Source organism: Plasmodium falciparum (genome assembly GCF_000002765.6).
Source record: "Plasmodium falciparum 3D7 genome assembly, chromosome: 6".
Taxonomy (NCBI): domain Eukaryota; phylum Apicomplexa; class Aconoidasida; order Haemosporida; family Plasmodiidae; genus Plasmodium; species Plasmodium falciparum.
The window spans coordinates 1-120,000 of record NC_004327.3 but is presented as its reverse complement, the minus strand read 5'-3'; the positions used below and the strand labels follow the sequence as shown (position 1 = coordinate 120,000).

The following is a 120,000-nucleotide window of genomic DNA, read 5'->3' as shown; positions in this document are numbered from 1 at the left end:
TGAATCAGATTATATTAATACTAATAATAATAAGGATGATTGTTATAAAATTTACGATAAGAGTAATACTTATGATAATTATGCTTGTGATGATTATAATATAAATAATTATAATAGTTCATATATTGAACACTTTAATAATTCTTTAAATAAAGAACAGAATATAATTTACCAAAAAAAAACAAATAATTTTAATGTAAATAAAGCAATTGTAATTAAAAAAAAAATAACATATAATAAAGAAAAGGAAGTGAAGAATATATCCATGCCCTTATATAATTATAAAACTAATGAAATGAATAAACTATCATTTGATATTTCTAATATGAATATATCTCCTATGAATCAAAAATATATTAATAAGAAAACTAGTTTAAAAAGTATATGTACTAATAATAATAAAAGAAATATATTAATCGATGATTTAAAAACAATAAAAAGTGAAATAGTTGAATTAAGAAATGATAATAATACATGTAATGATAAACTTGTTAAAGATTTGGTTATGTATTCATTTAGTAATTCAGTTCATATGGATTTAAAAAAAGAAGACATGTTAATACAATATGAAAAATATAAACATAATAAGAAAGAAAAGAAACGAAAACGTAATAATAATTATAAAATGAAATATAAAATTTTTAAAAAAAGTGTATTATATTCAAATTATTATGGTCCAGATATTATACATTTGTTTAATCAAACCAAATTAAATCTGAGTTTTTATCAAAGGGAAATTGATGATTTCTTGAATGTTATAAGGAATTTACAAAATATGTAATATGAAAATATGGTTTATTTGTATATAATATGTACATAATGTATATGTATACATATATATATATATTTATTTATTTATTTACATTTATGTGTGCTTATATACCGTTTGATTATTTTATGTTTGTATTTCTTTTTATTTACCCCTTGCAGAGTTCTAATAGAAAGGGAGAAATATAACGAACTTAAAGAAGTGCTGAAATATACCACAGAAGAGATAGAGAAAGAGAACAGCAAGTTATATGAAGAATTAAATACATATAAACAAAAATATAACAAATTAAAAGGTTACATATCAAATATTGGATATGGGAATTTGTTTAATATAAAGTATAACGATGATAAAAATATTAAATATAATAATAATAAAGAAAAGAGTTATATGGATCTGGGAAATATATATGATAATGAATATAATGAAGATAATTATGATAGTATAGATATGGATAAACAGGTTGAAAAAGAGTATGATTATGTCATTGTTAATAAAAATTTCAATTTAGGAAATGATCATTGTAATAATAAATATATGAATAGATCTAGGAATAGTAAAAATTCTTCATTATTAAATTATCTAGATTTCTAAAAGGATGTATATAAAAAAATATATATATATTATAATGTATGAAAAAGAATTAAAAATATAATTGTCTATATGTAAATAAACAAAGTATATTTATTAGTATTTATTAGTATTTATTAGTATTTATTAGTATTTATTTGTATTTATTTGTATTTATTTATTTGTCTATCCATATATCCATTATGTATTTAATTTTTTTTTTTTTTTTTTTTTAGTTATTATATCATTGTTTAATGTTTCATATATATATATATTTTATTTTAATAACAACTTTTGGACACTTTTGAAGTACCTTGAATCATTTGTTTAAAAAAGAAAAGAGAAAAAGGACATGATATAATCTTTTACAGAAATAATATGAATTATTAATATATAATAAAATGATTGACAAAAAAAAATAATAATTCCTTCTTTTTTTTTTTTTCTTTTTTTTCCTTTTTAGTTTAAAAAAATTGGGGTCATAACAAAAAAATGGTTATATATATATATATATATATATATATATATAATATCATTACAATGATGTAGAAGAATAACATTTGATAAAAAAAAAAAATAAAAAATTGAAAATATACATAGACAAATACAGACTTAAATGTATATGAAGATTTTACATTTATATATAATCTTCATCTAGGTTTGCGTAAAGAAGGCCCTTAATTTTTTGTATATAAAAATTCTTATATTTTGGATTCATATTTAATAATGGTTCTATTTCTTTTTGAATTTTTTTAAAAATTTGATTAGCTACATTTATATCTTGATTTCCATATAAATCCTTTTTATTAAAAATCATGGATTCGTTTTTGTTTCTAAAAAAATAATTGATACTTATATTTAATTTGGCATCTATATGTGTATTATTTTGCGAATCGTTATATTTTTCATTTTCTATATTTGAAGAATGATTATTTTTATTTATATTATGTTCCTTAGAAATGATACCATTTGATGTGTTATGTATACTTTTGTTATTACTATCTATGTTGTTTATATTATATTTACTTTGTAAATAATATGAAGCATTTTGTAAGTGATTATAATGTTTTATTAATTCATCATCATTAATCATGATATTATCATTATTATTAATATTATGATTATTATGATTATTATGATGATTATCATTACTATCATTATTATCATTTCTTTCTTTATATATTTTAATTTGTTTTTTACTATGAATGTATGATATTTTATTTTTTTTTTTAATTTGATGTTTTCCTATGAATTTAAATTTAGAATATCCATAAGAAAAAATGCGTATATATTTTTTCTTTTCATATAAGATTCCATTTATATGTTTATTTTTTAATTTTATTTTCCTTTTTTTTTTTTTTTTTTTTTTTTGTTTTTTGTTTTTAATATAACAGAATTGATGAATTTGTTTATATTTTCTTTTCATATATGTATGTGGTGGCATGTTGTAAACATAATGTAACCACAAGGAAGGAATAAATAAAATATCTCCTTCATATAAATCGGCTACATAAGAATATTTACAGAGTATTTTCTTAATGGATTTCTCTCTTGCATTTAATTTTTTGTTTGTTAAAATATGAAATAAGTTATATGAAGAAGAGGAATCAATAATATTAAAATATTGAATATATTTTGGTGGTATTAATAAAATTTTTTTTCTTCCTTTTATTTGTATTAAAAAATTATCTGGTATATCATAATGTAACCATATAAATAAATTGGTTTGTCCAATTCTTAATATGGAAGAAAAAAAATCAAAAAGATGATAAGGAGGATATATAGGTTGAGGTAAAAAAAAATTATCTCTAATAAAGGAGTTCATCTTTTTAATATTTGAAACATCTTTAAATTGGTTTACACCAAGAGATCGATAATAATAATAATACAGATTTTTTTTATTATTATGGATAAAATACATATGAGTATTATTATATACATTATTTATGGAATCCTTTTCTTCATTATGATAATCATCCTTTTTGTTTAAAGTTGTCTTTAAAATATCACACAAATAGTTTTCATTTTTTTTCTCCACATATTTATTTATATTATTATTATATGAAGAAATATCTGAGTGTTTTATTTGCTTGTTTTTTTTTTTTAATTTTATATAGATTTTGTCTTTTGTACAATGTATTTTAAAAGGTTCCTTTTTATCATCCTCTTTTGAAATTAACTCAATAAATTCTTTCAACGTAGATAATGTATAACGAAAATTTTTATCTACATTATTTAAGAATTTAGAATTACCTACATGTATACTTACCTTTGTATCTCCTATATGTTTAATAATATTTGTACTGTTGAATATCTTTATGCATTGCCCTATCTTATCTTGTAATTTTGATATAATAAGAGGTTGCTTCTTTTCATAATAAAAATTATAAAAATAATCAGATGATATATCATTTGATAGGTTTGATACCTTAGGAACTTTTTTTATATTATATTTTTTTATAACCTCTTCGTATGTCCTGGCTGTTTTTATTTCATCTTTCGATATTTTTTTTATTTTACGTTTTATGTATTTTGCGTACTCATCAAAGTTTTTCTCTTCTTTTTTAGATCCTGACATTTTAATAATAAATTATAAAACATCATAAGAATAAATAAAAATAAATAAATAAATATATATATATATAAAAGGATAAATTCCTTTAAATATTTACAATATTTACATTATTTTTATTTTTATTTTTATTTTTTTTATAATATAATGAATATTATTATATATACATATGATTTCATAATATTATATATTTATATATATTATAATTAGGTAATATTGTAATTTTTAATATTTTATAACATTATATCACTGTTAAAAGTATAGAACGTATGATATTTAAATATAAGAATGTTTGTAATATATTTTATAGGACATTTTTTTTTAAAATATATATATGAACAGTATTTATGGATGCATAATTAAAATAAATAAATAAATAAATATATATATATATATATATATATATATGTTTTATTTTTTATATTGAAAATTATGTTAGCTATATGTATATATAATATGCATATTTACTATGTATTAATTATATTACCCATATATAAATAATATTATATACATATAAAATATATATTTTTTTATGGTATAATATTTTATATATAATATTATTTTTTTTTTTTTAATTCATACATTTGTCAAAAAGATTAATTTTAAAGTTGTTATAATTTAGAAGTGTTATACAAAAGAATAAGTCTATTTGTATATTTCTAGTTTACAATAATATATCATAAAAAATAAAAAGTTCAACCATATATATATATATATATATATATAATTATATGTACATATTTTTTGTTCTTGTTTTTATTTTGTAGTAAATGTTATCATATATATATATATAGAATTATACACAAATCAACTTGCGTTCCTCTGAATTATAATAAATATAACATTATTTCGATTGAGATATAAAATGAATTGTATTAAAGATAATAAAATATTTTTAAAAGATCCAAAAGGAATAGACAAGGATGGATACTTTGAAAATTTTATGTTATGTAATAATGAGGAAGAAAAGAGAAAAGAAAGAATTATAAATGTGGAAAAATATATGGATGTTGAAAAATACATGGATATTGAAAAATACATGGATATTGAAAAATACATGGATGTTGAAAAATACGTAGATGTTGAAAAACAAACCAATGATGACAATTTAATAGATCATGTAAAAGAGAAGGAAGGGTCTTTTTTTTTTCGAATTAATAGAATACAAAAGAATAGAAATAAAAAATTGACTGACATAATTGTTTTAAAAAATATTTTAAATGTATATTTTTTATTTGATAAAAATAATCAAGGGTTTATAGATAATATGTATACGTGCCATTTAATACAAAAGATATATGAAAATAATATTGAATTTATTTTAAAGAATATAAAATTGATTGAATATATAAAGGATAATAATAATAATAATAATAATAATGTAAATAATAAAAAGGTGATGAAGGTGTTACATAAGAATAAAGGAAATCATATGGACAACATAAAAGATGAAATAAAAGAAAAAAATGAATATACGAAACAGTTTGCTCATTTCCTTCTTTGTTTATTAATGGATATATCAATTTTTCAAATAGACGGGAATTTTACCTTTTTAAAAAAAAAACATTTCATTGATATAATAAATCATTTTGTACAAACAAATAGAAACACGAAAAATAGTAACAACAACAATTATAATAATAATAATAGTAATATATATGAATGTTTTAAATATCCTAGGAATATTATAACAAAATTTTATGATTATATTTATTATATGAAACAAAAACAAGATGAAAAGAAAAAAATTATATTTGAAAAAAAGAAAAGGATAAAATCATTAAAAAGAAACGTCATATTATTTAATGAACAAATAGTTAATGCTAATTTGAATACACACATACATTATTTTAAACAAATAAAAAATAAAAAATTAAAAATATTAAAAAATGAGATAAAAAAAAATGAAATGAATGAATGTTCTTTTTCACCTCAAATAAATATATATAAAAAATGTAAACAAAAAAATTATGATACACTAGATTCCTATGATCAAATGATATATAATTATAACGATGAAGAAAAAGGAAAAACAAATATATTTAATTCATCTAAAAATATAACATATGATATAGATACATCAGTTGAAAGAGAGTTATTATCTCCTACTAAAAACATATTTACTTATTCAAATGTGTTGCTGGATAATATGTGTTATGAAGGACAAGAGCAAGATGTTAATTCCGGGGTTACCTTAAAATATATAATCCATCAAGGTTATAAGAAACCTAAGAAAATTCAGTGGCATGATACTTTAAGATATTAAAGAAAAAAAAAAAATAATATTATCAAATAAATATATTTAATGAAAAAATATATATATATATATATATATATATATATATATAACATGATTGAAGGGAAATATATTGGGAATGTCTAAATGGGAAGGGGAAAAAAAAGGAAAAATATATCTACGTAATTGTTTATTATTACTATTATTATATATATATTATATATATATGTATATATTTATTTTAATTTATAGTGTACACCTTTTTAAATTTTATTTAAAACATTTTTTTTTGTTGCTTTTTTTTTTTTTTTTTTTTTTTTTTTTTTTTGTTTAACGATTATTTAGTATTATATTATTATTATCAAAGTAAAAAATTGGAAAAAAAAAAAAAAGTCAATTAATTACATTTTTGTTAATATAGTTTATATATTTAGCAAAAATATATTTTACATTGTACATGAATAAACTATAAAAATGTATTATGTCAGAAAATATTATATCATATGAGAGTGATAAGAAAACATATATATATTTGTGTGTATAATCCTGCTTTTTAATGTTTAAAAAATATTATGTTCCTCCAAATATAAAAGTTTTCAATATATTAATCAAAAAAAAAAAAAAAAACAATCAGATCTGTATATTTTTTTTTCTTTGTTTAATTGTTTTTTTACCTTACATAGACATATATATATATATATATATATAATATTTAAAATGAAAATATAATTTACCATATTTTTGTTGAAACCATTTGATACATATTATATAAACGATAATTTCAATTTATATTATTACAAAAAAAAAAAAAAAAAAAATACAAGAAACAACAATTATATATATTATATATATATATATATATAAACCTGCGTTAAAAAAAGAATTATAATATAATAATAAAACATTATAATGTACATCTGCATATTTAAAATATGTGCTTATTATTTATTTATTATTATTATTTTTTAATATATTTATATTTAATATATATAAATAATAATAATATATTCTTTTAATATTTTTTTAGCCTTTTAAAAACGATGTAGAAATAAAAAGAAATCTTATAAGGGACATGAAAAAATATAATAAAATAATACAAAATAAAAAAAAAAATTGATTATATAAAATAATACATATATTATTATATATATATATAATAATATATATATATATTATATAAAATTTTAACCAAATTGTATACAAAGTATATATTTTTTTTCTGATGTTTTCCTCTATAAAATAATACGTACTATACCATAGGTATTAAAAAATAATAATATATAAAATATGTACCTTTAGAAGTAAGTACTGTATCAGTTTAATATACGATATTCAATAAATAAATAAATTATATATATATTTATATATTTTTATTTGTTTTTTTTTTTAATATATACTTATTTATTATATGTGAATCATATTTATATATATGTTTTTTTTTTTTTTTTTTTTTTTTTTTTTTTTTTTTTTTTTTTTTTTTTTATATTTGTTCCTTTATTTTTATTTCTATTTTAACTTTTCTTATTTATTATATTTTTTTCCATATATATAAATATTATATTATATTATATTATATAAAATAAATATGTATATATTTATATATTAATATAAAAATAATATAATATTATTATATATACATGGGAGTAATATTTATTATATGCCTCATAAAAATATTGACATAATATTTTCATATATATTGTGTTATAATATAATGAAATTAGTTTATAAACATTATATATTAAGAATTATATATTTTTAAGTGACGGCATATAAGTAAAAAAAAAAATATATATATATATTATATATATATATTATATTGTATTTAAAGGAAATATTATAAGAATTTATATGACATGAAAAAAATATATATATATATATATATATATATTATTTATATATATATTTATATATATGGTCATTTATGTTTATTTATATAATATGAATTATTATATACCTATTTTACCAATAAGCCTTTTATAAATTTATAAAAGCTAGGATTTTTTGTTGATTGGTGATATGTATATATTTATATATTGAAATATTAATATTTTATCAGATCAGCATTATACCTTTTTTTTATAAAAAGAAATAAAAAATACTTTTATTTTATTTTATTTTTTTATTTATTTAATTTATTTTTTTTTAATTTAGTAATAATACATATATAAATTTTTAAGAAATAAAGAAAAATGAATGAAAAAAATAAAGATGGACAAGATGAAAAAAATAATAATAATAATAAAGAAAATACGTCCATGAATGTGAAGAGTGGAAATAGTATATACCAGAATAAAAATGACATGAATAATTATTTATATAATAATAATATAAATATTAGTGGTAATACTAATAGTGGTTATTTAAATTATCCTGGAATTTATAATAATAATAATAATAGTAATAATATGAATCATTTTAATAATTTGAATGATTTAAATAATAATAGATATTATGCTTCAAATAAAAGTAGTGTTGTATCTACTTATCCAAATAGTAATAATTATTATCATAATAATAAAAGTGATAGTTATTACAAAAGTGTAAATTATAACACAGATAATATAAATTATATGAATATGTATAATAATAAACATAATATTAATAGTAGTAATATAAATAATGTTAATTCTAATAGTAGTCATATTAAAGATGAAGAACGTAAATCATCATCTATAAATAATAATGATTTATCATATTATATAAATAATAATAACAATAATAATGATAGTTATGTAGAATTATATATTAATAAAGTTAAAGAGATATATTATTTTCATGTTTTTTATCATTATATAAAATTAGGTTTCCCAGAAAAGGAGGCTGCTATTGAATCGAAGAAATATATATTTATAACATTAAGTAGATATTTTTTATTAGTTAAAAATGCTATATTATCATCACCTGAATCTGTAAAACAAATAAATAATTGTGTGTCATCTAATTTGATGTATTATCAACAAAAAACGAATTTACAAGAATTTTTATTACAACAACAATCAGGTTTACAAAATGTGAATACACAGAAAATTAATATATATGAACAAATGAATTTAAGTAATTTGAATATAGCTAATTTGAATATACCTTTAAATGATTCAGGTGAATTGGTTGATTTATCAAAAGTAAAAACGGATGATATGAAAAATAGGGAAAACATAAAAGATAATAATATGAACATAACAATTAATAATAATAATAATAATAGTAATAATATTAATAATTTGCCAAGATATATTAAAAATAACACATTTAATAGTAATACAAATCCTTCATGTATTGTTAATGATAATATGCAAAGTGAAAAACAAAGTAATAATTACTATAATATAAAACCTGAAAAAATTAATGATATGATTGATTCTATTGAAGAAATGAAAAAACTTAATACTAATAAAAAAGAAAGAAAAACATTTTCTGATTTTCCACCTGAACAATTCATGCAAAATAAAAATGATTCAAAAGAAAACATGAATGAGGATTCGAAAAAGAAAATAAGTTTTACATTAAATAAATCAAAGAATAAAATATTCCAAACGTATAATCGTTATTTAAATAATAAAAATAATAAGTCAATAAGTGACGCTGTTAGTGAAGTGAGTGACTTGAGTGATGATAATAAAAATGAAAAGGGAAAAGAAAAGGTTAGGAATAATTTTGCTAATGATTTATCTGATCAAAATAATATGAATAATATAAATAATATTGGTAATATGAATAATTATAGAAATGATTATAATAACATGCATATGAATAATACTCAAAATAATAAGGATGATATAAATAATAATTTGTATAAAAAAGATAATATACCTAATAATGATGTTATAATGAATTATAGGGAATCCATAAATAATCATATGAATGTAAATAATAAATATAATTACCATAACAAACAAAATAATAATCATATGGATAATAATATGAATAATAATATGAATAATAATATGAATAATAACATGAATAATAATATGAATAATAATATGAATAATAACATAATTAATAATCAATTTTATAATAATGTAAATAGTTCAATGGTTAATAATACATATGGATTACCTAAATATAACAAAGAAGATATGAGTAGAAATATTATGAACAATATGGGTGGTATTTTTAGTATGAATTACGGAAATAATAACAATAATAACAATAATAATAATAATAATAACAATAATAATAATAATAATAATAATATTTATGATGGTAATATTTCAAATAGTATTAATACGGGCGATATTTATGATAATAAGAAATTCTTTCATATGAAGAATAGTTATATGGATGAAGGAAATATGATGAAATATAGGAAAAACGATCAAGATGATTTAAGTAATTGTTATCCGTATGATAATAATAGACAAAAAGAAAAAAATAATAAATTAGGTGAAGAAGATTTAGAATATAATTCAGATAATTATGATAAAGATGATTATTCAGATGAAGATGGTAATTATCTTTATAATAATAAAGATATGGATAATAGGAATAAACAAAATAATAATAATAATAATAATAATAAAATGAATAAATTATCTGATATACCATTTTTTACAAATAATAATGATTCCAACGTTAAATGTGATAATTTAAAAACATATATAAAAAATTTAAATGATCATTTTAAAGAACAATGTAATAAAAATAAAGAATTCTCAAAGTGCTTAAGAAATTTTATATCAAAAATATATACATTGAAGAGAAAAAAAATTATAAGATCTCCATTCTGGTTAAGTAATGTGATGCCAACTGAAGAAGATGTAATGGGAATGGATATTTATTTTTTTTCTCATCAAAAAAGTAATATATGCTTAAATATATATTATATATATATGAAAATATGTCTTTGTGTAATTATATGTTAATTTATATTATTATATATTATTTATTATTTTGTTTATTATTATTTTGTTTATTATTATTTTATTTTTTTATTAGGAACGAAAAGACGCATGGGTAATAACATGGATTTAGATAGTGACATGATTGGAAGCATTTTAAGTGATAAAAAAATGAAATTAAGTCAAGAAGAAATTGAAAAGAGAGAACGAAGAAGAGAGAAATGTTTCGATCTTAATAGAAATAAGAAAAATAATTTGATTGAAAATTCATTTTATATTGATACAAATGGTGAATGTGTAGAGAGGGGAAATGAAGATTTACGAAATCTTGAAAGGCTTATGGACAAATATAATTTTGCTAATTGTTATAAGAATAAAGATTTTGTTGGAGAATGTAAAAATATTCAAAAGTTTTTCTTTAGATTAACATCACTTCCGGAAAGAAAAAATGTAAATATAAAATGTATATGTATATGTATATCTATATATGTGTATTATGTATAAGTATATGTTTTCAATTATTAATATTATTTATATGTATGTATGTATATATGTATGTATTTATTTATTTATATTTATATTTTTTTAGGTAAGAAGTTTTTCCGTTTTGAAGTGCACTTATGCATATATACTTTATAAATATAACATGGATAAGAATTATAAATATATAAATGAACAATTTAGATCGTTGAGACAAGATTTGAATATCCAGAATATATTTCATGATGATGTTGTGAATATATATGAAACGAATATCAGAATATGCATAGTAAATAATGATTTATTTCAATTTTTGCAATGTATTAATAAATTGTTTGAATTATACCAGCGACTTAATATAACCAAATCGAAGGTAAAATATATGTGTAAAAATATAATAAATAAATAAATATATATATATATATATATAATTATATTTATGTGCATGTATGTATGTTTTTATTTATTTTGATAGGTTGAGTTTTTATGCTATAAGCTTATTTACATGACATTGCAAAATATGCATCAGGAATTTCTTATAGAATATTTAGCTTTAAGTGATGAAGAAAAAAATCACGAAAATATACAGTTATGTTATTATTTGAATGAATGTATAAAAAACAAAATGTACTTAATAAATATAAATATGGTATCACCATTAGATGATGAACAAAATCATGAATATATATATTATAGAATATTTGTGAATAATCATATATTACAATATTTGCCTATATTAATGTCATTAAATGAAAATGTTGATCTTAATGTAAATATGGATTCTCTTATATCCTTTGTAAAAAGTCATGGTGAAATGAATAATTTAGAAAGTATTGAAAAAAAGAAATGTAATATAGAAAATAGTAATCAAATTAAAATGCCATATTTAACTAATTATTTGATTGTTTTATTTTTGCCCAAATATAGATTATTGGCTCTTATAAATATTTGCAAGTAAGTTTAAAAATAATATAATAAAATGAATAGTGTTATTTTGTATAATTGTAGTAATATTTTAAGGGAAATTTGTGGAAGTGAATAAATGAATAAATTAATAAATGAATAAATGAATAAATTAATAAATGAATAAATTAATAAATGAATAAATTAATATATGAATAAATGAATATATGAATATATGAATATATGATTATATGAATATATGAATATATGAATATATGATTATATGAATATATGAATATATGAATATATGATTATATGAATATATGAATATGCGTGTGTAATTATATACATATATATATATATATATATATATATATATATATACATATTGTTTGTTTTTGTTTAGGACCAGCATAAAGGTAAATATATCCACGTTAACAAAATTATTAAATTTTGAAAATGATGAAAAATGTTTAACATTTTTAAATGAAGTGAATACGATTATTAGTAATAATGAAGTGTTGAGTAAATCGTCTCTAGTAAATCTTATGAAGTCACCTCTTTTGAAGAATAAATATATCAACCATATAAGATAGGCACTAGTATCTTTGATTACATACACAGATATAAATATATTATATGAGGGGTGAAATTGAATAATTGCATGGATATATATATTTTTTTTTTTATTACACTCGAAATATATATATATATATATATATATGTGGGTTTATTTATTTACTTATTTATTTATTTATTTATTTAATATTTATATTTTTTTTTTTTTTTGTTTTTGCAAGACTTATAATTTGTATATAAGTTTTAATTATAATTTACGTTAAGAGTAAATATTTTTTGTTTTAACTTTATAATAACAGGTTAATTTTTTATAATCCTCTTGAAAATTAAAAAAGAATAATATATATATATATATATATATTTATTTATTTATTTATTTCATTATTTTTTTTTTATTTTATTTTATTTCTATTAAATTATGTCTATGTCGTGATAAGGCAAATTCCTCATCTTAACCGTATGAACAGGAATTGCATATACCGGGTGCATTTGTTGCAGGGTATATTTTTTTTCGGACTCGTTGAGATTATCTATCAAACTTAAAGCGGCTAATCCAAAAAAGGTATGGCAAATGTCTGGAAGGCAATCAGGGTTATCACTTATACCACCTTTTTCAATATCTTGACAAAGAAGAATATAATTTTTTAAAGCATTTTTATTAATCCAATTATATTTTTTTAAAACAATAAGTGTAGAGAAAATCCACCAAGAGTAGCAAGTGTCTGTTAATTTTTCAGCTCTTCCATTAAAACCTCCATTAGTAGTTTGTCTAAGACTTAACCAATGAGCTAATTTATTTTCATTAATTAAATATAATTTTTGTATTAAAAATAATGTCGCAATACAACAAAAAACACTAGCTGCATGTGGCTCATTTCCACTTACCCATGAAAAGCCATTTTCACATATAGCATAATTCGTTAATAAATATGATGAGATTTTATCTACACAAACTAAATTAATTTTGTTTAATATGGTTAGACAACTAACTGCACTATAAACAAATCTTGTATCAACTTCTCCCCACATATCTCCTTTAAAGGAACCATCTTCATTAAACAAGGTTAGTATATACTTGCATGTATTTTCTCGTATACTTTTAGAATATACATTATAATTATTATCATTTGTATTATTAAAATCAAGTTTATTATTATTATTTGTATTATTTAAATCAACTTTATTATTATCATTTGTATTATTTATGTCATGGTGATTATTTGCTTTATCCATATATTCATTAATCTTGTCAAAAGAATAATTCAATAAAAGTAATGATAATATAGCATGGTGTGTAGAAACAATATGCGAATCATAATTTATATTATTTCCAAAACCACCATCAACATTTTGACATTTTAAAATAAAATTTATGAACTCTTCTTTTTTCTCTATTGTATGTGATAAAATTTTACATGAACAAAGGAAATAAAAAACTCCACACATTTTTAGAGTTTCATTAAATATTAGTTCTTCTGCATTTTTTATTGTTGTATAAGATTCCAAATATTGGATATGTTTCTCTTGCACAAATTCGATATCCTCACTCATTTTATATAAACTACAATGATTATACATACATATATATATATATATATATATATGAAGAAATGTTTTTAAAAAAATAGATAAATTAATAAGGATAATATATTAATAACTATGTTAATAATAAATATTTTTTCTTCATTGTCGAAGATTTTAATTTTTAATATAATGTATTACATATATGTATAATATATAAATTATATCTATTATAATGACCATCATATATGAATAATATATATAAATATATATAATAAGATGGCATTCAAAATATGTAAAATTATAAAAAAGAGAAAATAATAATATATTTACATATTTTTATAAGAATTAGCCAAATTAATTAATTGATAACAAATTATTATAGGTAAAAAAAAAATATTATTTTTATATATAACTAATAAAACAAATAGGAAACATATAATATCATGATTGGTGTATCTAATTTTTATTGATTTTTATATATTAAATTGTGATATAAAAATATATTAAATAATTACATAACTTTTTTTATTTTATTATTAAAAGAATAGGATGAGATATATTATTTTATATATGTATAAATATTATATATATATATATAATATGTATTACATATTATACCCTATTTTTTTTTTTTTTTTTTATTTGTAACCTATAATAATATGTACAAAAATAATCTAATTATAAGTCGAATGTTTAAACACTAATATTTTGGAATAATATTTAGAAAAAAAAAAAATTCATAAATAAGTAAATGTATATATAATATATATATATATATATATATATATATATATAGATTTTTTTTTTTTTTTTTTTTTTTTTTTTTTTGTAGTTCAATTTCTAACCTTTGAATAATCCATTTAAAAAAAAAAACAAAAAATATATATTTATTAAAATTCCATACATGGTTTAGAAAAAAAAAACAAAAAAAAAAAAAAAAAAGATGAAAAGATGTGAAGGAAATAGAAATGATAAAGCTATTTTCATCAAAAAGATATAATAATAATAATAAAATATTATTATTTTGCTTAGTAATATTGATATTATATAAATATACATATTCATTACACAATAGGTGGAATAAGAATAATAATGTGTATTTATCTAATGGAAAAGTAAAAAGAGAGAAAAGAAATGGTCGAGGTAAATTATATATTTTAAATAGATATGTAAGAAATGATATTATAAAACCACATAAGAATATAATTAAAAATATATTTCGTTTAAAATTAGTTAATGGTTCAACAAAAAATGTGGAATTAGAAAATTATCGAAATATTGGAATTATAGCACATATAGATGCAGGGAAAACTACAACTACTGAGAGGATATTATATTATACAAATGTTATAAAAAAGATTGGAGAAGTACATGAAGGATTATCGACAATGGATTATTTAGATATAGAAAGAGAAAAAGGAATAACAATAAATGCAGCTGTCACTACATGTTATTGGAATGGTAGTGAAAAGAATTTAGAAGATTATCGTATAAATATAATTGACACTCCAGGACATGTTGATTTTACTGCTGAGGTTGAAAAAAGTTTAAGAGTTTTAGATGGTGGGGTTGTTGTTTTTGATAGTAGTGAAGGTGTGGAATCACAATCGGAAACTGTATGGAAACAAGCTAATCAATATAATATTAGTAGAATAATATTTTTAAACAAATTAGATAAAGTGGGAGCAAATTTTGAAGGTTGTATTGAAGAAATAAAAAGGAAATTAAATAAGAAGATATTAATTTTATATGTTCCTGTTTTTGAAATGAGCAAATTCATTAGTACTATTGATATATTAAAAGAGAAAATGATTGTATATAAAAATGCTCATGATTTTATTTTTGAAGATATACCTAAAGAACACTATAATTTATTTTTAAAATATAAAAATTTATTATTTGAACAGATTGCTGAAAATTTTAACTCTTTCCTTGATAATTATTTAAATGACAAAGCTATGAATATACAAGAAATTGAATATTATATTAGAAAATTAGTTGTTGAGGAAAAATATAATGTTGTTATGTGTGGTTCAGCTTTAAAAAATAAAAATGTACAAATGTTATTAGATATGGTTGTAAAATATTTACCATCACCTATTGATTCAATTAAAAATTATAAAAAGCAAATTATATATATACATGATGTAAATAGAAGAGGTGAAAAAATTGTCCCAGCCAATTCTGAATCTAACCTAAAAAAGGAAAAAGTTATGTTAAAAAAAAATATTAACAAAGGGGAAGAACACAATGTGGAAAATAAAATACCTGCACATGAAATAAACAAAGATTCTATGAATATAAAAAAAGGTACTACAGAAAGTGACACGTCTAGTTCGACATGTGTTGCAGATTCAAATAATATATCTGGACCTAACAATATATCATCGGAGAGGTCCCAAAATAATATGAAGGATGACCAAATAAATTACCAGGATTCTATTTCAGACGAATTGAACGAGTCGAATATAAAAAATTATAAAAGAAAAATGGTTGGATTAATTTATAAAATTATGAACGACCAACATTTAGGAAATATTAATTATGTACGTATATATGAAGGACAAATAAATAGAGGTGAATTTATATATAATAATAGAACTAAGAAAAGTGAAAAAATTTCAAAAATATTTTTTATTCATTCAAGTGAAAAATATGAACTAGAAAATGCTAAGGCAGGTGATATTGTAGGATTAGTAGGTTTGAAAGATACTCAAATCGGTGATACGTTGAGTAATGTATTTTTAAGAGCAGAATTGAAACGTATAAAAGATATTCCTCCTATTATAAGTTATTATATATATAATAAAAATAAGAATGAATATGAAAAGTTAATTAATGCATTAATTAAAATTAAAAAAGAAGATCATTCCTTTTTTTATCATATAAATCAAGATACGAAGGATTTGCTTATTAGTGGAGTTGGAGAATTGCATTTACAAATTATAATTAACAAAATTGAAAAAGATTTTAATATACCAATAATTTATGGGAAACCACAGATATCTTATAAAGAGACATTTGTAGAAAGTGTAAAAGCAAGAGGAAAGTATATTAAACAATCAGGAGGTAGAGGACAGTATGGTGATGTACATATTGAAATTGAACCAATGTATAATTATAACGAGCAAGAAGATGAAGAAGGAGAACAAACTGATCAAGAACAAAATGGTGTTGATGAAAAAGAAAAGAAAGAACAAAAATATATTGAACAAGATATAGATAATAATAGTATGAATATAAATACGTCAGAAGTAAATAATAATATAATTATAAAAAATGAAATTACATGTGGAGCTATTCCATCTGTATATTTCGATGCTATATATACTGGTATAAGGGAGCAGTGTAACATGGGAATTCTTTTTAATTCTCCAGTAATAAATATTGTGGTTAGAATAGTTGATGGTTCATTTCATCCAGTTGATAGTAATGAGCATGCATTTAAGCTAGCTGCTGGGTTGGCAATAAAGGAGGCAGCAAAAAAGACGTCCATAAGGTTGTTGGAGCCAATAATGAACGTAATATGAATATATGAAATGACACATATGTGTTATATATATATATATATATATATATATATATATATGTATATATTTATATTCACGTTTTTATTTTGTAGCTAAACGTTACTGTGCCTACCGAATATTTGGGAGATGTAATTAGCGATTTGGTTAAGAAGCGAGGAAAGATACAACACATAGATGAAAGTAAGTGAATGATAAGTTAATTGTGAATAATCATATATATATATATATATATATATATATATATATATATATATATATATGTTTATATGTTTATATATTTATTTATATTTATTTTAACAATCTAGGTGATGAATTCACAAAAGAAATAACCGCTAGGGCACCTATGGCTTCAGTTTTATCGTATGTTAGTGATTTGAGGAAAATAACCAAAGGAAGAGGTAAAAATGAATATATAAATATTAGTCACCTTTTTATTTATTAAATAAAATAATTAAACATAATTTATATGTACATGAATAATTATAATTGTATATATATATATATATATATATATATTTTTTTTTTTTTCTTTTAGGTAATTATACTATGACGCTTCACAAATATTCTTTAGTTCCAGAATATATACAAGAACAAATATTACAAAAGAAAGAATAACATCTTTATACATTTAATTATAAGTGAAATAAAATATCCACAAAAGGAAAAATATACAAATATATAAATATATACATATATATATTTTTAATTGTTTCATTTTAGCAAAATGGATGTATATCGTAAGAATATATGTTCCAATAATTTTTGTCTTTGTCTTTATATTTCAAATTTTTTTTTTTTTCTTTTTTTTTTTTTTTTTTTTTTTGTTATTTCATTATATATAAGCAACATAATAATGTTTTATAATTCTTAATATAATTTTTTTTTTTTGAAAAGATATATGTTCTATATGTCATATGTCATATGCCATATGTCATATTTAATATTATTATTTTTATAGTTTTAAAAAAAAAGAAAAGAAAATTTATTTTATTTAATTATTTATATATAACTTTTATCTATTATAAATATTTTAAAAATAATTATAAGAGTATTTAAGGGTGTGGTAATGCATTATAAGAATATATAATTATTGAATTAAAACGACAAGGTGTAAAATAAAAAATAATGTAATGTACATCATTGTGTGTTATAAAAATATATATATATATATATATATATATATTCATTTATATTTTATCTTATAAAATATTTGTTGTTTTAATAAAATTTTGTTTATTTTAATTTTATTTTTTCAGTCTACATAATTATTATAATTATACATTTTTGATGTCTCTATTTTGATACATATTATTCATATAGTGAATAATGTACAAATACTTGTCAACAATTTTATATATAATTTCTTTATGTTGATCTGTTATATTTTTTATAGAATAGTAATATTTGATTTTTTGAATATTATTTAAGAATAGATGATAATAAAATTGGTCTGTTTTGAAATACATAAATATTTTAAAAATGATATGATAAGAAAATAAATCTAATTTATTAACTGCAAGAGAATATTGAATAATTTTATTAAGTCTTATACATTCAAATGATATATCTTGTAATATATCTTTTCTTAATTCTATATTATTATTTTTTATTATATTGAATATATTTAATTCATTATCATATAAAATCTTGTCTTTAATATATGATTGAAGTGTATCTTCTATTTTGTCTTTATTAAAAAATTCGATGTATTTCAAAATATGAGTATTTACAAAATCCTCGAAATCTGTTCTGTTTTCATAAATAAATGAGCATATATCTTGATTTTTTATTTGACTTGTATATATTTCTACATTTTTAATATAATTATGAGAAGCCAAACATGCTTTTAATAATAAAGATATATTTAATGATATATCTTTTTCTCTATCTATATCTATAATAGATAAATGGGATAATGTATATATATATTGTTGTAATATTTTTTCTTTCTCTTCATCATTTAATATATTCGAATATGTTTGTCCATAATTTATTGTACATATGTTTTTTTGTGCATTATTTGATATATATTCTTTATTCGTAGTATATCCCTTGTTTGTATTAGTTAGTCTATTCATGCATATTTTATTTATGTCCTTCTTTTTGTTATAGTTTACATTAATTTCGTTAAAAAAATTAATAAATAACATTTTTTTAGTGAGACATGTCATGAATAAGGAGTATAAAATGAAAAATTTATAAAAATTTTTTATCATCATTTTTTCAAACAAGTATGTTCACAAATAAATACATATATATATATTATATATATATATATAATATGTTAAAGTTCAACAAGTATGTAAATAATACCTTTTTTTTTGGCCTTTCTCTTGATATTATTAAATATGTACATGTAATGTATTTGTAAATTTAATGAAATAAAAAAAAAAAAAAAAAAAAAAAAAAAAAATTTTATTATATATTTGTTTTTCATTATTTATTAATTTAAAACAATAGGATTGTCATTTGATAAACAAAAAAACCACATATAATTTACAGATCATAATAGTACTTATATGTATATATATTTTTATGCATGAAATAAAAAAAAAAAAAAAAAAAAAAAAAGTTGTATGTGTAGAGCAGCAAAAGAATACGATTTATTCTTTTTCATCAATAGGGATATATTTTTATTAATTTAATATCAATTTAAAAAATGAAAAGTTATAAGGTTGCAAACACATATTAAAAGAAAAGTATTTAAAAAAAAAAAAAAAGTCATTTATATAGTATTATATATATATAGGTATAATAAAAAGGGAGGAAAATTAAGAATATATTAAAAAAATAAATGTATATATCATATAATATAACATAGATGGTTATATGGATTTAGATAAATATGTATATATCTTATTTTTTCTCTTATGTGTATACAAAGTAAGATTTAACATTTAAAAATTTTATCATGTAGAAAATATGGTATTATACCCCTTAAAAAAAATAATAATAATAAATAAATAAATAAATAAATAAATATATATATATATATATATATATATATATAACATATTGTTTATAATAGACGAATATATTTTTTCTTTTTTATGAGCATATTCTCTTATGAAATACGTAATCACTCTTTTGACATTCAACTGAGCAGTAGTAGACCTTTTTGCATCTTCCACATCTTTTTAGGTTTTGTTCCTAAAAATTAGAAATATGAAGAATATATGACGAGGATAAAAAAATACATGAAAACAAATAAATATACATACATACATATGTACATATATTTATATATATATATAATACCTTATAACAATGTTCACATGCGTTAACTTTTTCAGTGGGTGCTTCGTCATTTACTCCTGCATCATTTTGTCCTTTCATTTGTTTTAGTAAGTTTTGCATGGCTTGTGCTTGATCCCATCTTTAATTATAAATGATCAAGGGGAAAAAATAAAAAAAAATAAAAAAATAATAAAATAAAAAAATAATAAAATAAAAAAAAGACAAAAGAAATATTATATATATATATATATATATTTTAGTGTGTGCTATATAGAATTTAAAAATACATACATATTAAATAATATATAATTATTTTTATTTTTGGTGCTTTTACCTGTTTTCGCTTTTGGGGGGATTCTTTAAGAATTCATCATATTCACTTATTGTAAAATCACATCTTTTGAAATCTTCATTATCATATGTCTTTGATAAGAATGCGTCACCATAAATTTCTGTACTACAAATTCTTGATGCTCTACTATTATAAGGTAATTTTTTTATTCTTCCTATATCATCAATATAACAATTAATTCCCAGAAAATCATTTTTTTCATTAGGTATGGTTAAAGGTATTATTTGATAAGTTTGAGATGATTCAATTGCATTATTTATAATATCTGGAGATATGGTATTTACCTTTTCTTTATCTTCATCATTTTTATCATTTGTTTTTAATTTTTCTTTGATACTTTCTTTTAATTCATCCTTTCCTTTTTCATCAAATATTATTCTCCTAAAATAGGAACCTAATGTATTCTGAAATTTCTCTTCACTACCTTTAAAGGTTAATTCTTTTATCTCATTATTTATATCGCAACTTATAAGAACATATTTAAATTCATTATGAATACATTTTAATATATCATCTACCATTTTCTTCTTTTTTTAATTATGTATATAAAATATATAAAAATAAATAAATAAATATATATATATATATATATATATATATATATTATTATGTACAAATTTTTTTTTTATATTTTAACAAATTATTTAAAATTCAAAAAAGAATTTCTTTTTTACTTTTATAAAAATAACGGTGATTACTTTCTGGGAACTTCTATTTTATGCACAAAGAATATAATTAATTATATTATTATTATTTATTATTTTTTATTTAAATATATATAATTTTAAATATTCAATTCGATATTAAAAATAAAAAATATATATTATTTGTTTTTCATGATCTATATTTCAAAAGAAAGGTATATTTATAAAATATAAATTATTTTTAAAAATTAACAGAAAAGGGGGATAAAAAAAAATATATATTTTTTCATATATTTAAAAATATAAAATTTATAAATAAATATAGAAAGAGGCATATATATTAATATATATAATTAATGTTCTTCCAAAAAAAAAAAAAAAAAATATATATATTTTTAAATATATAATAAATATATAATAATATATAAACCTTTACTGTATTTTATTTTATTTATTTTTTTTTTTTTTATAAAATAAGAGAAAAACGAATAAAATATAGATTTAATTTTTTTATACGATTTATAGATATAAATATATAAAACCATAAGAACATATTTTAATTTTACTTTAATTAAATAATTATGTTTAAGTTTTATATTTTTTTAAATATTCACATGTTATTTTTATTCATTTATATAACAGAACATATTTTACTGAAGGATATATTTTTTTTATTTTTATTTTTCTTACATACGTTGTAATGTTGTAAAATGTAAATAAAACAAAAAGAAGAAATTACAAATTTATGTGTAAATATAAAAGAATCTAATGATATATATATATATATATATATATATATATGAGGTGTATTATATAATAATATATCATCTCAATTTAATTTTTATTATTTTTTAATAATATTTATGGGTAATGTTATTTATTTATAATATATAAAAAAACATAATGTAAATATTTGAATTAATAAGCTTATTTAAAAAAATATTAAATAATAAAAACAATATTTTCAAAAATAAAAATATTATAAATGTCACACATATATTCAAATATATAAATATATATATATATATATATATATATGTGTGTAAAATATTTACAAACAATATTTATTAAACTTTTAAAAAAAATAAATAAATAATTTTATAAATATAGAGATGGGGAAAAAGGTATACCACGTCTTAATTTATTAGTGGCTAATGTTAATGTTTCACACATGCTATCATTATTAATACCTCTAAATGCACAAATCATTTGCCTTATAAGTTCATCTAATCGTCTAAAAAAAAAAAAAAATATATATATATATATATATATATATATATAAATGTATGATAATATGACGCAATAATTATATATATATTTATATTTATTTATTTATTTGCTTACCTTAGGGTTCTTATTATAGACCCTTCATATATTTGCGAATCTGACAATATTTCAACAAATGAGTGTCCACGTGCCCATAATAAAGCTATGGGCATAATTGCTGATTTAAATTTGTCGATATAATCCTTTAGATTTATGTTCATTCCACATTCATTCATTTTCGTTGCTACATGATTTGCTGTTTTAATAATTTGCTGATATCCTTCTACTAATATTGGATCATTAATTGTGATTTCTTTACTTGTGGATTCATCATATACAAAACATGATAAGAATGCACATATATAATCATAATTATATTTACTAAAAAAATTTGAAAAAAATAATTCTGATATTACTAGTTCATCTACACTTAAAATTGCACTTGCTATTTGTCCTTTCATAGTAACAACATAATTTTTTTCTTCATGATTATTTTTGTATGTTTCATTTTTAATATTCATAATTCGTTCATTTTTTATATGTTCTGTTATTGAATTTTCAATAGTTTTTATATCTTTTTCATTTTTAAGATTTTCTAAATTATATGATACTTCAATATAATTTAAGCTTTCTAAAAGTACTAGCATATTTTTCAGTTCTTTTTTGAGAACTATAAATCTACATTTTTCTATATTACTTTCTAATATATTTTTTTCACATTGTAGAGCTACATATTTACTATACATTTGGTAATATTTGTTCAAGTTTTTATTATTTAATAGTTTATTTTTATTTATAATATTTTCATGAAATTTTAAATTTTTTACAATCGAAATAAAAGTTTCATTTTTTATTCCCATTTGATTAGGATTTATAACTGGAATATTTTTTTCTCCTTTTAAGCAAGTTACCATAGTATTATATTTGGTTTTAATATTTTCAATTTGTTCTTCATTCTTTTTATCAAATGGTTTATCTATACTTAGGACAACAGCAGATAATTGATAAACGCATTTAATATTAAAGGATATAACTTTCCATCTGGCTTTTGATCTATCACTTGCTGGTTGGTATTCTTCACCATAATTATTATTATTATGATTTATATTATCATCGTCATCATCATTTATGGTTAGTTTTCTTTTCATATTATGATTACAAGGCACAAGACATTCAACAAATAATGTTTCTTGTTCGCTCTTAGCTTGTTTTAAATTATTATGATCACCAGAATGGTTATTATTATTATTATTGTTGCTGTTGTTGTGTTTATTTTTTTGGTTGTCATTTGCTTTCTTATGTTCAATAAGTTGACCTTCTATACATATGCACCAGCCCCAACGTAAATCCTCCTGAATTATATACAATAGTCTACCTAGAGATAAATATGGGGTTATATGTTTTTTCATTGTTAATATGTATCGATATGTTTCTCCTACATCTATTAATTTTTGTTTCATGGTGTAAAAATTAGATATACAAGAAAAGATAGTGCTATAATTTAATAATTCTTTATTAATAACGTTTTCATTATAATGTTGTGTGCTGTATGATGAATAGTTTGTATATTCTTCTTTAAATTCTTCTTTTATTTCTTTGTGTTTATCTGCATTTAAGATAACTTCATCATTAGAAGAGGTATCTTTAATTTTCAATTCTGAAGAAGTACCTAAGTTTTGATTATTTTTAATTTGCTCATAATTATTATACATAATTTTTGTAAGTAACTCATCTTTAGTAATTTCATTATTATTTTCGTCTAAATGAATATTTGTTAAATGATTAAAAATTTGTTTAATATGTTCTTCTACTTTTTTTTTGGCTAGTATTTTTTGAGAAAGGTTTTTTTTCATTTGATATTGTATAAACGATCTTTCAATCATGAATTCAGGAGTAATGCCTTCAATTCGTAATAAATTTAAGATCATATTATAACCTAGATGAAATTGACTAACTAATCTATTAGCTTCTCCAACAAATAATTTATGAGCTTCTCTCCAATGTAAAGGTGTATCTAACATAATAATAACAATACCTCTATCATCTAATCCTCTTCTTCCTGCTCTTCCTGCCATTTGAATATATTCTCCTGATGTTATTAATCTTTTTTCTAATCCATCAAATTTTGTTAATGATGTAAATACAACTGTTTTTGCTGGCATATTAATACCCATAGAAAATGTTTCAGTACTAAATAACACTTTTAATAATGATTCTTGAAACATAATTTCTATGATTTCTTTAATTATAGGTAACAGCCCACCATGATGTATACCTATACCTCTTAAAAGTAAAGGTAAAATAAATTGAACTTGTGGAAGGGATCTATCATCATCTGCTAATATGCGTATAGCATTTTCATATAATTCTTTTATAACTTCTTTTTCTGTATCACTGGTTAAATCAATTTTATGCATAGCTGTCGCATTAACTTCACATTCTTTTTTAGAAAATGCAAAAATAATTAAAGGTGTATAATTTCTAGAATGACACATTTGAACAATTTTTTCTATATCATATGTTGTTTTTCTCATTTTTTTTGTATATTTATTTATATGTTGTTGGTGATGATTCTCTTCTGATGTGTTCATTTTTTCTTTAATTACATTCACAGCCTTTATGAAATTATCTTTTTTAAAATCTTTATTTTCATCACATATTAAAAATACACTTTCACTAGATGTTGGATATATATAATGTTGTAAAGGTGTAGGTCGATAGTCTGTGTATACAATATGACAAGCTTGACTTTTAATGCTACTTACCCATTCAGCAAATTGAATACCGTTAGGTATGGTTGCACTTAAAAAAATGAATCTAACCATTAAAGGTAAAAGAATAATAGTTTCTTCCCAGATAACACCTCTATCTCTATCTCTCATATAATGTATTTCATCAAATATAACCCATTTCACTTCTTTTGTTAAAGAGGAACCACGATATAACATTGATCTTAAAATTTCGGTTGTCATAACAATAATTGAGGCTTCAGGGTTAATAGAAATATCTCCTGTTATTAGCCCTACATCTTTAAATTCTTCACCTAAATCTCTATATTTTTGATTACTTAAGGCTTTAATTGGACTAGTATAAATAACTCTTTGTTTATCTCGAAGTCCTAAAGCAATGGCATATTCTGCTATTACGGTTTTTCCTGCTGAAGTATGAGCTGATACTAATACACTTTCATTTCTTTCTAGACATTCTATAGATTTTTTTTGAAAAGTATCTAATTCAAATTTATATGTCCTAGCTGGAATTAAAGGTTCTTTAATTTCATTGTGTACATAACTTTGAGGTCTAACACATTTATGAATACAATTAACATCCCCTCCAAATTCTTCTAATACTAGAACATCATCATTATTTATAGTCTTACTATTTTCAATTATCGTTTCTTCTACAATTAATTTATTTGTTATTTTATTATTTTCTTGAGGGATACTATCATCGTTTGGGTATGTTTCCCCCGTTAGATTATCTTCATTAATATTATTATTAATATTTTTTCCGTTTATATGATTATTATTTATATTATTATTTTCTTGAAGGGATAATTTCCTTATTTTGTTTACATTTTTATTTGTTTTATCAAAATTTTGTATATCACTATATATTTCTTCTTGTATTTGTTTTTTTATATTTTCTTCGGCTTTTTTATTCTTAATTAAATATTCTACATTAATTTTATAATTTTCAATATTTATATCTTTGTATAGATTTTCCTTTTTATGATTTCCTACATTATCTTTATTTACATCATCTTTATCTATATTGTTAATATTGTTGTTTTGTTTATTTATATTTTTTTCAGTTTCTTCTTTTTCTTCTTCGTCTTCATTTTTACTATTATTAGTTGAAGTTATAATTTCGTTGTCATTTTGTATGATATGGTTTTTTTTTTCTTGTTGTTGTTCTTCATCTTTTATTGAAATAATTTCTGGTATTTCATTTTCTTCAAAAACGTCAAATAAATCATCAATATTGTTGGACATTTTTTTTTTTTTTTTTTAAATTATGCTATTTAATAATTGTGATTATATATAAAATACTGTACATTTAATTGATGGTTTATATATAGTGTTCTTTTTTTTTTTTTTTTTTTTTTTTTTTTTTTTGCTATATATACATTTATTTATCGTATAATATAATATTAATTTGTTTTTCTTTTTATGTAAATTACATTTTAAGATATATTTACAAATTAAAAGAATTATAGAATTTATAACAATATTTTTGTATTATAATTTCTTTTTTACTATATATTAAATAAATATATAAATATAAATATATATAATATATATATTACATATATTACATATTATCTGCCTGAATATATCAAGGGACAGTGTTCCTTCTTTTAAATTATGTCATAGAAATCAATTTTAAAATAAAATATTATATATTATATATTATATATTATATATATATATATTATATATGTATAAAAAATATATATAATATTTTAATTTATTTTAAAAGAATTTGTCCTTTTTTTATATATTTTCCTTACATGTTTTACAAAGTATGATGTACAAGTATATATAAATATATATATTATATATATATTTAATAGAAATCTTTTAAGTTTATTAATTTTATATTTTATTATTGCCTCATTAATTATTTTTTTATTTCTATAGATTTTATAAAAATGGTTATATTTAAAATAAAACACGTTTTTTTTTAATATTCGGTATAATATTTTATATTATTCATATATTATTATATTTTTTTTTAATAATATATTAATAATATTTATAGGCTATAAAATTGTATTTTTCACCGTACTTTAAAAAATATATATATTATATATATAATATTATGTATATATTATTTTTTTAAAACGTTTTAGAATAATTAGGAATATTTTAATAAATATATAATAATGCATATATAATTATCTGTATGTTTATATTTTATTATTATATTTTTTTAATTTTAAATCATTTAAAAATATATAACCAAAAATAAAAAAGCGCAAAATGTAATAAAAATGTTAATTTTTTTTTTTTTTTTTTTTTTTTTAAACATTTTGAATATATAATAATAAATATATTCTTCTACTTTTTCAATTAATTATGTGAAAAATAAGAATTTTTAATTGTATGGATTATTACATCCCATCCCCCCCCCCAAAAAAAAAAAAAAATATATATATATATATATATTAAACAACATATAATATATATACATATCCTATATAATATAACAGTTTTCTTTCAAGGGTTGCAAATTATATAATAAAAGAAGTAAAAGGTATATATATTTAATATATATCTTGGGAATATATATTTATAACAATATGTGTCATAAAAGAAGAAAAAAAAAAAAAATATATCCTTTTTTTACAAACTTGTGGTTAGTATTTCATGGTATCATATTTTAATTTTTCCTATATCAGAACTTAAACATAATGAAAATGAATAAATAATTATATATATAAAATAATTTTTTTTTTTTTTTCATTTATTTGTTCTATTTCATTTCAGTTCAAAGAATAGATGGGTTTATATGTACACAGAAAGGAAATGTTTACATATATATATATTTTTAATAATAGTAATTTTTTTTTTTTTTATTTCAAGATATATAATATATTTCATACTATGTATTAATATTATAATATTATTATTTTTTTTTTTATGTATATAATAATTTGTACTGAAATACTTAAAATGATATAACAATACAGGAATTCCTTTATTTGGCTTTTACAATATATGTGTATAGAAAAAATTGTTCTTAAAAAAAAAAAGAAAATATATATAAAAACATATTTTATTTTATTTTTTTTTTTTTTTTTCAATGGCACACATTTTAGATTTATGCTTTATAGACACAAATCTATAAGAGTGTACGAACAGTAAAGGAATTTTTTTTTTTTTTTTTTTTTTTTTTTTTTTGTGTTCGCAGTATAATAAATATATATATATATTAATATACATATAAGTTATTGTTGTTATACTAGGATTAATAATTATATTTAAAAGTATTCCTTTTGTACATATAATGAAAACAATATAGGGCTTTTTTATGTGTATGTTTTTTTTTTTTTTTTTTTTTTTTTTTTTTTTTTTTTTTTATTGGATATATGTATATAAATCTATTTACACATATCAATATAGTGCAAACGATGTAAAGGTTTTATATTCTTAAAATATATGTATATAATATATATATGTACATATATAAACTTATATGATTTATTTTTTTTTTGTATTACTTTTTACGAAACTTTTTCTGTATATATAATAGCTCCATTAATACATTTTTGTAGTTGAAGCGAATTTTTTTTATTATTGTTGAGTTATTTATTATTTATTTATTATTTATTTTTTTTTGTGTAAATTTTAATGAAGTATATTAACAATGCATACATGTATTATATTGAAAAATAGAAGCATAAAGGGATATTTCTTATATTAATATTTTTTATGACATATATATATATATATATGATATTGTTAGAGATATATTTTTTTTTCTTTATATATGTTACGAAAGCCCTTTTTTTTAGATGTGTACATAAAAAAAAAAAAAAAAAAATTAAAAGCGTCAATGAGTTTGAAAAAAAAAAAGTTTAATTGAAGTGTATATAATATATTAAATATATATATATATATATATATATATATATATTTAGTGAATTGAAAAGGTATATATGATGCTTCATATATATTTTTATAATGTAATCATAAATTATATATATATAAATTTTTATTTTATTATTTCATTTATATTTAATAATAAATATGTGTTATATTATATATATATTTTACCATATATTTGTAATATATATATATTATAGTGTATGTTTTTTCGTGATTTTTGTTTTTTTCTTTTCTTTCTTTTTTAATTTTATGGAATTCACTTTTTTATTAGAATATTTAAAGAAAAACCTTCTTTAATTTGTTCTAATATTTTTATTTGGATATGATAAAAATTATTCATGTGTTATATAATAATTATTATACCTACTATAGTAAAAGAATTTACATATATATATAATATATATATATATATACATACCTATATATGTGTATCAGCATATATATTGATATGCACACCTATGTATTGATGTATACGCACATATATGGATGTATACACATATATATTTATGTTTACACATAAATTTTCACGTATACACATGAATAAACAAACAAATAAATAAATATATATATATTATATGTATATATATTGTATAATAATTTGTATGTTTTTTTTTTTTTTTTTTTTTTTTTTTTTATGTGATAATAAATATATATAGAATATTATTTTAATTAATTTGAAGAGATAGTGAATTTTTTTATTGTGAATTCAAATTTTGAATTAAAAGAAATGTGATAAAAATAAATAAATTAATATATATATATATATATATATAAAATAATTAAATAATAATTAATATATAAAAAGTAAGTAAAGAAAGCAATTTTGTTTTATTGTAGATAATTTTAACACAGTGTTATAGCTTTGTTGATAAGGAAAGAAAAAATTAAGTGTGAATAGTTTATACATAGAAATTAATATGATATTTAAAAATATCTGAATGATGTATTTATTATATAAAAATTGAAAGATATATATATATATATTATGTGTTAGTGAATTCTTTTTTTTTTTTTTTTTTTTTTACATTTTTGCTTATTGAGTAATCATATGTCTTATTTTTTTGTTTAGGTTATTGTATTTTGTATTTGAAGTTTTTTATATATTTATTTACTTTGTATTTTTATGAATAATTTATAAGACATAAAAGTTTACACATTTATTTTATTTTTTTTTTTTATACTCCTCTTTTTAAACGTAAAAAGAATTAATGTATATATTATATATATATATATAAATATAATATACATATATATGTATTTTCCTTCCTTCCTTCTTTCTTTTTTTTTTTTTTTTTTTTCTTTTTGATTCAGTACATGATAAGTGTGTTTATTTTTATACATAATAAAATTAGCTTCTTATAGTTTATACGTATTTTGTATATGAAAAAAATTGTTTTGGATACATGTATACACATGTATCAATTATTTTATATTTAAAATTTTGTGAATATTTAATAAGTAAAGAGATGCATATATATTTATATTACAAACAATTAAATATTTATATATATATATATTTTTTATTTTTTTCGTTATTATTCCTTTATAAATAATTTTAATTATTTATTTGAATACTTGTTCATATTATATAAATAATAATATATTATATATATTCATATAAAGTCTAATTTTATTTTAATACCTTTATTTATATTTTATATATTTTTTTTTTTATCATGGAGAAATAATATGATGTAATAAAAAAAAAAAAAGAAAAAGAATCATGTTAGTATTTATATAAAGCATACATTTTTGTGTGTTGAATGGAATAGAAAAAGTATTTATTAGAATTAAGATTATTTAGAAGATATATATATATATATATATATATATATATACATACATATGTGTAAAAGAAAAATATTAAAATTTTATATATGAATTATATATAAATTTTTCAGAACTTTTTTTATTATTATATGCTCCTTATGTATTATAATATTTATTTATATATATGTGTATTTATTTATTTATATATATTTATATGATTATTTTTTTCTTTTTCCAAAAGTACGTAATTTAAACATTTTATTTATATATTTTTTTTTCTTTCCTCTATGATTCTGATGGTGTTTTAAAAAGCATAAATTTTTTTTTAATATCTTAATATATATATATATTATATATATATTTTTTTTTCTTACACGAAGAGAGAGAATAAGTAAAATAATGTTAAAATGTATGAATGTTAGATATTTAAAAAAAAAAAATTATATATATTTAACTACATAAGAAATATCACATGTGTACTTTTGAGAAACATTTATTTTTTTTAAGATACTATAAATTTAGGTAATTTATCATATATATTTATATACATGAATAGAAAAAAAAATATATATATATATATATATATATATATATGCATATACGTTAGAGGGAAAAAGAGTACATATATGTGGATAATTAAATATCTTTAAATTTGTATTATATATTAATATAAGAAAACAAAATATATATAAAAATAAAATATAATTAAAATTACCCCGAAATATTGAAGAATAATAAAAATACCAAAAGGATGAATGTGAATAAACTACTTATATGTACTAGTGTTAATTGCAACATATTAAAATAACAATTATTATTATAATATACATCTATATATATATATATAATATATATATATAATATTTTTATGTATTTATTCTATTTATTTATTATATAATATATATTGACTTATTTTTTATAATATCTTGGTATTTTGTTTTATTCTTTAAGTTTTTCCATTTTTATTATATTTTTTATTATATATATATATATATATATATCATACATAAAATATATTTATTTTTTTTCGTTTTTATTTTATTTTATTTTATTTTTTCGACACCTTTTCTCCTTCCATATATATATAATAAAGTAGAAAAGAAGAATAAATAAACAAATTATTAAATAAAAATATATACACATATATATATATATATATATATATATATATATATAAGAGAGAAGAATAATAAAATGAGTGTAGGAGTTCCTGTAACCAAGTCGTTTAATAAATTAAAAAAATACCCATATGAAATTAATAAATTCGATAGAAGAGAAACCAGTGAATACTTCTACTTACCTGTTGATTGTCCACGTATGAAAAAATGTGACGATGCTTATTGTCCTTTAGCCCACACAAAATTGGAGAAGATATTTCATCCTATTGTATATAAGACGCAAGCTTGTCAGATGGCAAAAGATGGTGCTTGTGATTATTTTCAGAAGTGTGCATTTTATCACGATTCGAATGATAAGAATGAAGCTCATATAAATTGGACAATATGGGAAAAGAAGTGGGACAAATGGAGAAATAACATTGACCATATTTTAACACAACATAATAAGAATGATAAGGAGATAAGAAGAAAGGTTGAAAGTATTTTAAAGATACGAATGCCACATTTTAATTATGGTTCTAATAAAAATAATGTGTTTTTAAATAAAAATGTTCCAACTTTTCATACAACATGGCAAAACTTGTCTAGTTCGACTAATGGAAATAATAATATGAATAATACTATTATCAATAATATGAACAATACTTTAAGCAACATTAATAGTAATAATAATAATAATAATAATAATAATAATAATAATAACAAAATGCATAATTTAAATAACATGTTATGTTCGTCTTTAAACTCTTCAAGCGTTCCTTGTTCTACTAGTTTGTTTAATAACACGTGGAATAAATCTTTATCGAATAGCAAAAAAAATATAAAGGGTATGGAAGAGAATAAAAATAAAAATAGTTCCTGTTGGGTAAACGAATTAAATGATATAAATAACATGACCCCTGACAAATGTTCCAATATGAATAACACATTTGTAAACAAGAATAATATGTATTTTGATGAGACACTTGGCTATAATAATAATATGATAGATTGTGGGATGAATTTTGATATTCTTGATAATAATGCATATAAGGTTGTGGAATTTTGTTTTACTGATTATGAAAATAATAAGAACAAGAATAATTGTAATTGGAAAGATGGCAATGAAAATTTTAATAATTCTTCTATGACTTCTTATTTTTCTAATAATGGAAAAATACTAGAAAATGAAAAGTCGAATATATATCATTCGAACAATAATTATAATAATAACAATAATAATGATAATAATCAGACAAGTACTCATTTTGATGAAGCTTTAAATTATAATAAAACGTGTGAATATTTACCAAACCTTTTAACGTCTGAAGAAGTAAATGACAACAATAATAAGTGTAAAAAGTTTAATACATTACCAACATCATTTAAAGATAATATTGCTGGAAATATTATGAATAATTCAAATAATAGCTGTGATATGTTAAATTCTAAGTATGTATTAAATAATTCTAATAATACTTCAATATTTGATAATTATACTAATTTATCTACCCTTTTTGATATGAATGATAGTAAAATGAATAACTTAACAAATTTTTCTAATTGTAATACATTAGAACATTTAAGTTTTGATGAATTAAATAAATCGAACAATAATAACGATGATTTTTTTATATCTAATGAAAAGTCTGAAGATGGTAAGAATTTGAAATTCTCCCAATTTTTATCCTCTAATTCGAGTAATGGGGTTAGGTATGGTGCAAATAATAATGACCTGAGCATTGTTAATATGTGTGGCCTTGATACGAATGATAATAATAAGAAGGAAGATAACCCAATGGATAATAATAATAATAATAATAATAATAATGACGACAATATTAATAATAATAATAATAATAATAATAATAATTTTTTAAATAAAGAAGAGTCCAAAGAAGCCAAAACGGAAGGTACAAATTCAAACAATATTCAATCTAATGAAAATAATACAAAACCTGGAAATAATAAAAACTCAAAGAAAAACAAGAATAAGAAGAATGCCTTAAATAATATCAGAAATAATTCAATCAATAGAAATTTAAAGGGCGTCAATTTTAGTGAGGTTGTTAGTTTGAATAATAATGAAATGAAAAGTGAAGTTCAAGAAAAGAAGAAAAATAATAAGAAAGAAAACAAAAATAATAAGAATAATTGTAAGGAAAAAGATCAAGAGGAAAATAAAATTTCAAATGAGAAACATATAAATAAGAAGGAAAAAAATAAAAATGCAGGGGAGGATGATGAAGAGGATGTAACCATTACGGATATTAATGTATTAGAGAAGGAAAAAAGTAAAAACCAGAAAATTAAAAATAATGAAAATCAGCATAATAAGAAGAATAATATTGGTCAAAATAATATTAATAATAATAATAATAATAATAATAGTAAGAATGGAGGTAGAAATTCTAAAAAGGGTGGAGACATCATAAATAATCAACAAACTGTTGCAGGAAATAATAAAAAGAGTGAGATCAAAAATGGGGAAAAAAATGAAAAGAGTAATAATCATAATAATAATGATAATTTATTTAATAATAAGAATAACTGTTCGTACACGCAAATGAATAAAAAATTTACAGATGTTAATGTAATAGAAAACAACCACATTAGTGATGTTAACCATGCAAAGAGTAGTATATCTGTTCAAAGTAAGAATAATGAAAATAATATGAACAAAGAAAAAGATAACAAAAAGAAAAACAACAACAATAATAATAACAACAATAATAATAACAATAATAATAACAACAATAATAATAACAACAATAATAATAACAACAACAATAATAATAATATTTTAAATAATATTAGCAATAAAGAGAATAAAGTAATAACCAATCAAAAGAATAATGGTTTAGTAGGTAATATGAGTGGAACCATTATTAGCACAAATCATAGTAATAATAATGAAAGAGGGAACAAAAAATATATGAATAATTACCACGTTAATAGCCATGTACACAATAAAGAGAACAAGAACAACATTAATAATAGAATTAATGTAATATCAAATAATAATAACAATATAAATAATATTGAAGAGGATAGTAAAAATAATTCTAATGATATACTTACAAATTTGAATGATACAAATATTCACCAGTTGCTTATGAACCATGGACAATTGGATGATAAGGATAATATGAAAAATAATAAAAAGGATGATAATAATATAGCATTTAATGTTTTAACAAACAAAGAAAATAAATGTAATAATAATTATAATAATATTGGAAGAGCAATTACTACAGCCGTTGGAACATCATCTTTTATAAATAATAGTAATATTGGTACAGAAAATAAGAATTTTGTAAATGATATAATAGGAGATATACATGAGAAAGGTAGAGATAATAACAGTATATTTCTGGAAACAGATAATTATAACAATTTAAATAAATTGATTATGCAAGAGAATGAAAATATGTTTAATAAGAATATAAGAAGTAATGTGAAAAATATATTGGATTACATTACAATGGAAAACAAGAATATGAATAACAACAACAACAACAACAATAATAATAATAATAATAATAATAATAGTAACATTAGTGATGATAATGCCCTTTTTAGTAATAATAACTATATGAATAAACATGAAAACCTATATACCAACAATATGATTAATGGAAACAAAATAGTTGATTTTGATAACATGAGAAATATGAACAGTAATTATAATAAAAAAAATGACTGTATGTTTTTATTTAAAGATAATTTAAGTATATCAGGTTTGGGAAATGTAAATCTATGTAATGAGAAAAATATGATAAATGAAAGTTTGAATAATATTTTTAAAGGTGATAATATTAATAATAATATGTCTTTAGGTATTAATAGTCCGTGTTTAACTAAAGAGGATTTTTTTAATTGCGCAGGAAATAATAATGTGGTTGAAAATAAGTCTAAAGAATATAATATAAGTGATAATGGTATAAATGATTCGTGTGATTATACAAATAATCTTTTAAATATATTTTTATCTTGTAATAGTATTAATGAAAATTTTGATGATGCAAATGAGTATAATAATAAGATCAATGGATTTAAAGGGGAAAATCATTATTCATATAATAATGTAGGGAAAAATATTTCGACAGATATAAATGAATCTTATAATAATTCAGAGAACCATTTTAACTTGTTTGGTAATTATAATTTTTTTGGGAATAACTGCATACATTGTAAAAGTTATAAAAATGAAATAAAAAATTTAACACTTCAAATAAAGCTTATGAAAGAAGAAATATTAAAATATAAACAATTAATAATGTCATCAGGAATAAATGAAAAATTTGAGAAAAATTTCAATAGTTCGAATTTTAGTTGGAACAGTACTAAAAATTTTAATGATACATATGAACACAAAAATTATGTTTCATCTATTGAGGCAAACGATTGAAAAAATATAAACATAATATAATTTCATTTGTGTATATACATATAATGAATTATTCATATGAAACTGGATATAAAAAAAAAAAAAATTATATATATATATATTATATATATATGTTATACGAAAAAAAAGATGAACAAGACATCTTTTTTTATATGTACCTAATTATATATATGGAAGGAGGAACATTATAGATTTCTATTTGTTTGGTTTTGCACATTCAAAATGTGTATATTTAAATATATATATATATATATATATATATATATTATGAGTATTATTATATCTCTACGATTTTGTATAAAAATTTTGTTTACAAAAACATTTCTTAAACGTTTTGTGTGTGTTTATGTATATTTTAATTTATTATTATTATTACTTTTTATTGGCTTCTTTCATTTTAAATTGGTTATACAATTTTTATATGAAAGAATATGTATTTTTGTGTTTTTATAGAAAACAAATTGTTTCATAATTTTCATAGTTACACAGATGATGTTGTATTGGGGTTAGGGGGATAAGAATTCATATGATAAAGAAATTGAAACCTGGTAAATTTATAACCTAATAAATAAATAAAAAAGAAAAATATATATATATATATATATATATATATTTTATGATTATTTTATTTTTTTTCCACTATAATTTTTATACCATCACGAAATACATACATATATATATATATATATATATAATATATGTATATAGTGGTGGATATTTATTTGAATTTTTTTTACGTGGAAATTAACGTTTGTAAGTAATATATATATATATATATATTATTCTATTTTTTTTTATTTTAATTATGTGTAAAAGAAAAATAAGATATACATTATTTTATTTTTTCATATAAAATATGTTATAGACATATATATATATATATATATATATATATATATATGATGTTATTTATTTATTTTTTTTTTAAACCCCAATATTAGTGAAACATATATATATATATATATATATATATATGTTTATTGTAAAATATTATTATTTTTTGTATATTTTTTGTTTATTTGTATAATTGTTAGATTATTTATTATGTAAAAATAAAATTTTTTTTTTTTTTTTTTTTCTTCTTTTTTATATCCATATATAATAATATTGGATTAAATACATTTGAATTGTTTGTTATTTTTTTTATTTCATTTTATTTCTTTTCTTTTTTTTTTTTTTTTTGGTTGAATTCAACATACCTTCAAAATAATCAACTTTAAAACATTAAGAAGATAGATTATAAAATCGAGATATAAATATTAATAAATTTATGATTTGCATACTTTTAAAAGATATACAGAAATTAGATAATATAAGTATATGATATAAGATAAAATTTGATGAAAATATGTTTCGTAAAAAAATTAACATGGTATGTATATAATTTTTTGTATACGTTTCTGTCTTATTACAACATTTGAAGGTGTATTTTCCATTTAAAAACTAAAATTATTTTTTATATATAAAATGAATGGTTATTAAGAATTGCTGGTTTTTTTTATAATATCATACCATATCTATGATATTTATTTTTAAAAATGTTCAAGTTTTTTTTTTTTTTTTTTTTTTTTTTTTTTACCTATATAGTGAAAACAATATGATATTATCAAAATGTGTAGATAAAATTATAAAAATAGATAATGTTATGAACATATATTTAAATAATGGAAAAAGACAATTATATTTAGAATATAATAATTATAATAATAATATAAAAAATATTGGAGTAGGAGAACTTTTAGAAGAGTTCTTTGATTAATTTTTTGTTACGTTAAAAAGAAAAGTGAATTTAAAAAACAATTTGGAACGCATCATATAAATATATATATATATATATAGATAAATAATTAGAACATATAAATTATATTTTAAATGCTACACTTCCAAAAAAAAAAAAAAGAAAAAAAAAGCTTTAAATTTTATTTGTGAAATTAATTAAAATATTTGATTTCAAAAGTTTTATTTCTTCTTTTATATTTTTTTGTCTTTTTTTTATCTTTTTTTTTTTTTTTTTTTTGATAATGAAATAAATAAAATAGACATTATTTTAAGTAATATTAGTAAAAAAGGGGGAACTGAAGCTATTTATGAAAACATATTTTTGTTTAATACATAGAAACATATTATATACAACACAAAGCAACTTTTACAATTTTTGTTTAAATAATTTTAATACATTTATAAAAATAAAAAAAAAATTAATTTTAATATAAAATAAGTATGATTTAAATTCTTTGAAGAATTATATTTCTACATCATATAAAAAAAAAATGAAATTATAAATATATTCATTGTTATAATCAATGAAATAATAATACAAAGGAATATTAAAAATTATATGAATATAGATGAAGGAATCAAAGGAGAGTCCCAAAGGGTAAAAAGAATTTTTAAATAAGTTGTAGGAACAATCAAATATTTAAATATTAAAATATTAAAGTATTTAAATAATGATGGAAAAATATTGAATGAAAGAGACAAGTTACAACATTTTATAGATAAGTTCAATAAGATAAATGAAAAGTATAATTTATAAAATAAACTTAAACAAAGATATATTATGACATACTAATATTATTAAGATAAAAAATGCTTTGAATAGTAATCGTATATTAAACAAAATTATTTATCTATTAAGTGATGATATGTAATTATGAGATCACAATATAAAATCGAACATACTATCGTGGAAAATATCAATGGAAATAAAACATAGAAAAAGGGAATCGCTATTATAAATATATAAATATATATATATATATATTTCATATTAAATATGATATTTTAATTTTTATTATTTAAGTTATACTTTGGATAATATAAATCTAAAGACAACTTACTTTAAATATGTTAAAAAAAAAATTTCATGACCCTTATAAAATTGGTTAACCACAATGATGTATCGTATATAATAATTATAAATACTTTCATTTGGGTTTTTCATTTTCTATAATGAAAAAAAAAAAATTTTTATAAATTTTTTTTTTTTTTTTTTTTTAATATATATATATATATATATATATATATATATATAAATTATTAATTACAACAAAATAATAAAATGTGTTTATATTGCTTAAAAAAAAAATAAAAAAAAAACACATAAATATTATATGCCATTTATTAAAAAAAAAAAAACAAACAAGTGTCTAATTAATAGGTTTTATAGATATATATATACATTCCAAACATGAAGAAATCAAAATATAAATTTATATATATGAAAAAAATAAAAAAAATAAAAAATGAAATGAAATAAAATAAAATAAGAATAATCATCAAAATCAATAAAAATATATATCTGTTCAAAACAAAAAAATATAGATATTATAAATATATTTACACATAACACATTTTAACTGTTAACATAAGTGAATAATATAAATTTGAAACGTTAAAAAAAAAAAAAAAAAATAAATATGAAAACATTAATTTTTTAGTAGTCAAAATTAAAAAAAAAAAAATAGAATAGAATAACATTTTTATGTGGAGATTATTTTATTATATATTATTTTTTTTTTTTTTTTTTTTTTTTTTTTTGTCAATAATTCATCATTTGGTAATTTCTAAAGAACATTGTATCCTATCAAATATTTTTCATGTGGTTCCAGAATGTATCAGATATTAAAAAAAAAAATGTATAGAAAATATGTGTATAGATATCCTACATATATATTTAGATATTATGTGTATGATAATATATCGTCATGACAATGTTGATGTGGTAACAAACAAATAAATAAATATTTATTTGTACTTCTAATTCATATATTTCTTCCTATTTTATTTTATTGCGTAATAAATTTATTTTCTACGGGACATTTTTAATTTTCTGCATTGGCTGAAGCATAAACAGATGAACTTGATGAATGGGAACGGGCTGCTTGACGAGATGATGAGGAAGTTTTACGTTCATTTGGTAAAGATGAGTGACGAGGAGGTTGATAATCGTCATCGTCGTCATCATCTTCATAGTGTTTTGACATTTTGGTTCTCTTCTTGGATTTTTTAAATAAACCACTCTGTATAAATTGAAAAAAAAAAAAAAAAAATATGAATATACAAAGGTATTTATAAATATATACAATTATATGAATATATATATATATATATATATATATATATATATATATATATATATATATATGTATCTAATATCACGTATAATAGATATTAACAACGTACTGACACAAATAACTTTTATTTATTTATTTATTTTTATATTATTACCAATTTAAAGTTTTTTTTATATTTCATGTAAAGAAGAGCGTGTAAAACGAGAAAAGCTAAAAGGATAGCAACTACATACGTACGCTTGCATGTTCTTTCTGATTCTTCTAAGCATGTTGAAAATGCATTATGTAACAAATTGTGTAATTGGGATCCATACATATTAAAATCCAATAAATGGTCCGTCATTTTGATTATCTTTTTTATTGATAAAATGAAAGAAAATATATGTAATTTTTTTTTTTTTCTCTTATTTTATAAATAAGATATATAGATCCTAAATTAAAAACAAATAATAAAATAATAAAATAAAATAAAACAAAACAAAATTATTGGTATCTACATATTATATAAATAGATATTATATATATATATATATATATATATTTATAGATTCATTTCGGGGGAAATAGAAATATATCTAAATATATTAAACATATATATTATTTATGAAATATTATAAATATTGATAACTTTTTTATTCCTTTTTATATTTATATTCACCTTTTATTTATTATTTTTTATAAGTATTTCCTTTAAAAAAATTTACTTTAGTGTTGTATATATTTTAGAATGATATTATAAAATAAGTTTAAATCAATTAATTTTTTTTTTTTTTTTTTTTTTTTTTTTAAATAAAAATAATAGTTTAATATATTATTATATATATCTATATATATATAATATATATATAAATATTTATTTATTAATAAAAACAATAATTTTTTTTTTTTTCTTTCTTTTTAAATCATTTTTCTATATATATTAATTAATATATAATATTATTTATAAAAAAAAAAAAAAAAAAAAGGGAAATTATAAAATGGATTATAGGAAAAAAAGGAAAAAAACAAAACAAAACAAAAAATTTATATATATTGCATATATATACATATATATATTATTATATATTTATATATATAATAATTATATAAATACATATATATTATATAAATATAAAAATAAATATATATTAATAAATATGTATGGGATTATTTTATAAATATACTAAATAATTTTTTATAAAAAAAAAATATCTAAACATATTTATATATATTTTTATATATATATATATATATATAGCTACATTTTATATTAATTATTTTTTTTTTTTTTATTTACATATATATAAAATATTAAATAAAAAACATGCTTTTCCAAATAAAATAAGAAAAATACCTTTTCTATGTTATATAAAAAATATATACAAGTTCCATTATTATATTTCTTGTTATTTTGTTACCATAAATAGAAATAGGAAATCTACGAATTTTAAAAAATACAGTGTGAAATAATGTACTACTATTTATATACATACATACATGTTATATTATATTATTATTATATATATAGTACATAAAATATAAAAAAATAAAATAAAATGAAGTGTTGACAAGCCCTAAGAAAATATTATTTTGTACTAATTATAAATATAATAAGTACATAAATATTTTTTTGTTCCCATTTTATAATTTAATTTTTTCTATGTACATATAAATATAATAATATATATATATTATAAAAAAAAACATATGTTTATTTTATTAATATATAAATAGAAAATATTTTTTAAAAAAAACGTGAACCGTTCTTTTAAATTAATAAGAAAATTATAATATTTTTAATTAACTTCTCTGATTTGTATAAAATAATAATAATTTTCTAGTTATACAATTTATTTTCTCGTTTATCTCTCCGTATAAATTCAGTATAAAAAAACAATAGAATATATAATTTTTGCTGTACACAAAATATTAATTTAGAAATTTAAATAGGGTCCATTGATTATTTTCTATGGATCTTTTAATTTCTTTCTATGTTATCTTAAAGTAAATTCTAAGTATTTTTTTAAAACATGTCCATAATCATGTTAAATTTTAATTTATTATTTTTTATATTATGTATATTACAAAAATATTTCTATTTTATATTAATTTATTATGTTTTCGTTTCAATTGTTTTCCTTTTATTCTATTTATTCTATTTTAAAAAATAATACATAAGAAAATAATTGTATATATATATATATAAATAAAAATATTATTATATATTTATATATTATATAAATATATATCAATATTTTTGGTATGAAATATTATATTATTTATTTATTATTATTATTATATTATAAATGTATATAATAAAATATATAAAGAAATGAATAAAAAAAAAAAAAGAATAGAGTAAAACAATGTAAGATAAAATAAAATGGATAATTGGTACATACATAAATAAATAAATAAATAAATATATATATATATATTAAACTATATATATATATATATATAATATTTTTGCTTTTAATTATATGAAACATAATTTTTTAAGGATATAATATTAATATTTTAAAATAGTATAAATTGTAAAACCTAAAAATTTGTTTTTTATTTAAATGATAAAATATATTATTGAAAATATTTATCATTATATTTAGGATTTTTGTAATAATTTTGTCTTAATAAATATATTATTTATTTTTTTTAGTGTTAGGAAAAAAATATTTTTATAAAAGGTATAAAATTAAATTATAACATGATGTAAAAAATACCATTTTGTTATATAATACAATAATGTTAAAAAAAAATATAATAAAATAAATAATAATTTTCAAGTTAAAAAAAATTATATATGTAATAATTTACCATTATGTTAACAATTTAATATTATATATATATATATATATATATAAATTCTTCAAAGTCAAAATAATTACGAGGTTATAATAAATTGGTAATCCATAACATATGAAAAATTCTTCTTAAAATTTTAAGATTGTATTAGAAAAAACATGTATGGGTTATATTTAAATATATAGAAATGATCAAATTATATGTTTTATAAAATAAGTTGATCATAAAAAGTATTAATAAATTATGTGATATAACTTTATAAAGACAAATAAAGTATACGTATTATATCCAAAAACATGGAAAATATATATTCTTATTTATTCTTTTCAATCATTATATAAATGAATATATATATATATATATATATATATATATATATTTATTTATTTATATTTATATTTTTTTTATAAAATTTATTGAAATTAAAATTATTTCATATGAATATAAGAAAATAAATGTTTTATTAAATAAGAAAAATGTATGGTATATTATACAATACAGTAATATAAATTGAATGTGACGTAAAAACAGACATATGTATATATTAATTTAGATATTAAGGTTAGAAAAAAAAAATATATATATATATATATTTATTATTATTATATTTTTTTTTATTACTTAATAATTCTATTATTAATCGTTTTACGCTCTTAAATATTGTTGTAAACATGTCCATATTGGTTATTCTTAATATATATTTAATAATTCCATACACCATTTATACAATCATTTAAATTAATTTTTATAAATTTATTTAAAATAAACTTCTTTTTAATTGTGGTTTATTTTATTTTATTTTATTTTATTTTATTTTATTTTTTTTCAAATAAGTATCTTTATTGTTTAATTATACATATATATATGTATATATATATATATATATATATATATATATTTATTTATTTATTTATTCTTTGTTTAAGGAAAATAATTTATTTTCCACAAATTATTGTAGGAATAATCAACAAATTTATTTTAATTTAAAAAAATATATAAATATATATATATATTTTTTAATGATGAAATATGAATAATCGTATTCACATTTTTGAATGTTCATAAAAAAAAAAAAAAAAAAAAAAATATAGTATATTGGAAAATTGCGCTTTATGAATATATATATATATAATATTCCTTATATATTTTAATTTATTTTATTTCATTTTATTCATTTAATTTTTTAAAATAATATTTTATATTTTTTAATTTTTTAATTTTTATATATTAAATTATATATATATATATAAATGTATGTTTATGTTGATATATATAAATATATGTATGCACACATTTTTTTTGGAAAAAATGCGATGGGGTATATGTTTTTATAAGTATAAATAATTTCAGTTGTCCCAATGATCCAGTGGGAAGGCATGTAGGTTTTCTTTGAAGTGACACAGGTTCGATTCCGCGTCCTTGAGTTTCTGAGATAAAAAGTTACAGGCCCAATACTGAATTCGTTCGGAATGGGCAACACCATTTTTTGTTTTTTTTAATATATACTTAATATATATATATATATATATATATATTTTTTAATATAAATAGTAAAAAAATATATAAAAATAAAATAAGCAATTATTCTTTTTTTTAAATAATCAAAGTGAAAAAAAAAAAAAAAAATTTTATATTTTATAATTTCCCTGCTTTTTATTATGAGTACAAAAAACATGATAATGTCCTTTTTATGAATAATTTTAATTATTTTAATGTATTTTTTTTTTTTTTTTTTTTTCTGTAAAAATATATATGTTAATGTACAATATATTTTATATATGTGTAAATTAAAATTATTTATAAAATTTTTTGAATTTTATATACATGTCGGAATATTTCGTATTTGTATTATTACATAAAGAATACCAAGATTAATTTATAGAAAAAAAGGAAAAAGAAAAATTATGTATATGTATAATGCTTTAAGGATATGTTCCATATTTGAATAGAATTTATAAAGGAGTGTATTTATTTTGTTTTTATGATTATTTCATAAGAGAATATATTATTTAAGTTTATTATGTTGACTGATAAAAAATAGAGAATTTTTTTTTTTTTTTTTAATGTTAACTTGTAATCTTATGGACAAAATGTTGAAAAAAATATATTGATATATTTAATATTTAAGGAGAATATATACGTCCTTTTATTTTGTTTGTGATAGAAGAAGAATATATTAAAATGAATAAAATTTGAACAAAATCTGTCTATATATTTTTTATGAATAATTTTTGAATTAAAAATATTTATAAGTATATATATATATATATATATATATATATATATATATGTGTACGTATTTTTTTTAAGTGTATTCTCTTTCTATATTATATATATATATATATATATATATATGTAGACTGTATATAGTAGGCCCATATTTACTTATTCATCATAAAACGTCGAAGGTTATTTAGAAAAATAAATTTATATTAAAATTCTATTCCCTTATATTATATATATATAGGTTTATGTGGACACGTCCATATAATATTTTTGTAATGAAATTATTGATTTTTTTTTTTTTTTATTCTGGTACATATTTTTTACATTTTTGTAAATATTTTATTCGCTAAAGAACATAAAGGAACATGGATATTTATTTTTTGTTAGAATGATCATTGTATCATTTATTAATATTTAAAAAATATAAAACTATCTATAATTTATGAAAATACACTGAAAAGTAAAATTAGAAATAATGATTAGATTTTAAAAAAAGTTCACATGAAAGGTATGGCACCATTTATCATTAGAATATTATGGAATTTTTGACGTATTTAACTATTTGTCATTACTATCATTAAAAATACAAACAACTATGGGAAAAGTATAAACTTTTTGAATGAATAAATCATTTATATATATATATATATATATATTATACCTTATATTTAGGAGTTTAATATTTATTATTATAATAATAATAAGCAGAATTAATATAAATTGGTACCTATTTATATATATATATATATAATATATTTATTACTTTATAATTGTTATGGAATTATAAGTTATCCTTATAATATATATAATATATAATTATATTAACATTTAATATTGAATTACATATATTTATATAAATATATTTATGCAAAAATATATTATTATATATTTTATATCTTTATGCAGATCACCATATAGGTTTTTTTTTTTTTTTTTATTTAATTTTATTTTATTATTATTTGTTTTTGTTTATATTCTATAAATATATAGACATCTATTAAAAGAAAAGATTGTATCAATATATAATAAATATTATTTCATAAAAGAAAAAAAAAATATTATGACAATATATGTATAAATATGAAAGAACAAATGACATTTCACATTTTGGCTATATATGATATAAATAGTGTCTAATAAAATACTTGAATATTATGCATATACACAAGCACACATATATATATATATATATATATATATTATATTAGTTATAGTATACGCTTAATATAAAGTGCAAATTTTACATTACACAAAAATATTTTTTAAAATTTAAATTATAGTGAATTAAAATAACAAAAATATATTTTTGTTTTTACACATTATGTGTGTATATATATAATATTGTTTATAAAACAATATATAATGTTAAAATGGTTTTTACGAAATAAACAATAAATATTGTCTAATTCAGATTTTAATATATATATATATATATATATATATTATTTCATATAAATCTTTATATATATGAAATTACATTAAATTTTTTTTTTTTTTTTTTTTTTTTTTTTTTTTTTTTTTTGTTGTTGATATATATCTAAAAAACCACATAATTATCATGAATATAATTTTAGTTTACATATCTAATCATTTTGGATTATTCATCCTTTCTGTAAACCTTTTCTTATGTTCATTATATAATTCATTTTTTAATGTATCATAATGTTCTATATATGAATAAATAAAGTTTTTAATTTCATCAATTGATGCTTTGTCTTTAACTAAACCATAAAAACCACGAGTATGGTCCCTATCTGTAGATGATAGTGCTTCTCCAATATCATTCATTGATTTATACCATGTGGGGTATTTAGTTCCTATACATACATTTCTATCCTTCATATGATGATAACTTTGATATTCATATTTATTTAAATAATCTCGTATATAAAGCTCTAATTCTTTTACCATATTATGAAATCCTTCTTTAGCTATACCCAAAGCATGATTCCATATATTATAAAGATCTTGATTAGATGGACTTTTTTTAAAATTATCTAATACATGACGTAATTCTTCCAGTGTTAGCTGTTTTGATAAATCATTATAATTTATATTATTAGATTTTTCCTTAGTTGTATCATCATTATATTTTCCACCATCTTTACTATCACAACCTACTGAACTAGGAAGTATACTATAATTTTTTTTATCTAAAGTATCTTTTAATTTATGTTTTTCATAAACAGTATTTTTTAATATATTCTTTTCAATGGTACTTCTTAAACCTCTATTCTTTATACTTTTTAACTCAGATAAATTTCTTCTATATATAGGGTAAACTTATCCATCAACTGTTTCACTTTTGTCGCATATTATTATATTCTGAAGAAAAAAAAAAAAAAAAATAATTAATATAAAAAGATCAATGAATATCATACATATATATATATATATATATATATATATTGATATTATAAATGATTCACATTTGTTAACTTACGTTTAGTCCTACTAATAATAATATTCCAACAATTGACAAAAGGTTTAAAAATATTCGCCTAAAGGAACAAGTGTTCATTGGATTTTTAATATTGTTTTCTTCAGAATAATATTCTACACGATGGCATTTCATCTTAATCGTATTATTGTTATTAATATTTTATATTTTTAAAATATAATAAAAGTGTATGATAAGAAAAGTGTTTTTTAGGAATATTTCTTATACTTTTCTTTTAATGTATTAAAAGTATTTTGGAAAAATATATAAATATAAATAAATATATATATATATTATAAATTATTGTATAGTTTAATTTGTAACATATATTTGTTATTTCTATATTTTACGTTAAGGAAATTATATTGTTGCAAATATATTTCTATTTTGAAAAAAGTTAAAAATATAATGATAAGTATATATTTTTTATAAATTGTGTAGTATTCTTAATAATATTAGTATAAACAATAACAATTATTATATAAACCTCACAAAATTTTTATATAATATATATATATAAAAAAAAAAAAAAAAAAAAAAAATAATAAAAAAAATAATAATAACAATAATCGCAATTGCAATATATATATATATATATATATATATATATATATATATATATATGTTTAATTTTAAAATATATATATATATAAAGTTGACCAATTTATTAATTCTATATAATTTAAAATATATAATAGACGTATCATATTTTACGGAATATACTCTTGCATTTAAAATTTTCCGTATTCCCATATATAGACTCAAAATTGGGACAATATTTTTATACCTTTATTAAATAAATGTACATATTTTTGTGTACTTTTTTTTTTTCGTATGTTTCGGAATATGTATTATGCGTAATATAAGTTAATTTTTTTTTTTTTTTCTTAATTTATATAATACATAATTATTAACATATGAGATATTATAAAATGTTATGTATTAAAAAATATAAAACATAATATATATATATATATATATATATATATTGTATATATGTAATATTATTTTATGTATTAATATTCCGTTATTGAAAAAAGTTTTTATAAGTATATCATATATATATATATATATAATATATAAATGTAATAATTATTATTATATCTTTTTAATAATATAAAAAAAAAAAAGTATAAATAAAAAAAATAAAAGAAAATACATTTCTTCTTAATTCATATTGTATTATTTTATTTATTTATTTATATATTTGATAACATGATTATGTAAAAAAGGGAGAATAAATAAAAGTCGAAAAAAAAAAAAAAAAAAAAAAAAATTAAATAAATAAATAAATAAATAAATAAATAAATAAATATATATATATATATATATATATATATGTTATCCTTTTAAGGCAGCATATATCTAAGTGATCAATTTTTATTAAAAATGGGTGCATTCGGAAGTAAGAATTTGGAGTATTACAATTATGCTAGCATGAAATTGTTGGAAGTGGAAAATTACGAAAATGATGAGGAACTATATTTTAAGGAACATGATATAGATGAAATAATTAAGAAAGCACGAGACATCAGAAATTGTAATTATAAAGAATCTTTAGATTTATATTTTAAAGCATTGAAAATATTAAAAAAGTTAAAAGATAATAATAATAATAATAAAATATATAAAAATATTTTAGAATTTGAAATAAGACCACAAGAATTAAAAAATAAATCTATAAAATTAAATACACATTGTATAAAACATAATGATCATAATAATAAGGATCAATTAGGTTCTAATTCAACTTTATCTGATGAAAAAAATATTTGTATTAATAAACAAATAGCTTCATTATATAATGAAATTGGTGACCTTTGTTGTATTCATGATTTTATAGATAAATCTTTATATTATTATGATAAGGCTTGTTCTTATAACCCTTCAAAAATTGAATATATATATAAAAAAGGAGTATTATATCAACAAATGAATAATACTGAAAAAGCAATTAAGACATTTAAGCTTATCCTTTCAAACGATGAAAGTCATATCCCCACTTTATTTTCTTTAGGAAATTTATATAGATATATTGATAATAATATTGCTTTGTCATATTTTGAAGCAATACTTAAAAAAGAACCTGATAACACAGAAGTATTATCATTGATTGCTTCATGTTATGATAATTTGGGAAAAATAAATGAAGCTATTTCTTATCAAAATAAAGCGGTTCAAATAGATCCTGATAATTTTAATCATAAAAAGTTTGCTCAAAGGCTTATAGAAATGAAATCCCAGAATTGAAGCATTTAATGTTTTATATAACATGTATTTTTTATTTTATGCAATTATTTGTTTATTTATTTATTTTTTTGTGCATTAAGAAAATTAAATGTAAAAGTAAATGTATGTTTGTATAAATGTATATATGTATATATATATATATATATATATATTTTTCATTATTTAATATTAATAAGTAAAATATTATTACTCTATATAGTTATATTATCATATATTCCTTTATCATTATGAATGTTAATTATGTTTAACTTTTTGAATTCACATTTTTGTATTTAGAATTATATTAAATAAATTGTTAAATCGATTTATTTTTGTATATAGTTTTGCTCTTTTTTTTTTTTTTTTTTTTTTTTTTTTTTTTTAGTGTGTGTAATAATATTAAAAATAAAATAAATAATTTTTTATTCTCATTAATATATTACAAATATAATTAGATAATTATATTTAATATTGAGCAACGTTAAGAAAAGAAGAAATTTGTAGACACATAAATTATATATTTTTAATATATATATATATATATTGAAAGTATATAAATAATAATTCAATAGCACAATTTTTGTAAAATATATATGAAATAAAATTTTGTTATTCTTTATTTTGATAAGAGTAATATGTTTAATAATTAAAATTTAGAGGAAAATATTTTATTAATTTTTGGTTATGGATATTTTATAATAATTTTATATGAACACATACAATTATACTTATACTAATATTTTGTTCCTTTATTATAATTAAATATTTTTAAATAATATATATGTGATACTTTAAGGAAAATATATATTTTGTAAAAATGTAAATCTTTTTAATAAGTATATATTATATATGTTATATATTTTTCATTTAATGTGTGATTTCGGGGTTTTATTTGAATAGATAAATTTAAAAAGGGAGGAGAAAAATACATGTTATTCTTTTTTTCTTATATCTTTAAATAAATTGATATTATTATGTATTTTATATTTCATTTTTTCTTTTAACAATTTTGTTTGGTTTTGGTGTACTTTTTTTTTTTTTTCTGTACTTCTATATATTATTGGTCACCTTAATGTAGATAATACCGGATTATGGTTATTTTATAAAAAAGTGACATATATATATATATTTTTTATTATAATTATGATGATAGTCAAATTTTTTGTTATTTTATAAGATATAATTTAATTATTTTTTATTATCATACTCTTATATTATTATATAATATGTTCATTTTTTTTATTTCTTTTTAAAGGAACCAAAAGAACAACAAAAAAAGATATAAAATATAAATAAATTAATAAGAAATATGAAAAAAAAAAAGGGAAATTGTTTTTTTGTTTTGAGAATTTTTATTAATTTATAAAAATATAGAAATAGAACATTCTCTTAATATTATACATATAATTAAAAAAAAAAAAAAAAAAGTTATTTAATCTAAAAAATCATTGTTAAAATATGTTATATTGTAATACACGTAATTCTACATTCAATGTAAAATTATTGAGTAATAACAATTTAAAGTAGGAAGATTGTTATAGAGATATATAAAATTGTGATATGTTGAAATATAAAAATGAGTCAAGGAACATATTTTAATTGGTTGTTGTGTAAATATATCTGTGTGAATATAATTGTAATTATACTTATAATATTAATAGTAAGTTTACAAAAAATAAAATAATATATATATATATATATATATATATATATATGTAGATTATATTTTAATTTTTCTTTATAAAGATTTGTAGTATTGATGAATATGAAAAATCAGAAGTTCTTTTAAGAGATACTGGTGCAAGAAATTTAAGTGAACGTAAAATTTCATCATCTGAAGAAAGCTTATATGTTAAGAGAGCACCATTTTCCTGTTTTTATTTATTTTATCTTATGATTTCAAGAAGGTTACCTAAAATAAAGAGGATTAATAGTATATGTAAGGATAATAATGAGGATATAGTTTTTTTGGATGAGCTCAGACATGTATCGGATATATCAGATAAAAAGGAAATAGAGAAAATATTTGAGAAATCTTACGAAATGAATGAGTGTAACATATTTACTATGAATGAAGAATTTTTTGGAGAATTATGTGATGATGAGATATGTAAAAAATATTGCCTTTATCCATATGATAATATAAATAGTGATAAATATATGAATCAAGAAGATGGAGAAATAAGGAAAGAACTCGATGCGCTTATAAAATACGGATGTTCTGATAAAATGCTAATGTATACAAATTGGTGTAGAGTTATGAAAAATGAGGAAGACAAATATTATTTATTAAAAGAAGAACTACATAATTTTTATGAAAATTTACGACAAAGTAAATTTGTACCATTAGATATTTCGAATAGATTATGGTGTAGTTGTAATGATATAATTTTTATCAACGGAATAAATAATGTGCCATATATTGATGGAATATTTGAAATATGGTTCAACAATACTGAAACGAACATTCGCGAATATAAAATTTTTTTAGATGCAACTAAATTATCATGGAGAAAATTAAAGGAAGATGTATTAAATTCATGTAAAGAAATTATGATGGATGGTGTAGATAAATATATGAATACATATGTGAAGTTAAATGGAACTTTAAAAAGTGAGGAATATATTGATGATGAGAATAATGATATAAAGGTAGAAAATATTGAAGAAGAAGAAGAAAAAGAAAAAAAAGAAGATGAGAAAGGAGTGAAAATAAAAAATGAAATGAAATCAGATTATGAAAAAGAAGTACAAGAGGATAATAATAAAATAAAATATAAGGGCAAGGTAAAAAATGTGGATAAGGATGATCAAAAATTATTAAGTCAAAAAAAAAAAGAAGGATTAACAATAAATGAAAGGACAAATAAAAAAAAAAAAAAAAATGACTTGAATAGTACAAATTTTTCTGATAACTGTAGTAAAATTAATATGGATGACTATATAAATATATTATGTTATTATAATCCATCAATAATTAATTATAAAAAGTGCCTCATAGAAGCTCCATATATTGATGAATATAAAACAGATGAGGTATATATGCATAACATTATAAATAATTAAAATTATGAACACAAAAATGAATTAGTGAAACAAAATTATATTTAAGGAGAAATGAAAGAATTACACATTATAATAATTTAATAGATTATTAATCATTATAAATATATAATTATATATTATTTAGTATATGAGTATAAAATAGAAGATACTTATTGTGGTTTTGCATGTAGCATTTTTACATACTAAAATAAAATAAAAAATAATAAATATTAAATAAAGGAATATATATATATATATGTGTGTATATATTATATGTGTGTTTTAAAAAAGTACCTTAAAAATTTATTTATTTTAGTAAATTCTTTTTTGTTATTTATGAAAATTCAAAAGAAAGGTTACATGTTATATAATTTTTAAAATTTATTTGTTTGTATAATTAATTATGTTATATGTTATATGTTTTTATTTTATATTTTATTTTATTGATTTTTATATTTTAATGTTTCGTATTCTTCAAAAAAAAAAAATATATATATATATGTGTTTATTTATTTATTTATTTATTTTGCGTATATAATTCCGTACAATTACATATAATTTTGTTTGAAACTTTTAGGAGATCATCATAAAATAATTATTTTCATTATTTAAAACTATCTATTAATAAATAATACACTTGTAATTTTACATGAATATATGTTATTTATTTCTTTTTATATTTTTTGTAATAAATTTGCGGGTATTGTTCTTGTACATTTGTTCATTAAAGAATATAAATAAATATAAATAAAAATGAATTGGCATTTATTTATATTTAAGTTATACATATATAAAAAAATATATATTTTTTATTGAATAATAAAAAAATTAATGATTTTTTGTATTAAAAAGATATGTTCATTTGTTTTTTCTTTTAAGATATATTATAAAATAATATGTACACTTAGAGTAAATATAAAACATGAATATATTATATATATATATATATATATATATATAAATTTTTTTTTTTTTTTGGAGATATTTAATTTTAAGATAGCCCATAAACAAGCATAAATAAATTAAAAAACAATTATTAAAAAAAATATTATTTAAAAATTTTTATTATTAAATATTCTACATTATCTTATGTTGTGTTAAATAAATGGAAATTTTGGATACTTGCGTTTTTGTAATAATTAGACCGTGTGTTGAATAGTTTCTTTATTTAAGATAGTAGCTTAATTTATAACTATAAATAAAAAGATTTATATAAATAAATATATATATGTTAATTTCTTAAGTTTTTTTTTTTTTTTTTTTTTTTTTTTTTTTTATTTTTAGCTAGCTCCTTATTATAACTTACAAAACAAATAAATAACAATAAGTGATTTTATATATTATTATATGAGGCTTTTGGTATATTAGTGTATAATAATCATAATTCAAAATTGATTATTAAGTTTATATAATAGTGTTTTATACTTTTAAATTGTACTATAAAAAGGAATACATGTTATTATTTGTGAATAAGTTATGATTAATTAAGAGATTAAAAATTTGATATATATATATATATGTAATGTTAAATAGGGAGTTTTATGAAAAGAATATTGACTTATTATATATATATTATATATTATACATTTTTTTTTACTATTGATAATATTATTTTGATATGGGCACAGAATATTTATATATTATTACCCATATAAAAGGACGTCATGAAAAAATAGTGTATATATTTTGACATCAGGTTTCATTTTAAATATATTTTATAAAGAAGAATTGTATTAAAATGTTTTATAGTTAGAAATGAAATATATATAATTTTAAATAAATAAACATGATTGACACTTTATAAAGTCTCATAAGAAAAAAGAAACAGTTTCAGAAAAAGGTCCAAATTGTGTGTTTGAATAAATTACAAATATATTATAAAAAAAAAAAAGAGAAAATATTTCAAAATATATTTTAATTTTTTAAATAAATAATATATATTTACTTTTTTTATTTAATTATATTTTATGACTTGATTTTAAATAAAAAAAATGGTTCCTTTTTGATTAAATATATATTATATATTTTTTTCTATATATTATTATAAGAACGAAAATTTTTATAAAATATAAAAATGATAAAATATAAATGAATATAAAAAAAAAAAAATATATTAAAAAGGTTGCTTATGGAGAGATATACAAATAATATATATATATATATATAATATATATATGTGTGTGTTATAATAAATATATTTTGTTATATTATTAATATTGATAGTATGTTAATTTGTATAATAAATAAAATATTACAGAACCAAATTTTAAATTTATAATAATAAACCATTTCGTTAAAAATATTATTGTTCTTTTTTTTTTTTTTTTTTATTTATAAAATATATATAGTGTTTTGTAGAAAAATTAGAATAAAGTCTACTAAAATGTATATACATGTATATATTGTAATAATAATAAATAAATAAGTAAACATTATATGATATTATTATATATATGTTTAATAAGAATAGACCATTTCATTTAAATTTTCATTTCACATGGAGGTGTAAATTAATCTGAAGTAAAATGATTTAATACAATAAAAGATATGATGATGTATTATAAAATCACAAAATATAAATGAAAATCTGTTTTATTTTAATTCTTTTGATATATCTTTATATATATATATATATATATATATATTGCACGTGTTAAATATATCTTCATGTGAATAAGTATTTTGTTGTAAAGAGTAGCAAATACTTTTTCATTAATGTATTTATCAGAACGTTAAATAAATTATACTGACATTAAGTGTAATTAAGCAGTTAAAATTTATTTAATGTTTTGATAAGGACATATACTAGCGTCGTGTGTGTATGTGTATTTATTTATTAATTTTTACAAGTATTGATACTTTTATGGATGTCTGTATTTTTTCAGATAATACAGATAGAATTGTCAAGGTGATGGAAACAAATGTGCATGGGATTGGTTATCAGGATCTTCAAGGATAGTTTCTCATAACCCTACGAGTAGTAGAGTGTAGTCTGGAGAAAAGTACATAGTATCTGGTAGCTGTACGAGTCGTAGAGTGTAGTCTGGAGAAAAGTACACAGTATCTGGTAACACTACGAATGGTAGAGTGTAATCTGGAGAAAAGTACACAGTATCTGGTAGCTGTACGAGTCGTAGAGTGTAGTCTGGAGAAGAGTACACAGTATCTGGTAACACTACGAATGGTAGAGTGCAGTCTGGAGAAGAGTACACAGTATCTGGTAACACTACGAGTCGTAGAGTGTAGTCTGGAGAAGAGTACACAGTATCTGGTAGCTGTATGAGTCGTAGAGTGTAGTCTGGAGAAAAGTACATAGTATCTGATAACCCTACGAATGGTAGAGAGTAGTCTGGAGAAGAGTACACAGTATCTGGTAACACTACGAATGGTAGAGAGTAGTCTGGAGAAAAGTACATAGTATCTGGTAGCTGTACGAGTCGTAGAGTGTAGTCTGGAGAAAAGTACATAGTATCTGGTAGCTGTACGAGTCGTAGAGTGTAGTCTGGAGAAAAGTACACAGTATCTGGTAACCATACGAATGGTAGAGAGTAGTCTGGAGAAGAGTACATAGTATCTGATAACCCTACGAATGGTAGAGAGTAGTCTGGAGAAGAGTACATAGTATCTGATAACCCTACGAATGGTAGAGAGTAGTCTGGAGAAGAGTACATAGTATCTGGTAACCCTACGAATGGTAGAGAGTAGTCTGGAGAAGAGTACATAGTATCTGGTAGCTGTATGAGTCGTAGAGAGTAGTCTGGAGAAAAGTACATAGTATCTGGTAACCCTACGAATGGTAGAGAGTAGTCTGGAGAAGAGTACACAGTATCTGGTAGCTGTACGAGTCGTAGAGAGTAGTATGGAGAAAAGTACATAGTATCTGATAACCCTACGAATGGTAGAGAGTAGTCTGGAGAAGAGTACATAGTACCTGGTAGCTGTATGAGTCGTAGAGAGTAGTCTGGAGAAAAGTACATAGTATCTGATAACCCTACGAATGGTAGAGAGTAGTCTGGAGAAAAGTACATAGTATCTGGTAGCTGTATGAGTCGTAGAGTGTAGTCTGGAGAAAAGTACATAGTATCTGATAACCCTACGAATGGTAGAGAGTAGTCTGGAGAAAAGTACATAGTATCTGATAACCCTACGAATGGTAGAGAGTAGTCTGGAGAAGAGTACATAGTACCTGGTAGCTGTACGAGTCGTAGAGTGTAGTCTGGAGAAAAGTACATAGTATCTGGTAGCTGTACGAGTCGTAGAGTGTAGTCTGGAGAAAAGTACACAGTATCTGGTAACACTACGAATGGTAGAGTGTAATCTGGAGAAAAGTACACAGTATCTGGTAGCTGTACGAGTCGTAGAGTGTAGTCTGGAGAAGAGTACACAGTATCTGGTAACACTACGAATGGTAGAGTGCAGTCTGGAGAAGAGTACACAGTATCTGGTAACACTACGAGTCGTAGAGTGTAGTCTGGAGAAGAGTACACAGTATCTGGTAGCTGTATGAGTCGTAGAGTGTAGTCTGGAGAAAAGTACATAGTATCTGGTAGCTGTACGAGTCGTAGAGTGTAGTCTGGAGAAAAGTACACAGTATCTGGTAACACTACGAATGGTAGAGAGTAGTCTGGAGAAAAGTACACAGTATCTGGTAACCATACGAATGGTAGAGAGTAGTCTGGAGAAAAGTACACAGTATCTGGTAACACTACGAGTCGTAGAGTGTAGTCTGGAGAAAAGTACACAGTATCTGGTAACCATACGAATGGTAGAGAGTAGTCTGGAGAAGAGTACACAGTATCTGGTAACACTACGAGTCGTAGAGTGTAGTCTGGAGAAAAGTACATAGTATCTGGTAGCTGTACGAGTCGTAGAGTGTAGTCTGGAGAAGAGTACATAGTATCTGGTAGCTGTATGAGTCGTAGAGAGTAGTCTGGAGAAAAGTACATAGTATCTGGTAACCCTACGAGTAGTAGAGTGTAGTCTGGAGAAAAGTACATAGTATCTGATAACCCTATGAATGGTAGAGAGTAGTCTGGAGAAAAGTACATAGTATCTGATAACCCTACGAATGGTAGAGAGTAGTCTGGAGAAAAGTACATAGTACCTGGTAGCTGTACGAGTCGTAGAGTGCAGTCTGGAGAAGAGTACATAGTACCTGGTAGCTGTATGAGTCGTAGAGTGTAGTCTGGAGAAAAGTACATAGTATCTGGTAACCCTACGAATGGTAGAGAGTAGTCTGGAGAAAAGTACATAGTATCTGGTAACCCTACGAATGGTAGAGAGTAGTCTGGAGAAGAGTACATAGTATCTGGTAGCTGTATGAGTCGTAGAGAGTAGTCTGGAGAAAAGTACATAGTATCTGGTAACCCTACGAGTAGTAGAGAGTAGTCTGGAGAAGAGTACATAGTTTCTGGTAGCTGTACGAGTCGTAGAGTGCAGTCTGGAGAAGAGTACATAGTATCTGGTAGCTGTACGAGTCGTAGAGTGCAGTCTGGAGAAAAGTACATAGTATCTGGTAACCCTACGAGTAGTAGAGTGTAGTCTGGAGAAAAGTACATAGTATCTGATAACCCTACGAATGGTAGAGAGTAGTCTGGAGAAGAGTACATAGTACCTGGTAGCTGTACGAGTCGTAGAGTGTAGTCTGGAGAAAAGTACACAGTATCTGGTAGCTGTACGAGTCGTAGAGTGCAGTCTGGAGAAACGTACACAGTATCTGGTAACACTACGAATGGTAGAGTGCAGTCTGGAGAAAAGTACACAGTATCTGGTAGCTGTACGAGTCGTAGAGTGTAGTCTGGAGAAAAGTACACAGTATCTGGTAGCTGTACGAGTCGTAGAGTGTAGTCTGGAGAAAAGTACACAGTATCTGGTAACACTACGAATGGTAGAGTGTAATCTGGAGGTCAGTTCACAGTACCCAGGAAATCTACGGATTGTAGAGATCAGTCGGAAGGACAGTTCACAGTACCCAGTAACTCTACGGATTGTAGAGAGCAGTCAGGAGGACAGTTCACAGTACCCAGTAACTCTACGGATTGTAGAGAGCAGTCAGGAGGACAGTTCACAGTACCCAGTAACTCTACGGATTGTAGAGAGCAGTCAGGAGGACAGTTCACAGTACCCAGTAACTCTACGGATTGTAGAGAGCAGTCAGGAGGACAGTTCACAGTACCCAGTAACTCTACGAGTGGTAGAAAAGTCTGGAGGTCAGTTCACAGTACCCAGAAACTCTACGAGTGGTAGAAAAGTCTGGAGGTCAGTTCACAGTACCCAGGAAATCTACGGATTGTAGAGATCAGTCGGAAGGACAGTTCACAGTACCCAGGAAATCTACGGATTGTAGAGATCAGTCGGAAGGACAGTTCACAGTACCCAGGAAATCTACGGATTGTAGAGATCAGTCGGAAGGACAGTTCACAGTACCCAGGAAATCTACGGATTGTAGAGATCAGTCGGAAGGACAGTTCACAGTACCCAGGAAATCTACGGATTGTAGAGATCAGTCGGAAGGACAGTACACAGTACCCAGGAAATCTACGGATTGTAGAGATCTGTCGAGAGGACAGTACACAGTACCCAGGAAATCTACGGATTGTAGAGATCTGTCGAGAGGACAGTACACAGTACCCAGTAACTCTACGGATTGTAGAGAGCAGTCAGGAGGACAGTACACAGTACCCAGTAACTCTACGGATTGTAGAGAGCAGTCAGGAGGACAGTTCACAGTACCCAGTAACTCTACGGATTGTAGAGAGCAGTCAGGAGGACAGTTCACAGTACCCAGTAACTCTACGGATTGTAGAGAGCAGTCAGGAGGACAGTTCACAGTACCCAGTAACTCTACGGATTGTAGAGAGCAGTCAGGAGGTCAGTTCACAGTACCCAGAAACTCTACGAGTGGTAGAAAAGTCTGGAGGTCAGTTCACAGTACCCAGGAAATCTACGGATTGTAGAGAGCAGTCTGGAGGTCAGTTCACAGTACCCAGGAAATCTACGGATTGTAGAGATCAGTCGGAAGGACAGTTCACAGTACCCAGGAAATCTACGGATTGTAGAGATCAGTCGGAAGGACAGTTCACAGTACCCAGGAAATCTACGGATTGTAGAGATCAGTCGGAAGGACAGTACACAGTACCCAGGAAATCTACGGATTGTAGAGATCTGTCGAGAGGACAGTACACAGTACCCAGGAAATCTACGGATTGTAGAGATCTGTCGAGAGGACAGTACACAGTACCCAGTAACTCTACGGATTGTAGAGAGCAGTCAGGAGGACAGTACACAGTACCCAGTAACTCTACGGATTGTAGAGAGCAGTCAGGAGGACAGTTCACAGTACCCAGTAACTCTACGGATTGTAGAGAGCAGTCAGGAGGACAGTTCACAGTACCCAGTAACTCTACGGATTGTAGAGAGCAGTCAGGAGGACAGTTCACAGTACCCAGTAACTCTACGGATTGTAGAGAGCAGTCAGGAGGTCAGTTCACAGTACCCAGAAACTCTACGAGTGGTAGAAAAGTCTGGAGGTCAGTTCACAGTACCCAGGAAATCTACGGATTGTAGAGAGCAGTCTGGAGGTCAGTTCACAGTACCCAGGAAATCTACGGATTGTAGAGATCAGTCGGAAGGACAGTTCACAGTACCCAGGAAATCTACGGATTGTAGAGATCAGTCGGAAGGACAGTTCACAGTACCCAGGAAATCTACGGATTGTAGAGATCAGTCGGAAGGACAGTTCACAGTACCCAGGAAATCTACGGATTGTAGAGATCAGTCGGAAGGACAGTACACAGTACCCAGGAAATCTACGGATTGTAGAGAGCAGTCAGGAGGACAGTTCACAGTACCCAGTAACTCTACGGATTGTAGAGAGCAGTCAGGAGGTCAGTTCACAGTACCCAGAAACTCTACGAGTGGTAGAAAAGTCTGGAGGTCAGTTCACAGTACCCAGGAAATCTACGGATTGTAGAGAGCAGTCTGGAGGTCAGTACACAGTACCCAGGAAATCTACGGATTGTAGAGATCAGTCGGAAGGACAGTTCACAGTACCCAGGAAATCTACGGATTGTAGAGATCAGTCGGAAGGACAGTTCACAGTACCCAGGAAATCTACGGATTGTAGAGATCAGTCGGAAGGACAGTACACAGTACCCAGGAAATCTACGGATTGTAGAGATCTGTCGAGAGGACAGTACACAGTACCCAGGAAATCTACGGATTGTAGAGATCTGTCGAGAGGACAGTACACAGTACCCAGTAACTCTACGGATTGTAGAGAGCAGTCAGGAGGACAGTACACAGTACCCAGTAACTCTACGGATTGTAGAGAGCAGTCAGGAGGACAGTTCACAGTACCCAGTAACTCTACGGATTGTAGAGAGCAGTCTGGAGGTCAGTTCACAGTACCCAGGAAATCTACGGATTGTAGAGATCAGTCGGAAGGACAGTTCACAGTACCCAGGAAATCTACGGATTGTAGAGAGCAGTCTGGAGGTCAGTTCACAGTACCCAGGAAATCTACGGATTGTAGAGATCTGTCGAGAGGACAGTACACAGTACCCAGGAAATCTACGGATTGTAGAGATCTGTCGAGAGGACAGTACACAGTACCCAGGAAATCTACGGATTGTAGAGAGCAGTCAGGAGGTCAGTTCACAGTACCCAGAAAACTCTACGAGTGGTAGAAAAGTCTGGAGGACAGGATCCAGGATTTGTATATGTCCTACAAAGGACATCACCTATGGTGTCAAGTAGCTACAAGGATGGTACTTAAGATTCCTTTTTATATGTTCTCCTAAGGAGCAATTAAGGGGAGGAGGTACATTAGTTCCCCCCTCTATATGTTTTTTCCAGGGGCAATATAGGGGGGGAGGTACTGAGGATTCCTCTTTACATGCTTCTTCTAAGAATGTGAAGAGGAGGAGGTACTTTATAAATATCCCTCTTTATATGTTCTTCTAAGGAACTTGAAGAGGGAGAGGTAATAAAATCCTCCTTTGTATGTTCTTTTATGGAGCATAAAGGAGGTAAGTACTTGTGATACCTCTTTATCTGTTCTAAGAACGTGAAGAGGAGGAGGTGCTTTATAAATATCCCTCTTTATATGTTTCTTTAAGGAGCAATAAAGAGGGAGAGGTAATAAAATCCTCCTTTGTATGTTCTTTTAAGGAACATAAAGGAGGTAAGTACTTATGATCCCTCTTTATATGTTCTAAGGAACATAAAGGGGAGGAGGTGCTTTAAATATATCCCTCTTTAAATGTTCTTCTAAGGAACTTGAAGAGGGAGAGGTAATAAAATCCTCCTTTGTATGTTCTTTTATGGAGCATAAAGGAGGTAAGTACTTGTGATACCTCTTTATCTGTTCTAAGAACGTGAAGAGGAGGAGGTACTTTATAAATATCCCTCTTTATATGTTCTTCTAAGGAACTTGAAGAGGGAGAGGTAATAAAATCCTCCTTTGTATGTTCTTTTATGGAGCATAAAGGAGGTAAGTACTTATGATCCCTCTTTATATGTTCTAAGAACGTGAAGAGGAGGAGGTGCTTTATAAATATCCCTCTTTAAATGTTCTTCTAAGGAACTTGAAGAGGGAGAGGTAATAAAATCCTCCTTTGTATGTTCTTTTATGGAGCATAAAGGAGGTAAGTACTTGTGATACCTCTTTATCTGTTCTAAGAACGTGAAGAGGAGGAGGTGCTTTATAAATATCCCTCTTTATATGTTTCTTTAAGGAGCAATAAAGAGGGAGAGGTAATAAAATCCTCCTTTGTATGTTCTTTTAAGGAACATAAAGGAGGTAAGTACTTATGATCCCTCTTTATATGTTCTAAGGAACATAAAGGGGAGGAGGTGCTTTAAATATATCCCTCTTTAAATGTTCTTCTAAGGAACTTGAAGAGGGAGAGGTAATAAAATCCTCCTTTGTATGTTCTTTTAAGGAACATAAAGGAGGTAAGTACTTGTGATACCTCTTTATCTGTTCTAAGAACGTGAAGAGGAGGAGGTGCTTTATAAATATCCCTCTTTAAATGTTCTTCTAAGGAACTTGAAGAGGGAGAGGTAATAAAATCCTCCTTTGTATGTTCTTTTATGGAGCATAAAGGAGGTAAGTACTTGTGATACCTCTTTATCTGTTCTAAGGAACATAAAGGGGAGGAGGTGCTTTAAATATATCCCTCTTTAAATGTTCTTCTAAGGAACTTGAAGAGGGAGAGGTAATAAAATCCTCCTTTGTATGTTCTTTTATGGAGCATAAAGGAGGTAAGTACTTGTGATACCTCTTTATCTGTTCTAAGAACGTGAAGAGGAGGAGGTGCTTTATAAATATCCCTCTTTAAATGTTCTTCTAAGGAACTTGAAGAGGGAGAGGTAATAAAATCCTCCTTTGTATGTTCTTTTATGGAGCATAAAGGAGGTAAGTACTTGTGATACCTCTTTATCTGTTCTAAGAACGTGAAGAGGAGGAGGTGCTTTATAAATATCCCCCTCTTTATATGTTTCTTTAAGGAGCAATAAAGAGGGAATTGTACTTTAAATATCCCTCTTTATGTGTTTCTTTAAGAAATGTTAAGGAGGGGAGTACATAAAATTCTCTCTCCATGAGTTCTCCTAGGGAACGAGAAAGGAGGGGGCACCAATGATCTTTCTATATATGTTCTTTTAAAGAACATAAAGGAAGTGAGGTACATATATAATCTTATACACCACATTACTACAATAAATATATTTTTAATAGTACAATATGAAAATTTCATTTGTGCCATAAACGGATTCCCAAAACATTAGCTTTTATATAATAATATTAAATATTGCTAATATATATTGGAATATTGAATTATTGATAATTTAATTGTTCTAATATAATATGATTAGAAATATATGAACTTTTTATAGAGTTTGTTTTTTTCTAATTACTTAAAAAAAATATTTTATTTCTTATATATATATTTAAGAAAATAAATATTTTCATGGAAATATGTGTGATAGAATATATACCACCACATATTTTTATGTTTTTATTTTATTCAATAGAATCTAATAAAAGTATATTGAAAAAGTGTAAATAAAATTCTTTTTATTGAATACAAAAAAAAATCATATATTTTTAACCAATATAAATATAATAAGGTTAAAAAATATATATGAAAATGTATATATTTATTTAATTTTAAGCATTTGGAAATATAATTTTTTTATTATAATATTATAATATTATAATATGTTAGTTATATATTTCCTGTGATTATCTTATAAGTTATCAATATTTTACATATTTCAAAAAAAAAAAAAAACAAAAAAAATAACATTTTAAAATTATTTTTATAAAGTAATAATAATAATAGTAATATAATATAATAAGGAGAGAACAATATAAAGTCGAATACTGATTCAAATAATATTAAAAATAATCAAAATATATCAGAAACAATAATACAAGGTGAGGATATTTTATGGAAAGCAATATGTAATCATGGACATTATAAAAATTATAAAAGGAAGAAGAATTCTACAAAAAGTGATTTAAAAAATGAAAAGGATAAGAACAATTATATACATTTGAGGACATTTATTAAGTTAAGGATTGCACAAATTATCATGTGAACAAAAGATAATCAAGGAACTTCATTGATATTCGTTGATTGACTTAATAATATATATTTAGCTAACATGTAAATATATATGTATATGTGTGTGTGCCTATTTTGCCATTAAAAAAAAAATATATTTTTTATTTTATTTTATCTATTTATTATGTTTATAATAAAATTAGTAGAACATTAATTTATTACATATAAATTTTTATTTATTATATGGATTAATTAAAATATAAATTATATACAATTATAATTTTAAATGATTGCATAATGTACATATAATTTTTTTTTTTTTTTTTTTATATATAAAAAAAGAAATTTACATTTTTCAAAGTATAATAATATGAGATATATCAATAAAATAATCCACTTAGCAAAATATGTAAAAGCAAAATACCTTTTTAAATTTAATTTATATATATATGTTTCATATTATGTGTAATATTAATGAATTATTATAAGAACATACGATAAAAATTAACTTTAAAATAATGATTATGTATTTATTATATATTAGTGTAATATATTATAATTATTAAAAAATTTACTGTTGCTATTTTAGAATAATACCTATTAAAAAATACTATTTACACTCCTTAATATTATATTAGGATATATTATCTATATATTAATAATTTCCCCTGTTCAAATATTTTTGGTCTTTAGTAAATAATGATTATACATATATTATATTTTTGTTTTTCAATAGGTAATAAATATTATTTATTTATTATTTTTTTTGACAAGTAAAAAGAAAATTACATTAAACATATGATATTGAAATGGAAAATATAAGGATATATATATATGAGTAATATTGTATAATTACAATTTGGTTCTTAAAGTCTATAATATAGTACTGTATATAAATATATGATAAATAAATATATGCCAATGATAGTAAAAATTAATATTAAGAATAAAAATAATAAAACAAAAACCTTAAAATTATTGTATTCATTTTATTATTATAATAATGTAATTATATTAAAAATATTTTTTAATTATAATATACATTTTTTTGTTGTATATATTATGTTTTATGTAAATATTTCATAATACAAAATAATTAAGAAATATTTAAAATATTTTGTTTTTATATAACGTAAGTATATATTTTAACATTATAAAAATATATAAAGGGAATGATTAAAAAAAAATAATAATAAAATAAAAATCATACTTTTATTAAAGAATAAAAAAATTCAAAAAAAAAAGAAAATAAATAAATATAAAATATGTTATATATATATATTTATATATTAGATATGGGAATTTGTTACTCTTCTTAATTTATTATTAATATATTATCTAGACATATTCCTTTTTGGATTAATATAATTGTATTAATCATCAATTAATGTATTATCATTTTCCTCATACTTTTCATGATTATTATTTTTTATATAATCAAGAATTGTGAAAATTTTGAAAATAATTATCATCTATTACATAAGTTTTTTCCACATTATTATTATTTTGGTCAAAATGTATATCAATAGATATATTTGTGTGTAAATTATTTGTTTGAAAAATGTTATTGTTGTAATATCATTATATATGATATTTGTTGATCCGAGATTATCAAGAGGAATTTTGTTATTATGATCTTGATAATATATATTGTTTGTACTTATCATATTATATGTTTCATCATTAATTTTATGAATATCATCAAGAGTTGATGGAGGTAAATCAAATATATGTTCATTATTTTCCATAGTTCATTCTTCATTCAATTTATTTAACATATCTTCTTTATGTTTCCACTTTTCACATATATATCTATGTCTATCTAGCCATTTATGAAATAGATTTAGTTGGTTCATTATAGGATCACTATGTGATTGTTTGGAAAAACTATTAAAAGTCGTATTTTTTGTATGATTTGTACCAAATAATTCATTTCTTTTCGTTTCAGAACTTCATCATAAATATCAACATTATGGTTAGTACTTAGTGAATTGTTAATTAAGTCAATTCCGGTATATATATTATTTCAAACATATTTTGGATTTCCCATAATATTAGTAGTACTATTAATATTTTCAGGAACATTCCAATTTATGTCGTAAGTAACCTTGTTTATCTGGTACTGCACGTAATTCTGGTATGCGACATTTCATTGCTTCCCACCAGTTTTGACGTAAATTTGTATATGGGGGATCATCACGGGCATATTTGGCACCAAGTGTACCTTTAATTTTACCATATATTATTTTAAAATTTTCTTGTAATCGCTTTGCATCATTGTTTTGATCCCACAAATCTGTTCCTTTAATTATATCACGAAAATCTGCAAAACTATATTACATAACAGTACAAATTCCTGAAACATCATTACTAAGATTATTTTTTTATGTATATCCTTCATATTTTGCTGTCAACAACACATCACCTAATAATGAGTCACTCACATGATTACCACTAAGTCCCTCGCTATCTGCATTTAAATTCTCCAAGTTTGATGTACACATATGACGAAGGCGAGGAGGTAATAGGGCATTTTGGTGGTTTTGATTTACATCATCATTCTTCGTTTCCCATGGCGTTTCTATTTCAAATCTTTTTTATTGACTTGTACCTTTTCCAGTACATGGACCGTGATATTTATCATCACCCTTACCATATTCACGTTTATCATTTGTATGTTTGTCTTTGTCAATGATGCAAATATTAACTTATAGGTCATTTCCTTGACCCCCTTTGTTGTACTGACATTTGTGAGCTTGAGCCGTCAAACCACTAAATACCATTCGCTTTTTGCTTCTCCTCCTGTTGAAACTGTTCTGCGATTTGCATCACTGTTTTTTGGGTACCAACAGCACTACTTCTCGCCATTTTCTTGTAGTATAACAAAATATAGTAATATATATATGTATATTATTTGTGGCGTTATTTGAAAAAAATAAAAACAATTTTTATAGAATATAAATTTATGATCTCTACGTCTACTCATATAAATATGTATTTATCCACTTACATTTTTACTTTTCCATTTATCCACAACATTTGAAATATATTATATATGTGCCTCTTTTGTAAGGTTTTGCCATTTTAATATATAAATATTATTAATTTTATATAATTTTCTTTTTTGTTTTTAGGCTTGAATGTTTATTATATGCATGTTATATATATGAATATATATCTTTCCATAGTTATGAAAAACAATAAAATATACATATATATTATTTAGATTAATATATAAATATCTAATAAAATACCATTAGTATTAATAGTAGTATCAATATAAGTATTATTTGTGATAGTACTAATATTAAGAATTAATTTTTGTTCATTTTTCTTTTTTATGATATTCAAAAAAAAAAAATATTAGAATACATGTGTAATAATTGATAAATAATATATTTTTTCAAAGAATACGTATGACTAAAATATACTAAAAAAAAAAAAAAATTTGTATCACACACGTATTATAAAAAAATAATTTATGTTATTAAAATATAAAAGGATAGATACTATCATTATATAAATATATACATATGATGTATCTATCCTAAAACAAATATATATGTAGTACATGTTGTAGATAATTTAATAAAATAATTTTTTTTTGTTTTTTATTCTAATGGAAAAGAATTATACAAATATACATATATAATATATTTTTTATTAATGTAATAATGAAAAATTTTATATTAATAGCATAGAATAGTTAAGCATTAATATTTACCAAGGAAAATATTAAAAAATATATAAAAAGTAATATATATAGATAAATTAAAGTTAAAAAATCACAAAAAAAAAAAAAACAACAATAAAAATTACAAGTGGAAAAAAGGAGTATTATTATACTGAAATAAAAACATTTTATAACTTTTTTCATTTTCTTTTTCTTTAATTTATTTCGTGAATTTTTGTACTATATCGTTTTTGTTATGTTTTATATATTGTATCCCTTTTTTATGCTACTTGTAATTTTATGTATTCGTAATATGTTATATTTTTTTTTTGATTGTATTGGTGGTATTTATAATAAAAAAGAAATAAAATTATAATAAAAAATGAAATTATGAAAAAAATATATATATACAATATAATATATAATAAGATATGTTTTTTAAGGAATATAATTGCGAATTGAAGTAATATATTTATTTGTATTAAATTTATATTATAGACAAATAATTATTTTTTGAATAATATCTTTCTTATAATAACAATAATAAAATACATAGTAGTTCAGATGAAGATATTTTGGATGATCAAAATTACATAATACAAAAAAAAAAAAACATGAAAAAAAATTATTATGAAATTTTATATGTAAAACAAGATTTCGATATAAATGAAATTAAAAGAAAGTTTTATAATTTATCTTTAAAATATTATCTAAGATGAATAAAGTAATAATTTAGTGTTTCATAATAAATTTGAGAATACAAATGAGACATATAAAATATTGAGTTATCAGAATAGAAGAAAATTATATGATTCCGGTGATTTTGATGAATGAGATAAAATGATAATTATTGTTCCTTTTATATTTTTTAATTTAATATTTACCTCTGATATGATGTATGAATATATTGAAAATACCAAAGTACCTATTTTTGTTAAATTATTTTTTGGGAAAAGTATTTTTATTGAAGATATATTTTATTATGTTGGTATGATTATGAAAGAAATGATGGAAGGGCAAAATATAAGAGAAGAGGAAGTAGCTGAATTATTAAAAGATAGATTAGATTTATATATAGATAATGAAGATGAATGGGAGAAGTTAATGGAAAATGAAATTAGCATGTTATTAAAGTCTTCATTTTCTAATTTTATATTAGAATCTATAGGATGGACATATGAGAATGTTTCTAATATTTTTTTAGAAGAAAAAGCAAATTCTGGTATAAATAAAAAAGATATATATTTAAAAGAAGCTAATGAGAGAATGATTAGAAATTCAATTGTTTTGAGACAATGTAAAAGTCGTTTTATATCTATAATAACAAATTATTATCCTTTTAAAGAACAAAATAATCCTTTTATAAAGCAGGCACAATATGTATCCTCATCTAATTATGTATTGGATGATATAATAAATAATATAGACTATAGTATAGATAATATACATAGAGCCATAGATAATTTATACTATGAACATATATTAAATTTATTAGAGGAAGAAAAAAATGAAATACTAGAAGAAATATTAAGGAATATTCTAAAAATTATTTTGTGTGATGTTGAAACAACGGTAAGAAGATCAGCACAAAAAGTATTACAAAATGCAGAAGGAGATACAAATTTGATGCTTAAAAGAGCTAAAGGATTACAATCATTGGGTAAAATGATATTACAGAAGGTTAATTGAGGATATATTATATGTACACACACATATAAGGGATTATATATATATATATATATATATATATAAAGGATTAATAAAAAAATTAAATTTTATTAAAGGAAAAATGTACATATAAATGAATATGTTATTTTTTTAAATAATATTAGAAATAACATTTTTTCATAATATAATAATAGAAGCACCCACCCACCACCACCCACACATATATATATATATAAATGTTTTACTTTTAAATTTATATTTACAAAAGTTTTTTTTTTATATAAACTTAAAAGTGAACAATTTATTTTTTTATCATAATTTTTTTTTTTTCATTTTTATAACAATTTAAGTATTTTCACAGATATATATATATATATATATATATATATTTATTTATTTATTTATTTATAATTATTTATTTTGGCTAGCCATCTAGCTGTTTTATTATTTAGAAAAAAAAAAAAAAATTATGTGATACATTGGCTAGTTATATTATAAACTTAAGAAAAAAAAATAACAAATGGGTGAATAAGTAATTTATAATATTTATAATAAATGAAAATAAATAAAAAAACGTATAAAAATTAATTACATTATATATCATAATATTAGATTAAATAAATAACAAAATATTTATTTTGTTATTTGCTTTTTGTTTTGAAAAAATGTGTTCAATTTTGTTTTTAATTTTTTAAAACCTATTTTCATGTCAGGAAAATAACGAGCAACTATATAGATAATAAAAATTAAAAGAAAAAATGCAGGAAGATATATAAGTTGAGCATCACCAAAACTAGCAAACATACATGCTATCATTATAATGATTAAGGATAAGGTAATAGAATTAATCCCAATATTATTCCACAAATTTTTTCTTTTTAAACATTTTATATCATTTTGCATACGAAGATGCATTAAATAACTATCCATTTGTTCTTTACATTCTTCGTTATTACTATATTTTTGAAGTTCATTAATTGATTCATTTTTTTCTTTTACATCTCTACTATTTATATATTTTAATGAGAGATTTTTGATTTTATCTTTTTTTTCTTGAGTTATATTCATATTATCTACTAAACTGACTAGAGATGAAATTTGATCATCAGGATTTTTTTTTTTACTACCTTTTCCGCCTTTATCTTTTAACAATATATTCGTTAAGGTATTTCCGAATGGTTTTTTATTTGTGTTTTTTTGTGCTAACATTCTGAATTGTATCCCTCCATTATGGTATGATAATTTGTATGTTCCAATTTCTACTACATTCTATAAATAAATACACACACACTTATATATATATGTATATTTTATATATAAATAAATATTTGAATAAAACATATAAAATATTATTATATATTACGTTATTAAATAGATTAGATGCACATAGTATTATGGTAAAAATATATATTTTATAAATATAATGAAACATATTTTATTATTATTATTTCTTTATAGTGTATTCTAATATATAGATGTGAATTATTTATATTATCTATTCTTTTGAATTATGTATATTATGTAATAATATTATAAAAAAAATACTTTTTATCATTGATTTTTTTTTTTAAATATTTGTATATTATATAAATTAAAATAATAATAATTATAATTTTATAAATAATAAATTTCATGTAATGCTATATTATTACATGTATGTGATATATGAAAAAGTGCTGGATTCTAAAGAAAAAAAAAAAAAAAATAATAATAATTAAAAAAAAAAAATAATAATAATTAAAAAAAAAAAATAATAATAATTAAAAAAAAAAAATAATAATAATTAAAAAAAAAAAATAAAAAAAAAAATAATAATTAAAAAAAAAAAATAAAAAAAAAAATAATAATTAAAAAAAAAATAAATAAAAATAATAACAAATAATTATAAATATATATATATATATATATATATATATATATATATATATATTTGTATTATTATATGTTATTTATTATCCTATTATACAACTATTATACATAAGTATATTTCTATATTATATGTGCATGCGTTATTCTTATTATTTTTCGTTTTACTATAAATTATAAAAAATATTCATAGATAATATTAAAAATAACAACTATGTTGTTATATTATAATAAAACACAACTATTATATATATATATATATATATATATATATATATATATATTTATTTATTTATTTAATTATTTATATATTTATTTTATTTTTTTTTTTATTGTTAATTTATACAAGAAATATAAAATAAAAGAGAAAACATATATCTTTATAGTAATATAAGCTATTGTGTTAAATTAAAAAAAGGAAAGAGGGAAAAAATAAAAATAAAAATTATATTACGTATGTTTATTATTAGTACTATTACTTGAATAATATATATTATTATTATTATAACATGTAATTATGCTGTATAATTATACTTACAATATTGTTATATAAGAATAAATTCATAGATCAATGCTATATAATATAATATTATATAGTACATATTTCTTTTATTTTTTTATTATTTTATTTTATTTTTTATTATATATATAAAAATGTTATGACACATAAATATATATATATATATATATATTATATTATTATTTGGGTTAGTATCTATATACATAGTAAAAGATATATAGCATGTATAATAATATAAATAATAATACACATATATATAATTATGTATTACATGTAAATATATAATTAACAAAAAAATGAACTTTTTATTATATTAGTCATAACAAAGATCCAAAATACATTAAACGTACATGTCCTAATAAGATATATAACGAGCTATAAATTAAAAACAAAAAAAATATAAAATTTGCATAAAATCATATAAAATATAACATTTGCTGATTTATTTATTAAATTGTATAAATATATGTTGGGATATAATATTATGTTATTGAATAAATAATATATATATATATATATATATATATATATTTATTTATTTATTTATTTATCCTTTATTATGCGTGTAGATAAATTATTACGTTGTAACGTTTAGGTTAATTCTATGAATTGTACCTAAATATAATTATATAATATAATAAATATATAAAATAATTTCTTTCTTTCTTTCTTTCTTACTTTTATTTATTTAAATGACAATTACACATATATACATATATATTATTTTTATTTATAGGATAGAACAAATTTTATTATTTCATGTAATTTTTTTTTATTGATATATGACTGTAAAAGTGTTATGTCGAAAAATTAATTATACAATTATAAATTTTTTAAACAAATATTATATTAATAAAATATTATATATATATAATATATTTAGTGATATGCACATATTATAATTAATTATAATATATGTAATCCCTATAAAAAAAAAATAACGAAATAGATACAATATTAATTAATAGTAAATATTTTATATCTATATAACATGAGCCCCAATAAAAATAACCTTAGTAGAATCTATGATATTTGAGAAAGTAATATTTTATGATCATGTAAAATAAAAATAAAAAAAAAAAAATAATTTTTTTTAATTGGATTAATGATACTACATTATATCATTAATTTATATGATATTAATCGTAGGAATATATAAGCTAAACAAATGAATAAATAAATAAATATATATATGTTAAAAATTCACACAAAAAAGTATACATATATATACACACACATATATATATATATATATATATATATATATATATATATATATATATATATATATTTCATTTAAATATTTTTAAATCATGTTCTGTGTGTATATTTTGTCCTTCATATCTATTCAAAAAATTTATTCTGTTAGTAATATAAGGAAGAGTGACAGTTCCTATAGGTGGACAGGCTAATGTCATGGTTGATAAAACACTTATAGGTACAAGTTCGGGAGAAAAAATACTTCCATCTGTAACACTATTATTTATTAATAAATCAGAATGCACTTCATCTAATATATTCATAATTAATTTAAGTTTTTTAAAAAATGAATTATTTTCTTCGCCATCTGATGGGTCTGTTAATGTATAGTATTCTTTTATTCTATCTTCCAATGAATTATGATGTTCCCATTTATCATTCATAAGATCATCCATAGGGTCGTCTATAGAATCATCTATATGATTTTCCATCTCATTTTCCATATTATTATCATTATCCACTTTTGTATTGTCTTTTTGATTTTCCTCTTCATTTTTTCTTTCTCTTTTTTGTGGATTTTTATTTCCACTAAATATTGATGTATAAATATATTTCTTATACCATTTTTTATTATTTTCTGTTAGTATTCGACTTGCTATATTTATTGTTATTATGGATTTGTTAAATTTATCTTGTAGAACTTTTTTTACTATATTCTGAGAAAGAAAGAAAAAAATATATATTAATACTAATATATCAATATTTATTTATTTATTTATTTATTTATTACTTTGTATGAATATTTAAATATTAAGAGAAAAAATAAGGATACATTAAAAAGTGACAGAAAGTAGTTCATTATGTATATTATAAATTAATACCTTTAAATTAATATAAAATGATAAATGAATGTGATCATTTTATAAAATATAAATATGTTAAGAAAAAATATACAAATATATATGTTTTCTTTATAAAATAAGAGTGCGTTATATTGAATTGTATTATTATATAAATGGATAAAGGATTTAATTTTTTTTAAACTTGTACAATTATTTTTATTGTTTGTATGATATAAAATTATAATATATTTATATTATATCACTATTTTAAAATAAATAAACAAACAAATAAATATATATTTATATATATTATAAAATCTACATCATTATTTTTAATATTAGAAAATCTTAACTTTAATGTAATAATATATTTTATAATAAATGAATTTTTTAATTATTGTATTATTATAAATATTTTATTTTTTTTTTTTTTAGACTGTTTATTTTCTATATTACAAAATACATTATATATCTTTTATTATATATGCCATATTTTTTTTTTTTTTTTTTTTGCCTTTATAAATTTATAAAAGCTAATATATATATATATATTTTATTTATATGAATAATTTAATAAGCCACTTAGAGATAGATACTTAAAGAACTTATATATGATACTACATATATTATATATATACATATATATATATATATATATATATATATATATATATATATATATATATATATATATATATATATATATTTATAGTTATATATAATAATTATTTTTTTATAATAAAAAAAGGTAAAAAGAATAATTCATCAAAAATATATAATACCATGTACTAATATATCTTTATATATATATATATATATATATATATAACATAAAATTTTATTATATATGTAAGAATTATTGGGATTTTTTTTTAGTTTTTGTAAAATAATTTTAATTAAAAAAAAAAGAAAAAGATAAAGAAAAATAATAATAAAAAAATAAAAAATATTACTTGATCCTAAAAAAAATAGCTACATATTTTTTATTATATGATTAAAGTTAAAAAGTTTAATAAAATGAAATATATAAAGAAAAAAAAAAAAAAAAAAAAAAAAAAAAAAAAAAAGTATGTTAAATATATAGTATTATGTTTTTGTAAAAGAATAAATTATTAATTATTTTATTTTTTATTTATAATTATGTAACGGATATAATGATAAATCTAATGGATTACATAATCATTTTATTTTTGTTCTATTAATTTATTTTAAATGAAGTGTTATTAAAATAATAAAAAATAATTTATTATGAATTTTTTTCATGTAATAATATTAGATGTTGGAATTGTAATATGCTTATATTTAATCATTTATAAAGTAAAAAAAAAAAAAAAAAAAAAAAAGAAAAAAATATATATAAAATATAGTTATTATACATAAATACATACAAATAAATGTATATATATATATATATATATATATATATATATTTGTTTTATTTTTTTTTTTCTTAAAAATTTTATAATAATGATAAAAAATATATTATCTGTGTACCTTTTTTCATTATAGAATAGTGATATAAAATGGAAGAAACATATAAATTGTTGTAAATATCATTTTTACTTTTTTTCAAGTAAGAGATGCTTATTACAACATATGGTTGAAGAACCGTTTGAGAAAAAAGACAAATCTGGTGTTTTATTAAAAGACAAAAATACTGAAGAGGGAAGAAAAAAAGAAAGACAAAAGCCTATGAGTATTAAATCAATAAATAAAAAAAAAAAAAAAAACAACAACAATAATAATAATAATAATGTGTTAAAAAATTTAAATAATGAAGAAATAAATAAACAACGAAATATGACGAATGAAAGAATACGAAATAAAAATAAAAATGATAAAGGAGTTGAGAATATTTCAAGTAATACACAGATGGAAGAAAAAAATATAATATGTAAAGATATAAATTCGAATGTAATATTAAATCAAAACGAAATAAATGACGATCAAATGGTTCAAAAAATAAAAGAAAATTTTGTCAAGGATTTAATGAAAAATGAAAACAAAGAAATATTTAAACAGATAGAAACAATTAATTCAGTTGGTACTATGGCAAAAATTAAAAATTCATTATATAGCATAATATTTAAAGGGTCTAATTTTTGGAAGGGTCTAGGAATATATTTAGGTACATTGTCAGGTGCTGTACTAGGGCAATTGATTTTAGCAGGTATTTTGCAATTCGGAACATTTTCTGTTATGAATTTTTCAATTTATTTTTCAGCTGTTCCTTCATTTATAGCATTCAGTAGTTTTGTAGGAATAATATTATTAAGCATTATAATTGTTATTTGTCTTCTTGTGTGGTTGTGGCCATCAAGAGGGAAATTGATGGGTAAAGATAAAACAGAAAATAAAAGTGATACATAAATATATATATATATATATTTTTGTTAGAATATGGAATTATTTAATTTTATTAAAAAAAAACAAATTAACAGCAAAGAAAAAAAAAAAATAGGAAAATGGAAATTAAGTTGTTCTAAGTTTGTTGTAAATTTTAATATATTATAAGTTTTATATATGATTCCGTTGAAATATTTTTTTTTTTGCTTGTTTTATAATTATATATATACATATATTTATATCTACGTATAATATATATACATATATAATTAAAGTAATATTTTTAATTTTTAAAGTGTAAAATTTACAATGAATAGATAATTATTATCCATATTATTTATGATTAATATAAATGGTATGGAGAATATATTTTTATAGTAAACCAAAGAACAAATAATAAATAAATAATATAAAATAAGCATTGTTATATAGTAGAACTTAATTGTTTTTTTTTTATTTTAATTAATGAAATATAAAATAATAATTAACATTTATTAGATCTATTATATGAACATGTGTATATTTTATTTATGATTGTCATTTTTTTTGAATACTAATAACATTTTAAGTAAATATATTTTTATTTAAAAAAACAGTAGTATAAATATGAAATATATATTTTGAAAAATTTATATTATTTAATATTAATAATTTTTTTGAAATAAAATAAGAAATACATACACATTTGTGTCAAAATATTATATTATAGATTGTTTATAAATTAATTATTTTTATATTGTACAATATGTAAATATATAAATATATATATATATATATATATTATTATATGTCATAATTTCATTCTTTATATGTTAATCAAAAATATGATAAAGTTACTGAGGAGTAAAAAAAAAAAAAAAATTGTATTATTCCCCCCTTGCATATTTCTCATGAGAACCAAAAAGGAAAATTAAGTTACACCTCATTTAAATTTCCTTGCTTAAGTTTATATATGATTGGATTTTATTATTGCTTATTAAGTATAAGATGATTATTTAAATTATATTTATTATTATTTATAAGGTTTTGCAAACTAATTTACTATAAAATATGCATTACTATGTTATATGTAAATATAACATATAATGTAATATGTGTATTCCATTATTATTTTTTTTTAAATATTCTAATTACGTATAAAATACAAAAATAAACAATTCCTTGTATTTTTATAGTATATAAATAATATCGTGTTACTTGTTTAATATAATATGTAATTTATTATAATAGCAATTATTATAATATAATTATTAAAATAACATATTTAGAATTATAATTTTAGAACAAGTAATAATACAATTAATATAAGATAAATTGTAAAATAGTATATGACGTGATTTAATATATATTATGAAAAAAATATATTTTAATAACATAAACACTAAAGAAAAAAATGCATTATAGTATGTAATAGTTTGTGTAATTTCTCTTTTTCTTAATATTTTTATTTAATTTTTTGTTTTCTAACAATAATAAATAAATATATATATATATATATATATATATATATATATTTTTACATATATTTTGTATTTTAATAATAAATATATTTTTTAAATACTTTGTAATATATTTGTACAAAATAGAAGTAATAATATTAATCTTAGTAATAACATAGATAAATTAGAGAGAAACGTAAACGTACAACAAATATTAGAACAAAAAAAAAAAAAATTATGAAAATAACCAAATTTAATTATTTTTTTTACTATTATTTAAATTTTTTTTTTTATATCATATATTATGATATAATATGTTTGTATTTAATTTTTTTATATAATAGTAATGATACAAGGTTTCTGTTGGGATATTTATTACCTGCATATATGTTATAATAAGTTCTAATATATGTATTTTACATCTTTTACAAATATTACTGTACACATTTTCATATAATTTAAAAAGTAAATATAAACATGTTTTTTATTGTAACTACACATTTACTTGTTATTAACATGTATAAAAATAAAAAAATAAAAAGTAAAAAAGAAAAAAAATTATTATTACAATTTATGATATGACATAAGATTATATTTCATTAGAAATACAAATTCAAAATTATAAATAATATTGAAATGTTTTATTATATTATTTTTTTTTAAAATTTAATTAATTAATTATTTATTTTTTTTTTTTTGTGTTTTAAATAAAAAAGCAAATATGGATCCAGTAAAAAAATATATATTTACATAAAGGGAAAATAATCGTGTATTATATTATAAGGCTATATAAAAATTTTAGTTTAAGCATAATTAATTTATTTACAAAATAAAATAAGGTATTATATTTTAAATTAATTATATGTATAATCATAAAATAATATACGAATAACAATAAAAATGAAAGTTCACTGCTATAACATATTATTATTTTCTTTTACATTAATTATATTGTTATTATCACCATCGCAGGTATGGATATAATAACCATTATTATAACAATATAATATTTATATATATAAAATAATCTACATATAAATATCACATATATATATCACCATTTTTTATAGGTAAATAACCAAATGAACCATTACAATACAGCCAATATGAAAAACACAGAACCAATAAAATCATATAGATCATTATGCTAATGTGAACTATATACTTCCATGTATGATGATGACCCAGAAATGAAAGAAATAATGCACGATTTTGATCGACAAACATCACAACGTTTTGAAGAATACAATGAACGTATGAACAAAAACAGACAAAAATGTAGAGAACAATGTGATAAAGATATACAAGAAATTATTGCAAAAGATAAAATCCAAAAATCATTAGCAGTAAAAGTGGAAAAAGGTTGTCTTAGGTGTGGGTGTGGGTTAGGAGGTGTTGCAGCAGGTGTTGGAATATTCGGTGCATTGGGTACTTATGGTTGGAAAATCGCTGCGACAGCTATGGCTTATGAAACTGCTAAGCAAGCTGTTATTCAAGCAGGTATAGATGCAGCCATTGCACAAATAAAAATAAAACATATTTTTAAAGCTTTATCTAATATAACATTGTCAAATTTCATTAATGAATCAAATTATAATACTATCGATGGTCTTTTTAATGCTATTATGAATGCTATCCATTCAACTAAAAACACATGTCCAAATTACAATGGCCCTATGTATCGAGTGTGTAATGGTATAGTAACTGCTAGGAATACGTGGCTTGATGACATTGTAGAAGCCGGTACAAAAGCTTCTGTTGAGAAAATCACAGCTGTTGAAGCTGATGAACTTGTTAAGGTAACAGCTACAGTTTCCAATGCGTACAGCGCAATTGGTTACTCTGTAACTGTCATATTGATTATAGTTTTGGTTATGATAATAATTTATTTAATTTTACTTTATGGACGAAAAAAAAAAATGAATAAAAAACTACAATACACAAAATTATTAAATCAATAAATATATGGTTTCATGATATTAAATTCAATTTAATGTTTTTTGAATTTAAGATTTTAAAAAAAAGGATATTATGATAATTATATTTTGATAACATTATATTTTTTTTTGCTATAATTTTTGTTTTTGTTTATTGTTATGTCGTTACTAAATTATTTAATTAATAATTATTTATTATTTTTTAGTGAAACGAGTGTAATTTATATATACTTTTTTAATTAAAATTATATATATATATATATATATATATATATATATATACATATTTATTTATTTATAATACATTCTTTAAGAACACCTTGTAACATATATATTAAAAAATTTTATATAAAATAATATGTAATGGAATATATTATAGAATAAATATATTATATTATTAATCCTATGTTGATATATTATTTAAAATTTAATTATATTTATATAAATTAATATAAATAAATATAATTGTAATTAATAACATTTAACTTTATCATTTTATCTTTATAATATATATAATAAATATTTATTATTACCTTACATTACAATATCATGTGTAATATAAAATGTTAAGTTAATTATTTTTTATCTTCTTTCTTTTTATAATTTCCCTTTTAATAAAATAGAATATGTGTATTATTACAGAACAAATATAAATATATATATATATAATTTGTATAATATACCAACTACAAAATTATTTTCGACACGACATATCGATATATCGAATTATCAACACATGACAATATAATAAAAATGAATTAACCTAATTGTACAATAAATATTATTATAAAATAGTAACAATATATTATATATTATAATTATAATTCTATTATAATAATAATATTCATATGATATACTTTATATTATACTATTTTAATGCATATAATTAATATAATATGAAATTTAAAACAATATATGAATATTAATAATTTATGAACTATTAAAAATAAACATATATATAGTTTATTTATTCTATTTATATATTTTTATAAAACGTTTATTATTATTATTCTTTTTATTATAAAATTGTAGTAATTATTATAAGATTATTTTTAAAAAGTATATCATTAAGAAAACTATTATTATAATATAATAATACTATTAATTTGTTATGTATTGTACAAATAATATATGATATTTCGTAATATATAAATATAATATATATATTTGATGCTTCACAACCTACAAATTATAAATATATTAAAATTATATTATTTATATTTATACTTATACAAAAAAATATAAAATACTGTAGATTAGTATGTGGCATATTTGGAAAATATTTTAAATTATATTCTTGTAATAATAGTATATTTTTAATTTATTAAAAATTTATAATTTATTATTTTTTAATATATAATTCATTTAAATATCCTATTATATATATATATATATATATATATATATATATATATAAATTAATTAGGTAACGTAAAATAATAGATACAATAGAGAGAATTTTCTAACATACAATAATTCATAGCAACAAAAATAAAATGAACTAAAAAGAAAATATATAAATATTAAAATATACATACAAAACATTTTATTATATTAGTTTTAAGATTAATATTATATTTCAAAAATTACAAGGAAATTTGTTGTTAGTTCCACAATAGTATTTATATTAGAAAATTTTTTGGGATATTTATTTGATAAAAATCATGAGAGCTATCATTATATATATGTGGTTTACACCCATAACAACTATTGTTCTACACATTGGTATATTATTTACAACACAAAAAAGAAAAAAAGTTGTTTGTATCTATAATTTTACTTGTTACATAAATGTTTAAGAACAAAAAAAAAAAAAATTAATATAACAATTTATCGTATGATATAAAATTAGATTTTATTAGAAATTAAAATGCAAAATTATAAAAAATGTAAAAGGTTTTATTATATTATTTTTTAAAAATATTAATTAATACTTTTTTTTATTAGTTTTGAATAAAAGGGAAAAATATGGTTGTAGTAAAAAAATATATTTTTATAATGGGAAAATAATTGTGCATTATATTATGGATCTATAATAATATTTTAGATTAAACATATGTAATTCTTTTAATAAAACGCAATATATTTTTATATATTAATTAGTTAATTATAATTTTAATCATAGAATAATATGAGTATCATAATAAATATGAAACTGCACTATTATAAAATATTATTATTTTCCGTTCCATTAAATTTATTGATATCATCATCATATGTATGAATAAAAAAAATGATTATTATTATTATATATATATATATATATATATATATATGTAATTTTTTATTATTTATGTAAATTTACAATATACATATTTATTAGAAATACAAAAAATTATAAATTATAATTAAATATAACATACATATATATATAATAAATTCTTTATAGGAGCATAATAATAATATAACATACATTACACCACATACATCAACTACTACCTCAAGAATATTAAGCGAATGTGACATCCGATCGTCAATTTATGATAATGATGAGGATATGAAATCTGTGAAGGAAAATTTTGATCGACAAACCTCACAACGTTTTGAAGAATACGAAGAACGTATGCAAGAAAAACGCAAAAAACGTAAAGAACAGTGTGATAAAGAAATCCAGAAAATTATTTTAGAAGATAAAGTCGAAAAATCATTAGAAGATAAAGTCGAAAAATCATTAGAAGAAAAAGTGGAAAACATTTGTCTTAGGTGTGGGTGTGGACTAGGAGGTGTTGCATTAGGTGTTGGATTATTCGGGGGATTAGGTATCTATGGTTGGAAAACCTCTGCTACTGCCACGGCTATGGAATTAGCTAAGGAAGCTGCTGAACAAGCAGGTGCTGCGGCCGCTGCAGATGCAGGTAAGAACGCAGTTATTGCTGGATTAAAAGAATTGGGTGTACAAAATATAGCTGGTCAGCCATTGGTATCCTATTTTACTGCAACAAATTATCATAATGCTACATTCATTTCTAGTGCTATAAATAATCAATATGAGCCATCGTCATGTATATTTTATTTATCTGGCACTCGCTCTGGCCCTGTTGCTCGTGAGACTTTTTGCACTTGGGTGATGCAAAAATCTACAGCTGCAGCGAACGTCCAACGCAGTAGTGTTTCATTCAATGATCTTATAATAAAACTATAGAAAATATCGTCTCAAATGCCAAAAATGCTGCAGGAGAAGCATCAAAAAAGGCTACTGAAGAAGTTATAAAAACTAGCACTGTTGCAGTAGAATCTATATATGCTAGTTGCCAGACTGCTATTATTGCTTCTGTTGTTGCAATATTAATTATAGTTTTAGTTATGATAATTATTTATTTAGTTTTATGTTATCGTAGAAAAAAAAAAATTAATAAAAAAGACCAATACACAAAATTATTAAAAGAATAAATATATGGTTTCATGATATTAAATTCAATTTAATGTTTTGTGAAATTTAGATATATAATACATGAATATTATGATAAATCAATTTTTATAACATTAAATTATTTTTTTCCTATAATGTTTTTTTTTTTTGTTTATACTTATGTGTTTATTAAATTATTTAATTTTTACTTATTTATTTTTTTTTAGTGAAATGAGTGTAAATTGTATATATTTTTTTTTAATAAAGATTTTATATAAATATATATTGTTAATATATATGCATATATATTTATTTATTATAGACTCTTTAAGAATACTTTGTAATATATATATTTAATAAATTATATATAAAAATATATATAATGGAATATATTATATTATATTATATTATATTATTAAACTCATATTGATATATTATTTTAAATATAATTATATTAATATAAATAAATATAATTATAATTAATAACATTAATCCTTATAATTTTTATCATTTTATTTTTATAATATATATAATACATATTTATTATTATTTTACATTTGTATGTCATGTGTAAAATAATATATTATGTTAATTATTTTTTATCTTATTTTATTTGTTAATTTTTTTCCTTTTCAATAAATTAAAATATGTGTTATGTTATTACAGGACACATATTAAAAAAAATGTAATATATATGTATATATATATATTTTTTTTTAACCACAAAAATATTGTGAACACTATATATCTATATATCAACACATTATTATATAATAAAAATGAATTAACCTAATCGTACAATAATTATTATTATAAAATAGTAACAATATAATATATCATATATAATAATTGTATTGGAATAACAATATTTATATGATATCCTTTTTTTTTTTTTTTTTTTTTTTGTATTCATACGTACTATCATCATCAATATAGGAAATAAATTCTTTTTAAGAAATATGAAGAATTTTTTTTTAACGCTTCTAATTACGTATAAAATAAAAATAAATGATTCCTTGTTTTTCCATAGTATATATAATGTCGCGTTATTTGTTTATTGTATAATAATATATTTATTAAAATATGTAGTAATTAATTATTTTGTTACAACATGTAATAATAAAATTAATGTATCATAAGTTGTAAAATACCATAACTTCTATTTTAAGAAATATATATATAATAATACACGTTATGATTATAATATATTTGAATAACATAAAACAATAGAATGTATTATGTAATAGTACGTATAATATCTTATTTTGTTATTTGTTTTTTTTTTAATAATAATAAATATTTATATTTTTTGCGATAATTATATAATTTACTACTTTAATGATAAATTAACGTTTTAATTTATTTGTAATATTTTTATAAAAAAAAAAAAATAATATTAATCTTAGTAACAACATAGATAAATTAGAGGGAATTTTATAACATACAATAAATTTTAGAACAAAACAAATAACATAATATATGAAAATTTATTTATTAATATATATGTATATATTATTATTTGAAGAAGATTTTATATCATTTATTATGTTATAAAATATTTGTTGTTAATTGTTTTTATAACAACAATGTTACGAAATTATATGTTTTAATAACTATTTCATAAGTATTTCATATATATATATTATAAATTGGTATTATATATATGTCATACACAATTTCCAAAACGTTGGTTTTGCACATTTGTAAATAATTTACAACACAGAAATATGTTGTATTATTACTATATCGTTAGATATTATTGAGAAAAATGAAAAAAATAAAAAAAAAATAAACCAAAAATAACCATAATAATTTATTGTGTTGATTTAAAATTAAATTTCATTAAAAATTAAAAATTAAAAAAAATTATAAAAAATGCAGAATGTTTTGATAAATTATTTTAATATTAATTTTTTTACGTTTTTGTTTTTTTTTTTTGTAATAAATAAAATGGCAAATGTGGATCCACTATAAAAAAAAAAATATATTTACATAATGGGAAAATAATTGTTAATTATATTAAATAAATTATAATCATATTTTATGTTAAACATTTTTATTTAATTTATTTATAATATAAAATAAAGTATTTTATGTGATTTTTTTAGTTATAATATTTATCAAAAAATAATATACGTATCACAATAAAAAATGAAAATCCATTATATTAATATATTATTGTTTGAGCTTCCATTAAATATATTGGTAATTCCATGTCACATATATATTAAAGAGGATTAATATAATCATATTATAATATAATATATATATTTATATATAAATATATTACGATATCGTATATATAATTTTTATATATATATAGTCCAAATATACATATATATATAAACATAAAAACATACATATTTATAACATATATATATAAAATAAAAAAGAACTAATTATAATATACATATATATGTGACCATTTTGTATAGATATATAATCAAAGGAACCATAACAGCACCACACCACATCATCCACCAAATACCAGGCTATTATGCGAATGTGAATTATATGCACCTGCCACCTATGACGACGATCCACAAATGAAAGAAGTAATGGTTAAATTCAGTAAACAGACACAACAAAGATTTGAAGAATACGACGAAAGGATGAAAACTACACGCCAAAAATGTAAAGATAAATGCGATAAAGAAATACAAAAAATTATTTTAAAAGACAGATTAGAAAAACAAATGGAACAACAGTTGACCACATTAGAAACAAAGATAGATACCAATGATATACCTACATGTATTTGCGAAAAATCAATGGCCGACAAATTGGAAAAAGAATGCCTAAAATGTGCACAAAATTTGGGGGGGATTGTTGCACCCTCTTCAGGAGTATTAGTAGGAATTGCTGAAGGTGCGCTATATGCCTGGAAACCTACGGCAATCACAGCTGCAAAAAAAGCGGCCTTAGCTGAGGCTACTGATGCCGCTATTGAAGCTGGTATGAATGCTGTCAGCCTTAAAATTGAAGAACTGGGTACCGTTTTTAAACCAAGTGAAGGATTTGTTAATTTGAGTTCAATTGTTAATAAATTAACATATAATAATGGTGATGCTTTAGTAGAAAGTGCTAAGAATGTAATAGGTGGTTTGTATTCGAATGGAAAAGGAGGAAATACTATTTTTTATAATACGACAATACACACGAAGAGTGGTACATTGTACGTTGGGAATTTCGGAGATATTGGTAGGGCTGCACATGATGCAAAGTTGGCATCCGAAACAACAGCACTTACAAAAGCAAAGGTGGGTGCGGTAGAATCTACATATGGTGGTTGCCAGACTGCTATTATTGCTTCCATCGTTGCAATAGTAGTTATAGTTTTAATTATGGTGATAATATATTTAATTTTACGTTATCGTAGAAAAAAAAAAGTGAATAAAAAACTGCAATATATCAAATTATTAAATGAATAAATATATGGTTTTATGATATTAAATTCAATTTAATGTTTTGTGAATTTTGGATTTTTTAATACAAGGATACCATGATAATTGAATTTTTATAACAATATATATATATATATTTTTTTGTTTAATGTTATGTGGTCATTAAATTATTTTATTTATTTATATTTATTTATTTTTTTTTTTTTTTTAGTGAAACGAGTGTAAATTATATATTTATTTTTATAATATTTAATATGTTTAATCTAAATAATATTAACTACTTATGTGATTATAATTAATATATATAACACTATACATATACATATGATTGTATATAATGAGATCACAAAATTATAAAATATAACATAATATATAACACAATACAATCATGTTATATATGTGTACATATATATGATATAATATAATTTATAACACTAAAAATTAAATACAAAAAAAAAAAAGAAAAACACATAAAAAAAACCCACATATATCTCCATATTACCGGAAATGATGTCGATTTCGGCTTTTCCTCTAAGTGTAGGAATTGCGTTTGCTGCGTTGAGTTCCTTTTTACTTAAGGTAAAAGGATGTATTTATATGTGTATGTGTTTGGAAATATGTATGTGTTTTATATATATTTATGTATTTAAAATTGAATAAGAAAAAAAAGGAAATAAGAAAAAGGAATATAGGAACATAGTTATTTAAAAAAAAAAATAAAAAAAAAAAAAAAAAAGAAAAAGAAATTTTAGAACAATAAAAATTAAAATAAAAATAAAAAAAAAATTTTATACAATGAGAATTAAATAGAAATTTAAATAAAAAAGAAAAATAAAAAAAAAATTTTATATCAAAAAAAAAAAAAAAAAAGTAAAAAAAAAATTATGTTTAAATAAAAACAAAAAAAAAATTACATACATATATATGCAAAAATATATTTATATATACATACATACCCATACATACATGTATATATATATAACCCAACATATATATTCACATACACATATACCTACCTACCTAAATACAAACACATATACCTACATATACATACATACATAAATACCTAAATACATACACATATAAATACTTACATACATATATATTTATTTTTTTATTCTAGAAAAAACCTAAATCTCCTGTTGACCTGTTACGTGTACTTGATATCCACAAAGGAGATTATGGAATACCTACATTGGAATCCAAAAATAGGTACATACCATATAGAAGTGGTACATACAAAGGCAGAACATACATATATATGGAAGGAGATACTAGTGGGGATGAAAAATATGCATTTATGTCTGATACTACTGATGTAACTTCCTCCGAAAGTGAATATGAAGAAATGGATATCAATGATATATATGTACCTGATAGTCCTAAATATAAAACATTGATCGAAGTAGTACTAGAACCTAGTGGTAACAACACAACAGCTAGTGGTAACAACACAACAGCTAGTGGTAAAAACACACCTAGTGATACACAAAATGATATACAAAGTGATGGTATACCTAGTAGTAAAATTACAGATAATGAGTGGAATAAATTGAAACATGAATTTATATCTAATATGTTACAAAATCAACCAAATGATTATAGTAGTGGTGATATTCCATTCAATACACAACCGAATACTTTATATTTTGATAATAATCAAGAAAAACCTTTTATTACTTCTATTCATGATAGGGATTTATATACTGGAGAACAATATAGTTATAATATTAATATGAGTACTAATATTATGGATGATCCAAAATATGTATCAAATAATGTATATTCTGGTATCGATTTAATTAATGACACATTAAGTGGTAATCAACATATTGATATATATGATGAAGTGCTAAAAAGAAAAGAAAACGAATTATTTGGGACAAATCATGTGAAACAAACAAGTATACATAGTGTTGCCAAACTAACAAATAGTGACCCCATCCACAACCAACTGGAACTATTCCATAAATGGCTAGATAGACATAGAGATATGTGCGAAAAGTTGAAAAATGATAATGAGCGGTTAGCCAAATTAAAAGAAGAGTGGGAAAATGAGACACATAGTGGTAACACTCACCCTAGTGATAGTAACAAAACGTTGAATACCGATGTTTCTATACAAATACATATGGATAATCCTAAACCTATAAATCAATTTAATAATATGGATACTATCTTGGAGGATCTGGATAAATATAATGAACCTTATTATGATGTGCAAGATGATATTTATTATGATGTAAATGATCATGATGCATCAACTACGGATAGTAATGCTATGGATGTACCTAGTAAAGTACAAATTGAAATGGATGTAAATACGAAATTGGTGAAAGAAAAATATCCTATAGCAGATGTGTGGGATATATAATATATACGTATGAATGTATATTTGTTTGATTTTTTTTTTATGTGTGCATTATATTAAATTTTTTATTTGTTGATGTTATATTATATTTGATTTGTGTATTATATTATATTTTATATTTGTGTATTATGTTATATTTTTTAATTGTTCATGTTATATTATATTTTTTGTTTGTGTATTTTTTTTTTTTTTTTGTATTTAATTTTTAGTGTTACAAATTATATTATATATATGTACATATATATATCATAATTATATTGTATTATATATATATATTTAATATGATAACAATAATAGTTAAAATTATTTAAATTAAAAAACATAAACTATTGGAAACGCATTGAATATAATAATATATTACTATTTGTATTATTGTTATTAATACTACTATTAATAGTAATATTATTAGAAGTAGTAATTAACAGTATAACTATTAATTTTATTAGTGATAACAGTACTTTAAAAATTTAATATTTTTATTTTTTATTTTATAATTTTTACTTTTTATTATATTAAAAAAAAAAAAAAAAAAATATATATATATATAAAAATTATTATTATAATTTTTTTTTCCTAAATGTGTTTACATATAAAATAATAAAAAAAAAAAAAAAAAAAAAGAAAAATTTGAAATATATCATATAAATTTCATATATATAAAAAAAAAAAAAAAAAAAAAAAAAAAAAAAATTGAAATATATCATACAAATTTCATATATATAAAAAATAACAAAAAAAAAAAAAATATATAAATATAAATATAAACAAAAAAGGAAAACATTTTACAGAAGAAAAAATATTTAATAAACAAATTTTTTTTTTTTTTCTTTTTGCCACTTAATATATATAAAAATATAATGTAATAAATCAATGCATACGTAATATAGAAACAAATAACACTTAAAAAAAAATTAAAAAGAACAATATAAATTATGAAATATATATGAAATTATATCTCATAAATATATACATATTATCAAATAAATATATATAAAAAAGTAATATTTACATATTATTCTAAAAAAACAATAATAACAACAATAAAAATTAAAAAGGAAGAAAATAACGAAAAAGTGTATTATTATATTAGAATAAAAAATATTCATTATTCGTTTTTCTTTTCTTTTTTTTTTTTTTTTTTTTCATGTATTTTTTTTGTTTTTATTAGTTCTTTTATGTATTCTATCTATTTGTTATATTACGTGTAATTATTATAATTCTTATAAGTTAAATATTTTTGTGAATTCATTGTATTAGTAGAATTTATAAAAAAAATAATAATAAAATAAATTATGAAATAAGTATAAATAAATAACATAATATATAATATGATATGTTTTTTAAGAAGATAATTGTGAATTGAAATAATATAATTATTGGTTTTAAATTAAATTATATAAATACAGATGTAATTATATTTTTAATAATATGTTTTTTATAATATTAATAATAATAGTAATCATAGTAATCATTATATAATATACGTTTTATTTGTTTTATTATATATTTCACTGAAAAATATCTGAGATATTTAATAAATATAAGTTACATAATGTTTTAAAAGATTAGATATAATGATATATATGAGTGAAGTATTTAATATAAATTAAAACTACATTATTCAATAAATAAAATATATTTAGAAAATAAATAAGATTATAGAAAAATAAATAATATATAAAAACTTAATACATATAAAAATTATTAATAATAATGAAAAATATGGTGAGTTCAAAGAAAAACAATATGTGTTCCAAACATTCTACCAACACCAACCTAACAAAACATATTTATTCTTCTAATAGTTTTATATATTGGAGTTTTTTCTTCATTTTTCTTTTTCTTCGATAACGTAAAATCTTATATATTATCACCATAATTAAAACTATAAGTACTATTGCAACGATGGATGCTATTATGGGAGTATAGTAAGTAGTAGTTGCAGCATCTATAGCTTCTGTGCTCGTCTTTATAGCTGCTTTTGTAACTTCATCAGCAGTATTCTTAGCAACTACGTCAGCAGCTTGTGTACCTTCTGCAACAGCTTCTTCTACCTTTTTTTTTATAATAGCTTGTGCTGAACTTTTAACCCATATACCTTGATGATTTGGCTGAACCAAATTGCAAACAGGACCACTAAATATAAAATCACCGACAGGGCGATCAATAACAAAACGAGGTGTACATAACGTGGTATAATGAGAATAAACTTTATCATAAATGACAGACACATTCATATAATTTGTTACATGAATAATTGATTCCAATGGTTTACCACCTACAAAGTATATACCCAATGTGTGTAATTGATCAATAACAACTTTAGTACCCGCCAAATGTCCTGCTTTAATACCGGCCGCAGCACCTGCTTGTTTAGCTAATTCCATAGCCGCTGCAAGTTCTGCAGTTTTCCACACATTTACAGCAACTGAACCAGTTAATCCAATCATTGGTGCAACACTTCCTAGACCATAACCACATCTCAAGCATCCTTTTTCCGCTTTTTCTGCTATCGACTTTTCACAAACACATGATGGAATGGCGTCACTTTGTATATCCGTGTCTAACGTAGCAAATTTGTCCATTAATTCTTTTTCTAATTTATCTTTTAATATAATTTTTTGGATTTCCTTATCACATTTATCTTTACATTTTTGGCGTGTAGTTTTCATCCTTTCGTCATATTCATGAAATCTTTGTTGTGTCTGTTTATTGAAATTATCCATCACTTCTTTCATTTGTGGGTCACTATAATAGTTGACAGGTGCATACAATTCACATTCGCTTAATGACCTTGTGGTTGGTATTTTTTGTGTATGACGTGCTGTGGTGTGTGGTTTTTTGTGGGTATTTACCTATAAAAAATGGTGACATATATATGTAATGTTTATTTGTAGTTTATGATTTTATATATTTGTAATTAATATGTATATTTAAACTATATATATAAGTCATATAGATATAATAATTATATTTATGAATATTTTATATATTTATCACATAATCATACCAATATGTTTAATGGAAGAGCAAACAATAATATATTAGTATAATGGATTTTCATTTTTTATTGTGATACGTATATTATTTTATGATAAAAACTATAACTAAAAAAATCACATAAAATATTTTATTTTGTGTTATAAATACATCAAATATGTTTAACATAAAACATTATTATAATACATTTAATAACATAATATACAATTATTTTCCCATTATATAAATATATAATTTTTTTTTTTTTTATAATGGAACCATATTTGCCTTTTTATTTAAAACCTTAAAAAAAAAAAAAAAAATTAAAAATATAATATATCAAAATATATTACATTTTTTATAATTTTGAATTTTAATTTTTAATAAAATTTAATTTTATATCATACGATAAATTACAATTAAAAAGGTTTTTTTAATATTTTTCAAAAATACGTTACGATTTAGTAAGAACTTCTATTTTTTTGTTGTAAAATATATACATATGTGTAAATTAATGGCTGTTGAACGTGTATACCACATATAATTTACAATTTGGAAAAACCTATTAGTGAAATTGATATTGCAACATGTATGTTAACTATATTGCTGTCATATAAAAATCATTGCATATCATAATATTTGTTATTAAACGTAAAAAAAACAATATATATTTTTTAATAATAATAATTAAACCAAATATATTTTAACAAAGTATTTATGTTCTTTTTTTTTTCTTTTGTTCTAAAATTTATTGTATGTTATACGTTTCTCTCTAATGTATCTAAAATTATATAAATATAAATATATATATATATTTTTAAAATTATATTACGTTAAAAAAAAAATATTTATATATAATATTAAAAATAAATTAAAGAAAAAAGAAATTATTAAGATTAATAAAATACTATTGTATAGTTTTATGTAGTGTTGTGCGTTATACAAATATATACTATTCATAATATAGAAATTATTGTAATATTTTGATAATATATGTATTATATTAAATATTAAAATTGTAGATATATTATTTTAGAATTTCTTGATATAATATTTGTAGGATTACTAGTTGTAATAATATACTTATATATATTTAAATAAAAAAAAAATTATGTTAATTATTATTATTATATATATATTGAAAAGAAATATACGACTTTACATAATAAATACGATAAACAAAAATATATTTTTCTATTATGTTCAATTACTAATATTATATATATATATAATCGTTTGCGTATTGTTTCTAAAATGGTAGCTATTTTCTATAATAATAATAGTATGTATAATTTAAAAAAATATAAATAAAAATATATATAAATATATAATGTAAACAATATATTATAAATAATGACAGAAAGAAAATATATTGGTTCATATGAGAAAAGAACTTTCTGTAATATTATATAAAGTAAACAACACATACTTACATTTTGTAAATGAATAATTTTGTTAACACATCGTAATTTCAATTTTATTTATAGATAGTATGGAATAATTATATATATATATTATTGAATATTAACATAATAATATATTACATTATAATTATATATAGTTCTATAACTATTATAAAGCAGTAAATATATATATATATATATATATACTCTACGTCCTAATTTATATTTTTTGTTTTTATTATTATAATAATAAATATTAATCGCCTTAATATATACATATATACAATTTTTCGTGCAATTAATTTATATTTTTATCTTAATTTTACATATATATAATAATAATGGTAATGATAAATACTTAAGTATATAAAAATTCAATATTATTCCAATGATAAATGGTTCCATATATTTAGCGTGAACTTATTTTAAAATATAATCATTTTATTTTTATCTTTTAATATGTTCTCATAAATTATAGTTTATATATATCTATATTATTAAAAAACAAAATAACCATTATAACGAAACATAAATATCGAAATACCTGTCTTTTATTTATTAAATATAATTTTTACTAAAATATAAAAAATTATGTATCACAATAAAACAAATTTTATAATTGCATTGAAATCTTTTATATAGTGATGACCATATAAACCCATAGATATACATGCTTTGTTAACATGGTGGTAGCACCATTAATATTATACATGTTTATTTATATGATATAGTTAATTATTCATATATATATATGTATAATAACAAGAACGTAATAATAAGACAATAAAATATTATAATAGGTTTATCGAATATATCTAAATGAAACTTTTTTTGCAAATTTTATATGACAATAGAACTGTCATAATAAAACGATAATAATTTTTATGATAATGATTATTATGATGATAGTAATTATATTGCATTATAATCCATATTATAAAACTACCTATTAAGAATGCGTGAATTTTATAAAACTTCAATGAATAGAACAGAAATGTATAGATAATATTAACAATAAAAGGAATAAACGAATTATTATAAAACATTCTTTGTTATATTTTTTCATGATGTTATCCTAATATGTTATTTATAGGGTAAAGAGTTTATGGAAGAAGAAAATACATATATATATATGTATATGTATATTTAATAACAATATTGAGTAGAATAAATTTAATATAAAATTATTTTTATAAATAACTATAGAACTATTATATAAAATTAGCAAATGTAAACATATTTTTAATTTATATATAAATATTTTACGAACAAAAAATATATATTATGTTTCATTTATATAAATTTAAATAAAAATGTTTTCATATAAATATAACTATAATATTTATATCAATGAAAAAAAAGAGAAAACATATATGTAATTTTTAATTATATTATTATTATGTATATATATTATAAAAATTAATAATAATATATAATAAATGTTAATATATTAATTAATTATATTACTATATGCTTTATCTGTATATATATAGTTCTCATACTGTATATGAAAATATAAATATATATATATAAGTGATATATATAATTTTATTAGATAAGTATAAAATGGATAGATACATTTATATATATATTTTTAATAACAGCATAATTACATATATATATTTGTCATATTTATAAATTATTTATTCTTTCCGAGTTTATTATATTATTATATTTGGATAAGTGATGACATAATATTTTTAGAAATATAATGAATCTTCAGTTCTATATTGTATTAATCTATATATGAATACATATTATAGATAATAGAGATAGATAAAAAGAACATTGTTCTATTTTCTCCATTGTCACAAAAATTAAGTAAAATAAATAACATACATATATATATAAATTTATGTTGTTGTGATACATAAAATAATAATTATAAAATATAATGATACTATTAAAGATATAATTAAGATTTATATAAATGGATGATAATTATTTTATAATAAGAATATATTTTCAATAATTTTATAAATTATATAATTAATATTAATATGCAACAATAGTACGATCGAAATATTATTATGAATATTATTGAAAGAATAATAAGTATTTCATAAATGGTTTTTTTTAATAATATAAATTCAATTATTGTTTTATAATAATATTATGTTATTTATATCATATTAATATTATATAATTATAATAATTTGTAGATATTGTTAAATAATATTATGATATTACAATATTAATAAATATATATATATATATCTTTAAAGAATATTATATGCTTCTATAAAATAACGTTAACATAATTTATCACCAAATTATGTATATATATACACGACATAGTACTATTAAATAAAATATAACTTAAAAAAATTATATATATAATGGAAAATCTTTCGTATAGAAAAAAATATTCAATTTATTACATTTGTTGTAGGTGAAAAATATGTGAACTTTTTCTTATTATAATTATAGTAGTTTTAAATTATATTTAAAGAATATATATTGATTATAATAATTATAATGTGATAGAATATAGTATTTAAATATTTTATTATAAAAATGGGATCAGATTATTCGTCACCAGGGGGGAATAAAAGTGTTAACATAACTGAAAGTGAGAAAAGTGCCAGAAATGTTTTGGAAAAAATTGGAAGACATATAAAAGATGAGATTAATAAAAATAGTAATCATACAAATAAATTGAAAGGCACATTATCAAACGCCCAATTTCATGATGGCTTGCACAAGGCAGCTGGTTGGGGGGTAAGATATGGTCCTGCAAATTCATGCGATCTTGAACACAGATTCTATACTAATATAAATAATGGATATCTACCTGCGAGGAATCCTTGCCATAATAGAAATCAAAATCGTTTTGACGAAAATGCCGAAGCGTATTGTAATAGTGATAAAATAAGAGGTAATGAAAATAACAGTAATGCTGGAGCATGTGCGCCATTCCGAAGACAAAATTTGTGTGATAAAAATTTAGAATATTTGATTAATGAAAACACGAAAACTACTCACGATTTATTGGGAAATGTGTTAGTTACAGCAAAATATGAAGGTGATTACATTGTTAATAATCATCCAAATAGAGGATCTTCAGAAGTATGTATTGCCCTTGCAAGAAGTTTTGCAGATATAGGTGATATTGTAAGAGGAAAGGATATGTTTAAATCTAATGACAATGTAGAAAACGGTCTAAGAGAAGTTTTTAAGAAAATATACGAGGGTTTCTTGGATAAGGGGGCGAGAGAGCATTACAAAGAAGTCAAAAATGGAAATTACATAAAATTAAGGGAAGATTGGTGGACAGCGAACAGAGATCAAGTATGGAAAGCCATGACTTGTGTTGCACCAGAAAATGCTTATTTTAGAAAAACAGAAGCTGATGGAATAGGAATTTCAAGTTTAATTTTACCATATTCTAAATGTGGACGTGATACTGATCCCCCTGTTGTTGATTATATCCCTCAACGCTTAAGATGGATGAGCGAATGGTCTGAATATTTCTGTAATGTATTAAATAAAGAAATAGATGAAATGAATAATCAATGTAAAGATTGTGAAATGAGCCGAAGGTGCAATAATGATACCGAAGGGGAAAAATGTAAAAAATGTAAAGAACAATGTCAAATATTCAAGGAGCTCGTAAGTAAATGGAAAAATGAATTTGATAAACAATCAATGAAATATAAAGAATTATATATTAAAGCAAGTACTAATATAACTAAACAGAACTCTAGTTCACCTGAACGTGGATATCGACGTAATCATAGACGTAGAGGTTACGATGATGATACAAATGTACAATTATTTTTGAAAAAAGTAATAGAAAATAATGAGTGTAAAGTTGAGTCCCTTGGAAAATATCTTGATAAAACAAGTCATTGTGGTAATTATAATTTTAATTATGATAATATTCCAGGTTCGAATAGACCTAACGCTTTTGAAATACCTCCAGAAAAGTTTAAAAAGGCTTGCAAATGTAAAATACCTAATCCATTAGAAAAATGTCCTAATGAAGAAAACAAAAATGTATGTACAAGATTTGATAAGGTTTCTTCATGTACATCACTTTTTTTTAAAAATGACTTGATCGAATGGAATAATTCAGGAGTAAAAAATAAAGAAAATGACAATAATGGTGTGTTAGTTCCTCCTAGAAGACGAAATTTATGCATAAATTTGTTTTCAAAAAAAGATTATAAAATGAAAGATGAAAACGATTTCAAAGAGGATCTACTTAATGCTGCTTTTAGTCAAGGAAAATTGTTAGGAAAGAAATATAGTAACTACAGTAATGAAGCATATGAGGCTATGAAGTTCAGTTATGCTGATTACAGTGATATCGTGAAAGGTACCGACATGATGAATGATTTAAAAAAATTAAATAAAGAACTAAATACACTTCTTAAAGAAACTGAAAAAGGAGATATATCTGTGGATCGTAAAACATGGTGGGATGATAATAAAAATGTTGTATGGAATGCTATGTTATGTGGCTATAAAACCGAAAATGAAAATCAACAATTGAATTCATCGTGGTGTAATGTACCTGATGATGATAATATTGATCAATTTTTGAGATGGTTAACTGAATGGGCCCAACAATATTGTAAAGAAAAATTAATTAAAGCACATATAATAAATACAAAATGTAAAGATATCGTTGAAGGGAGAAAACATAAAAGTATGGTTGATATAACAGATGTAGAATGTAAACGATTATTTATTGATTATGAAGAATGGTTTCGTTACCGATATAATCAATGGAAGGGATTATCTGAAAAATACATTAAGATTAAGAAGAGCAAAAATTCTGGAGTGAATATACCCTCTGAGGAATGTGCTGCATCATACGTAACAAAACATTGCAATGGGTGTATTTGTAATTTGAGAGATATGGAGGATATACATAAAAACATTAATAACCAAAATGAATTAATGAAGGAAATGATTAATATAATTAAATTTGATACTGATCAATATAGAACTCAATTACAAAATATATCAAATTCTATGGAAATAAATCCAAAAAGTGTAAAAACAGCAGTAGATACTACGAAAGATATAGTTTCATATGGATTGGCCGGTACTATGGGAGTTGCAGCAATTGGATTACAAGCAGGAGATTTTCTTGGAAAAAAAATTCAAGATTTGTACAATGAATTTATGAAACCTGTTGAAAAAAAATTAGATACATCATCTAAAAATCTTAATATCTACGAAGACCCCAACATTATGGTTCCTGCTGGTATTGGTGTCGCCTTAACTCTAGGATTGTTATTATTTAAGGTAATTATATAAAGATATACATATATGTAAATTAAATAAAAGGAAATGAAATGAAATTATTCACAATATAAATATAAAAAAAAGAAATATATATATATATATATTAATATTTTACACAATATATACGTATAAATACGCAAATATATATTCTTTTATAGATGAGAAGAAAAGCAAAACGTCAAGTAGATATGATACGGATATTACAAATGTCACAAAACGAATATGGAATTCCGACAACCAAATCACCAAACAAATATGTTCCATATGGGAGTCAACGATATAAAGGCAAAACATACTTATATGTTGAAGGAGATACAGACGAAGAGAAATATATGTTTATGTCTGATACTACTGATATAACCTCTTCCGAAAGTGAATATGAAGAAATGGATATCAATGATATATATGTTCCTGGTAGTCCAAAATACAAAACGTTGATAGAAGTTGTTCTGGAGCCATCAAAAAGAGATACACAAAATGATATACCTAGTGATAATACACCTAGTTATAAACTTACAGATGAGGAATGGAATCAATTGAAAGATGATTTTATATCACAATATTTACCAAATACAGAACCAAATAATAATTATAGAAGTGGAAATAGTCCAACAAATACCAATAATACTACCACGTCACATGATAATATGGGAGAAAAACCTTTTATTATGTCCATTCATGATAGAAATTTATATACTGGAGAAGAAATTAGTTATAATATTAATATGAGTACTAACACTAATAATGATATTCCAAAATATGTATCAAATAATGTATATTCTGGTATCGATTTAATTAATGACACATTAAGTGGTAACAAACATATTGATATATATGATGAAGTGCTAAAAAGAAAAGAAAATGAATTATTTGGAACAAATCATGTGAAACAAACGAGTATACATAGTGTTGCAAAAAATACATATAGTGACGACGCTATAACAAATAAAATAAATTTGTTCCATAAATGGTTATATAGACATAGAGATATGTGTGAAAAGTGGGAAAATCATCATGAACGTTTAGCTAAATTAAAAGAAAAATGGGAAAATGATAATGATGGAGGTAATGTACCTAGTGATAATCATGTGTTGAATACGGATGTTTCGATCGAAATAGATATGGATAATCCTAAACCTATAAATCAATTTAGTAATATGGATATAAACGTGGATACACCTACTATGGATAATATGGAAGATGATATATATTATGATGTAAATGATAATGATGATGATAATGATCAACCATCTGTGTATGATATACCTATGGATCATAATAAAGTAGATGTAGATGTACCTAAGAAAGTACATATTGAAATGAAAATCCTTAATAATACATCTAATGGATCGTTGGAACAACAATTTCCTATATCGGATGTATGGAATATATAAAAAAAAAAAATATATTATTTTACTTGTTTATTTTTTTTTTTTTTTTTTTTTGTTATATTTTATTTGTATATTCATTTGTATAATATAAATATATATATTCATAGTATATATATATTTTTATTTTGATATATTTGTATAATAATATTTGTATATATATATATATAATTTGTTTTTTTGGCTTTTATATAATATTTGTAAATATATATATATATATATAATTTGTTTTTTTGTTTTTGTATAATATTTCTAAATATATTCGATTCATAATTTTTTGAGTAATATTTTTATTTTTTTTTCATTTTATTTTTGATTTTTTTTTTAAATGTCATTGTTCATAATTTTAATATATAATTTTTATTTTGTTTGTATAATATATATAAATTTGTTTTATTTTGTTTCTATTTGACACATGTGATTATTTGTATATATAAATTTGTTTTATTTGTATAATATATATATATGTTTTATTTTGTGTTTATTTGACACATTTGATTATTTGTATATATATTTTGTTTGAATTTTTTTATTAATTTGTTTTTGGATATTTGTATATATAAATTTGTTTTATTTGTATAATATGTATGTGATTAAATAGAAAAAAAAAGAAAAAAAAATAGAAAAATATACCATACCATATAAATTATATTCATAGTAGTATATTATATGGTTCCATATTAAAATAAGCTAATATAATACACTAAAATATTTCTTATTATATATATATATATATATTTAATATAGTAACAACAAAAATGTTTTCAACACCATATACGGATATATCAACACATTATAATATAATAATAATGAATTAATCTAATCTTACAATAAGTATTATTATAAAATAGTAACAATATAATATATCATATATAATAATTGTATTGGAATAACAATATTTATATGATATCCTTTTTTTTTTTTTTTTTTTTTTTGTATTCATACATACTATCATCATCAATATAGGAAATAAATTCTTTTTAAGAAATATGAAGAATTTTTTTTTAACGCTTCTAATTACGTATAAAATAAAAATAAATGATTCCTTGTTTTTCCATAGTATATATAATGTCGCGTTATTTGTTTATTGTATAATAATATATTTATTAAAATATGTAGTAATTAATTATTTTGTTACAACATGTAATAATAAAATTAATGTATCATAAGTTGTAAAATACCATAACTTCTATTTTAAGAAATATATATATAATAATACACGTTATGATTATAATATATTTGAATAACATAAAACAATAGAATGTATTATGTAATAGTACGTATAATATCTTATTTTGTTATTTGTTTTTTTTTTAATAATAATAAATATTTATATTTTTTGCGATAATTATATAATTTACTACTTTAATGATAAATTAACGTTTTAATTTATTTGTAATATTTTTATAAAAAAAAAAAAATAATATTAATCTTAGTAACAACATAGATAAATTAGAGGGAATTTTATAACATACAATAAATTTTAGAACAAAACAAATAACATAATATATGAAAATTTATTTATTAATATATATGTATATATTATTATTTGAAGAAGATTTTATATCATTTATTATGTTATAAAATATTTGTTGTTAATTGTTTTTATAACAACAATGTTACGAAATTATATGTTTTAATAACTATTTCATAAGTATTTCATATATATATATTATAAATTGGTATTATATATATGTCATACACAATTTCCAAAACGTTGGTTTTGCACATTTGTAAATAATTTACAACACAGAAATATGTTGTATTATTACTATATCGTTAGATATTATTGAGAAAAATGAAAAAAATAAAAAAAAAATAAACCAAAAATAACCATAATAATTTATTGTGTTGATTTAAAATTAAATTTCATTAAAAATTAAAAATTAAAAAAAATTATAAAAAATGCAGAATGTTTTGATAAATTATTTTAATATTAATTTTTTTACGTTTTTGTTTTTTTTTTTTGTAATAAATAAAATGGCAAATGTGGATCCACTATAAAAAAAAAAATATATTTACATAATGGGAAAATAATTGTTAATTATATTAAATAAATTATAATCATATTTTATGTTAAACATTTTTATTTAATTTATTTATAATATAAAATAAAGTATTTTATGTGATTTTTTTAGTTATAATATTTATCAAAAAATAATATACGTATCACAATAAAAAATGAAAATCCATTATATTAATATATTATTGTTTGAGCTTCCATTAAATATATTGGTAATTCCATGTCACATATATATTAAAGAGGATTAATATAATCATATTATAATATAATATATATATTTATATATAAATATATTACGATATCGTATATATAATTTTTATATATATATAGTCCAAATATACATATATATATAAACATAAAAACATACATATTTATAACATATATATATAAAATAAAAAAGAACTAATTATAATATACATATATATGTGACCATTTTGTATAGATATATAATCAAAGGAACCATAACAGCACCACACCACATCATCCACCAAATACCAGGCTATTATGCGAATGTGAATTATATGCACCTGCCACCTATGACGACGATCCACAAATGAAAGAAGTCATGCAACAATTTGAGGATCGTACATCACAAAGATTTCATGAATATGACGAAAGGATGAAAACTACACGCCAAAAATGTAAAGATAAATGCGATAAAGAAATACAAAAAATTATTTTAAAAGATAAATTGGAAAAAGAATTAATGGACAAATTTGCCACATTACAAACTGATATACAAAATGATGCTATTCCCACATGTGTTTGCGAAAAATCCTTGGAGGACAAAATGGAAAAAGGATGTTTGCGATGTGGAGGTGTGTTAGGAGGGGGTATTGCACCAACATTCGGATTAATTGGTTCAGTTGCTATAAATATGTGGAAAACTACAGAAATTGCTGCCGCTACGAAAGCGGCCATAGCTGCCGGTAAAGCTGCAGGTAAAATTGCTGGTGAAGCTGCAGGTAAGAAAGCAGTTATTGAAGCATTAAAATATTTTGGTGTAGATGATTTCTTTCCTGAAATATTTAAATCCATTCTTAAAATGAGCCGTTATACTGATGTCACAAAATTTGGTGCTGCTATTGCTGAAAAACATGTTCTGAACTGTGCGATGTCGGCACGTGGTGGCTCTGTTAATGATTCTACATGCAATGCATTTGAGATTAAATTAGGTCTATTTGAAGCAGAAACTGGTAAACCAAATGGTCCTCCAGCATATCAAGCTATACCACAAAAGATAAACGAACTTGCTGAAGAAGCTACACAAGCTGCTGCTGAAGCCGCCAAGAAGGCTAGTGAAAGTGCTACAGCAGCATTTGAAACAGCAGAAAAGGAAGCTATAGAAGCTGCAAGTATGCAGTTGTACACCACAATTGCTTACTCCATCCTTGCCATATTAATTATAGTTTTAATAATGGTAATTATTTATTTAATTTTACGTTATAGACGAAAAAAAAAAATGAAGAAAAAACTCCAATATATAAAATTATTAGAAGAATAGATATTACGTGTTATATTTTGGTAGGACATTTGGTACATGTACTGTTTTTCTTTGAATATACCATGTTTTTTTTCCCATTATAAATAACTATATTATTTTTTTATGTATTGCGCTTTTATATATAATTTATTTTTCTATAATTTTATTTATTTATTTATTTATTTATTTTCTAAAACTCTTTTAATTAATAAACAATGTAATTTTTAATTTATATAAAATACTTATACGTATTATAATATATTATTTTTTTAAAACATAATGTAACGTATATTTTTTAAATACCTCATATGTTTTTCAAAGGAATATATATCAAAAAAAACAATAAAACTTATGATTATTATAATTATGATTATTATGATTATGATTATTATGATTACTATTATTATTAATATTTTAAGAAACATATTATTCAAAATATTATATCTATATTTATATAATTAAAATTAAAACCAATAAGTATATTATTTCAATTCAGAATTATCTTCCTTAAAAAACCTATCATATTATATATAATGTTATTTATATTTATTTCATAATATATTTTATTATTTTTTTTAATTTTTTTTTATTAGAAATACTACTAATACAATGAATTCAAAAAATAGTCAACATATAACAAAATATAATAATTACACGTAATATAACAAATAGATACAATACATAAAAAAAATAATAAAAATATAAAAAATGCATGAAATAAATAAAAATAAAACACAATAAAAAAAAGAATAATGTATATTTTTTATTTTAATATAATAATACACTTTTTCTTTATTTTGCCTTTGTAATTTTTATTATGTTGTTTTATTTAGTATAATATGTAAATATTTTTTGTTTATATATATATATATTTATTTGATAATATGTATATATTTATGAGATATAATTTCATATATATTTCATAATTTATATTGTTCTTTTTAATTTTTTTTTAAGTGTTATTTGTTTCTATATTACGTATGCATTGATTTATTACATTATATTTTTATATATATTAAGTGGCAAAAAAAGAAAAAAAAAAAAAAAATTTGTTTATTAAATATTTTTTCTTCTGTAAAATGTTTTCCTTTTTTGTTTATATTTATATTTATATATTTTTTTTTTTTTTGTTATTTTTTATATATATGAAATTTGTATGATATATTTCAATTTTTTTTTTTTTTTTTTTTTTTTTTTTTTTAATATTTTATTTGTATACACATTTAGGAAAAAAAAATTATAATAATAATTTTTATATATATATTTTTTTTTTTTCCTTACTGTTAATTTATTTCTTTTTATTTTTATTTTTTTTAATATAATAAAAAGTAAAAATTATAAAATAAAAAATTAATATATTCAATTTTTAAAGGAGTATTATCACTAATAAAATTAATTGTTATACTATTAATTACTACTTCTAATAATATTACTATATTAATTGCAGTATTAATTACAATAATGCAAATAGTAATATATTATTATATTCAATTTGTTTCCAATAGTTTATATTTTTTCATTTAAATAATTTTAACTATTATAGTCATTATATTAAATATATATATAATACAATATAATTATGATATATATATGTATATATATATAATATAATTTATAACACTAAAAATTAAATACAAAAAAAAAAAAAAAATACACAAATATAAAATATAATATAATACACAAATCAAATATAATATAACATGAAGAAATAAAAAATATAATATAATACACAAATATAAAATACAATATAATTATGATATATATATGTATATATATATAATATAATTTATAACACTAAAAATTAAATACAAAAAAAAAAAAAAATACACAAATATAAAATACAATATAATATCAACAAATAAAAAATATAATATAATACACAAATCAAATATAATATAACATGAAGAAATAAAAAATATAATATAATACACAAATATAAAATACAATATAATTATGATATATATATGTATATATATATATATAATATAATTTATAACACTAAAAATTAAATACAAAAAAAAAAAAAAAAAATAAGTTCACAAATATAAAATATAATATAACATGAACAAATATAAAATATAATATCATACACAAATCAAATATATTACAACATCAACAAATAAAAAATATAATATAATACACAAATCAAATATAATATTACATCAACAAATATAAAATATAATATAATACACAAATAAAAAAAATAATAAATAAATAAAAATCAAACAAATATACATTCATACGTATATATTATATATCCCATACATCTGCTATAGGATATTTTTCTTTCACCAATTTAGTATTTACATCCATTTCAATTTGTACTTTGCTAGGAACATTCACAGCATTACTATCCACAGTTGATGCATCATGATCATTTACATCATAATAAATATCATCTTGTACATCATAATAAGGTTCATTATATTTTTCCAGATCTTCCAAGATAGTATCCATATTAGTAAATTGATTTATAGGTTTAGGATTATCCATATGTATTTGTATAGAAACGTCAGTATTTAACGTTTTGTTACTATCACTAGGGTGAGTGTTACCACTATGTGTCTCATTTTCCCACTCTTCTTTTAATTTGGCTAACCGCTCATTATCATTTTTCAACTTTTCGCACATATCTCTATGTCTATCTAACCATGTATGAAACAAATTTATTTGATTGAGTATAGGATCACTATTTGTATTTTTTGCAACACTATTGGTTGATGTATTTTTTTTCGTATGATTTGTCCCAAATAATTCGTTTTCTTTTCTTTTTAGCACTTCATCATATATATCAATATGTTTGTTACCACTTAACGTGTCATTAATTAAATCTATACCACTATAAACATTATTATCACGATTAATTGGAATATCATCCATACTATTAACCATATTAACATTATAACTATATTCTTCTCCACTATATAAATTTCTATCATGAATAGACATAATAAAAGGTTTTTCATTTATGCCATCATCTAAAACATTACCTCCTATATTCATTGGTAACTCCGTTGATACATCATATTGTGGTACACCCATTGATTCACGTTGCACATATTGTGATATAAAATCATGTTTCAGTTCATTCCATTCCTCATCAGTAAATTTATTTGTATGTGGTATATCATCACCTAGTGTGTTACCATTACTTTTGGATGGTTCTAGTACTACTTCTATCAATGTTTTATATTTAGGAGCACGTGGTACATATATATCATTAATATCCAATTCTTCATATTCACTTTCGGAGGAAGTTATATCAGTAGTATCAGACATAAATGCATATTTTTCATCACCACTACTATCTCCTTCCATATAAATATATGTTTTACCTTTATATCGATCACTAGCATAGGGGATATAACGATTACTTGATTTCAATGTAGGTATATTATAATCACCTTTAGGTATATTAATAACACTGAAAAGGTCCACAGGGGATAGGGTTTTTTTCTAAAATAATAAAAGAGGTATATATGTATGGGTATATATATGTAAATTTGATCATGTATATAATATATGTATGTATATGCACTTTTGGTTATGTATATAATATATATATATATATATATATATATATATTTGTATATGTATTTGTATGTATATGCATAAAATATTTTTTTTTTTTTTTTTTTTATCATTTTTTTCCTTTTTTTTCATTTTATGATATATATTTTTATTTTAATTTTTTTTTTTTTTTTTTATTTTATGATATATATATATTTTTTTTTTAACATTTTTTTTTTCTTTTTTTTTTTTTATTTAATAAATTTTTTTTTATTTTATTTCTAATAAACTTTTTTTATAATCATTATTATTATTAATATAATTTTTTTTTAATTTTTTTTTGATAAAAGTTTCATTTTTTTTTTTATGAAATTTTTTTTTTTTTTATTTTAATAAATTTTATATTCCTATTTTCTTTTTTTCTTTTTTTTTTCTTTCTTTTACATTATAAATACATAAATATATATGAGATATATATAAATCACATACATATATAGAAATATATATACATACACATATATATATATCCAAACATACGCACACATACATATAATGAAACACATATATATCCATATATATATATCCAAAAACACCCACACAGAACGTACATATCCCCCACACATATATATTCACTTTTACCTTCAAAAATAAAAAAGCAATGGATCCTAATGCTAACGCCACTCCAAAAGGAATGGTTGTTTGCAAGATAGTCGGGTCAAAGGGTTCATCGGAAGGGAGGGGTTCTACCTCGGGTGTTGAAGGTTTTGGTGGTAAGGGTGGAGGTTGTACGTGAGATGTATCTTCTTCTTTGGGTTTTGATGATGTTTCGTCAAGAATTTCTTTGGATTTATCTTTGTCAATTTTTTTATTCGGACATAATATTCCTAATATTTCTTGAAAATCTTTATTTTTTCGATTGGTAATTTTTTCGTATATATTTTCCATATCATTAAAATCGCATTCATTACCCTCAATTTTGCCTTTTATATATTCCTGTGCAGAATTTTCAGAAATTGATGAGTTTGTAGATGCGTTTTTAACCTTTTGAAATTTTATATCAAATCCGTCCATGTATTGTTTTACCATTGTATTCCATCCTATGTACTGTGTAAGTTCGTAATTACAAGAATGGTTCTTTAGTAAATCTAGTCCTGATAGTCCACCTGCAGTCGAACAATGGCAAAACTGTTCAAAAGCGCTTTTGCGAATACGGTATTCTTTACATGCTTGTTTTGCCCATTCAATTAACCAACGATGAAACTGAGGAATTTCATCTTCTGTAGGTAATTTACATGTATCAGCATCAATAACAAATTTATCATTTGCCGTTCTATATCCGCATAACATAGCATGCCATACTTGATATTTAATTTCGTTCCACCATTTTGAACGCGCATTAGTATCTTTTGTGTTAGTAAATATATTACCTATTTTATCAGACAATGAGGACTCCATGATATCAGTACCTTTTATTATATCACCATAGTCAGCAAAACTATATTTTATAGCTTCAAATGCTGTTGTAGAATCCTTATTATATACAGTCCATAAGAAATATGCTTCATTATAGGCAGCATTAAGAACAGCATTTCTAAGTTTTTCTTTGCCATATATTTTGTTTTCCAAAAAATTTGCAGTAATATTTCTAAGACATATATGTTTTCTTCTAGGTGGAACTAAAACACCATAATTATCACTGGAAATTTTAGGTACGAGGTTGTTATTCCATTCTTTAAGATTAATAGTATAATTTTTTTTGTAGGAATTAATAAGTTTCAAGTTATTACATATAATTCTATTCTGTGGCGTGGGACATTTATCTAAAGGATGATTAGTAATTTCACATGTACATTTATTTTTATATTCTATAGGTTTTTCTGTGAAAGCGTACGTACGAGTCCTATGTTCGTTATCATTTTCAGTAAACGTCAAATTTTTACAGTTACTTCCTTTATAAAGATATTTATCAGCACTATTCAGATCAGAGCATTTGTTTTTTTCTACTTTTTTCAAAAATTCAACAACATGTGTACCAACATATGCTTTTCCATCAGAATTATTACTTATTTTTTTATATATTTCTTTATATTGGTTATCTTGTAGAATAAATTGTTTTTTCCCTTGATTAACTAGTTTTGTATATTCCTGGCAGTTTTGTTGACATTTCCTACAGTTGTTTCCATCATTAGAATCGCGACAGTTTGAATCATTAAGTTTACAACTATCACAATTTGTTTTCATTTGCTCCAGTTTTCTATTCAGTTCTTTACAAAAGTATTCTGACCATTCAGTCATCCATCTTAGTTTTTGTGGAATGTAATCATTATCAGGTGGATCATCCTTATGTCCACAATAATAATACATATCTGTTGAACGAATTTTTGTTTCACTATTTTCTGTTGTTTTATAAATATAAGCATTTCTTGGTGCAGCACAAGTCATAGCTTTCCATATGTCTCTTCTATTAGCATCCCACCAATCAGAACGTAGATCATAATGATTCACTAAATCTTTATATCTCTTTTGATCGTCAGAATTCAACTTCTTATGCATATAATCGAAAACGTATCTTATTTTGTCTTGTATGTTCTTATAATTTTTATCTGTATTCCAAAGATCCTTTCCTCTAATTATATCACCTAGATCGGCAAAACTGTATTTCATGTCATCACATATTTCAGAAAAATCAGTTTTATTTTGTTCTTTATAATTTTTTAATATTCTTATTCCTTCCTCTTTTGCTGCTTTCATGACTACTTGGAAAAATTTGTCTTTGTCGTCAACATCTTTAGTGATCATTCTTTCTATTTTCCTTAGGCACATATATTGTCTTCTAGGAGGTAAACAAATATTTTTTTTTTTTAGATTTATATTATTGCATAACCATTGCTTTTCAGAGTTGAAGCGATTACTTGATTTATTATCACATGAATCACTATTTGGTGGAAAAACCTTATACATTTCTTTTTCATTAATTGTTGTAGTACCAATATTATCGTTAAAGAACGTAATAGTATCTACCTTTGTACAATCAGTCAATGGTATATCAGTTCCATTTCCTTTCAAACTATTATCCGACTTTTTCTCACGCTCTTTTCTTATATCATATGCAGTTTTGTCTACACAATATTTAGGTTCAGGAGGTTTAGGACAATTGCACTTATCAGCAATTTCTTTAGGAGGACAATCGAACGCTTCAGGATAGTTGTTTTCTGTAGATGATTTGTTTTGTTGTTGTTGTTCTTGGCTGCAAGCAGATGTTTGTGGTTGTCTCGACGCATTTTCCATGCACTTATAATCACATTTGTCAGTAGTAGTTCCATTTTGACAAATTTTTTTTAATTTTTTGCTCAAATATTGATAGGCATGTGTAGACTTCTTCACGTCGGCATCAACTGCATATTCAGGTTGTACTTTATCTGTTGTAAATTTTTTGCTTTGTTGTTCATATTGAGGTTTCCATTGTTTAATAAATTGTTCATATACTTTGCATTCCTTTTCACATTTTGTTTTGGTATCTTCAGCATTAATGTTACACTCATAGAACTTACACGCCTTTTGTAACGTCTCCACCTGTTCCTTCCGTTTTTTACAAAAATCTTCTCCCCATTCCGTCATCCAACGTAAAAATTGGGAGGTTTGTGCGAATTCCTCGAGGGAAGAATCACCTTTTTTGGCGTTGTTCAGTTCGTCGTATGAGTATTTGGTTTTTATTTCGTTTTTTTTTTCGTCATCTGTGAGGCCATTTGTTAGGGCGCATAACATCCCTTCCCATATCTCAGGTCCATGTTCTTTCCACCAGTCTTCAAGCAATACGTTGTTGAATTTTTGTTTGTCTTCGGATTTTGTACCATTTTCCTTTTCTAAAATGGTTATTACTTTTGATGATACCTCTGGAATATGGTTATGTGTAGAAATATCTGTTCCAAAAAATATATCTCGGTAATCACCAAATGTATAAAACATTTGTCTTTTAAATTCGTCAGGAATCTTTCCTTCTTTTAATTCTTTATCTGCTTCAGTATTAATTTTTTTATATCTTAACCACGCAAAATATGTTTCTATAGCCGCACATGTAATAAAATGTGTTCTTATATCTTCTTTATTTATTATATTATTTGTTTGTGTTAAACCACTTACGCATAATTTTATTCTTCTTGGAGGCATACAAGAACCGTGTTCTTTATCTTTAAACGTACTTAGTTTACAATCCCATCCAGGATAAGGTTGAACTTGATCTTTTGGATTACAACCATTTATTCCATTTTTTCCACCATTTGATTCATCAAGAAGTGTGTCCACCATCTCACACACCTCTTCCGCCGGCGGCTCCTCCTCGACTTCGTCTTCTTCTTCTTCGGAATCGACTTCGTCGCCATCTTCTTCGACTTCGCCGGCACCAACAGTGGCGGGGCCGCGTGAGTCGGCGTCGGAGCGGGCGGGACTTTCTCCAGCGCCAGGACCTCCAGTGGGTTTTGGTGGCCTGCAAGCACACGCATCATCATGATCATATGGTTTTTCTCTAAAGGCATATTCTTTGTTTTCTGTACCACTAGCTTTACTACCAATTTTGTGTTTACAAAATTTTGTTTGTACGTTGCACCCCACGGTCTTCCCCAATTCATGGTGGATGTACCCTGCAGCGGTGCTGTAGGGGGTGTTCGGGGTCATGGCGGTGGTGCCCCCAGTGGCACTACTACCAGCAGCACGTATAACACGATTACGTGCGGCAGCACTATTTCGTAGTAGTAATTGTTTCAAGAAATCAACAACACGTTGATCTTCCTTTGAAAGTTGGGTACGTTTTTTAACAGAACCAGATGTAGCATCACGTTCTGCTTCTTCGTATAATGTTTGGTATTTATATGACATTGTTTCCCATTGAGGTTGCCATTTTGTAATAAATTCAGTATATTGTTTACATTGTTTATCGCACTGCTCACAATCTGGAGTGCCTTTAGTACATGAATCCACCTTTTTTTTACAACCCGTACACGCATCCTGTAATTTCTTATATTCCTGTGATTGCATTTTACAGTACCATTCGGCCCATTCGGTCATCCATCTTAATCTTTGAGGAATATAATCTTCTATGGGGATACCATTACAATTGTCAATGGTGGCCTCTTTTATTGCACATTTCATAGCTCTCCAAACTTGATGTCTATTTGCTTCCCACCAATCTTCTCTTAATTCTTTATATGGGGGTAATTTTTTGTCATCATAGTTATATTTTTGGTTGCCTTTGTTTTTGAGTGACTTACGGATATTATCAAAAACATCTTTCAAATGTTTTTTTGCATGTTTCATACCAGTTTCATTATCCCACATGTCTCTTCCTCGTATAATGTCTCCAAGGTCGGCGAAACTATATTTCATTGCTCTACATACAGTTTCTTTGTCCTTTAGGTCATTTAGTCCATTATCTTTTGTATACAGTTCCTTTATTTTTTTTGCTTCATGGTTTGCTGCAAGTAACACATCACCCAAAAAAGAATGATTAACAAACTTTCCATCACTATTCTTAAGTGGGCCTTGATCCGTTTCTAAATATTCCAAATTGGATGTACACATATGTTCACGTCGTGGTGGCATATAAGCCTGGTCTTCTGTCATTTTTACGTTTGTCCCAGTTTTCCATGGAGTTCCTATGTCAAACCTGCCTGTATTTTTTCCTGCACATGGTTTTTCCGATCTATATGTAGAATTGGAATGTTGGACATCTATACTACATATGTCATTCAACGCAACTGCCTTACCATTTTTTTTTGTGTATTTCCCTTTTGTTGCATCGCCCTTCAAATTAATTTCACCTGCACCGGCCTCCAATTGTTTCCTCGCGCTCCGTTGCATCAGTTCGGCTATATGTTTCACACTCACAAGGTTGTTACTAGCACCACGAGTGGGTATACGAGTGCGTTTTATACATGGGTTTATTTTAGTTTTGGGGCAATTTTCATCTTCTTCTAATGAATTATTGTCTTTGCATGTTGTGGCATTATCTTTTAAGTGATCTAATATGAGTTTTATTGCATCTTGCGAATCTGTAGTACGTGTGTTTTTTTCGGAAGGTTCAAATTTTTTTTTTAAATCGTCCTTAAATTGATACCATTTTCCTTTTTCATCTCCCTCAAGAGCTTTCATAACTTGAAAAAAATTACTTTTAAAAAGATTTTCGAGTTTTTCATAATAAATGCCCAAACTTTGTTTCTGATCTTTGTATACATCGTTTACATTTTCCCATTCTTTTTTTTTTTGTTCAACCCAATTTTCAAAACATTCACAATTTTTGTTACATTTATTATAACAATTCGTGACGTTAGTATTATTTATGCACTTCTTAAGTTTGGTTTCCCACTTTATGGTGTCTATTAATAAACTTTGCACCCACAAGTGAAAACATTCATGAGATACAATAATGTTAGGATCTCCTTCAACCTTGTATAATGAACCTTTCATTTCACAATTATTATAATCACTACTTTTATAATAGCATTGCCATGTTTGATAGTCCCTATTATTTTCACTTTCTGGGTTCTTACAGAATGAACTTAATTTTTTTGTTATATCTTTCTGGTGGTCTCCGCTAAAGAGAACTTTAATTGGAGTAGGCGTCTCATCTCGTACAACTGTATATATCTGTGCTTCAATACAAGTACCATCACTGTTTTTTTTCTCTTCACATTTTCCACCGTCACATTCAACTACACAAGCGGGACAGGGTTGGCAATATTCTGAACGATCAAACGCATCTTTATCATCAGTCTTATTAAAATCAATAGCATCTTTTCCGTCTACTCCTTCTTTGCAATACCTTCCATTATTTAGTAACGTTAAAAAATCATGCACTTTTTTATAGTCACTTTTTGCAAATTTTTTATAAAATGATTTATAATATTCCGTATTAATATTACTATTAGATATATCATTGTCAGATTCATATGTTTTTATTTCATTTTCATATTTTCCCTTTTGCATGTTAAATTCATCTCGTCGATTCCTTAACCAAAGGTCATAAGGAATGCATTTATTCGAACACGGAGTACAAATAGGATCCCTAGAACAATAATTTTTATTTGGAATAAGTCTCGTACAATTATATCCATTAAGGCTACAATATAATTTTTTTGAGTCATTTTGACACTCTTCCTTGGCCGATTTTAATGTAATATTTCGTTTTCGGCAAAATTCTTCACTCCATTCGTCGAACCAACGTAAAAATTGAGGGACGTAATCTAAATATGTTGGGACACTCGAAAGTTCACGACCGCATCGACCATCAAAATATAAAGTTACTCCGTCTGTTGATTTTCTGAAATATTCATCACTATGTGCAGCATGGCAGGTGATGGCTTCCCATACTTGGTCTCTATTAGCGTTCCACCAATATTCCCTAACTTGTTCGATTGAAATTTTATCTAATTTATCATTATTTTTCTTAATGTTCTCAAACATTTGTTTTAAATTCTCTTCTAATTTTCTTTTTCTTTGTTGATGACCAAGGAAAAGATCTTTGCCGCGTACGATATCTCCTATATCCGCAAAACTTCGTGCCAATACTGTACATATATTGGTATGAGGATAATTGTTTTTATGTTCTTCATATTGTTTTAATAATGATTGTCCTTCATATTTTGCTGCCATACACACCTCGGCCAGCAAAACATTTTTATCCTTGATTTTCGTTGAGCCCATTTTTTCCAAATTATAATCACATAGATGTAATCGTCTGAAAGGAGCACAGGCCCCAACATCATTATTATTATGTTCACTATCTTTTATTCTATTAAATGTACATTGACCTCCATATTCATCGGAAAAACGAACTGTTTGTCTATTTCCGCACGGATGCCTTTTACCGCGAGCACCAAGAAGTTTATTATATTCAAATGTGCACGGTTTATCGGTGCTCGCTGTTTCCCCCAAAATTGATGAGCTTGCCAAATTTCCTTCCAATTCACCTTTATATATTTTAGCATCCTTTTCCACTTTTTCTTTGTACACTTGTTGCCCAAATTCATCCAATACTTCCTTGGCACTCTTGTTAGAATCTTCGGCACGTTGCGGCGCCATTTTTGGTTATTGGTGCACTACATTATGTCATGCATACGTGGTTTATATCGTGGCATACATGGTTTGGTGGTGTTTTGGTACGTACGTGGGGGTATGTATGTATGTATGTATGTATATATGTATGTATGTTATGGGAGTATTGTGATATGATAAAATAATAATAATAATAATAGTTTTATCAATATATATATATAATAATCTATGTTATGAGATTATTGTAATATAGTAGAATAAGAATGTATTTGTTGAAATGTATATATATGTAAGATTTAATATATTTATTATGATATATATATAAATATTATATATATATATATATTTTTATATATATAAATATTTATTATAATATTTGTAATGTTATAATATATTATATATATATATGTATATGTACAAAAAAAAAAAAAAAAAATTTATATTATGTATATAATCATAATTAGTTTTATATATTTTTTAATCAAATATTCAAATAGCTTTATAATATATTCAAATATTCTAACAAACAAAAAAAAAATTTAATGAAAAATTTTATATATATTATGTATTCCTTTATTTATATATTTAATTACATATATTATTTTCTTATGTTTTATATATTTTGTAAAATTATATATGAGAAAAAAAAAAAAATACGAAAATACATACATATAAAAACATACAACATGTTTATATATTTAATTATAAACCTAAATATATATTTTTTTTTTCGCCTTATTTTAATTTATTATATATATATATATATATATATATATATATAATACTTTCCATTTATATAATTATAACTACAATATTTATATCAATGAGGAAAAACCAAAAATATGTATGTCATTTTTATTTTTAATTATTTTATTATTATGTATATATATTATAAAAATTAATAATAATAATATATAATAAATGTTAATATATTAACTTATTATATTATTATATGTTTCATAAGTATATATATAATTCTTATACTATTTATGAAAATATAAATATATCTATATAATGTGGTATATATAATTTTAGTAGATAAGTATAAAATGGATAGATACATTTATATGTATTTTTTTAATAACAGAATAATTAAGTATATACATATTTGTCACCTTTATGAATTATTTATTCTTTCCGAGTTTATTATAGTATTATATTTGCAATCTTGATAACATAATGTTTTTAGAAATATGATGAATTTTAAGTTCTATATTGTATTAATCTATATATGAATACATATTATAGATAGTATAGATAGATAAAAAAAACATTGTTCTATTTTCTCCATTGTCACAAAAATTAAGTAAAATAAATAATATACATATAAATATATTTAAATGTATGTTTTTGTGATACATAAAATAATAATTATAATATATAATTATACTATTAAAGATATAATTATGATTTATATAAATGGATGATACGTATTTTATAATAATATATTTTCAATAATTTTATGAATTATATAATTAATATTAATATTAATATTCAACAATAGTACGAGCAAAACATTATTATCAATATTATGAAAAGAAAAATAAATAATTAATAAATGATTCATTTTAATAATATTATAAGTTCTTTTATTATTTTATAATATTATTATGTTATTTATATCATATTAATATTGTATTACAATAATAATTTGTAGATATTGTTAAATAATATTATGATATTACAATATTAATAAGAATATATAGATATGTTATATATATTTATATAATATTTTATGAATAATATATTTTTCAACAAAATAAACTTACCTTAAATTATTATCAAATTATATATATATACATTACATAGTACTATTAATTAAAATATAGCATAAAAGAAAATATATATATAATGGCAAACCTTTGGTATCGAAAAAAATATTTAATTTATTACATTTGTTGTAGATGAAAAATATGGGATTATTAATTGAATATTAGGGTTTATTAACAATATGATTTGTCATATTTATTAAAATAAAGAACTAATACTGTTTTCATAATATAATAATAATGATTTAAAAATATATTTAGAGAAAATATATTGTTTATAATAACTGAAATGTTATAGTATAGACGTTTTATTTATTACGTTATAAAAATGGGGTCACAATCATCAAAATCTTTGGAACCAATTGTTGATACAAATGAAAGTTACAAGAGTGCCAGAAATATTTTGGAAGATATTGGTAAAGGAATAAAAGATAAAGTAACAAAGGGTGCAGAAAAACGTGGTAAATCTTTGAAAGGAAATTTGTCAGAAGCAAAATTTTATCATGCGTACTCTAAGTATAGAACTGTCCCTGAAAGTCCATGTGATCTTAATTATGTATTTCATACTAATGTATGGCATGGTAACGCAGAAGATAGAAATCCTTGTCTCTTTAGTGATAAAAATCGTTTTTCAAACGAAAGCGAAGCAGAATGTTATAATAGTAAAATAACTGGTAATGAAGGTAAAATTGGAGCATGTGCTCCATATAGAAGGAGAGAATTATGTGATTATAATTTGGAACATATAGATGTAAATAATGTGAAAAGTATTCATGATTTATTGGGGAATTTGTTAGTTATGGCAAGGAGTGAAGGTGAATCTATTGTGAATAGTCATAAAAATACTGGCATGATAAACGTATGTGCTTCTCTTGCACGAAGTTTTGCTGATATAGGCGATATTGTAAGAGGAAAGGATCTGTTTCTTGGTGATAATAAAGAAAGAAATAAAAAATTACAAGGGAATTTACAAAAAATTTTTAATACATTTCAAGAGCATTATAAAGATCTTAAGAAAATTCCAATTGATGAGATTAGAGAATACTGGTGGGCACTTAATAGAAAAGAGGTATGGAAAGCCTTAACATGTTCTGGGTTTAGGGTTTAGGGTTCAGGGTTCAGGGTTCAGGGTTCAGGGTTTAGGTTTAGGTTTAGGGTTCAGGGTTTAGGGTTTAGGGTTTAGGGTTTTAGGGTTCAGGGTTTAGGGTTTAGGGTTCAGGGTTCAGGTTTTGGGTTTAGGGTTCAGGGTTTAGGGTTCAGGGTTCAGGGTTCAGGGTTCAGGTTTTAGGGTTTAGGGTTCAGGGTTTAGGGTTCAGGGTTTAGGTTTAGGGTTTAGGGTTTAGGGTTTAGGGTTCAGGGTTCAGGGTTTAGGGTTTAAGGGTTTAGGGTTTAGGGTTTAGGGTTCAGGGTTTAGGGTTTAGGGTTTAGGGTTCAGGGTTTAGGGTTTAGGTTTAGGGTTCAGGGTTTAGGGTTCAGGGTTCAGGGTTTAGGGTTTAGGGTTCAGGGTTTAGGGTTCAGGGTTTAGGGTTTAGGGTTTAGGGTTTAGGGTTTAGGGTTTAGGGTTCAGGGTTTAGGGTTCAGGGTTCAGGGTTTAGGGTTCAGGGTTTAGGGTTTAGGGTTCAGGGTTTAGGGTTTAGGGTTTAGGGTTCAGGGTTTAGGGTTTAGGGTTTAGGGTTCAGGGTTTAGGGTTCAGGGTTTAGGGTTTAGGGTTTAGGGTTCAGGGTTTAGGGTTCAGGGTTAGGTTCAGGGTTTAGGGTTTA

The 120,000-nt window shown here is 21.3% G+C and overlaps 23 protein-coding genes, 1 non-coding gene and 5 pseudogenes across 24 annotated transcripts in view, besides 5 other annotated features; 17 read left to right on the top strand and 12 right to left on the bottom strand.

Moving 5' to 3' along the window:
* The window catches only part of PF3D7_0602900 (conserved Plasmodium protein, unknown function), a gene marked incomplete at both ends in the record, with an annotated part of 1,566 nt that extends 203 nt beyond the window's left edge, over positions 1-1,363 (top strand). The window contains 2 exons of the mRNA XM_960926.1: positions 1-777; positions 931-1,363. The exon at positions 1-777 is cut by the window's left edge and continues 203 nt beyond it. Of these exons, the coding sequence (XP_966019.1) occupies positions 1-777; positions 931-1,363 (1,210 nt within the window). The remainder of the gene's footprint in view (positions 778-930) is intronic.
* Positions 1,364-1,976: 613 nt separating this feature from the next.
* PF3D7_0602800 (JmjC domain-containing protein, putative) lies at positions 1,977-3,917 on the bottom strand (the record flags this gene model as incomplete). The annotated part of the gene is made up of 1 exon (XM_960925.1): positions 1,977-3,917. The coding sequence occupies one exon, from the start codon at positions 3,915-3,917 to the stop codon at positions 1,977-1,979; it is 1,941 nt and encodes a 646-aa protein (XP_966018.1).
* An 859-nt stretch (positions 3,918-4,776) lies between these two features.
* Positions 4,777-6,177, top strand: PF3D7_0602700 (conserved Plasmodium protein, unknown function; the record flags this gene model as incomplete). Its single annotated transcript, XM_960924.1, has 1 exon — positions 4,777-6,177. The coding sequence occupies one exon, from the start codon at positions 4,777-4,779 to the stop codon at positions 6,175-6,177; it is 1,401 nt and encodes a 466-aa protein (XP_966017.1).
* A 2,159-nt stretch (positions 6,178-8,336) lies between these two features.
* Positions 8,337-12,964, top strand: PF3D7_0602600 (SAC3 domain-containing protein, putative; the record flags this gene model as incomplete). The annotated part of the gene is made up of 5 exons (XM_960923.1): positions 8,337-10,944; positions 11,083-11,435; positions 11,575-11,838; positions 11,941-12,419; positions 12,775-12,964. The coding sequence occupies 5 exons, from the start codon at positions 8,337-8,339 to the stop codon at positions 12,962-12,964; spliced, it is 3,894 nt and encodes a 1,297-aa protein (XP_966016.1).
* Positions 12,965-13,358: 394 nt separating this feature from the next.
* PF3D7_0602500 (geranylgeranyl transferase type-2 subunit beta, putative) lies at positions 13,359-14,498 on the bottom strand (the record flags this gene model as incomplete). The annotated part of the gene is made up of 1 exon (XM_960922.1): positions 13,359-14,498. One exon carries the CDS (start codon positions 14,496-14,498, stop codon positions 13,359-13,361), a length of 1,140 nt encoding a protein of 379 aa, XP_966015.1.
* Positions 14,499-15,439: 941 nt separating this feature from the next.
* On the top strand, positions 15,440-18,616 carry PF3D7_0602400 (elongation factor G; the record flags this gene model as incomplete). The annotated part of the gene is made up of 4 exons (XM_960921.1): positions 15,440-17,992; positions 18,094-18,181; positions 18,307-18,399; positions 18,537-18,616. 4 exons carry the CDS (start codon positions 15,440-15,442, stop codon positions 18,614-18,616), a joined length of 2,814 nt encoding a protein of 937 aa, XP_966014.1.
* Positions 18,617-19,275: 659 nt separating this feature from the next.
* On the bottom strand, positions 19,276-20,220 carry PF3D7_0602300 (liver merozoite formation protein, putative; the record flags this gene model as incomplete). The annotated part of the gene is made up of 1 exon (XM_960920.2): positions 19,276-20,220. One exon carries the CDS (start codon positions 20,218-20,220, stop codon positions 19,276-19,278), a length of 945 nt encoding a protein of 314 aa, XP_966013.2.
* An 829-nt stretch (positions 20,221-21,049) lies between these two features.
* Positions 21,050-22,111, bottom strand: PF3D7_0602200 (MYND-type zinc finger protein, putative; the record flags this gene model as incomplete). The annotated part of the gene is made up of 3 exons (XM_960919.1): positions 21,050-21,151; positions 21,260-21,377; positions 21,573-22,111. The coding sequence occupies 3 exons, from the start codon at positions 22,109-22,111 to the stop codon at positions 21,050-21,052; spliced, it is 759 nt and encodes a 252-aa protein (XP_966012.1).
* Positions 22,112-23,332: 1,221 nt separating this feature from the next.
* On the bottom strand, positions 23,333-27,495 carry PF3D7_0602100 (ATP-dependent RNA helicase, putative; the record flags this gene model as incomplete). Its single annotated transcript, XM_960918.1, has 2 exons — positions 23,333-23,468; positions 23,579-27,495. The coding sequence occupies 2 exons, from the start codon at positions 27,493-27,495 to the stop codon at positions 23,333-23,335; spliced, it is 4,053 nt and encodes a 1,350-aa protein (XP_966011.1).
* Positions 27,496-33,078: 5,583 nt separating this feature from the next.
* Positions 33,079-37,392, top strand: PF3D7_0602000 (zinc finger protein, putative; the record flags this gene model as incomplete). The annotated part of the gene is made up of 1 exon (XM_960917.1): positions 33,079-37,392. The coding sequence occupies one exon, from the start codon at positions 33,079-33,081 to the stop codon at positions 37,390-37,392; it is 4,314 nt and encodes a 1,437-aa protein (XP_966010.1).
* Positions 37,393-41,216: 3,824 nt separating this feature from the next.
* On the bottom strand, positions 41,217-41,811 carry PF3D7_0601900 (conserved Plasmodium protein, unknown function; the record flags this gene model as incomplete). The annotated part of the gene is made up of 2 exons (XM_960916.1): positions 41,217-41,414; positions 41,623-41,811. The coding sequence occupies 2 exons, from the start codon at positions 41,809-41,811 to the stop codon at positions 41,217-41,219; spliced, it is 387 nt and encodes a 128-aa protein (XP_966009.1).
* A 3,776-nt stretch (positions 41,812-45,587) lies between these two features.
* Positions 45,588-45,738, top strand: PF3D7_0601800. Its single transcript, XR_002966613.1, has one exon. It is a non-coding gene; the product is annotated as an H/ACA snoRNA (small nucleolar RNA).
* Positions 45,739-48,065: 2,327 nt separating this feature from the next.
* On the bottom strand, positions 48,066-49,053 carry PF3D7_0601700 (annotated as a pseudogene).
* Positions 48,066-49,053: a sequence feature (Plasmodium exported protein (PHISTa), unknown function, pseudogene).
* A 1,254-nt stretch (positions 49,054-50,307) lies between these two features.
* Positions 50,308-51,168, top strand: PF3D7_0601600 (tetratricopeptide repeat protein, putative; the record flags this gene model as incomplete). The annotated part of the gene is made up of 1 exon (XM_960914.1): positions 50,308-51,168. The coding sequence occupies one exon, from the start codon at positions 50,308-50,310 to the stop codon at positions 51,166-51,168; it is 861 nt and encodes a 286-aa protein (XP_966007.1).
* A 1,555-nt stretch (positions 51,169-52,723) lies between these two features.
* On the top strand, positions 52,724-54,213 carry PF3D7_0601500 (Plasmodium exported protein (PHISTb), unknown function; the record flags this gene model as incomplete). The annotated part of the gene is made up of 2 exons (XM_960913.2): positions 52,724-52,807; positions 52,894-54,213. The coding sequence occupies 2 exons, from the start codon at positions 52,724-52,726 to the stop codon at positions 54,211-54,213; spliced, it is 1,404 nt and encodes a 467-aa protein (XP_966006.2).
* A 12,889-nt stretch (positions 54,214-67,102) lies between these two features.
* PF3D7_0601400 lies at positions 67,103-68,650 on the bottom strand (annotated as a pseudogene).
* Positions 67,103-68,650: a sequence feature (erythrocyte membrane protein 1 (PfEMP1), pseudogene).
* A 1,628-nt stretch (positions 68,651-70,278) lies between these two features.
* PF3D7_0601300 (exported protein family 1) lies at positions 70,279-71,127 on the top strand (the record flags this gene model as incomplete). The annotated part of the gene is made up of 1 exon (XM_960912.1): positions 70,279-71,127. The coding sequence occupies one exon, from the start codon at positions 70,279-70,281 to the stop codon at positions 71,125-71,127; it is 849 nt and encodes a 282-aa protein (XP_966005.1).
* Positions 71,128-71,739: 612 nt separating this feature from the next.
* Positions 71,740-72,538, bottom strand: PF3D7_0601200 (Pfmc-2TM Maurer's cleft two transmembrane protein; the record flags this gene model as incomplete). The annotated part of the gene is made up of 2 exons (XM_960911.1): positions 71,740-72,375; positions 72,470-72,538. The coding sequence occupies 2 exons, from the start codon at positions 72,536-72,538 to the stop codon at positions 71,740-71,742; spliced, it is 705 nt and encodes a 234-aa protein (XP_966004.1).
* Positions 72,539-74,784: 2,246 nt separating this feature from the next.
* PF3D7_0601100 (exported protein family 3) lies at positions 74,785-75,551 on the bottom strand (the record flags this gene model as incomplete). The annotated part of the gene is made up of 2 exons (XM_960910.1): positions 74,785-75,408; positions 75,483-75,551. 2 exons carry the CDS (start codon positions 75,549-75,551, stop codon positions 74,785-74,787), a joined length of 693 nt encoding a protein of 230 aa, XP_966003.1.
* A 1,231-nt stretch (positions 75,552-76,782) lies between these two features.
* Positions 76,783-77,904, top strand: PF3D7_0601000 (exported protein family 4; the record flags this gene model as incomplete). Its single annotated transcript, XM_960909.1, has 2 exons — positions 76,783-76,851; positions 77,044-77,904. The coding sequence occupies 2 exons, from the start codon at positions 76,783-76,785 to the stop codon at positions 77,902-77,904; spliced, it is 930 nt and encodes a 309-aa protein (XP_966002.1).
* A 2,315-nt stretch (positions 77,905-80,219) lies between these two features.
* Positions 80,220-81,280, top strand: PF3D7_0600900 (annotated as a pseudogene).
* Positions 80,220-81,280: a sequence feature (rifin, pseudogene).
* A 2,125-nt stretch (positions 81,281-83,405) lies between these two features.
* Positions 83,406-84,646, top strand: PF3D7_0600800 (annotated as a pseudogene).
* Positions 83,406-84,646: a sequence feature (rifin, pseudogene).
* Positions 84,647-86,756: 2,110 nt separating this feature from the next.
* PF3D7_0600700 (rifin) lies at positions 86,757-88,036 on the top strand (the record flags this gene model as incomplete). Its single annotated transcript, XM_960908.1, has 2 exons — positions 86,757-86,810; positions 87,041-88,036. 2 exons carry the CDS (start codon positions 86,757-86,759, stop codon positions 88,034-88,036), a joined length of 1,050 nt encoding a protein of 349 aa, XP_966001.1.
* Positions 88,037-88,516: 480 nt separating this feature from the next.
* Positions 88,517-90,383, top strand: PF3D7_0600600 (erythrocyte membrane protein 1 (PfEMP1), exon 2; the record flags this gene model as incomplete). The annotated part of the gene is made up of 2 exons (XM_024473448.1): positions 88,517-88,588; positions 89,133-90,383. The coding sequence occupies 2 exons, from the start codon at positions 88,517-88,519 to the stop codon at positions 90,381-90,383; spliced, it is 1,323 nt and encodes a 440-aa protein (XP_024328941.1).
* A 1,787-nt stretch (positions 90,384-92,170) lies between these two features.
* PF3D7_0600500 (rifin) lies at positions 92,171-93,444 on the bottom strand (the record flags this gene model as incomplete). Its single annotated transcript, XM_960907.1, has 2 exons — positions 92,171-93,235; positions 93,391-93,444. The coding sequence occupies 2 exons, from the start codon at positions 93,442-93,444 to the stop codon at positions 92,171-92,173; spliced, it is 1,119 nt and encodes a 372-aa protein (XP_966000.1).
* Positions 93,445-97,279: 3,835 nt separating this feature from the next.
* Positions 97,280-101,415, top strand: PF3D7_0600400 (erythrocyte membrane protein 1, PfEMP1; the record flags this gene model as incomplete). The annotated part of the gene is made up of 2 exons (XM_960906.1): positions 97,280-100,021; positions 100,180-101,415. 2 exons carry the CDS (start codon positions 97,280-97,282, stop codon positions 101,413-101,415), a joined length of 3,978 nt encoding a protein of 1,325 aa, XP_965999.1.
* Positions 101,416-103,590: 2,175 nt separating this feature from the next.
* On the top strand, positions 103,591-104,936 carry PF3D7_0600300 (rifin; the record flags this gene model as incomplete). Its single annotated transcript, XM_960905.1, has 2 exons — positions 103,591-103,644; positions 103,875-104,936. The coding sequence occupies 2 exons, from the start codon at positions 103,591-103,593 to the stop codon at positions 104,934-104,936; spliced, it is 1,116 nt and encodes a 371-aa protein (XP_965998.1).
* A 2,229-nt stretch (positions 104,937-107,165) lies between these two features.
* PF3D7_0600200 (erythrocyte membrane protein 1, PfEMP1) lies at positions 107,166-116,498 on the bottom strand (the record flags this gene model as incomplete). The annotated part of the gene is made up of 2 exons (XM_960904.1): positions 107,166-108,371; positions 109,065-116,498. The coding sequence occupies 2 exons, from the start codon at positions 116,496-116,498 to the stop codon at positions 107,166-107,168; spliced, it is 8,640 nt and encodes a 2,879-aa protein (XP_965997.1).
* Positions 116,499-118,568: 2,070 nt separating this feature from the next.
* Positions 118,569-119,348, top strand: PF3D7_0600100 (annotated as a pseudogene).
* Positions 118,569-119,348: a sequence feature (erythrocyte membrane protein 1 (PfEMP1), pseudogene).
* Positions 119,349-120,000: the final 652 nt, after the last annotated feature.